We start from the raw sequence: 138,818 nt of genomic DNA on the forward strand, positions 1-138,818 counted from the left end.
GGAAACTGGTTTTAGAGGTTGGGCAACAAGTCCATACTTCTAGAAAGAGGCAGAAGTGGGGAGATCTGAGATCAGGCAGGCGCGTCTCTGAGTCTATGTAGTCAACCTTCACCCACCCTTCACCCTATCCAAAGGGCTTGGTGTCTGAACTCCTTGGGCCGTTCTATTGGACCCGGTGGCACCTGGCGCCTGCAGGGGTCCGCTGCGGGGGGGGCGGGGCAGGGGCGGTGGCGCCGGCGCCTCCCAGGGCCGGAAGCGGCGGGGCCGGTCCCGGCTCCACCTCCGACCCGAAACTCCGCCAGTCGCCGCCATGAGTAGTTTTGGAGCTGGGTGAGACCCTCTTGTAGCCCCCCACTCCTCCCTCCTCCTGTCCTTTCTCTCCTCTGGCATAGGAGGTAGAGACACGCCTCTTCCTCCGAACATTTCATTGCTTTCCTGACTGAAGTTTGGGGTGCTGGGGGAGGGAGGCAAGGAATGCTGGGAGCATTTTGCTGCCTGGGAGGGAGGGTCTCTAGTGACTCCAGTCTTCCAGGATCGCGCGCCTGCCGCTTCGTACTGTGTGACCCTTGGCGGTCTCTGCCTCTCTGGGCCTGTGTCTTAGGCTCTTCAAGCTCTAACGAGCAAAGCACAGGGCCTGCAGAGAGGTAGCGCTCCGCTCCTGACTCGCCTGGTTATTCGTTGGAGACCCGCAGAGCCAGGGCTTTGAGGGGTACTTCCTCTCCTATCTTATCTGCCTGCTAAAGCACCCATTTTCTTCCCTCCCCCCTCTCTCTTTTTCCCCTGCATCTTTTCCTGACAGGAAAACCAAAGAAGTTATCTTCAGCATGGGTGAGTGGGGAGGGTGGGCGTGGTTTCACTGAATGTAGCCTGCCAAAGACCGGGGGTCCTGGCTACTGGGCCTTTGCCTATCTGGCTTCATTTTCTCCACCAGTTAAAGAGGGGGGGGGGAGAGAGAGAAGGGGGGAGAGAGGAGAGGAGAGAGAGAGAGGGGTGGGAAAAGGGGGCAGAGGGAGGGAGGTGCGGTCAAAGCCTGGAACCCAGCATTTGGGAGGCTGAAGGCGTTTTGGAGTTGAAGGAAGGCTAGCTCGGGCTACAGAAAGAGATCCTGTCTATATACAATGAACTGGCTGTGGCGGCTCACACTTGTAATCCCAGCACTTGGGAATCTGAGGCAGAAGGATCACCTTGAGTTCCATGCCAGCCTGGGCTACACAGAGAATTCCAGGCCAGCTGTAGAGACCCTGTCTCAAATAACAACAACGACCTTAGTAACATTAATAGAGTGGGGACAGGCCTAGGGGCTGGGTGGAACCTAACCTCTGAGGGTGTCTTGGCAGAGGAGGGATCTGTGAAGATGTTTCTTAGAGGCCGCCCGGTGCCCATGCTGATCCCAGACGAGGTGGCATCCGCCTATAGCCTCGACACCCGCTCTGAGCTGCCCTCTAGCCGCCTAAGGCTAGACTGGGTGTATCCTTTGGCTATGCTGTCTGCCCTCTTGGAAGAGGGTAAATCTCAGTGAGGGACTTTTGGGAGAGAGGGGTCTGAGGCAGGGGTCTCTCAGGCCCGTGTTGGGGAGTGGGGTCAGCTCAGGGAGTCGAGAGAGGCAGAATGGCTGCAATGACTTCTGCGAGTTACTTGTTCAGGGAATATTTGGCACTTGCTTGTGAGGTAGGTTGTTGAACTCCCTGTTAGTCAAGGATAATCCTTAGCACTTGATCTTCCCTGCCTGCACCTTCCAAGGCCTGGGACTGCAGGGTAAGAGCGCATCACCGCACCCAGCTCTTGTGGGTATCAATCAGAAAGATATCAACCACTGTGACCTGTTTCCTTGTGGATGGTCTTCACAGAACTCAGCTTAGGAGTGGAGAGTTGGGGGCTGGGGCACACTGGGTAGCCCTGGCTGTCCTGGAACTCTCTCTGTAGACCAGGACGGCCTTGAACTCACAGATCCTCCTGCCTCTGCCTCCTGAGTACTGGGATTAAAGGCATGCACCATCACAGCTCAGCTATAAAAATATTTCTATGAGAAGCTTTCAGTGGTGGAGGGCTATCATATCAGGGAGTCACAGTTCTCAAAAAAAGGCATTTGGGCTGAGAATCTAACACCCAGGAACCATGCAGAGAGGAATTAAAGGAAAAACCTTCCAGACTAAGGATGCCATGGGTATAATGATTCCGTGGCCCGCAGTGAGTTTGAACTGCTTGGGAAACAGAAAACAGTCTTAGGGGTGAACTGGAACTGTCTGTCCTGCTTCTGGCTGACTGTGACCATGGAGAAGTCAGTCACCTTCCTCCCTGTGCCTCAGTTGGTTGTTTCCTCTGAAAACTGTAGTTTTTGACCTTAGGATCCCAGGACTGTGGGATTATGGGTAAGAGGTAGGGCTTGGGGGCTGCATTTTAGATGGTTTGTTGGATAAAGCTCTTGCTTCACAAGCATGAGACCTGGGGTTCTGATCCTCTGCACGCTCATAAATGCCAGGTGGGCATGGTGGTAGCCTGTCCTCATGAAGTAGAGTCATGATTCCAGGGGCAAGCAGGCTAGGCTAGCTGGAACTAAACTCTGGATTCAGTTAGAGTCCCTGCCTGAATAAAAATGAGAGTGACTGAGGAAAACATCCCAAGTTAAATCAGACAGCCACAGATGTACACGCGCATTTATGCATACCTGCACACATTCATGCAAGCATGTGTGCGCACAACACACATATATAGGCAAGAACATTTTTTAGAGATGCTGGCTCTGTAGTTCAAGAACCACACATAGAGATGGATAGAACTCAGGTAAGTGCTATGCGTGCCATTGATCCATGCCCCCAGCCCCTCACTGGGGGATTCTAGGCAGGGGCTCTACCACTGAGCCACGCCCCCAGCCCCTCACTGGGGGATTCTAGGCAGGGGCTCTACCACTGAGCCACACCCAGCCCCTCACTGGGGGATTCTAGGCAGGGGCTCTACACTGAGCCACACCCCAGCCCTTCACTGGGGGATTCTAGGCAGGGGCTCTACCACTGAGCCACACCCCCAGCCCCTCACTAGGGGATTCTAGGCAGGGGCTCTACCTCCTAGTCTCTTACTCATGGAGTCTAGGTAAGGTAATCTATCTCTAGGTAACTTTATCTCTTGCCTTAGCCTTCTAAGTGCTAGAATTACAGGTGTAATCCCCACAACCAGCTCTCTTTTCTCTATAAAACACTGTTACTAGGTTTAGGGCCTATGCATGTCATGTAGGATGACTTCATCCTGAGATCCTAATTACATTTGTAAAAGTCCATATTCCATCCATGATCATTGCCACAGTTGATGGGGAGGGTCAGGTTGGGGACCTAGCAAAGCATGGTGACTTTAGACTGTAATTGCAACCCTGAGGAGGTTGAGGCAGCAGGATTGCTGCCAGTTGAAAGGCTAATCTGTGCTACTTTGTAGTATAGTGTTTACAAGCAAATGGGGCTGTGGAGAGAGCTCAGTTAGAAAGTGCTTGGTGTGCAAGTGAGGAGACTCGAGTTCCATCCTCAGCACCACAGAAAGATGCGCCACACTTGTGGCTACAGTCCCAGCACTGGGTGGGGTAGAGACAGGAAGATTCCCCAGGGCTTGCTGGCTAGTCAATCTAGCTGAATCTGTGAACTCCAGGTCCAACAAGAGACACTTGTGTCAAATGAAGGTGAAAAAATAAATAAGGTGGGAAGCAGATGGGGAGCACACCCAGCCTCTAGCCTCTACAGATGGGGAGCACACCCAGCCTCTAGCCTCTACAGTTGGGGAGCACACCCAGCCTCTAGCCTCTACAGTTGGGGAGCACACCCAGCCTCTAGCCTCTACAGCTGGGGAACACACTCAGCCTCTAGCCTCTACAGATGGGGAGCACACCAAACCTCTAGTCTCTACAGCTGGGGAGCACACCCAGCCTCTAGCCTCTACAGATGGGGAGCACACCCAGCCTCTAGCCTCTACAGATGGGGAGCACACCCAGCCTCTAGCCTCTACAGTTTTCTACGGATGTGAATGTAAGCTCATATACAAACACACAATCGGGAATTTATATTTTGGGAACACCGTGGTTCAAACCCCCTGCAGAGGTGGGGTGGAGACAGGAAAACATTCCAGTGGCCTTATGACACTCATTAAGCCAAGAGGTATGGAACAGGTTCCTTAACCCAGCCCTGGGCATCTGCAGCTATGGCTATCGAGGCCGGGACTGCAGGGCTAACCTTTACCTCCTGCCCACCGGGGAGGTGGTGTACTTTGTGGCTTCTGTGGCTGTGCTGTACAGTGTGGAAGAGCAGAGACAACGACACTACCTGGGGCACAACGACGACATCAAATGGTGAGTTAGGGAAAAACCCAGGCTTGGGCGTTGATCCAATCTGTACCTCCTGGGGCTCTTTCCACATGGCTGCCAACATGGAGTGTGGAGCAGTGCCAAATCTCTGTATAATGAGAGCGCCTGCTATCCTGGGTGGAAACTAGTGGGAAAATAAGGGTATATAGTGTTTATCTTTTTTTTTTAATGTGCATTGGTGTTTTGTCTGCATGTATGTCTGTATGAGGGTGTCAGATCCCCTGGGACATTAAAGTTACAGACAGTTGTGAGCTGCCATGTGGGTGCTGGGAATTGAACCCAGGTCCTCTGGAAGAGCAGCCAGTGCTCTGAACCACTGAGTCATCTCTCCAGTCCCTATGGTATTTATCTTTTTTGTTTTTTAAGAGTGTACGTGTGTGTATATGCCTGTTTGTATGTACACCGTGTTTGTGTAATGTCCCCATAGTTTATCCATAGTTACAACAGGTTATCAGCTGCCCAGTGTGGGTGCTAGGAGCCAAATCCAGGTCCTCTGGGAGAACAGCAAGTGCCCTTCCACTGAGTTCTCTCTCTAGCACACGGGCTTTTATTTTCTCTGTTGTGGCAGGGTCTCTACATAGCCCAGGCTGGCCTGGAACCTAATGTGTAGCCAAAGCTGGCCTTGAACTCGTGCCTCTCCTGCCTCAGCCTCCTGAATGCTGCTGGGATTATAGATGCGCACTAACACATCTGACAGTTATCAGTATCAAATAGAGTGGTGTCCTCACCCAGTGTTCCAAGTTTTTGCTTCTTTGAAGAAAGTGACCCAGCATTTCAGGTATTTCCGTGTTGGGATTTAATGTTTTCATAGCCACTGTTTTTAGGACGTGCCTGAGCTGGGTGGAGTCAGGAAGGTCAGAAGTTCAATGTCATTCTCAGCTGTGCAGCCAATTGGCAGCCTGGGCTTCATCAGACGTTGTTTCTATAAACAAATGAAAGAATTTTTTTCTTTCTTTTTTTTTTTTTTTTTTTTTTTTTTTTTGTTTTTGTTTTTGTTTTTGTTTTCCAGACAGGGTTTCTCTCTGTAGTCCTGGTTGTCCTGAAACTTGCTCTATAGACCAGGCTGGCCTCAAACTCACAGAGATCCTCCTGCCTCTGCCTCCCAAGTGCTGGGATTAAAGACCTGTGCCACCATGCCTGGTTAACATTTTTACAATTCATGTTTATCGAGTGAACAGCTTAACCTGCTGAGGAAGGCTCACTGCCCCTGTGAGTTTTTCCCTCCCCATTGCTGAATGTTCTTCCTCTGTCTCTCTGCCCCCAGTCTGGCTGTCCACCCGGATATGGTCACCATTGCCACAGGACAGGTGGCAGGCACCACAAAGGAAGGCAAGGTATCTGTGGGGAGTTGGCACTGCACAGAGGGACTAACGGAAATTGGGCCCCCAAAAGTAACTGCGCTTCTCTTTTCTGCAGCCTCTGCCACCCCATGTGCGTGTCTGGGACTCAGTTTCCCTGTCTACCTTACATGTCCTGGGCCTGGGAGTGTTCGACAGAGCTGTGTGCTGTGTGGCCTTCTCCAAATCCGTAAGTCTTTGGCCTCCTCCCTTCAGAAGCACTTTCCTGTGGGTGGAGACTCTACCTCATTATGACGTCACAGTGAGGTCATGCACTCCTTCAAGTTCCAGGCCTTGGGGCCTCACAGGCCTGTGGCTCAGAGCCCAGCACGTGGCGGCACAGTACATCGGAGTCGGAGTCGCGGCGCACCGCAGCACACCCTTCTTTCACCACTGGCTGACTCCCGTTGGGTTATTTTTGCCTGAGCATTCTGGAAGGTTCCTTATCTCTCAAGGTTTCAATCCCAGCACTGAGGGCCTTGCACCATCCACTTCCCCCATCAAAGCAGAAGTTAAAATAATCTTCCTGGAATTTGTGGAGCAATTCGGTGTTGATACAACTGCCCTCCTCTGCCATTCCCATGATTGATTGGGTTTTTTTTTTTTTGGTTTTTTTTTTTTTTTTTTTTTGGTTTTTTTTTTTTGGTTTTTCGAGACAGGGTTTCCCTGTAGTTTCTAGAGCCTGTCCTGGAACTAGCTCTTGTAGACCAGGCTGGCCTCGAACTCAGAGATCCGCCTGCCTCTGCCTCCCGAGTGCTGGGATTAAAGGCGTGCACCACCACTGCCCAGCATTTGTTTTGTTTTTGTTTTTGAATGATAATTTTATTTGAAAGTGTTGCAGGTGGATTGGGAAAAACAAAAATTCTGCTTCCCCAAAATAGTTTAAGAAACACTGGGTTTGTGGGGTACATGTTCATGATCCCCACAGTGTGGAGAACAAAGCAGGAGGAGCCTTGGCTACATGAGACTTTGTCTCAAAACCACAGCTCAGTTGGGTTTGGTGGCATATGCCTTTAATATTGGCCTTAGGAGACAGAGACTGAAGAATCACTGAGTTCAGGTGAACCTTGATTATATATCCAGTTCCAGGCTAGCCAGGCTACACAGTGAAACCCTGTCTCAAAACACAACAACAAAACATCAGGCTAATCTATTTCCTTTTATTATTATCATTTTATTATGATGATAATTATTTTGAGACAGGGTCTCACTATTGTAGCTCTGGCTGCTCTGAAACTCATTATATAGACCAGGCTGGCCTCGAACTCACAGAGATCCTGGCTTTGTATTTTTTTAAAGGATTTATTTTTGGTGGTTCTCACCTATGTGTGGGTACCTGCATCCACATCCAGGAAACAGCACAGATGCCCTGGAGCGGGAGTTACAGGCTGTTGTGAGCCATCTAACATGGGTGCTGGGGATCGAACCTGGGTCCTCTGGAAGAGCAGCAAGAACTCTTAACCACTGAGCGTCTCCCTAACCCCTGGTTTTGCTTTTACTTTTAAAGTTAGCATGTAAAATCATAGCCGTTCTGATGTTTTCAATGTCTGTGTCACTGCCTAGCTCATGCTCACTTGCCCAGGACCTGCGGCTATCCTTCCCCACATCAACTTTATATTATCTTTTTTCAAACAGTTATTTATTTATTGCGGGTATGCTGGCACATGTACAGTGCCCCAGCATTCCCGTGGAGATCAAGAAAAACTGCTGGGAATTTCTTCTCTCCTCCTGCCATGAGGGTCGTCCCAGGGGTGGAACTCAGGTCAGGCTTGGCTGCTGGCACCATTACCCCCTGAGCCAGCTCGCCAGCCCCACCCATCCAAGTCTGACGGCCAACTTTGATAATGGCTGGATTTCATGTACATAAAAAGCCATTCCAGGGAAGGGGGTGTGGTCCAGCGCAGAGCACTTGCCAAGCCTGCACACTGCCCTGAATTCCATTTCCAGCACCAAATGGGGAGGGGAAGAAAAAGCAATGAAAAAAAAAAATCACTCAGGAGGCAGAGGCACTGCCTGGGCTACATAGCAAGCTGGAGGGAAGACCCTGTTTCAGCATTCCTCATCCTGTGATAGTGCAGAGTAGATGGGGTCAACAAGAATTCTGAAGTGTGGGAGCTGGAGAGATGGCTCAGTGGTTAAGAGCACTGACTGCTCTTCCAAAGGTCTTTAGTTTAACTCCAAGCAACTACATAATGGCTCACAACCATCTGTAATGGGATCAGATTCCTTCTGGTGGGCATGAAAACAGAAGACTCATATACATAAAATAAATATCTAATTTTTTTAAAAGAAAAATTTAAATGTATTCATTTTGTGTTTGTGGCACGCACATGTGCACCGCATGTGTAGAGCTCAGAAGACAGCTCACAGAAGTCAATTCTCTCCTTCCATCGTATGAGTCCTGGGGATTGAACTCAGATCATCAGGTTTGGCAGCAAACACTCTTACTTACTAAGCCATCTCACCAGCTCACCAGCTCACCTGCGCAATCAAGTGAAATCCTTTGTCAAACAAAGAGGGATGGGGACTGGGTCTCAGTGGTAGAGCTCCTCCTGCCTAGAATCCCCCAGTGAGGGGCTGGGGTGTGGCTCAGTGGTAGAGCCCCTGCCTAGAATCCCCCAGTGAGGGGCTGGGGTGTGGCTCAGCGGTGGAGCCCCTGTCTTGTGTATGGCAGGTTCCATCCCCACTATCACACACAAAAAAAGATTCATTGTTTTGGATTTTTCAAGACAGGGTCTCTGTAGCTCTGGCTGTCCTGGAACTCATTCTGTAGACTATTTCTGGCCTTGAACTTAGAGATCCACCTGCCTCTGCCTCCTGAGTGCTGTGCCACCACCACCCAGCTAAAATATTAATCTTATGTAGGGTAAAAATTCTAGTGTTGTCTTTTATTTCTGGGTACTGTGATAAAATAGCCTGAGAAAAGCCACTTAACAGACAAAGGAAGGTGAGGAACTAGGAGCTCAAAGCAGCTGGCATTGCTCCCACGGTCAGGAGTGGAGAGCAGTGAGTTCAATATGCACTCGTGCTGGTGCTCAGCTCACTTTTTCCACAGTTCAGATTCCCCTGCCTAGGGAACGGTGCTGCCCACAGTGGGCGGGTCCTCCCATCTCAAGATAACCCAGGTAATGCCCCTCAAGCATGCCGGGAGACCAGCCTGATCCAGAGATCCAGACAGCTCCTCACTGAGACTGCCTTCCCGGGTGACTTTATCAACACTGACCAACACAGATGTGCTTTCTATGTCATGCTTGTGAAGGTCTTTGCACAGGCCGCTGGGTGAATGAGCCGGAGTGGGGTGGGGGAAAGATATCCTAACCTACCCCTCTGTCTTCCACAGAATGGGGGCAACCTGCTCTGTGCAGTGGATGAATCCAACGATCATGTGCTCTCCGTGTGGGACTGGGCCAAGGAGAGCAAGGTGGTGGATAGCAAGGTGAGAAGGCCCGCCTTTCATGTCCACTCCCTGTGAATGTCCTCTTGGGACATGCTGGGCCATATGGTTGGGAATCTGCAACCAGACTCATCTTAAATGGGGGCTTTGGTGTCATCTGTTGTTTGACTGTGCCGACGGCGCCTGCTCTGTGAGCCTTGGGTCCTTCCGGTGGAAGATGAGGTCACAGTGGTGTCATCCTCACAGGAGGTGGAAAGGCTGGGCATCATGGAAGGAGCTCAGCACAAAGTTAGGTGTGGTATGCCACACCTTGAATCCCAGAATACAGGGGGAAGTTGAGCAAAGAGATCGTGAGTTGGAGTCTAGTCTGGGCTAAATAACAAGACTCTGTTCCAAGAAAAAGAGAGCTAGCCAGGCATAGTGGCGCACGCCTTTAATCCCAGCACTTGGGAGGCAGGTGGATCTCTGTGAGTGCAAGGAAGCCTGGTCTACATAGTGAGTTCCAGCCCAGCCAGGGCTGCATGGTGAACCTCTGTCTCAAGGGGTGGGATGGGGGCGGGGAGACATGATCAGGAGATAAGATACTTGCCTGTGATCACATGCCTGGGCTGAGAGCAGGAACCGGATTCTAGATGGGGGCCCCTCTTTTGGAAGGATGAGGGATAAGGGGATAAGAGATGGTGTCCGGAATTAGACTTTTGTGAACTGGGTTCTAGACATTGCAGTAATGCAGCTGTGTAGCCTTAGGCAAGTGTTTTATGTTCTCTGAACCTCATCTCTGATGGGAAGCACTAATGGGCCTCGTCTCCAGAGGACCATGGGGATTAAGTGAGTTTTATAAGTGCTCAGCCTAGTGTGTAACACAGACTAGAGGCTCCCAAAGGGCCTGCTGGTATACTCCCCATTCCTGCAAGCGGGCTCACAGGGCAGTCCTATGGGATGGGTAAGGCGTGGTAGTCCTGGTGGCTTTTAAGTCCTCATTCAGAATCTGTCCTGACCCCCTCAAAGTGCTCCAATGAGGCCGTGCTGGTGGCCACCTTTCACCCCACTGATCCCAGCCTGCTGATCACCTGTGGGAAGTCCCACATCTACTTCTGGAGCCTGGAAGGAGGAAGCCTGAGCAAGAGGCAGGGCTTGTTTGAGGTGAGTGCCGGGGATTGGTGGACAGGCTCATCTTGAGAGGGCCGGGCAGGGATACCCAGTGGGATAGATGGTCTGGAGGGCTCCAGGGTAGCAGTGTGGGGACACTGCCAAGCCAGAGTCTTCACCCCTCTGAGAGGATTCTGCTGAGCTCTGATGTGTGAGGAGGGTCCAGTGGCTGAGAGCACAGAAGCTCTAATGGAGATGCCCACATGACTGGGGAGTCACAGAGAGGGACTGCAAAGAGAGGGGACTCAGCGGATAAAGTGCTTACCATGAGTACATGGGAACTGGAGTCCCCAAGCAAGTGAGCATGGTGGCACACCTGCAGCCCTTGGGAGGGGACAGAAAGGACAGAGAGGACTCGAGTAGCTGAACCTGTAAACCCCAGGTTCAGCCAGAGCTCCTGCTTCAATAGAAACACATGGGGAGCAATCAAGGAAGACATCTGACATCAACTCCACATGTGCACATGTGCACACACATGTGAACACAGACTGCACACCCACACAGCACAGCAACATGCATGCGAACACAATAGCACTCCCACCCACACATATGAACACACGCACACACTACAAGCCAGGTAGGATGGCATGTGTTTATAATCCCAGCACCGGGGAGATGAAGACTGGCAGATCCGTGGCCCATTGGTCTGCTAACATCGCCTATTTGGCAAGCCCTGGAATCCCAGTGAGAGACCATGTCTCAAAAACAAGGTGAGGGGAGCCAGGCTTGATGGATCGCTGGGTCGTCAAACATGCAAAGTGTTCTGGTGGAAACTCAAGTTCCCAGCACCCATATCAGGAAGCTCCCAGGAATCCAGCGCCCGCTTCTGCAGGCACCTGTACTCACTGGCACATGCCCACACGTGCACATGCACACACATACACACACACTTATGTGCACACACACACATAAACACACACACACAATTTTTAGATAGTTAAAATAAAAATCAAAAGAAAAACAAACAAAGCTACATAGGCAAGATGGCTCAGCAGTTAAAAGTGCTTGCCCCAAAGCCTGACAATCCCTGGAACATACATCACAGAAGGAAAGAACTGCCTCCCACCGTTGTCCTGTGACCTCCACAAGTACATGCTGGCACAGTTGTGTCCACACATACACCCATATATCAAATAATCATATAGAATAAATAAGAAGCATAATGAGATTTTTTTTTTCGAAACCAAATCATCATACCAGGTGTTATGTCAACACTCCTTTAAACACTACGTCCCGGCACCTGGAGGCAGAGGCATTTAGATCTGTGTGAGTTCAAGACCATCCAGGGCTACATAGTAAGATTCTGTGTATAAAAAACAAACAAACAAACAAACATAAATAAATAAATAAATAAATAAATGGGCAAACTGGAGAGATGGCTCAGAGGTTAAAAGCAGTGACTGTTCTTCCAGAGGACCTGGGTTCAATTCTCAGCACCCACATGACAGTTCACAACTGTCTGTAATTCCAAGATCTGACACCCTTACACAGACATGCACGCAGACAAAACACCAATGCAAATAAAACAAAATAAATAAATTATTTAAAACAAAAAATAAAAAGAGCCAGGCGGTGGTATTGTACATTCTTGATCCCAGCACTTGGGAGGCAGAGGCAAGCGATCTCTGTGAGTTCAAGGCCTGGACTACAGAGCGAGTTCCAGGACAGGCTGCAAAGCTACAGAGAACAACCAATAATAATAATAATAACAATAATAATAATAATAATAATAATAGAAGCAAAAAGCAAGGTGAATGGCTTCCAAGGACCAACAGCATTGTTGTCCTCTGGCCTCCTTATGAGTGTGCGTGTATACTCACCCAGACACGCCCGGCGACACTGACGCCACCCCTTCTCTCTTTCCGCACTGTAGAAACACGAGAAACCAAAGTATGTGCTGTGTGTGACCTTCCTGGAAGGTGGCGATGTGGTCACTGGAGACTCTGGGGGGAACATCTACATCTGGGGCAAAGGTCAGTGTCAGTACACTAGTTTGGACTCTTACCTCTGTCTTTTTCAGCACCCTTAGCTGAATCTCCCTTTCTTTAACCACCCTGTGTGGTACGAATGTCAGTAGAGAGTAAATTTCTCCTCCTTTTCTGTTTATGTGTGTGTGCATGTGCATGTGTGTGCAAGTGTGTGGAGGCTTGAAATGGCTTTCAGGAATCATCCTTAGCCACCCTTCGACCTTATTCATTGAGGCAGGTTTCTCAATCAAACCCGGAGCTCATTGATATAACCGGTCTCACTAGGAAGCTTAGTCTAGGATCCTCTGTCTCACTCCTCCAACACTGAATGTTTGTATGGGTTCTGGGCATCTGAATTCTGGTTATAAACCTTGCATGGCCAGCCCTGTAACCATAGAGCTATCACCCTAGCCCCACTCTAGGGTAAATTCTCTTTTCTTCTTCTTTTTAATATTATTTATTTGGGGGCTAGAGAGATGGTTCAGTGGCTAAGAGCACACACTGGAGCCAGGAGGCACCACAGTGATGCATGTCATTAGTCCCAGCACTCTGGAGGCAGAGGCAGGCGGATCTCTGTGAGTCTGAGGCCAGTCTGGTCTACAGAGTGAATTCTAGGACAGCCAGAACTGTTATACAGACCCTGATTTAAAAACCAAAAGAGAAAAACTACACATACTGCTCTTCCACAGGACATAAGTTTAATACCCAGCACCACGTCAGATGACTAGTAATCACCTTTAACTCTTGCTCTGGGGGATCCAACTCCTCTGGCTTCTGCAGCTACCTGCACTCATGTGTACATGCCTAAGCACGCATGCATGCGCATGCACACACAGAGTTAAAAATGAAAATAAATCTAAAAATACTTAATTTTATGTATATGAGTGTTGTGCCTGCCTGTATGTGTGTGCACCGTGTGCATGCAGTACTCACCAAGGCCAGAAGAGGGCATCAGATCCTCTGGAACTGGAGTTATGGATGGTTGTGAGCCACCATGTTGGTGCTGGGAACTGAACCCAGGTTCACTGCAAAAGCTATAAGTGCTCTTAATCACTGAACTACCTCTCCAGCTCTTAAGATAAATTCCTATTTTCCAGTTCCAGCATCCTTGACAAGACTCAGCTCTGGTGTCCCCAACTCTGTAAAGTCATTGGTTCCCAAAGCCTTATTCTCTGCTCTTTTCATAGTAGCAGCAAAGGCCCAAGTATAAATGTGTGAAATGACTCAGCCACAGCCAGTGTGTTGTGTGAATAATTGGACAGAAGGCTGGGTGGATTTCTACGTATGAATGGAAGAGTGGGTAAGAGGATGGATGGATAGGTGGGTGGATTTGTGAATGGGTAGATGGGTGATGGACAGGTGGACGAATGCGTGAGTAAATGAGGGATTAGGGGACAGGGGTGGATGCATGGATACATGCAAGAATGGATACACTGATGCACGGGTGTGTATGTGGGTGAGTGAACGGATGTACAACAGATGTCCTCGCCTGGGCACTGAGTCACACCAGACCCCTATAGTCCCCTAAGCAGCCCTTAATCCCTCCTACTGTACCTGTTTTGCAAGAGAAGGTTCTTCCTTCTGCTTGGACAACTTTTCCATCCATTTGTCCAAGGCAACGTCAGCTCAACCCTTAGATCCTTAATGAACCATCCCTTCATCCATCCAGCCTCTCACTCAGCAGGCTGGAAACCCCATGCAGGATTTCACACGGTCCCGGTGTCCCAGCATGGTGCCAGCCACCTTGTGTCTTCACTGACTGGTGATGGCAAGTGTGTCTCTGCCATTGACGTGTGAGCCCTCTAAAAGTATGATGTGAGATTGCCTTGGTCCCGCTGTGTTCCCATATGAAACTCAGCCCAGTGAAGCTAAACTTTTGTTGGTGGAATGGGTGGATGATGAACAAAGAGACAGCGGATAGGTGGGTGGATGTGTAGGTGGGTGGAAAATGAGTGGATGTTTAAGTGGAGGGAAGGACCGGCTGACGGATAGGTAGTTTGATGAAAGAAGTGAGTGGATGAACGATAGTAGTGGATGAAATGTTAGATCAGGAGATGGATGATGGACAGGTGGGAAGTGGATTAATGGAGAGAAAGAAGGAGGCATGGATGGATGGATTGATGGGTCAGTAGATAAATGTGTGGGTGGGTGGGTGGATGGATGGGGTGGGTGGATGGATGGATGACTAGATGGAATGATGAGGAATAGATGGATGTATTGATGAGTGGGTGAGTGAGGTGGTAAATTGATTGATGGATCAATAGATAGATGAGTAGATGAATGGGCAGTGGGTAGAAGGAAGGAAGGATTGGTTGCTGGATCATTACATAGATAGATGTAGGTAAATGTATGGGAGGCAGATGGATAGGAGGAAGTGAGAAAGGACTGATGGAATAGGAGATAGATGGATGAATGAGTAGATAGATGAATCAGGCGGGAGAACTAATATGTGGGGAATGGGGAGACGGACAGGTGGGCCGACCATTAGATAGTGAGGAAGCCGTGGAAAGGAATGTGAGTGGATAAACCACGGGATGGATGGGTGAGAGTTCAGATGATTCAGTGGGTGGATGATAGTTAGTAGGCGGAAGAACCAAAAGAAAGATAGAAAGATGAGTGAGCAGGTGGAAGGTGGCTCCTGGCCTCAAAACTTTAGATACAGGGTTCAAGAGAGGAACAGCCTTCTCATGCCAACTCCCATGCCCGATCCCCCCCACAGGTGGAAACCGCATCACCCAGGAGGTACTGGGAGCCCATGATGGCGGCGTGTTTGGGCTCTGCGCCCTGCGGGACGGGACGCTGGTGTCTGGAGGGGGCCGTGATCGTCGGGTGGTCCTATGGGGTTCAGACTACAGCAAGGTGCAGGAGGTGGAGGTGAGGATGTGGATGTGGGGGATGGCTTCGTAGGATCGTGGCAAGGTCTCTACCCCACCAGGGTTCCTAACCACACATGCCATTCCACCCCACCTCACATGTATCCTATACACACATCTCCCCAACTCAGGTCCCGGAGGACTTTGGCCCTGTGCGCACTATAGCAGAGGGCCGGGGAGACACGCTGTACGTGGGGACCACCCGTAACTCCATCTTGCTTGGCTCGGTGCACACAGGCTTCTCACTGCTTGTCCAGGTGAGTGACTCTCCAGTTCTGTTCCCGCCCCTAAATGCACCTCCTTCATCCTCACTGCCAGCACCCGTCACACTGTTGCCCCTGGTCTCCATGTCTTCTCTTCCTCTTCACGTCCCTGCCTCATCCCTTTCTCCTTGGCCTGGGAAAACCCATATCCCTTCCCTTCCATTGTCTTGTTTCGCCTCGGACCCAGGACTCCCCAGAAAGGTTACCTGCCTTCTAGAATGGGTCCCTAGCATCCCTGCTCCCAACTAGATTGCCTCTTGCTGATCTGATTGGGGATAGCATCCTCTCACCTGGTTGGTAAGTGTTCTTGCAGATTGTCATATTGTGCCAACTCTAAGGATCTTAGAAAGCTTTCCCGTGGGCCTGACTTTATTACTCCTCTCTCCCCTCCTCCTCTCCCCCCCCCCCCCCCCCCCCCCCCCTCCTCCCCCCCCCTCCTCCTCTCTCCCCCTCCTCCTCTCTCCCCCTCCTCCCCTCTCCCCTCCTCCTCTCTCCCCTCCTCCTCTCTCCCCTCCTCCTCTCTCCCCCTCCTTCTCTTTCCCCTCCTCCTCTCCCCCCTCCTCTTCTCTCCCCCTCCTCTCTCCCTCTCCTTCTCTCTCCCCTCCTCCTCTCTCCCCTCCTCCTCTCTCCCCCTCCTCCTCTCTCCCTCTCCTCCTCTCTCCCTTTCCTCCTCCCCCTCCTCTCTTCCTCTCCTCCTCTCTCCCCCTCCTCCTCTCTCCCCTCCTCCTCTCTCCCCCTCCTCTCTCCCTCTCCTCCTCTCTCACTCTCCTCCTCTCTCCCTCTCCTCCTCCCCCTCCTCTCTCCCTCTCCTCCTCTCTCCCCCTCCTCCTTTCCCCCCTCCTCTCTCCCTCTCCTCCTCTCTCCCCCTCTTCCTCTCTCCCCTCCTCTCTCCCCCCCTCCTCTCTCCCTCTCCTCCTCTCTCCCCCTCCTTCTCTCTCCCCCTCCTCCTTTTTCTTTTCCTCATTTTCCTTTTCTTTATGTTTTTTTTGTTGTGTTTTTATTTTTAATCTTTGAAATTTGGATTTCATGGAGCCCAGGCTGCCCCCCAAACTCACAACAGAGCCAATTGAGCCCCTGATCCTCCTGCCACTGCCTCCCAAGCACTTGGATTACAGGTGTACACCGCCACACTGGGCTCCATGTGTGGCCCACTCCTCCCTCCCTGCTTTGCCACACTCAGTTAGAAACCCACCTAGTAGGAGGCAGTGTGGCTTAGTAGTTTGGAACTCAGAGTCTTGGACTTGGCTACCTGTAAAGAAATTGCCACCCTGTCACTCATAACTGTGTGATACTGGACCCATGAATCACCTCTGAGTGCTTCAGAGATGGGGAAAGTGACTGCATGAGGATTTGTGAGGATCCCGAGTCACTTCATCATGGCATACCATTGAGACTGCTGTCTGAGGCAGAGGAGCTAGTCACAGTATCTTGGTTCTAGTGACTCTTGCTTAGTGGTCCCCTTCCCTTACCTGATCCTTGCTGTTTTTTTCCTCTGCACGTCTAGCTAACATCTGTGCTGCTGTGTTTATATGCCGCTCTGGCCTTGGTTTGACTGGGGAGGTGGCTCAGCCTATAAGGTACTTGCCTAGCAAGGATGCAGACCTGAGCTTCAGCTGCAGAACCCGTACTGAAAGCTTGATGTGGTAATGTGTGCATGTAATCCCAGCCTGGAGGAGGCAGAGGCAGAAGGAGCCCTTCTCAAAGGAGGTGGACAAATTCCCAAGGATGACCATACCCCAAAAGATAGAGGAAAGCAAGGCCAGCAGGATTTCTTTTATTTGTTTGTTTGTTTGTTTGTTTGTTTGTTTATTATGCATACAATATTCTGTCTGTGTGTATGCCTGCAGGCCAGAAGAGGACACCAGACCTCATTACAGATGGTTGTGAGCCACCATGTGGTTGCTGGGAATTGAACTCAGGACCTTTGGAAGAGCAGGCAGTGCTCTTAACTGCTGAGCCATCTCTCCAGCCCCCCCCCCCAGGATTTCTTTTTATTGTTATTGTTATTGTTATTAACGTGTGTGGATATTTGCCTGCATGTGTGTTTGTGCCCCACATGTTTGTAGTGCTTGCATTGGCCAGAAGAGGGCATCAGATCCCTTGGAGCTGGAGCTACAGGTGTGTAGATGCTAGGAATAAAACCAGGGTCCCCTGAAAGAGCAGCCAGTGCTCTTAACCACTGAGCCCTCCCTCCAGCCCCAGAATTTTTCCATCATTGATTTGTGGGTTGGGTTTCACTGTGTATCTGTGCTAGCCTAGTAGTTGCTGTATAACAAGCATAGCTTTGAACATATGGCAGTCTTCCTGCTGGGCTTACAAATAAATGTGTGCCACCACATCTGGCTTGAATAGCAGGGCTTTCCTGGAGCAGGAAAAGACCCTTAACAACCTCTATGAATATTTATTTTTATATATTTGTTGTTTTGAGACAGGATCTTCCTTTCTTCCTTCCTTTTTCTTTTTCTTTCTTTTTTTTTTTTTTTGTGAGTGTTTCAAGACAGAGTTTCATTTTGTACCCCAGGCTGTCCTATAACTTGCTTTGTAGACAAGGCTAGCCTTGAATTCCCAGAGATCCTACTGGCTGTGATGCCTAAGTGCCGGGATTAAAAGCGTGCACTGCCAACACTGCCTGGCTTGAGACAGGATTTTTCTATATAGCCCAGGCTGGCTTCAAAGTCAATCTTGCCTCAAGCTTCCTAGCTGCTCAGACGTACGAGTGTGAGTCAGCATTCCCAACTATATTATTTATATATTAGTAATATGTGTTAATGTAGCATAATTGTGATTGATTTATAATATCAAATCACAATATCAATTTTGCCTGTGGCTATAGTTATTAACAACATACTGATATTTTCAGGGTTAAAAATCCTGGTCACTTTTATTTTCTGAGGACCTTCTTTATGCTAGCCTTGTTTGCCACTTTCATTTGTTTCTTTGTTTCTTTTTTTGTTTGTTTGCTTGTTTTTGTTTTTTGAGACAGGGTTTCTCTGTAGCTTTTGGAGCCTATCCTGCCTGGAACTAGCTCTTGTAGACTAGGCTGGCCTTGAACTCACAGAGATCTGCCTGCCTCTGCCTCCCAGATGCTGGGATTAAAAGCGTGCACCACCACTGCCTGGCTTCATTTGTTTCTTTCATGTAGTGCTGGGAATAGAATCTAGGGCCTCAGACATGCCAGGCAAGTGCTTTTCCACTGAGCCACGTCCCTAGCCCCTCACTGGGGGATTCCAGGCAGGGCATCTACCACTGAACCACACCCCAGCACCTCACTGGGGGATTCTAGGCAGGGCCTCTACCACTGAGCTATATTCCCAAACCTTTTGGTTCTTTTATATTATTGTTTTTGTTTTGACTTTTGAGACAAGATCTTGTATAGCCCAGGCTGGCCCTGAACTAGCTATCTACCTGAGAATGACTTTGAAGTCCTGATCCTCCTACCTCTACACCCTGAGTGCCAGGTTTCTGTTACCGTGCCTGTTTTGTGTGTAGCACTTTCTAGGCATGTTCTGAGGGAGCACAGCAGTGTTCTGAGGAAGCACAGCAGTGTTCTGAGGGAGCACAGCAGTGTTCTGAGGGAGCACAGCAGTGTTCTGAGGAAGCACAGCCGTGTTCTGAAGGACATGTGGTAGCTGGCCACATTTTAGAGAGTATGAAACTGAGGCTCCAAGCCGGGCATGGTGGCATATACCGTAATCTCAGCAGTCAGAAGACTACACAGTAGGAGGATTTCTGTCTTACCAAGAAAGGGAAGCCCTGTCTCAAAACCAAATGGGGCTAGGAAGATGGCTTGGTTGGTAAAGTTCTTGCTGTATAAACTTGAGGACCTGAGTTTGATTTCCCCAGAGCCCAAATGTAAAAGCTGGGCACGGGAACATGCCTGAAATTCAAGAATTGGAGAGGCCAAGGCAGGCTGATTCTCAGGGCTTGCTAGCCCACCTGCCTATCCAAGTTGGTATGTTCTAGGTTTCGAGGACAACCCTGTTTGAAAAGTAATAGAGTAGAGGCCATTAGGTGGCTCAGTGGGTAAGGGCGCTTGCCACCAAGCCTAACAACCTGGCTTCAATCCCTGGAAACTTCATGGTGGAAGGAGAGACTTAACTCTCAAGGTGTCATTTGATCTCCGCATGCAGGCCTTGACAATACCCCGACGCCCACAAAATAAATAAAGCATAGATAAAGGAGCGAGAGATAAAGATACTTAATGCCCACTTCCGGCCTCTGCGCTCAGGTTACACATGTGCACACATACAACACTGAGGTTCCAAGGTGAGGTCAGCTGTCTAGGTGACTGGTTCTCCTGTGTCTTCCCTCTGTGACTCAAGACAGAGTCCGCTAGGTTTTCCCAGATCCTTAAGGCTGAAGTCTGAAAAGTGTCTAGCCAGGGTGGATGGGTAGCCAAGACATGGGGTAGCCAGAGTCAGCCCCCTAGCACAGGAAAACATGCCTGCGCAGAAGGGGCTTGCTGGATCCTGGATGCTGGTCTCTCTCTCTCTCTCTCCCTCTCTCCCTCCCTTCCTCCCCCTCCCTCCCTCCCTTTCTTTCTTCCTTTCTTTTTTTTCTTCTTTTTGGTTTTTCAAGACAAGGTTTCTCTATGTAGCTTTGGAGCCTGTCCTGGAACTTGCTCTGTAGACCAGGTTAGCCTCAGACTCACAGATATCCACCTGCCTCTGCCTCCCGAGTACTGGGATTAAAGGTGTGCACAACCACCGCCCGGCTAGTGCAGCATTTCTTCCTGGCATCAGAGCTGGCTAGGGAAAGACCAGCTTTGCCACCTCCTTCCTGTCATCTCCTCTCTCTCCCTCCTGCAGGGACACGTGGAAGAGCTGTGGGGCCTGGCCACGCATCCTAGCCGGGCGCAGTTTGTGACCTGTGGGCAGGATAAGCTGGTGCATCTGTGGAGTTCAGAGGCCCACCAACCCCTGTGGAGCAGGACCATTGAGGTAATGGGATGGGAATGCAGACACAGGAGTCTGCAGAAATTGCTGCTGTTCGGACCTCGGGGCTCAGCACATCAGATGGACGCTACACATGATCTCTTTAAGAAGGGGATCTTGCCAGGCAGTGGTGGTGCACACCTTTAATCCCAGCACTCAGGAGGCAGAGATACTCACTCAGATCTCTGAGTTCAAAGGCCAGCCTGGTCTACAGAGTGAGTTCCAAGACAATAGGGGCCACACAGAGAAACCCTATCTCAAAAAACAAAAACAAAATGAGAGGAAAAAAGGCATCTTGCCAAGCAGTTCTTATGTTAGCATGCTCAAGAAAAGGGAATGGCCCCTGGTGGTTTCTGGAAGGCGTGGGAGAACAGAGAGGATCTCAGGCCATGCTAGTTGGTTCTGAGGCTAGGGAGTACCTGGTCTTTGGGACCCCACCTTTTTTCTCTTCCTTCCCAGGACCCTGCCCGTTCGGCTGGCTTCCACCCCAGCGGCTCTGTCCTGGCAGTGGGCACAGTGACCGGCAGGTACTGCTGAATAGATCAGATCTTTACCAGTTTCTTTTTCTATTGCCCTAAAGCCCTTAGAGCCCCTCACATTCTAAACCCTCTGCTTCAGTCCTAGGGGCCTGTCTGTAGCCCCGCCCCTTGCAGCCAGTGTATCCCCGTGTGGGTCTCTGCCCACCCATTTGAAATGGCATGGACTTCTAAGTGGCAGAAGGAGAGAGAAGAGGAAAATGTTGTTCAGTTCTGCCCATCCTAGCCTGACCCCTGACTCTCCACTCCTCACTGTCTGGCTCCATCCAATGTAGCCTGGCCCCGCCCCTCCATCCTGCCCTGCCTTATCAACAACAGCTCATCCCCATCCCCCCACTCCCTTCAAGGTGGTTGCTACTGGACACAGACACCCATGACCTTGTGGCTATCCACACAGATGGCAATGAGCAGATCTCCGTGGTCAGCTTTTCCCCAGGTAGGCCTGGGATCCTGGTGAGGCAGGGTCATTGGGACCAAGGTTCAGAAATGCAGACTGGGGGGTGAAAGGCTACAGTTCCCCCCCATGGGAGGGGAGTCATGGAGGGAGGCAGAGCCTGGGACTATGGAGGAGGGGATAAGTCTGGGAGAGAGGGGGCAGAGTCTGGGTGCCTCCTCATAGCCCCTCCCCCTCCCCAGACGGGGCGTACCTGGCTGTGGGCTCCCACGACAACTTGGTGTACGTGTACACGGTGGACCAGGGTGGCCGCAAGGTCAGCCGCCTGGGCAAGTGCTCGGTGAGTGGGCAGTGGTCCCCAGCCCGCGCCACCACCCCAAACAATGGGGTGCAAAATTAACCATTTTTCTACCCCAAGGGAACCACAGCTTCAGAACTCAGCTGATTTTTTTTCTTGCCCTGACTATGTCAAGGCGTCTCAGTTGGCCCCCATCCTCATCTCTTACTGTGTTCTAAGTCGCCCCTTTGTGAAGCCCAACCCTCACCTTCCAAGCCCCGCCCTCGTTTGTAGCCCCGCCCCTGCATTCTAAACCTTTCCCTCCCAAAGAGCACCTGTGTAGCCACGCCCCCCGTTCAAACCCACCCCTTGTGTGGAGGTTTTTCCATTGTCTGAGCGCTTTTGTCAGTCCCACCCATCATGGTCTGGCCCCGCCCATAGTAGTCTGGCCCCGCCCCTACTCTCAGAAGGCCTTTGTATCCTCCCCCCCCCCCAGCCAAATGTGTTTTCACTCTGTATACTTTGCCTTCTAATCCTGACTTAATCCATCCCCTCTCCCTGACTCAACCCTCTCCTTTGCTCAAAGTGACCCTTGCGTCCCCTGCAGGGCCATTCCAGTTTTATCACCCACCTGGATTGGGCCCAGGACAGCACCTGCTTTGTCACCAACTCCGGAGACTACGAGATTCTGTACTGTGAGTTCTTTGACAGTGGCCAGATTTCTTTTTTCTTTCTTTTTTTTTTTTTTTTTTTTTTTTTTTTTTTTGCTGCTTCATTTGCATATGATTTTCGTACAGCTCCTGTTTCCTTGAGCTAGTCTGAGCTGATCTGATTTGGAAATTAGCAATCTCTAGCTTGTGATTTCTTTCCCAGTGCACCCTATTTCCCTTCTTTAACAATGAACAGAATATTTTTATGCGAAAGATACCCAGCTCAGGTTTTGGCATGTCAGCGCCAAAAATCCAGCCTTCAGCTGGTCCAGACAGACAGAAATAAGCTCAGGGACCTTTGACCCCTCTGTCTTGGACCTCAGTGCTAGTTTATCTGGGAAACAGATTGGTTAATGGCAGATCTTCAAGCCCTGAACATCTCTTCTGATTGTCTATGCCAGGGGATGCCGCCACCTGTAAGCAGATCACCAGCGCAGACACCGTGAGAAATGTGGAATGGGCTACTGCTACTTGTGTGTTGGGGTTTGGCGTGTTCGGTAAGTTCTGGAATGAGGAAGGTCCCACTGAGTACTGGAGCTCTGAGAAACAGCTTTGGCTTGCGATTTTCATAGCCCGATAGTGGCTGCCTCGGCTGGGGAACTCCACCCTTACTGTCTGGATGGTACTCTCGAGGAAGGGCAGAACGAAATGACCGCTGAGGTCCCTCAGCTGTAATGAAATGAGACCGATACATAGGGCACCTGGCTCCGAGGGCTCCATGCTGAAGCCCCGTCAGGTCCGCAAGCCGTAACCCCAGGCAGCAGGAGCACCATTGGCCTGGGCAGTGCTGCAATAGCAGTGATGATGGTAGTCCCAGCTCTGTTCTTCTGCAGCTCACAGTGCAATGGAGAAGGCAGCCGCGCCCGAGATAGTGTGGCTGTACAGGGACTGGCTGGGACACTTTGGATGGCACTGGGGAAAGAGTTTGGAGGACTTCCTGGAGGGAGAGCCAATTGAGCTAAGACCTGGAGGGTCAAGCCACACCCCCAGCCCCTCACTGGGGGATTCTAGGCAGGGGCTCTACCACTGAGGCACATTCCCAACTTTTTTCTTTTTTTAACTTTTTGAGACAGGTTTCAATAAGTTATCCAGGGAGGTTTTTAACTTCTTCCTTTTGCTTCCCATAGCCAGATTTACAGGTCTGTGCCACCATGCCCAGTAGTCAGACATCTTTCATCCCTTCCCTTGTCGCATCTACAGGGATCTGGCCCGAGGGGGCAGATGGCACAGACATCAATGCTGTGGCCCGCTCTCATGATGGGAAGCTGCTGGCTTCTGCTGATGACTTCGGGAAAGTGCACCTGTTCAGCTATCCCTGCTGTCAGCCCCGAGTAAGTCCCTCTGGGGCCTGAGTGGTGGGAGCTGGCAGTATTCACTCCTTTGTGGGGATGAGAGCTCGGCTTGCTTGAAAGTCCCTGTATAACCAAAGATGACCTCAAATTCCCAACAGTTCTCCTGCCTCTGTCTCCTAGAGCTAGGATTAAAGATGTGTGCCTTGAAGCCAAATTTATGTGTTGCCAGAGGTGGAGCCCAGGCTTCCCAGTCCTCCCCGCTGTGCTCATCCTTTCACTTTCTTTAGGCAACTCATTCCTCTCTGGGCCTTAGTTTCCCACATCTGTAGGAATGTCTTAATTGCACAGGGTCCTTCATAGGGTTCTGAGACACAGTCCGTATCTCTGAGGTTTCTGCGTATTTTCTCTGTACAAATGATCACCTACTGTGTGCCTGGGCAAACAAAATCTCTGAGGTTCCTGTGGATGCACACCCTTAATCCCAGCACTCGGGAGGCAGAGGCAGGTGGATCTATGAGTTCAAGGCCAGCCTGGTCTACATAGCAAGTTCCAGGACAATTAAGGCTACACAGAGAAACCCTGTCTCAAAACAAAGCAAAACAAAACACCATGAGGCTATTGCCCTCGCCAAGCTGGGTGCAAGACTCTAGGGCTAGGGTTTGGGTTTCCAGCACCGGTGATTCCCATACCGAGAACAAGGCCCAGCTTCTACAGAACCAAATGCCCGGAGCTGCTAGGGACTGCTCCTGCTACAGCTACCCTTTTCTCTTACTGAAGCCAAGTCAGGATTTAATGAAGATATTTTAATGTAATTTAAGCATGAGGGAGACACTCAAAAGAAAGATATATCTGAGAACATGAATTTGGCCTTTCTTTCTTTCTTTCTTTCTTTCTTTCTTTCTTTCTTTCTTCCTTTCTATCTTCTTCTTTTTTTGTTTTTGTTTTGCTTTGTAGACCAGGCTGGCCTCAACAGAGATCTGCCTGGCTCTACCTCCCAAGTACTAGGATTAAAGGCATGTTCCAACATCGCCCAGATACTTCTGGGCTCTTCAAAGAAGAGGAAAGTAAGCCATACCTGACTGTGGGCATGGGTTCCTCATAGAGACTTGTCATACTCACTTTTAATGGGAACCTGGTTCAGTACAGGCAGGTTATATCTTATATCTATCCTTCCTTTATCTATCTTCAGTGCTGGAGATAAAAACAAGGGCATCATGCATACTATGCAAAGGCTACCCCTGAGCCACACCCCAGCCCCTCACTGGGGGATTCTAGGCAGGGACTCTACCCCTGAGCCACACCCCAGCCCCTCACTGGGGGATTCTAGGCAGGGGCTCTACCACTGAGCCACGCCCATGTACAAACTCGTACTCTAACACACATGTATGTGTGATTAAAAATTAAGCCAGGAGGTAATAGTACACACCTTTAATCTTAGCACTCAGGAGGCAGAGACAGGCAGATCTTTCTGAGTTCGAGACCAGTCTGATATACAGAACAAGTTTCAGGACAGCCAGGGCTACACGGAGAAACCCTGTCTCGCATAGCAAACAAAAATTAAAAGGAAGTAAGGGATTGTGAGCTTTAGGACTTCCTGAAGTATAGAGTAAAAACTTTTAGCTCACAATCAAAAAAAGTAATGGCTATGAAGAAGAAAATGACAGTGGCCTCCAGGTGGCATTCCCATCTGACCTCTTCCTCTCACCTGTTCCCTTCTAACAGGCCCTCAGCCACAAATACGGTGGACACAGCAGTCACGTGACCAATGTGGCCTTCTTGTGGGACGACAGCATGGCCCTGACCACTGGGGGCAAAGACACAAGTGTGCTACAGTGGCGTGTAGTCTGAAACAAGGGTGTGGGACCAGGGTAGAGTCCTGTGCCAGGACTGAGTTCTATTTTTGGGAGATGTCTATTGAGGAGTAGAGTAATATATACCCAGAGTATGTCTATAGAGAGAGGCTTATGGGGTTGGGTGGGTGAGTGGACAGACAGGAGTCTCTATTTATCTGGGTGGGAAGAATGAGTTGCCATGCCTTGGGGAAGCCATTGGTGTTTGGTTTGGGTGGGTTTTTTTTTTTTAAGTTTATTCTTTTATATTATCCAGAAATACAGACTTATGCACTGAGCTGTCTGGAGTCTTGGTCTGTGTATTTGGTATGTGTGGGAATTGAAAGGTGTCTGTGTGTGTGTGTGTGTGTGTGTGTGTGTGTGTGTGTGTGTATTGTATAAGCCAGAGGTCAAAATCAGGTGTGGTCCTCAATTGCTCTCTACTATATTGTTTGGTTTTCTAAGACAGGGTTTCTCTGTGTATCCCTGACTGTCCAGGAACTAACTCTGTAGATCAGGCTGGCACGAACTCACAGAGATCCATCTGCCTCTGCCTCCTGAGTGCTGGGATTAAAGGCGCGGGCCACCACTGCCTGGCATGTTTGTTTTTGAAACAGGGTCTCACTGTGCAGCCCTGGAACTCACTATGTAGAAAAGGCTAGACTCGAACTCAGTGACATCATTGGTGGAAGAAGAGAACCAACTCCTGAAAGTGGCACTCTGACCTCCACACCTGCCCCCTGACACACACTCATGAGCATGCTTCACTTCCACACACACACAAGCCATGAATGAATAAAGAAGTGTCATAAATGAGAATACATTATTTACAAATAAAAGGGCTGGGTGTGGTGGTACATGGTACATGGTGTGGTGAGCTCCAGGCCAGTCAGGGCTACACATTTGAGATCGTGTCTCAAAAACAAGCAGAAGACGAAGAAGGAGAGGGGGGAAAGAAGAGGGGGGAGGGAGAGAAGGAGAAGAAAAGGAAGGAAAGATGGAAGGAAGGAAGTCAGTCTGTATTTCTTTCCAAATCTCAACAACGAGGTGATCTCTTGGGAGGGAGGGATGGATACTGGTTATCATAAAATGATGGCTTACGAAGGCCTCCTCTTTTAAAAAGTTTTTAGGTTTATTTATTATTTATATATACAGTACTCCATCTGCATGTATGCTGCAAGCCAGAAGAGGGCACCAGATCTCATTACAGATCTGGTATATGAACTATCATGTGCTTGCTGAGAATTGAACTCAAGACCTCTGGAAGAACAGTCAGAGTGCTCTTAACCCTGAGCCATCTCTCCAGCCCCTTAAACCTTTTCTCTAAGACAGAGTCTCCCTGTGTAGCTCTGGCTGGCTTGGAACTTCCTATGTAATCCAGGCCTGCCTCGAACTCACAGAGATCTGCTTCTGATTCCCAAATGCTGGGATTGTAAGTATACACCACCATGTCTGGGAGCAGTAGAGAAATATACCCAACTAGTCTGAGAGCATCGCCCAGTCAAAGGCTGGTCAAGAATAAAATGCTCCTTACATTAATCAAACAAGTAAATGAATTCCATAAGCAGCATTTATAAATGGTGTGTGTGTGCATGAGTATATATATATATGTGTGGTGTGTGTGTGTGTGTGTGTGTGTGTGTGTGGATATGTATGTGTATGAGCGCATGTGTATATGTGTGTGCATGAGTATATGTGTGTATGAGCAAATATGTATATGCTTTGCATGAGTAGTGTGTCTGTGCATGAATGCATATGTATATATGTATACATGTGTGTGAGCTCATGAGCGTATATATGTGTATTGTGTAATTGAGTGCATACATATGTATGTGAGCACATGTGTGTGCGTGAGTGTATTTGTGTGTGTGAATGTATATGTGTGTATGTATACATGAGTATATATGTGTGTGAGCACATGGCTTTGGATACACTGGTAACCAAGACAACCTCAGCACTACCTCATGGGAAGGAAGGTTTGAGCGGAAAGGCAAACCTGTCTCAGAAGATGCTGACTCTGACTAGAGAGAAGGTGACGCGAAGGACTCACAGAAAGGGGTGACAGACGACCTTAACACAGAAAGATGAAGAAGGAAACGTCCCAGTGGAAGCTCGGACACGTGTTGTCCCCTCCCAATAAACTCAGATAACACCTTCTTGGGGTTCCAACAGTCACCTGCTGGCTCCTGTCATGGGCCTTGAGGACTCGGGGCAGATCTGTGTCTCTTTCACTGACTTTGAAGCCTGGGTGGGAAGGGACGAGATTGCCCGTCACTTTTACTGTCTCATTTCCCAGTGCTGATGTAGACGCAGAAACCTGGGCACTGAATGACAGTGAGCGTGTGTTTGAAGAGTTGAGTGTGTCTATTGAGTTCAGACTCTGGGCAGGGCCTGGGGAGATGGCTCGGTCTGTAACGTGCTCCCTGAAGGTCCCGATGATCCTCTGAGCAGGGCAACAGCAGTCTTGGGGAGTTCACTTATGTCCCCATTGCAAAAGCTCATCCCTGCTGGGCTTTTTAGACTGCTTAATCCCTCATACAGGGACCGTGGCCCTCCCCCAGTACCCAGCCACTCCCTACCTGTTGTTACATGCAACAACTCCATCCTAACCGCAAGTGGGGGCAGAAGAGGCTACAGAGGGAGTCTCCATCTGCAGGAGAGCCCTCATCCCTACAGGGTAAACACTTGCTGGTGTAGCCTGTGGAGCACCCACACCCATTATGACCTCTAACCTGCAAATCTCACTGGTTCCCCATTAGGAACTTTGGTAGAATGTGCCTCGGTTTGTCTTGGGGCCTTGGGAGGAGAGGTAAACCTGCTTATGTCTTCTCCCAGGAAGGGGTTTTAGCAACACCACGCAAGCATGAGGTCCCAAAGTTCAGATCCCGGGCACCCGTATGAAGAGCTGGAGGTGAAGGCTGAAATCCCAGGGTAGGGGCAAACCTGAACTTCTTTTCTTTTTCCTTCCTTTTTTAAATTGTATTTATTTATTTTGGTTTTTCAAGACAGAATCTCTGTGTGGCCCTGTCAGTCCTGGAACTAGCTCTGTAGACCAGGCTGGCCTGGAACTTGGAGAATCTGCCAGCCTCTGGCTCAGGAGTGCCAGGGATTAAACGTGTGAGCCACCACTGCCCAGTAAGCTTCTAGGCTTTTAAAGGCCTGTTTTCTGGCGTTCTTGGGTCAAACCCTTCTTTCCTCTCGCAGTCGTCCTGCCGTCTGGTCCTGCCCTCCCCCCCCCCCCACACACAGGTTGACTCCCCTACTCCTAGTAGTTCTGGGAAGGTTGATACCTGCTAACAACCGCTTCTCCTTGGGGGCTCTTGATGCTTTGTCGACCCCTTGTGGTCATCTTTGGATCTGCATGTGAAGCTGTGCCTTGAAAAGGCAGTTGGAAAATTGCTGGTGATTCTCCACGCATCCCTTCAGAGTCATTCTTGGCGTTCATCTCCCTGAGCTGGGTCGTGAGAGACTGCCTTGTGCATGGCCTCTATCCAGTGACTGTCTTTTGCCTCCCAGTCCAAGAGTAGGGGGAGAGAAAGTTTCCATTCTGCGGTTTGCACCCCAAAGGCTTGCCGCAGGTCCTCTCCAATTTCTAGCTGTCTTTCTGGAAACTGTCCTGTAAATGCTCCCAGCGAAGCTCAGAGAAGAGTTGTGTTTTGCCTGCCACGAGTTGGACTGATGATTTGCGACAAACTTAGGGTGCGCCAGAAGAGGAGGGTCCCTACCCCCACCAGGGGGCACTCTGAATTGCTCTTTAGAAGCAGACAATGGCGGCTCACACTTGTACGTCCCAGGTCTCTGGGGTGGAGGCAGGAAGAAGATCTGCAGCTGCATGTGAAGTTCGAGGCCGGCCTGGGCTGGGTGAAACCACGTCTCGTCTCTTAGGGTTTATATATAGGGTAGCCATGACTCTTGCTTGGACCTGTTCTTTTAACTCGCCAGTATTGTGAGCGAGGTCTCTGCTTGGTGATTAGCCCTCTATTTCCTACTTCCTTCAAGTTCCTGAAAGAAGGGAATGATAGGGTTCAGAGAGATGAGGTCACCTGCCCAAGGCCACATGGCAGTAGCACAACAGCCCCCCTTTTTATTTCAAGTTATTTGATTTGTATGAAATTGCAGAATGGGAGAAAAGCCACTGTGGCGATGAAGAGGCTATCGAGGAGATGGCTGTCAGTCAAGCGTTGCTAAGCAAGCATGGGGCCCCGGTGTGGGACTGGAGAGATGGCCCAGCGGTTAAGAGCACTGGCTGTTGAAGCACGATTAATAAAAACTCAAAGACAGATATTGGGGTTCAACCTGAAGGTCAGAAAAGCAAAGCAGCCAGCCACTGGCTCCTACCTCAACCTCAGTCGGAAAATAGTGATCCTGCTTCCAGGAATCCTCAGAATGAGACTGTGTCTGAGAGCTGTCTCTGCCCATCTTGTATTCCTCTCTAGTTCTGGGATTAAGGGTGTGCACCACTACTGCCTGGTTCCTATGGGAAGATAGTGTGGTTACTGGGATTAAAGTGTATGTCGTCCTTGCTGCCTGGTCTGAAAGGCTGGCTAGTGTGGCTTTTTTTTTATTTTCCAGATCCCCAGGAAAGCTTTATTTATTAAAAGACAAATGAAATGCCACTATTACAGGCTGCACTTCCAGAGGACACAGGTTCAGTTTCCAACACCTATACTGCTGCTCACAATTGTCTGTAACTCTAGTTCCAGGAGATCCAAGCCCTCTTCTGACTTCTACAGGCCCCTGCCTAGAATCCCCCAGTGAGGGGCTGGAGTGTGGCTCAGTGGTAGAGCCACTGCCTAGAATCCCCCAGTGAGGGGCTGGGGTGTGGCTCAGTGGTAGAGCCCCTGCCTAGAATCCCCCAGTGTGGGACTGGGAGGGAGGCTCAGTGACAGAGCCCCTACCTGGCGTGCCTAAGGCCATTGGTCCCATCTTCTATAGCACTCAAGATAAAATATGTAAATTAGAATTGGTAAACATTACTACTGTTTTTTAGAGGGCTGTATGCCAGGTGGACCAGAAGTCCTTGCGTCTATAATAAACTCTCAGAACTGATCTGTGCAGGAAGTGATGACCATGATAAAAGGGGGCAAGGCAATTTTTTGGAGCACTTACACACTCCCTGAAAATAATGGGGAGTTCAGTTCTAGGCAACAGACACATGGCAGCCATCCACCCCAACACAAGAGCAGCCTGCCTCTTCCCAGCCAGGCTGAGAAGTGCAAAGTAGACCATAAAGTGCAGTCTCAGCCAAGAGAGAGGCTGAGGTGAACTGTGGAGGACATTGAGCTTCTAGAGCACAGGCTGGGGTACCCTGGACAGCCCAGAAGAAACATTTTAAATATACAATCTCATTATTTGGCCTCAAACTCTCAACTATCCTCCTGCCTCAGCCTCTCTAGGACTGGGGGATTACAGGCACGCCCCACTCGCCCAGAATGACACCTTCGTACAGATTTGACCTTATATTCTCTGTGTTGTGACCTGCGGGGCAGTGGAGGAAATTGAGGCCAGGCCTATGATCTAACCCACACCCCCACACCCCCTCCCCAAGGCTCCTTCCATTTGTGGCCCTGATATCTGAGGTGGACACTTAATAGATTGCCATTTAAGCTTTTGCATTTTAACTTTTCTTTATCTGAGGCGGCTTGACCCGTGCCAGTGTGGAGGTCAGAGGACAGCTTGCAGAAGCCATTCCTCCCTCATTTGGGTCTAGGGAACTGAGTTCAGAGTTAGCTCCAATTGCCTCTATCTGCTGAGACAGCTCACTGCTCCCTAAACAGACCTCTTTGTCCTCAGTCCCTTAGGGGGACACAGAGAAGGTTATTAACTGAGGCCGGCAAGGAGGGGACTCTCCAAAGACAGGAATGTCAGAAAGGAGGGTCCCAAACCAAGCTTCCCTTCCCAGAAGCAGGTTTACATTGGAAGTGTGGAGCTGGAGAGAGGGTTAATGGGATGCAACCTTGAAGCAGCAGGTGAGATTGCCAGGGTTGAGTTCTTTATGAGGGTGGGGGGAGCTCGGTGGGGTGCAGGGGAACGGCAGAGGAGGGGTTAACGGGGGGCGGGCCCGGCTGGGGCGGGGCCTGGGCTCCGGACTCCAGCCCGGGGCCAGGGGTTGTCGCTGTCTCCTGCCCCGCGGGGGCGCCCGCCGAGTCCCGCGCTCTGCGCAGAGACCGGACCGGGTTGCGGACGCCAGTTGCCCAGCCAAGCCGTCGCACAGGTGGGTGCTGCCCCTCCATTCCTATTCTTCCCCTTCCCAGGTTCAAGACTTCTGGGTGGCCGTTCCGATGCCTCAGTCTCCCCGTACGGTCCCCTCCCCGCCACTCGGCTCCGCAGACCTTATCTTTCCTACATCTCCTTCCTCTCCTCCTCCTCCCTCCTCCTCTCTCTCTCTCTCTCTCTCTCTCTCTCTCTCTCTCTCTCTCTCTCTCTCTCACACACACACACACACACACACACACACACACACACAAGAGATCACCAAACAATTCTAGCTCGGAGTTTATTTTCTTGCCCACCTTGACCACAAGCTCACTGCAATCCTTCTGCTTCAGCTTCCCAGAGTAAACGGGGATTATATGTGTGGGGATCACCACACCCGTTCCACCCGCTGGCATTTGTGGGACAACCCCAGGCTAACAGGTTTACCTTGAACTGGCCATCCTCCTGCCTCAGCCCCCTAAATGTTGAGGCTGTAGGTAGGTGTTCTTCAGCAACAATCCAGGGGGCTCTACTTCCTTAGGGTCTCCCTGCCTGCTTCTGGGTACCTTCTGCACCAACCCTGGCCTTCGCACCCTCGTTTATGTGGGACCCCTCCTTCTCTCCGCACGTCCCCAGCTCTTTATCCACCGCATTTCTGTGAGACCCCGTTCCCTATCGGGCTCTCTGATCTTGTTGCTCGCTGGTGCTCTCACGCTCCTTTGGCGGCTCCAGCCTCCCTGGTCTATCTATCGTCTCTCCCTGAATCCTACAACATCGCGGAACTTATTTCCTTCAGGTAGTGAGGCCGTTTAGGATTGGGGTAGGGGTCAGTGGGATTGCAATCCAAGCAAATGGACTCTGAGTGACACCATGACCCCAGTGCCCTCTTTGTAGTCACCCCTTGGTTTCTGAGGTCACACCTACCCCACCCTCCTGTTTCAGGAATTCCTGACTGGGGGGGGGGGGTAGACTTCCTCCGCTACTTCCTCCCTTCCAGGATTTGGCTGGGTCTCTGTTAACCCCTTACTGCTGCTTTGCCTCACTCCCCTTCCCTGGGACTGAACTATGTACCCCACCCCTCAACTAGGGAAAGGGAAGGATCCAAACTCTTTGGTGTGTGTGTGTGTGTGTGTGTGTGTGTGTGTGTGACAAGTTGGATGTGCATTGGAAGCACTGGTGTAAAAGATGGTGAACACCCCTGCAGTCTTTCTAGAGCCCCTAATGAGCTGCACCCCACCAACCTACCTAAAGGGCTCCCTACCATCCCTGTCTCTGAGGCTGGACTTGTCTTCAGGTTTGGGCACCACTGGGATCCTCCTGGGAATCCATAGGTGAGACAGGTGGACAAAGGGTTCCCAAACTCACACCACCCAGGAGCCCTGGGGCCTGGAGTGTGGCACCTTCCCGTTACCCTAGCACGTGGAAGCTAGAGACAGGAGGATAAGAATTCCAGGCTACCAGGCTACATGACACCTTGTCTCAAAAAAAAAAAAAAAAAAATCTTGTAGTGGCACATGTAACCCAGGCTGGGGTGGAGGAACCTTGGTCTGAGTCCAGTCTGTGCCGAATGACACCCTGCCTTCCAGTCTTTGAATGGTGGGACCTAGGATGCTGAGACCCTTTGAGACAAGCACAACTTACTGGTTCATGGTATTCACGGCTGAGTGCTACAAAAGACCTGTAGGAACCATGTAGGCCATGCCCTTCCATTTTACAAGCAGGGAAACTGAGGACCTAGAGCAGAAGTGAGTTATTGCCAGCCCCGGGGGTCGGGACTCTTGTCCAGCAGTAGCCCATAGCCGGAGACCTTGGTTCCCTTGGCCATATCTGGATACCTGGATTCTCGGGCTACCGCTAAGTCGGATTAATTGGGGCAATGAGGTCCTCCACTAAGTGAGTAGGGAGCGATGCCAGATTGGGGTCTGCGTGGTTGGTGGTTAAAAGGGAGAGTTTGCGGCAGAGCAAAAAAGGTATTTCTGAGGGCTGGCAGGCGGAAAGGGGAAAGGGCCAGAGGTGGCCTGCTGGGCTTGGGGGAGGAGTTTCGGGGTAAAGAGAGAAACCGAGGGGATTAACTCCACCCCTGTCTCCTGACACCCCCCTCTCCAAGCCCACTCATGGTTCAACCAGGACAGGGCCTATAATTTGGTTTGTGTCTAGACAAATAATAACTCAGCTGGTGCGAAAAGGGAGGGACGAGGCCAGGCCGTGAGCAAGGGGTCAGAAACAGCATGGCTTCCTAGACTCCCTCCCTGAGGTGGGAGAATATCGTGGGGGGGAGGGCAGTTGAAGATGGAGGTCAGCCATCCTGACCTCACGCCTGGCCTCTGTGAACCTTCAGCTGGCCGATCTCAGAATTCACTTTTTTTAAGTCAGAGCAGAAACAGGGAGAAAAGAGGAAGTGGGGTTCACCTATTTACACCGCGTTCCCATTTCTGCAAAGAGTGCAAAGGGAAATGTGTATTCATTTGCTGGAAAAAAAGATAAAAATCACCCAGAGTTTAATAATAGATTATGAAAGTCATAGCGTGTGTTTTATTTTTTTAATTTTTTTTTGAAATCATAGAGGGTTCTAACAATAGAACTTCAGAATCTTGGGCCGGGAGACGCCTGGAATATTGGAAACTGACAAGGGTGCGTGCTGACAGAGCGAGGATAATAATAACAGAAAGCAAAGAACCAAGGCTCTAGAATGTTAGAACATTCGACCCCAAACAGGGCTGGCCATAAAAACCTCGGGACTTGAGAAACTTTGGATTCTAGAATGTCAGCAGGGTAGTTCTAACAGTTCCACATCCCTGCTGGTTGGTGTGGGCGTAGCAGCCAGGGTAGGGATGGGAGAGAAACGCTCCTTAATAGAAATGGGGAAACTGAGGCCCCGCCAGGACATGGAGAGGCCTGACTGCACCCCCGTCACGGTTTCCGCCTGCTGCCAAGGCACCAGGTGGGCAGCGAGACACGCTGATCATATTTCAGCTTTAATGAGCAGACCGGAGCTGGCTGGTCCCCTGGGGCCTCCAGAATGGGGGAGATTGGGAACCTACGGTGGAGGGAAAGAGGGGGAGACAGCCCAGTGGCTTTGGAAATAAAAGTGGTGGGTGGGCTAAGGGGTGGTGATGGGGAGGCTCCTATCATTTCTTTCTCTTGGGTTTTCAACCCTCCATGTCTTTGAATCTTGCTGGATTGGGGGGCAGGGGTGTCTTGTGAGACCAGGGATTTTTTCTGATTTTAGTAGCTGAGGTCTGCAGGGGCTTGGGGGTTCAAGCTAGCCTTTCCTATCCCCCACAAATATTGTGTCACACTTGAACTTATCCTTCCTGCAGGAACCTGAGCTTGGGGAGGGGACTGTAATATTTGGACATGCACCTCCCCAACAAAGACTCACTAAGGTTAAGATAGCATTGATTCCAACTGGGGCTAGGCAAGAGGTGAAGGGGTCACTCCAGTCACAGTGGGTCAGTGTGTGTGTGTGTGTGTGTGCAAGGTGAAGGGCCACTCCAGCCATGGTAGGTCAGTGTGTGTGTGCAAGGTGAAGGGCCACTCCAGCCATGGTGGGTCGGTGTGTGTGTGTGTGTGTGTGTGTGTGTGCAAGGTGAAGGGCCACTCCAGCCATGGTAGGTCAGTGTGTGTGTGCAAGGTGAAGGGCCACTCCAGCCATGGTGGGTCGGTGTGTGTGTGTGTGTGTGTGTGTGTGTGTGTGCAGAGGATACTGGTGTCTTCACCCACACCCACACTCAGTTTTGAGGTCTGAACCCAATGCTAACTGTTTGCACTAGACTGTCGAGCCAGCCAGCCCCTAGCACCTACCTGCCACTATTCAAGTCTGCAGTCACAGGCACACAGGGCATTCAGGGGTTTTAGTGGGTGCTGTGGATTTGAACTCAGGTCCTCTTGCTTTCACAATGAATGGTCTTACCCACTAGCCATCTCCCCAGCCTCCACAGTCATTTTTATAAAGGTCCCTATTTGGTGTGGTGGTGTACGCCTTTAATCCCAGCCCTCAGGAGGCAGAAACAGGTAGATCTGAGTTTGAGGCCAGCCTGGTTTACAGAGTGAGTTCCAGGACAGCCAGGGCTACAGAGAAACCCTGTCTCAAAAATAAGATTAAAGTAAATAAATAACAACAGCAACAGCAAAAAACCTAAATTCTCATTTTTGACAGATTTCCAAAGGGGTCTGAAGCCCCTAGAAAGACAGGAGAATGGGAATGAGAGGAAAGAAATAGAGAGGGAAACACCTTTTAGCTCAAAGGAAAAACAGCTGGAACTCAGTTTCCTCATCCTGTCCCTGCTCACCACTTCAGCCTGTACCGTGGACTTCTAAGAATCGAGGTTCTGTGATGACTTGGGGTGGGGTGGGTTACGGTGGTCAGATGTCGGGCAGGGAAGAAGAAAGGTCAGGCTGTCTGTCTGTCTGTCTGTACCTGCCTGCCCAATGCCTAGCTTCCCTATGACTCAGGTAGGCTGAGGACAGGGTGGATACCAGACTCTGTTCCCTGAGAGGAAATTGGCAATGGGAAGTTCATTTCCGTTGCCTGCCAGGAATGTTTGCTGCTCTGTACCCGTTCCAGTCTCAGCAGGGACCTGGGGCCATGTGGGGGGGGTGGTGTTCAGGGGACATGCAGCTCTCCAAGGGCTTTTTATGTGGGTGCTGAGAATCTGCACACAGGTATCACCTTGCACTCTGAGTCACATCCCTAGTCCACTACTTTCTTTCTCTTTATCTCTTGAGACAGGGTCTCATTTATGCCAGGATTCATCCCAGGGCTCTATGCATGCTAGGCAAATATCTCATCAGCTGAGCTATATGCCTAGACCTCTTTCTTTTGGGGGGTCATGGGGATTGAACTCAGGACCTCATGCATGCTAGAGAAACACTGTGCTGTTGAGCCACACCGCAGCATCCACTGTGAGACTCTGGGCAAGCGTTCTAAAATTGCACTATATCCCCAGTCCCAAATACTGCACGTTTTACTGACAATAATTTATTTTTTCAAAGATGTCCTTGTGTGATGTGGTTAGGATAAAGACTGTACCCGACTTCTGCAGAAATTAGGACTTCTAGAGGCAAAGGATCCCCTTGATGTCACAAGAGGAAGAAGGGAAAGATGAAAAGAGAGATGGAGAGAAAAGGCAAGAGAGAGAGGAGAGGGAGAGATGAAAACAGATAGGGAGGGGGAGAGAGAAGAAAGGGAGAGGGGGGAGAGGGAGATGAAAAGAGAGATGGAGAGAGGGAAAGGAAGAAGGAGAGGAAGATGAGAGAGAGAGAGGGAGAGAGAGGGAGAGAGAGAGAGAGAGAGAGAGAGAGAGAGAGAGAGAGAGAGAGAGAGAGAGAGAGAGAGAGAGAGAGAGAGAGAGAAAACAGAAAGAGGGGACAGAGGAGGCAGAGGCAGAGCAGGTTTAGTGATAAGACTTGGCTTGGGGCAGGATGGTGGTGGTGAATGCCTTTAATCCCAGCACTCAGAAGGTAGTGGCAGGCAGATCTCTGAGTCTGAGGCCAGCCTGGTCTACAGAGTGAGTTCCAGGACAGTTAGGGCTACACAGAGAAACCCTGTCTTCAAAAAACAAAACAATTTGGTTGCTCACCTTCCTGGACCTGGGGGCAGTTGGGAGGACCTTGGATTTAACATAGTGAAGGGAACCCTGATGGCTCTTTGGCCTGGAGAGGGAGGGAGTGGGGGTATGAGTGGAGGGGAGGGGAGGAGAAGGGGAGGAGATGGAAATTTTTAATAAAGAAATGAGGAAAAAAACCAAAACAACAGTAACGACTTGGCCTGGGTGGGAGGTTTTGATTGACAGTGGACTGGGCTGGTTCCCGTTTGTTTACCCAGGAACCAGCCCTTCCCATTCCATTTCCAAAGGGCCCAGAAGTTTCTAGCTCTGGGCCGGGGATGGTAGATGTCTAGGGACCCCCACAGGGGGCTGGCTTTAGGGATCAGGACACAGCCTGACCTTTTCAAGTCAATTAGGAAGCAGATGGGTCCTGCCCTTTAATCTCCCAGCATGCAACTTCTTCCCCATGGGTCTCCCCAGGACTTGTCGATGCCTGGGGTGCAGTGTAGAAGGAGGAGAGGGAGAGCCATGGTGGGAGAAGGGATGGCCAGGGTGGCATGTCCTCTCCCGGCTTCTGGAATGACTTCTGTACCCAGGTGCTTATTGAGCACAACTGCATGCAAGGCCACATGACACTCAAGGTCCCTGTCCCCCAAGAAGTTCTTAGACAGACAAGCAGCCAGATACAAGTGCTGTGAAGGGATAGATGGATGTGAGGATGGTGGAGACTCGTGAAGGGGTGAAGAAGTCCTAGGCCAGTCAGGAAGAGAGTGTGGAGATATCCGTGATGAAGGAAGTTAATTGGCTTGGAGAATGCTGAAGGGAGAAGCAGGTAAGGCAGCTCAGGCTAGCCGGGAAAAGTCTCCTTCTTTACCTGTACCAAGCACCAGGAGTTTCTATTTTTCTCTTAAGTCCATTCATTTATATGGCAGGTAGAACCTAGGACCGGGCACATACCAATCAATGCTCGACCACTGAGCCACGCCCTCAGCCTTTCACTGGGATTCTAGGCAGGGGCTCTACCACTGAGCCATGCCCCAGCCCCTCACTGGGGGATTCTAGGCAGTGGCTCTATCAATCACTGAGATACTCCCCCAGCCTCTTGGAAGCCTTTGGAGGTTCATGAAGAAAAGAACAAGAGAAGATTCCCTTAGCAACACTTTCCTGGCCACCTTGGGAAGTGAACTGTGGCAGGACAGATGCTGTCCCAGGCTCCTGTGCAGCTAGGGCAGCATAGAGCCAGCAAGAGTTTAGAGAGTCAGGCACGGATCAGGGTCCATCTGGAGGTAAAGCAGGACAGACTTTCCTTGGGAAAAAGAAAGATGCAGACTTCTGGGGATTTGCTGTGTGACTCCAGGCTCATTCCTTGTCCTCAGTGGACTACAGTATCCTCCTTTGTCCAGTAGATTTAACCAACTTCTCTCCTCTCTCTCTCTCTCTCTCTCTCTCTCTCTCTCTCTCTCTCTCTCTTTCTCTCTCTCTGTCCTCCCCTCCCCGCTCCTCCTCACCTCTTTAGTGGGCAGGAGACAGGTGTTATGTGCTGAGGAGAATGTGTGGAGAAGAAATTCTGAAACCCGGTTCATTCTTTTTACCACGTGGCTGTGGGGATAAAGCTAAGGTTGTCAGACTTGGTCGCCAGCGCCTTCCCTGACAGAAGCCATCACACTGGCCCCTCAAATGATTGTTTTCAAGTGTGTCCTCAGAATTTTCCAGATGTGACTTTCCAGCCTCCACATTATTCCACCCTGACCACATGAACTTGCTCCTTTCACTGTCTTAGATCGGATTTTCATGTATGATCTCATTTTAATGGCTTTCTCTCCTTTTTCTTCATGATAGGGTTTCTCTGTATAGCCCTGGCTGTCCTGGAACTCACTCTGTGACCAAGCTGAGCTCAAACTCAGAGATCTGCCTGTCTCTACCCCACGAGTTTAAAAATGCTTTTAAAGCTGGGCCAGGTGGTGCTCGCCTCTAGTCCCAGCACTCACGTGGCAGAAGCCAGGAGGCTCACAAGTCTCAGGCCAGCCTGGGCTAAACAGTAAGACCCAATTTCAAACATTCCAACAAGCCAGATGACAGATGGGTAGAGGCAATAGCCTGGTTGGTAAAGTGCCTACGTAGGATTGCCGAGGCCAGGCTAGCAGTCCCAGGTCTGTGTAAACCGAGCACGGCGGTGCACTCCTGGGTGCTGAACACCCTGGAGAAGGAGGCAAGAGGATCGAGGCATTCAAGGTCATCCCCAGTGACTAGCAAGTTCAAGGCCAGCCTGGGCTGCAGGAGACTCAGACCCGGGCAGTGGTGGCATTTAATCCCAGCACTCAGGAGACAGAGGCAGGCGGACTTCTGTGAGTTTGAGGCCAGCCTGGGCTACAGAGCAAGTTCCAGGACAGACTCCAAAGTTGTAGAGAAACCCTGTCACAAAAAACCTGAGAGAGAGAGGGAGAGAGAGAGAAAGAGAGAGAGAGAGAGAGAGAGAGAGAGAGAGACAGACAGACAGAAAAAAAACTAATGTACAGACCATCAGGGGCTTGGTGCATGAATGTTCTCTGCTCTAAACTTGTAGAGCATCCCAGAAAGAAAAAAAAACGGAAGATAGTGGATGGATCCAAGGTCCTCACTGGGACAATGGGAAAGGAGAGAGCTGTGAGGGCCCCTGCTGACGTTAACCCCAGGCTTCTGGTTTCCTGATCCCAACCTTTCCAGAGTCTACAGCCCCTGCTCTGTCCCACTGTCAACTCCAGGGCCCCTTTGTGTCCAGGGGACTCTAGAAACTGAAAGGCAGGCTGGGAAAAGAACTGAGTGTCCCACCTTGTGAGCATCAGGACCTTGGACAGGTCTGGAAGGCACCTGTTTAGCTTCAATTTGTCAAGTTCTCTCCTCCCTCCCTTCCTCCTCCCTCCCTCCCTCCTCCCTCCCTCCTCCCCCCCCCCCCGTCTGCTCTCACTCTCCCTCCTTCTATACCCCCACCCCCACCCCGTGTCTGTGTGTTTGCTATGCTACATATGTGGGCTTCAAAGAACAACCTGCAGAATCGGTTCCTTTCTTCCACATTGTGAGTGCCTGGACTCAAACTCAGGTTGCATGGTTTGGCAGCGACCTTTACCCACTGAGCCATCTCCACACACCTCACCCTCCACTGCTCGTTCTGAGTTTCATGGCTTCAAATGAATGTGGGGAGGAGCATAACTGAACTCCTGACCCTCCTGCCTCTACCTTCTGTCTGCTGGGATCTAAGGCACGCGACAATATGCTCAGCATGTTAGGTCTTTAATATGTATTTGGGAAGCCTTACTATTGTCTGACCCGCCCCTCAGTCCCATGCTCTTAGGAATCTATTCCTTAGGGTGGTACTCCAGCAGTTTTTGTTGGGGCGTTCCCCTTTCTCTTCCACAGGGATAGTGGGAAGACATGGGGGAGGCCAGTATGGACGAACAAGCCTGCTTCCCCACTGTTTTCTCCTCTCCCCACAGTCCCACCCAGCTCAGCTCTCCGTGTGGTCGTGAATGGGACAACTTCATCTCCACCCCTTGAACTCCTCCAGCAGCAACTCTGAGTTTCCCGGTGCCCTCTTCGGAGTTCTTCTACCCACAGTCCTCCTGTGCTCCACAGCTTACTCATCTTCCTGTTTCCAGCATCCCTGCCCACAGTCCCCAGCCTTAGCAAGTCCTTCCTCTTTGTCCATCCCAGACACTGTGGTGACTTTACATAGTTCTCTGCTTCCTGCTGGCGTCCTAGCAGATGCAGTACTACTCCAAGCTGCATCTTCCCAACTTAATGCTCTCCTGTGTTATTTCCTGAGTCTTCTAGAAAATTCCACCCCATTGGTACTTAATCGTGCCCATGCTTACTCCCTAAGACCTCAGTGAGCCTGGTACCTGTAGTGTCTTCAACTCCTCCGTAAACACCGCCTTCATCTGTTTTTTTCCTGCGCTCCCATCTTTATATCTGATTGCTTGCACAGACACGCCCATTGGCATTAGAGCCACTTCTTGTCCAACCTTGATCCTGTCCTCTCCAGTCGTCCTTTTCCTTAGCCTTCCACAAAACAAACCTGGAACTCTGTCCTCCTGAACCATCTCCTATGATGTTCCCCTGAGCCTCCAAAGAGGGGGCTCAGGGGGACCGATGGCCTCCCGCCCCCCGTGGCCCTGTAGCCCCAGCGGGCCAGGGGAAGAGCCTAGGAAGCCCCAGCGCCCAGGATGGGCAACCGCACGTGGGAGGGCTGCCACGTGGACTCTCGAGTGGACCACCTCTTCCCGCCATCCCTCTACATCTTTGTCATCGGGGTGGGGTTGCCCACCAACTGCCTGGCTCTGTGGGCGGCCTACCGCCAGGTGCGCCAGCGCAATGAGCTGGGCGTGTACCTGATGAACCTGAGCATCGCAGACCTGCTATACATCTGCACGCTGCCGTTGTGGGTGGACTACTTCCTCCACCACGACAACTGGATTCATGGCCCCGGCTCCTGCAAGCTCTTCGGCTTCATCTTCTACAGCAACATCTACATCAGCATTGCCTTCCTGTGCTGCATCTCTGTGGACCGCTACCTGGCCGTGGCCCATCCGCTGCGCTTTGCGCGTTTGCGCCGGGTCAAGACAGCGGTGGCTGTGAGCTCCGTGGTTTGGGCCACCGAGCTGGGCGCCAACTCTGCACCGCTCTTCCACGACGAGCTCTTTCGAGATCGCTACAACCACACCTTCTGCTTCGAGAAGTTCCCCATGGAGAGCTGGGTGGCCTGGATGAATCTGTACCGTGTCTTCGTGGGCTTTCTTTTCCCCTGGGCACTCATGTTGCTGTGCTACCGCGGCATCCTGCGGGCCGTGCAGAGCAGTGTGTCCACGGAGCGCCAGGAGAAGGTCAAGATCAAGCGTCTGGCTCTGAGCCTCATCGCCATCGTGTTGGTGTGCTTTGCACCCTACCATGCCCTCCTGCTGTCTCGAAGCGCTGTCTACCTGGGTCGGCCCTGGGACTGTGGCTTCGAGGAGCGAGTCTTTTCCGCCTACCACAGCTCCCTGGCCTTCACCAGCCTCAATTGCGTGGCCGACCCCATCCTCTACTGCCTGGTCAATGAGGGAGCCCGCAGTGACGTGGCCAAGGCCCTGCACAACCTCCTGCGTTTCCTGGCCAGCGACAAGCCCCAGGAGATGGCCAACGCTTCCCTCACCCTGGAGACACCCTTGACCTCCAAGAGGAGCACCACTGGCAAGGCCTCCGGAGCTGTCTGGGCAGTGCCTCCGACTGCCCAAGGGGACCAGGTGCCGCTGAAAGTGCTGCTGCCACCAGCACAGTGAGCTCCATCCTCATGCCCCACCCCTCTCTGCTGTATGCAAATGTATGTAAATATGACTGTGTGAATCTTCCTAAAACAAGAAAAAAAAATGAGGTTTTTGTGTCTTTCTCAGTCATCTTCCACCATGATCCCCAATGATTCACTTTAACTGGCAGGGCCTGATGGGGGAATGACACAGCCAGGAGTCTGTCATCAGTGGGCTCCCACAAGGGAAGTCAGCCAATGAGAGTTTAGGATGAGGTGATAATTAAGCCAACTGTTTCTAATAGACAAAGACAGAAGAGCCTGGGCTGATGGTACAGACTTGTAACCCCAGCTACTTGGTAGGCTGAGGAAGGAGGAAGTTCACGATGTACTTGGAACACAAAGTGAGACCCCTGTCTTGAAAGACTAAGCACAACAAAGCCTGGGAATGTAGTCTAGCCACAAGTGTCTAGCTAGAATCCCCCAGTGAGAGGCTGGGGTGTGACTCGGTGGTAGAGCCCCTGCCTAGAATCCCCCAGTGAGGGGCTGGGGGTGTGGCTCAGTGGTAGAGCCCCTGCCTAGAATCCCCCAGTGAGGGGCTGGGGTGTGGCTCAGTGGTAGAGCCCCTGCCTAGAATCCCCCAGTGAGGGGCTGGGGGTGTGGCTCAGTGGTAGAGCCCCTGCCTAGAATCCCCCAGTGAGGGGCTGGGGTGTGGCTCAGTGGTAGAGCCCCTGCCTAGAATTCATGCTGGTGAGAGTAATTCATTCTTGTTTGTGTTTTAGAGAAAGAGTATGTTTTTTTTTTTTTATCCCAGTCTGGATTTGAGCTCATGGTCCTCCTTTCTCAGCTTCTCAAGTGTTAGTCTTACAGGAGAGAACTTCTGTGGAGCAGAGTTTCTGAGATTGAACCGCATTCTCTTAGTCTGGGACCTTGCAAGACAAGGGGTGTCAAAAGCAGATGAGGACCATCCGGGCAGACTGGCTTAGAGAGGAGGCTCAGGACAAGGACAAAGTGAGCATAGCAAGACAACTTTACTTACATTTATTTATTTATTGCAGGGTGGGGGTTCTGCCGCATCATTCTGTGGCAGTCAGGGGACAACTTATGAGTGTTGGTTCTCTCCTTCCATGTGGAAGCCGGGTACTCAAACTCGGGTCACCAGGCTTGGATAACAGCCTTAACCTGCTCAGTCATCTTGCTGGCCCCTTTCCCCCTCATTTATTTTGGTACTAGGGCTCCTCCCATCGAGTGCTCTTCAGCTGAGCCGCACACACCTTTTCCCTCTTAGTCTTGATAAGATGCCCAGGCAGGTTCTGGGCTCTCTTTGTAGCCCATCCAGGCCTTGAACATATGATCCTCCTGCCTCAGTTTCTTTTTTTTTTTTTTTGGTTTTTCGAGACAGGGTTTCCCTGTAGTTTCTAGAATGCCTCAGTTTCTTAAATGGGCCTTCACCACCAGGTCCAGGTTGGGTTTGTTTGTTTTGTTTTTTAGACAGCTCTCACTGTGTCGATCTGGCTGGCCTGGAACTTGCTATGTAGAGCAGAATGGCCTAGTACTTACAGAGATCCCTCTGCCTGTCTTTTTTTTTTTTTTTTTTTTTTTTTTTTTGGTTTTTCGAGACAGGGTTTCCCTGTAGTTTCTAGAGCCTGTCCTGGAACTAGCTCTTGTAGACCAGGCTGGCCTCGAACTCAGAGATCCTCCTGCCTCTGCCTCCCGAGTGCTGGGATTAAAGGCGTGCGCCACCACCACCCGGCCTCCTCTGCCTGTCTTGTGAGGGTCAGGATCAAACAGTGTGGGCCACCACGCCACTGGGACCAGTTTTTAGGATTTATTTTGAAGGAGGACTTTGTGGAAAAAACACAAAGGTCTGAAGGATTATGTAACTTGAGCCCCTGGCCCATTCTGGGAAAAGGGTGCCCAAGGGGCCTGGCGGAAAGGGCCTCTGGGAACCAGCCCAGGCCCTGGTCCAGAAAGTCACTCGAGAGGCTACAAGGCAAAGGGAGGAGGGTCTTACGGTGAGTCAGTGCTGGGGACACCCTGGGCTCCCTGTTCCTCCCATATCTGTGTCTGTTCCCACGCCCCAGGGTGGCCAGGACTGCCTGACTTAGCTTATGGTGTCCCTTCCTCTTTGTGGCTTAATGGGTCATCCAGATGGCTGTGGCAGTTCCTTCACCAAGCAGGAGGGGGAAAGGAAGGGCCCAGCTCTGATTAGCCCCCAGGCGATGTCTCTCTGTATGATTGTAGAAATAGGCCCCTAAGATGGGAATATCACACACACACACACACACACACACACACACACACACACACACACAAACACGCATCCTCATCTCAGAGTCCCATAGAACCCTTTCAGAGAACAGAAGAGGGGCTTGAAGAGAGGGATGGGGATACAAAAGCACTTAGTAGAGCGGAGTGATGGGGTTCAGAAGGCACCAATCTGAGAAGATGGAGCTATCTCTGCATGGTGGTGCAGGTCTGTAATCCCAGGACTCTCCAAACCAGTGCAAGAGGATTGCAAATTTAAGGCCAGACTAAGCCATGTAGCAAAACTGTCTTCTTTTTTTGTTTTGTTTTGTTTTTTGAGACAGGGTTTCTCTGTGTAGCTCTGTCTGTTCTGGAACTCATTCTGTAGACCAGGCTGGCCTCAAACAAAACAGAGATCCACCTGCCTCTGACTCCTGAGTGCTGGGATTAAACGGGTGAGCCACCACTGCCTGGCAGAGACTGTCTTCTCAAAAGCAGAAGACAAAACAAAATGTACTGAACACCTACTTTGTTCTGGAAGCTGCTCTGAATTGAGGACTCAGCTAGAAAAGAAGAATTACATATAAATTAATAAGTTTGCTAAAACCTTCTCAGGGATCCTAGACTCCTTAGTAGGCCCTTCAGCAACAGGGATTAGGAGATGGCCCTGAGCCAAGAGGTGGTGGTGACACCTTTAATCCCAGCCTTCAGGAGGCAGCCAGATCTCTGAGTTTGAGGTCAGCCTGGCCCACACAGTGAGTTCTAGGACAGCCAGGGCTACACAGAAAAACCCTGTGTCGAAAAAACAAAACCAAATCAAACGAAAACAAAAAGAGGACCCTGGGCTGAGACTCAAGAAGCTGTGTTATTACCCTGATTATCATGGAAGCCTGGGCTTCAGCTGGGGAGTCTGTGGAATGAGATGAGGGGGCTCTGAGAGGACTCAGTGGGTAAAAGCACTTACTGCTCTCCCAGGGGAACCCAATTCCATTCCCAGCTCCACATCAGGTAGCTCACAAACACCTCAAATACTAGCTCCAGGGCTCCAGTGCCCTCTCTGTCCTCCATGGGCACTGTACTCATATGCACATCCCCGCTTCAGGCATGCACAAATACACACAATTTTAATCCGGGCCACACATTCTCCTGGAAGCCGATATAAGGACAATGGAGGAAGGAAGGGCTCGTCTTCCGCCTGCTTGCCCCTGCCTCATCAGCCCACCTATTCATCCTTTGGGGTCCCCGCAGAGAAGCTGAGACACCCAGCCTCATGGGACTGAGCAGCTACTAGATTCTTAGACTTTCCATTTATGACTAGCCATTGTTGGACTGCAGTCTGTAAGTCATTCCAATACATTTAAATTCCCATTGTCTATTCATTCCGTAAATTCTGTGACTCTAGAGAGCCCTGGCTGGTACACTCCCCTTCGTTCTGTAGTGGGCATCAGACCCAGGGTCTTTCTTGCAAAAGCTAGACAAGCACTTTGCCAAATCCAGCTATACCCAGTCCCTTTGACGTACATCGCATTTATTTTTGTACATTTTGAGTCAGGACTCACTGAGTCGCTCAGGCTGACCTAGAACATTCCATCCTCCTGCTTCAGCCTCCCAAGTGTTGCCATGACAGTGTAACACCAGGCCCAGCTGCCATTAATATAGATAAAGCCTTGGTCCTCCGCTGCAGGAAGTTGAACAAAGACACCAAGGGAGAAGGCCAGGGTCCCCTGGCTATGTGTCCCCAGTGTTTCCCTTTTGCTAGCCACCACCCTTCTGCTCCTATGCCTTCCTGTCCCTTCTGGTCCCCAACTACCCATCCTCACGCCACCGTCCAGGAATTTCTCTCAATTCAGTCCTGACTTTGTTTATATGATTTTGCTCCCTGCTGGGTAAGGGAGGACAGTCTGGGACATGTCCTTAAAGTTCCTTCCTGAGCCAGCTCCCTGGGGACACTTACCCTCCGCAGGAGGAAGCGGGGCTGCTTGAGAACCAATGGCAGCAGCCAATACTGCAGGCTGAGGAGCCCCGTGTCACCCGGCTGGAACTAGAGACTGAGACTAATGTGCACATGTGGGGAGGGCGTCTGTGGGACTTTGCATTCAAACACCTCCATATGTCACTTCTTGTGCTTTACACTCAGGATTCACACAGCAAGCTGGGAACACAGCCCACCTTGCTCAGAATCACCCAGTGACAGGTTCGAGGTATGACTCAGCGGTAGAGTCCTTGACTAGAATCCTCTAGTGAGGATCTAGACCTCCTCAGTGTTGGAGCAAGTGGCCTAGCACGGGAAATGTCTCAGGATCCATCTTCAACTATGAAAACAAAGGAAGAGTCAAAACAAAGGAAGATGAGCAGTTCTAAGGCCATAATCCCAGCACTTGGGAGGCAGAGGCAGCAGGATCTCAGTGAGTTCGAGACCAGCCTGGACTACAAGAGCTAGTTCCAGGGGGCTGGAGACACGGCTCAGAGGTTAAGAGCACTGGCTGCTCTTCCAGAGGTCCTGAGTTCAATTCCCAGCAACCATATGGTGGCTCACAACCATCTGTAATTTGATCTGGTTCCTTCTTCTGGCATGCAGACAGAACACTGTATAAATAATAAAAAAAAAGAGCTAGTTCCAGAATAGGCTTCAATGCTACAGAGAAGCCCTGTCTCAAAAAACAAAACAAAACAAAACAAAGAGTTCCAAGGGCAGCCTTGGCTATACAGTGAGTTTGGAGTTAGGCTACGCATAACCTTAGACATAGCTTTTTTAAAAAAAAATAATTTATATTTATGTTCATTGGTGTTTTGCCTGCATGTGTGTCTGTGTGAGGGTGTCAGAAGCCCTGGATCTGGAGTTAGACAGGTGTGAGCTGTATCGTGGGTGCTGGGAATTGAACCTGGGTCCTCTGGAGGAGCAGTCAGTGCTCTTGACCACTGAGTCATCTCTACAGCCCCTGAGACCCAACTTTTTAAAAAATTATAAAAACATAATTTAAAAAATAGAACTGATTTCCTGAGGGGTTTGAGTCACTCCTCCAACTTCAGAGGAGAGTGAGTAAAGCGGCCAGGTCTTTGTGACTACGCGGTGAGTCTCCTCGCTCCCCGGTGAGCGTCCTAACCAGCGGAGGAAGCAGTACCCGGGACTCATTAGACTTAATTGGAACTTAACGAGGCGCCTCCTATGGGGCTGGGACGCCGACTCGGTACGTGACATCACGCAGGAGCGTGGTGACGTCACTACGCCGGGAATAGGGTCCCGGCCACGCTCCCACGAGAGGCCGTTAAACGGCACCGCCCTCTGACGCCTCACTTCCGCTGGTATTTGCATTCTTAACGAACGGACGTCGAGGCGTCGACGCGGTGACGTCACAGAGCGCCCCTGCAGAGAAACACCCTTTTTCTCTCCCTCCCACCCCGCACCTCCCCCCTCCCCCCCCCGCCCCGCGAGCGTGCAGACGCGCTCGTACGTAGGTACGAAGGCAAGTCCCTCCTTACGCAGACACGCACGGCCCACCGGCGGGCGGGAGCGGAGCGGCGAGGTCAGCGGCGCCCCGCCCATTCAGCCAGCAAGGTTGCGCGTGCCCAGAGCGACCGCCAAGATGGTGGTGGGCGCGTTCCCCATGGCGAAGCTGTTCTACTTGGGCATCCGGCAGGTCAGCAAGCCGCTGGCCAACCGCATCAAGGAGGCCGCCCGCCGCAGCGAGTTCTTCAAGACCTACATCTGCCTGCCCCCAGCCCAGCGTGAGTCTCACCCCGCGGTCCCTAGCCCTTCCATTCTTGACCCCTCTCAGGTGGTTGCTCAGGGGCAGGGCTTCCAGCCCTGACCAATCCCGGCGCGAACCGGCAAAACCCTAGAACCAATGGGGATGACGTCTGCTAGAGGGGCATGGTACTTGTCCAATAGCGAAGAAGGGCGTGCGGTCAGTGGCGGCAGACCAATAGGGAAGAGGGTTTGTCGCAGTTGACGTCTACGAGAGCCAATAGGATGAAGGATGAAAGCCATTAGGGTGGGCTTACCTGTCACTAGTTAGGGGCGGGACTGACAAGCCTACTAGGATTTCTTGCCTAGCTATTCTTAAGAGACACTTTACTCCGCAGACTCCATCCTCTTCCTAAGTTTCCCTGCTGCCCACTGGGTACTTGCATATCATTCTGGGTTTAGAGCACGGTACTTATGGCTTAGTTTTTCTCTGGACCTGAGTTAGGGGTTTGATGGTGATAGTGGTGGAATCTGGAGTTCTGGGGAGCCCTGCGACCTGGCAAAAGGATGAACCCAGAGTAGACATCCATCCGAGTGTTTATTAGTTTCCTCATACCCATCCATTCGTTCTGTAGCCGCACCGTGCAGGCCGCTTGGCTGGGTACTATCAGATATGGTCCTAATATGGCAGCAGTATTACAGAACTGTCAGGGACCGTGGGCAGTCTGGAGTTCAGAGCAACTGGGTGAGCCAAGGGAGCCTCCTGAGCAGAGAGCTCACTGACATCGCAAAACGCACCAAATATGAGCTCTGGGAAAAAGCAGAGACGAGGGGAAGGCTTTGTAACTTGCCAAGCAGGGAACTACCGTTCATCCATCACCCTGTATAGCCTGTTTATGAAGGGCGTCTGTTTTGTGTGTGACCTGAGCTGACCTTGCTTATGAAACAACAGGGTTTACAACAGTACCTGTCTGTCAACTGAAGGAGACCCTGTGACGATCTAGAGGGAAGGAACATGTACAAAGACCAGATAGCTAAGAGGAACCTTATCTTTTTTCCTCCCGCTATGTGTTTTTGCAGTTCTTGGTCCTTTTGGTGTTTGGTGAAGTTTCTGCCTGGGCTGCAGACCTTACAGTGGAAAAGGGTTGGATTTTGAAGCCAGCCATGGTGGTGCACACACATATCTTCAGTATTTGGGAGGTTGTGGCAGTAGGAGCTGGAAGTCAGGGCCAGCTTCAGATACCTTAGTGAGTTCAGCCTTGGCTACCCGAGACCTTGTCTCACAACCACCACCACCAACAACAAAAGAAACAGCTGGTATCATATGCTTGTAATCTCAACACTTCAGAGACAGGAGAATCCGCTGCAAGTTACGAGCCATCCTCACGTACATTGCGAATTCCAAGATTCCCAGAATATAAACCAGGGATGACAACTTGAAGTTTACAGAAGAAAAAAGTGAGGCCTCAGGGGCATGAATGATTTGCTTCTGCCACACTTCGTGGTCACACTCCATCACCATGGAGGCTTGTGCCAGAGCCCAGATGTGGACTCTGGACTCCTGGGCTTGCTCCGCTTCCTGCTTCTCTTCGCAGCACTAGGACTGGTCTTAGCTTTGTAGTTTAGAAAACAGTCTGGCCCCACCCCTTATGATAACTTTGGACAGATCATTTAATCCATCTGTGCCTCTGTGTCCATTTCTGTCCAGGGGACATGTGAAACAGTAACTCTTAGTGTCCAGTATTTCCGAGTGTGTTCTTCCAGCCATACAGCAGCAAATGCTCAGCAATTACAGTGCTAGTGTCGCTCTTCCCACGCTGTGTGTGCTCTCTGTGCTTCATGCTGCACGCAACGCTGCATTGCTGTGAGGAGTGTGGAAAGATAAAGAAATCCAGGTCTCACCGTTAGTCCCAGCATTCAGGAGGCAGAGGCAGGCAGATCTCTGAGTTCAAGGCCAGCCAGGGCAACACAGAGAAACCCTGTCTCAAAACCAAAAGAGGGGGGCTGGAGAGATGGCTCAGCGGGTAAGAGCATTGCCTGCTCTTCCAAAGGTCCTGAGTTCAATTCCCAGCAACCACATGGTGGCTCACAACCATCTGTAATGAGGCCTGCAGGAAGAATACTGTATACATAATAAACAAATAAATATTAAAAAAAAAAACCAAAAGAGGAAAGAAGAAAGAGGAAGAAAAGAAATTCAGGTCTCAGGAATAATCCATTCTGTGGGGGAAACCAGGCAACAGCCAGCATCAGGACCTAAAATTGGAAGTCTAACTAGGCATGGGGACACATCCCTCTAATTCCAGCAGTCTGGGAAGCTGAGACAGGAATGCCTTGAGTTTGAGGCCAGTGTGGGCTACATAGTGAGTTCCAGCCAATCTATGTTACAATGTCTGTAACATAAACCCTTGTCTCAAATTTAAAGCATAGAGTCTTCGGTAACAATAACAACAAATCAGGTTCAAGACCAGAAGTATTTGGAGGAGGGCTTTGTCTGGTCATGGTGGCCTGAAGGAGAGGGAACAGCACCTCAGCTTGAAGGCCTGTGAGCTCATTGATCTGACCCAGCTGATGGAGGAAACCAGTAGCAGTGGGAAGGAGACAGCTCCTGCGGGGCCTGACCACTGAGAAGACCTGGGCTTTACACTGTGGGGCAGAGCTCCTTAGAGGTTCTGATCCTTGAGAGAGACAGGATCTGAGTGTGTATGAGTGTGTACAAGTGTTTGGCATTAAGAATGGAACACACCATCTTGTGAGAGCTAGGCAAGAACTGTGCCACTGAGCCACACCTCAGCCTCAAGTTATAGCTCATTAATTTTTTTGACTGAGTCTCATGTAGCCCAGGATGACCTCACATTTGCCATGTACTGGAGGATGACTCCAGACTTCTGAACTGTGTCCTATTGCCGAGTGACAGGTTTACAGGCACATGCCACCCATACAGTCTTAAGTTTTATAAACTTTTGTATTGTATTGTATGGTTTCAATAATTTCATACACATGTACATTTTGTGCCCACCTGCTAACCTCTTGCCCTACTCTCAATGATCCCCTCTTCTTCCCAACTAATCCTTTCTTTCTTTCTGTTTGTTTTTCCTTGAGACAGGGTTCCTCTGTGTATCCCTGGCTGTCCTGGAGCTCACTCTGTAGACCAGGCTGGCTTCGAACTCACAGAGATCCACCTGCCTCTGGAGTTGTGGCATCATAGATGACTCCTTATTTTTAAAATCTGCTGAGTTGCTTGCCTGTGCATGGGTGAGGGGCTATATTTGCCTGACCATGGGCACCTTGAAGAATATGTCTCCCTTCCTCCAGCAGCTGTTAACTGCAATAGTTCCCCAAGGCAGTCCTGGGTTATATTTTAATAGATCTTTGGTAATTACTGGCTGAGGGTACATACAGGGAGGAGACAGCTTCCGTGGTGCAGTTGGTATCCTTTAATCTGCAGTATGACTTGGCACTGAAAAAAGTTTGCTAGCCAAGCCTGTAACGCCAGCTACTCAGGAGACTGAGGCAGGAGAATTTAAAGTTCAAGACCAGCCTGGGGACTAGAGTGAGTTCACAGCCCACACATCTTTTGAGACCCTGTTTCAAAGTAATGAGTGAAAAGGAAGAAATAGCTAGAGAGGCTTCACAGTGGGAGAGCACTTTCTAGTACGGGAGGGGGTGGAGCCAAGCATCGTGACAAATGCCTACCGTGCCAACACTTGGCAGGGAGAGGTAAGAGGACGAGAGGTTCAGGAGTTCAAGGTTACCTGCAGTTAAATTGCTAGTTTAATGCCAGCCTGGACTACTTGAGGGTCTGGTGGCCCTGGTCACCACTATTTCTGCCCACCCTTGTTTTTCATGACATTCATATTGGGTCCCAGTGGTCCAGTATAGGGTCCTGCAGTTTGGAGCCTTCCCCAGTAGAATTTGAGTCCTGTGGTTTTGGCAGAGACCCCACTGAATGAAAGAAAGTATTAAAAAGGAAAGGTCCAGACTGGTCCTGATGCAATGGAGGAGAAAGTTGACTGTAGACGTGTGGGAGAGCGCAGACAGAGGCAGGAACATCTGGGGGAGTCCAGAGTGGACAGGACCTTGAGCCATGTGAGGGGAGGGGAACCAGGTGCAGCCGCCAGGAGGCCTACAAGAGTAGATCAAAAGGACCAGGTAACCAGTGGCCCAAGATTCTATAGGGAAGATTAGCTGGGGGAAGGACAGCCCAGCCCCTGGGCTGGAGAGGTTTATGGTAGAGGGTAGGGTCTACCAGCCAGAGAGGACTCTATAACAGATATGGACTGAAGGATCCAAAAAGAACCTGGTGCCCAACATCCCTTTGGTATGTTATAGGCACCTCAGCCATTTGTCCTAGGTTTGAAATCCAAGACCCACAAAGTACGGTGTGTTTATATCTATCTAGGGAAGATTTGGTGTAAACAAAGACTGCTCATTCATTTCCCAGCCACCCAGACCTGAATAATCACACAGAAACTATTAATTACAACACTGCTTGGCCTATTAGCTCAAGCTTCTTACTAACTAATACTTATATCTTAAATTAATTTTAATTTAATTTCTATCTGTATATAATTTAATCTGTATATCACCACAAGGCTGTGGCCTACCAGTAAGTTCCGGTGTCTTTCTCCTTCAGCAGTTACATGGCATCTTCCCTGATTCCGCCTACTCTCCCTATATATCAGACTTCCTGCCTGGCTATAGTGTGCCCTGCCATAGGCCCAAAGCAGCTTCTTTATTAACCAATTATAATAAAACATTCACAGCATACAGAGGGGAAACCCACATCAATTTGGGACATACCATACTTTGTGGTTATTCGCATGTGTGGACAAGTTCTTGGCGTCTGTCTGTCCCTCACCTGGGATGGTGTCTTGAGTCCTGTGGTTATCAGGTCAACCTTGAAAAGAACCCTTCCTTTCTTCTTGGTGGTGACTGAAGGTCGAGCTGGCAGGAGTCAGGTAGGAGAGGGCAGATGGCAGACAGGCAGAGAGGACCTGCCACTCCATTGATTCTGAGCTTGGAGAGCCCCCCTGCTAGGGTCCTGTTTTCTTTCATTCCATCCTTCCTGTTTTCTCACTGCCAAGTGCCTGTGGCTGTGGCTCAGAATTCCCAGGCGGTTCTCCAGGTCAGGCCTCTCTTACCACTGCTGCATGCACCTGAGATTCTTGGCTCAGCAGGGTAGGCTTGCCCCTTGTATCATGTTGTACTTTGTTTTGTTTTAAGACAGGGTGGTAGCGCACACCTTTAATCCCAGCACTCGGAAGCAGAGGCAGGTGGCTCCCTGAGTTCAAGCCTAGTCTGGTCTACAGAGCAAGTTCCAGGCCAGTTAGGGCTATACAGAGAAACCCTGTCTTGAAAAACAAGCAAAAATGACAGGGTCTCACTATGTAGCCCTGGCTGGTATGGAACTATGTGAACTAGGCTAGCCTTAAACTCAGATCTCCCTGCCTCTGCCTCCCTGGTGCTAGGATTATTTGTGTGTGTTGTTGTTCACAGTTACTCGGATGATCAAAGAAAGAGGGTCACTCTCGGGTGAAATTAGGCCTTACAGGCAGCTGGGAGGGAAGTCCAGCCTCAAGGACCTGCACCTCGAATAGCTGTACAGAAGCGTATTTATTGATTGTTACACAAAATTTGTTTTTTGGGTAAAGCAAGTTCCTCACACCAAAGCCCCTGGTCTGATCTATAGGTTTAAAACATCACACCCCTGCAGCTTTAGTCCTTAGTGTGCACTCTTGGCAGTACTCAGTAGTGCAAGACTTTCCAGGTGTGCCTGGCTCCTGACTAACGTCACACAAAGGCTGTGCAGCTCCTTCAGAGAAACAGCTCCCTAGATAACAGAACAGTCGCTGTTTTCCACCATGGCTTCAAGGGCTAACAGCTATTTCATTCTAATGTTTACCTAAGATACAATGCCTCGCTAGATTTCCTGGTACAGATGTGTGTCACCACACCTGGCTGTCTGCCCCTTCTTCTCCACACAGCTAGGGAGGCCGCTGTGCTGCTACAGCTGAGAGTACAGGGGAGCAGCCCTTGGGAGCCACAGTCCTGAAGCGGAAGCCAGCCCTGTGCTTCCTGCCTGTCTCCAGTAGGCCGCACTCCTGGGAGGAAGAGATGGCCTTACATCCAGTCCAGTTCCGTGGTGCACTGGGCAATGAAGGCAAAACTTTTGTTCTTTTTGGACTTTTGAAAACTGGGTCTTGTACAGTAGCCTAGGCTGGCCTGGAACTTGTGGCCACCCTCTTCTCGAGGAGTCTTTCAAGTGCTAGGATTTTAGATGCGTACCACAGTGCCTGGCCCAAAGTGCTCTCACCCCACAGCCCCCATCTCAAAGATGCTTACAGGAAAGCTGTGGGTGACTTTGGGCAGGAAGGAAATCCCAGTTCATTTTGCTCATTTCTTTCTAGTATAGAGCTTATTTTCATAGTTTGCCACATGCATTTAGCAAGGTCATAGTCCTTCAGAGATATCCACATTTGTATTAATTGTATTTTCATTATTGTAACCAAATACTTGAGGCGGGCTGGGTATATAAATAAAAGGTTTATTTAGTGCAGAGTCTGTGCAGCATTTGCCTCTGCTTGGCTCTTTTGATGGCCTTCTTTCTGGTAGAGCTCCAGGGAAACAGTATGTCTGTGACTCTTCCCTATTTATAATCCACTGGGATTCCACCCTTGGGCTTCATTGTAGTGGTCTTAGGATCCAAAGTCTTTATTGTCTGATCAAGTCTTCTCTCTCTTAGCCACTGCCATAGAACTCTACAGATTAAACTCCTGTTGGAATTCTGGGGACAGATACCCTGGAAGGCCAGGCGAGGTAGCTCACACTTGCAATCTATTGACTCTTTTTTCTTTTTTTTAGTTAAAAAAAGAAAAATATATTTTTATTTTTGTACATGTGTCTGTGTATGCCACTTGTGTTCTTGTTCTCTAGGAGACCAGAAGAGGGAGTCGGATCTCCTGGAGCTGGGGCACAGGTGGTTGTGAACTGCCTGACAGGGTGCTGGGAACACCGCAGGTCCTCTGCAAGAGCAGGAAATGCTCTTAACCTCAGGCCCAGCTCCAGCTCTGGAGGGTTTGAGACATACTCACACACTATAGGTCAGGCTGTCCTCAGACTCATGTGACTTTCCTGCCTCAGCCTCCAGAGTGCTAGGATTACAGACTTCCACCACCATTGCTGACCCTTTTGTTTCTTCAGTCTGTGACTTGGCTGGGATCTGCTGGAAGGCTTCTCTGATGAAGTACAGGAGCTGAGTAGCAGGTGGCAGGAGCCACCATGGGGCACTGGCTCCCTCTCCCAACAGGCTCCCCAGCTGACTCACTGCCCTGAACTCACAAAACCCTATTGTGGGGCTGGAGAGACGGAGAGAAGGTCCTGAGTTCAATTCCCAGCAACTACGTGGTGACTCACAACCATCTGTAATGAGATTTGGTGCCCTCTTCTGGCCTGCATGTGTCCATGCAGGCCGAACACAATATACATAATAAATAAATCTTTAAAAAAAAAACAAAAACAAAAACCCTAGGCCGGGCAGTGGTGGCGCATGCCTTTAATTCCAGCACCCGGGAGGCAGAGGCAGGCGGATCTCTGTGAGTTCGAGGCCAGCCTGATCTACAAGAGCTACAGAGAAACCTTGTCTCGGAAAAAACAAAAAACAAAAAAAAAAAAAAAACAAACCTATTGTGTTCACCTTTCGATAGGAAGTGAATGCGAGGGCATTAAGGGTGGCAGGGCTTGGAGCTGCATCATGTCGTCACCATGGCTTTTCAGTCAGAGCAGTCTAGAGTGCAGGCTACAGAAGGTGGAGGAAGAGACTGCACAGAAGACTGTGGCGTAGTTGACCACACTGAAGGCACTCTTGGGTGTGAATCTTGGTGCCACCACCGACTGGCTGTGCCCAGCACTACATAAAGGGTGTGGTTACATATTGCTTTACCACATACTCCAGTACTCTGGAGGTGGAGGCAGGAAAATCAGAAGCTGAAGTTCATCCTTAGCTATATTTTGAGTTTTAAACCAGCTATATGAGACTACAAAAAATGAGAATACCTATGTGTATACAAAGGATAAAAGAGAGGAGTAATAAACACAAGTAAAATTGAAAGTTACCAGAAAGTTGGGAAACGGAACCAAATAGAGCATCTTGAAATGACAGCTCCATGCCTCTGTTGGAAGACTAGGCATAGCCATAGTGGCACTTGCCTGCAATCTCAGCACCTGGACAGTCAAGCAGGAGGATCTAAAATTCCATGCAATCCTGGACTACACAGTGAGATCCTTTCTTAAAATCAAAGGAAGAGAGCCAGGTGGGTGTCTCACATATGGTAGTGGAGGCAGGAGGCTCAGGAATTTAAGGCCAGCCTAGGCTACTTGATATCTTAATAAACAAATTTGAAAGAACAAAAGAAAGAAAAAGAGAAGAAAGGCTAGTGCCGGCATAGCCCAGTGGTTGGGTGCTTGCTTAGCATGCACAAGGGCCTGGGTCCCATCCCCAGTGACGTACACACTCTCAAATAGAAGGGACCTGGGTGTGCAGTTTGCACATCTTTAGTCCCAGCACAGAGACAGCTGGGAGCCAACCTGGTCTACATATCCAGGCCATCCAGGGCTCTATGGTGAGACCCTGTCTCAAAGAAAGGAAGGAAAAAGAGAGGGAAGGACAGGCAAACACCAGATTAAGCTGCCAAAAAGTTGGCTGAGTAACAGGTAGACGACCTGTAGGAACAATGTGGCTTTGTGGGGTGCTTGCCTGGGGTGCTGCCTGCGTGTCCTGGCCGACCTGGGGAGGCACTGGCATTTTTATTTTTATTGGTCTCCATAGAAAGTCACTTTCCCAGGTCTATTTATAGTCTTGAGAGTGTCACATCAGCTCCAGTGTGTGGCAGCCAGGCTGTGGCTGGTGACCTCCAAACATTCAAGATGCTCTCCTAAAAGGAGACAACTGCGAGCACTTTCCTGTCTGTGTGTGCATGAGCGAGCGTGTGTGTGCATTTATCATAATTACTAGTTATGTATTTTGCTAACATAATATATGGCTATATTGTATTTTAGAAAACCAATTAGAAGGGGTAACATTAACTTTTTTTATTTGTTTTTTGTTTTTCCAGACAGGGTTTCTCTGTGTACCCTGGCTGTTCTGGAACTTTCTCTATAGACCAGCCTGGCCTCAAACTCAGTGATCCGCCTGCCTCTGCCTCCCGAGTGCTGGAATTAAGGGCATGTGCTTCATTAATTGTATTTTAAAAGCGATTTTTAAGTTTTATCTATGCTACCCACCCCTGGTGGTTTTGTTCACACAAAGACCATGTTTTCCTTCAGTTATGGTGACTCACATCTGTAATTCCAAACCTCAGAAGGCTTGAGGCAGAAGGATTGCTGATAGTTTAAGGCCAACCTGGGCCAAAAAGTAAAGCCCTGCCTAAAAAACAAACAAACAAACAAACAAAAAACAGGTGATCACTGTGAGTCCTCAGTGTGGGCTGAGCTGGTATTTGATGCCCCAACCCAACTCTTGCGTGGTAGACCCACTCCTACAATCCTAGCTACTCAAGAGGTTGAAGCAGGAGGATTGTGAGTTCAAGACTCAGCTTGGCTAGTGGGCCTGTCTGAAAATAAACAGTTTTTAACCAACTGGAGGTTGGCGTGGAGCACACACCTGGTACTTGAGAAGTGGAGGCAGGAGAATCTAGAGTTTAAGGTCATCCTCAGCTACTTAGCGAGTCAAAGGTCAGCCTGATCTATGTGAGACTCTCAAAACCACAGAGGTGGGGCATAGCTAAGTGTCTGTATCCCGCTGGCATGTCTGGCTTCCACCTCTTTTGCTACAAAAACATGCAACCCCCTTCCGCTGCCTTTGTAAGGGCTGGTTGATTTACAGTGTCAGATTCTCCTTGCCCTGGTTGCTAACAGTACTTGGAACCGACAGGAGAGGGCACCCAAGTCAGCTCTTCAGCTTTATTCAGCAGCTGAGCTCCCTCTGCCTGGATGGCAGGCATGGAAGCTGAGGGTGTTTTTACCACTCTCAGGTTCACTGAAAATCAGCCAGTAAATCTTTTTAATTTTGAGACAGGGTTTCTCTGTAGCTTTGGAGCCTATCCTGGAACTAGCTCTTTGTAGACCAGGCTGGCCTCGAACTCAAAGAGATCCGTCTCCTTCTGCCTCCCAAGTGCTGGTATTAAAGGTGTGTGCCACCACTACCCGGCCAGCCAGTAAATCTTAGCCAAGCCTGAAATCATACCTCCTGTTGGCTAGACAGTAAGTCCATCGGAAAACAGCTCTAGGTGGTTTGGTGGTTCTATCTTCCTCTTCCTGACTTTTTTTTTCTTTCTTTTTTTTAATTCAGACAGTTCTCCTGACCTCATAAGGCTGCTAGAGCTCTGAGCACCATGCTTCCTCTTTCTTTTCTTTTAATTGAAAATCCTTTTAGATTTGTTTTTTATTTTATGCATATGAGTGTTTTCCCTACATGTATGTTTGTGTCCCACATGCGTGCCTGATGCCTGACAGTTTAGAAACCCACGTTGGATCCCCTGGAACAGGAGTTACAGCTGTCAACTGCTCTGTGGTTGCTGGGAACTGAACTCAGGTCTTCTGGAAGAAGAGCCAGTGCTATTAACACCCCTACAGCTGTCTCTGAAGTCCCACACCATGCATTTTAAGTTAGGAGAGACCTGTGGATGTCACTTAGTGATTAAGTGTGCATTAGGCCCTAGGCTCAATCCCCAGTACTTGGAGGAAGAAATGCAACAGCAGTTGGCTAGGTGTGGAAGCACTTGCTTGTAAATCTAGCCCTTGGGAGCTGGAGGCAGTAGGATTAGGAGTTCAAGGTCCTCCTCAGAGACCAGCAAGTTCCAGGCCAGCCTAAGCTATGTGAGAACTTGTTTTAAAAGTGTGTGTGGGGGGGAGTAAGAGACACTTCTGAAGGTGGAAAGCCCCTCAGAGACTACTGTTTCCTGGTTGTGTGCTGCCCCCGCTGTGGGAAAGAGAGACTGGCCCTTTGTTTTGATAGGGTCTTAGTAGCTCAAGTTAGTCTAAGGCAGTCCTCTTCCTCAGCCTCCCAAGTGCTGGAATTACAGGCATGAACCAGCATGCTGCTCTCTACTGTGGCCATTTTAAGCCCCACAGATGAAGAAACTGTGGCCTGGGGGAAGAGGTAGTGCCTGGCTCAGCAGGAGCTCCAGACCAGACAGTCTGGCTCCTTGGTGGCCTTAACCACAGTGCTCTAGGGCTCAGCTCCTGCTGTAGTCCTGCAGGCAGTTCTGCTATCTGCCATCAGATTGCTACAGTCCTTGCTCACTCAGCCAACACCCCATGAGCTGGAGCAACCCTGCCCCTGCCTGCTGCTCCTGTTTACAAAATCAGGAGTATACTATGCTGTTTGGAGCTCTGACCAGACACACGGCAAGTAACATCAGGTGCGAGACTGGAACCCTGGACAAGCACACCAAACCCTTGGCCTCTCTGAGCTCCAGAATGCCCAGGCATCGCTCGGCTAAGTCCAACTGCCCTGAGCAGTCTGGGTGGGGAGTATAGGCAGAGTTCATTCTGTGCTGTGGTCATCAGGAGCCTGCATTAGTCACTCCTGTATTAGTGCCTCTGTGTGCCAGGAGCTGCTCTAGGAGGAAGGTCTGACGTGCCAACAGGACACAAGGCAGTGGGTGTGGTGTGCACGCCTGTGGTCCCAGCCTCCAGAGCAGGAGGCTCAGGAGTTCCTCAGGGCCAGCCTTGGCTACGCAGGGAGTTCGTCTACATGTCTGTCTGAGTACCTGTGTGCCTGATTTTTGTGGAAGCCAGAAGAAGGCTTGGGAACCTGTGGGACTGAAGTTACAAACTGGGTGCTGGGAATCAAACCCAGGTCCTCTGGAAAAGCAGCCAGTGCTCTTAACCACTAAGCTGTCTCTCTAGCCCCCTGAATTTTGAATTTTATTTTTATGTGATGTATGATTGCCTACACACATGTTTGACGCACATATTTGTGCACCACATGCATGCCCGATTCCCATGAAGGCAAGAAGCAGGTGTTGGATCCCTTATAGCTGGAATTAGAGGTGGGTGGTTCTGAGCCATTTATTGTGGATGCTGGGGACTGAACCTAGGTCCTTTGCAGGAGCAGCAGCTGAGCCATCTCTGCAGCCCTTCTTTTGTTTTCTTGAGGCAAGCCTGGACTCATATTTGTGATCCTCCTGCAGGAAAGGTCTGTGCCACCATGCCAGGCTTTAAAGCAAGTGTTGAGCTAACTGGGACACATCTAGGGAGGGACAGCCAAGGCAGGGACTGCTTGGAGCCATGGTGCTAATTTACCAGCCAGTAACAACAACGATTACTTAATTATGCTGTACATTATTTTGACAGATGTTACTAGGCCTTCATGGTGATCCTGGCTTTGAGTGAATATTCCATAGAGAATTAAGTCCCCAAGACAGCATAGCCTGAAAAACAAGTCCTTCTGGGTCTGGGGCCCAGAGGGTTTAGTTAGTAATATTTGGGTTTTTTTGTATGTATATTCTGTTTTTTTATAATTTATTTTTAGGGTTGGAGAGATGATTCAGAGGTTAAGAACACTGGCTGCTCTTCCAGAGGTCCTGAATTCAGTTCCCAGTGGCCACATGGTAGCTCACAACCATCTATAGTAGGATTTGATGCCTTCTTCTGACATCAGACAGAGCACTAGTACATAAAAATATGCATAAATAAAATGTTAATAGTAAAAAGAAGATTTATTTTTATATACTTACCTGGCAGGGGAGATACCATGATCATGAAGGTGGTTTTCCATCATACTCCGGATGTGCTGACCCCTGTGATTCCCCAAATGCAGGAAGCTCTACCGCATAATGTGTGGTAGTGAGGACTGCATTTGAGCTCTCCCCTGGAAAAAAAAATATTTCTACTACTTAACGTTTTGCCTGACATGCCACCACGCCCAGCTTAAAGTTGATATATATATCAACTATGTGTTATAGATATATAACATATATATACATATATATGTGGTGTGTGTCCGTCTACATTTACAGTGTGCATATGGAGGTAAGAACATAGGAGTTGGCTCCCTTACCTTGTGGGTCTCTGTTGAGTTGGGAGCGTCTCAGGGATTGAACTTGTTTCTTCATCAGGCTGGTTGGCAGTCACCTTTATATACTCTACCATCTTGCCAACCCTGGAAGTGTATTGTTACTGAGATTTAACATGCACGTAATACTAAGGGCATGTCCAGAGTGTACAGGGAACTGGTCTGAAGGCATAGTCCTGCAGTTGCTGCTCTCAGGAGGCTTTCTGTCCCAGGTTCAGTCCCAGCCTTGATTATACAGTGAGACCTTGTCTCAAAACACAGTAGGGGTGGAGAGATGGCTCAGTGGTTAAGAGCACTGGCTGTTCTTCCAGAGGACCTGGGTTTAATTCCCAGCATCCACATGGCAGCTCACAGCTATCTGTTACTCCAGTTCCAGGAGACCTGCCCCCCTCACACAGACATACATGGTATTTGCCTAAAATACCAATGCATATAAAATAAAGGTAAATAAATAAATTCATAGGAAAAAAAACAGAAAGAAAAGGGCAGCCTGGTCTATATAGTTTCAGGCCAGCCAGGGCTACACAGTGAGACCATGTCTCAAGAAAACAAAACAAGAAAAAAAAACTAATAAACAATAATAAAAAACTGAAATGAAGGCAGGCATGGTGGTGCATGCCTATGGTCCCACAGTTTAAGGGCCTGAAACAGGAGGATTGCTACAAATTCAAGGCCAGCAGAGCTCTACAAGGTGAATTCCAGGTGAGCCAGGCATAGTGAGACCATCTCAAAAAGGAAAGGCTCTGTTGGAAGTGCATTCAGAAAGGAGCTAGCCTGGGCTCCCCTCCACCTTCTCCCACCTGATGGGCACCCATGATGCTTTGGCCAGTGAAGGCGGCACCTGATCTCCCATGCTCCTCAAGGTGCTCTAGGGCTGAGGAGAAGCAGGACCAGCGAGGAGAGAGCTCTGCCCCAGGAGCACCACTCCCCACTTGGCTCCTTCCAGTTTGTGCTGAGAACCTGGGATTGGCGCCTCCAGACCCACAAAGGGCGCTTAGTGTCTCAGCTGGCCTTTCTGTGGGGTCCCCCACCATCACTGCCACAACCTCCTTCACACAGGAAGCAGGCGATGGTGTCAGGAGGAGACAGCCAACCACTCTGCATGGTGACCTAAAGAGCTGCAGAGGGAGCTGGGTATGGCTGCTGGGCCTTTGCACCCGAGTGTTCTTGACACTAAGGGAATAGCTGCTTGTGACCCCCTAGGGGCATGTCCTCCCACCTGGGACCTCTGCTCTCAGCAGGTCTCTGCAAGTAGCTGCTCTCTGGAATCTTCTTGTGCTTTCAGAACTATCTTGGAGCTAGGTCTGATCCTAGTGGTGCAGGACTATATCCCAGCTACCCAGGAGGCAGAGGCAGGAGGATCAGGAATTCAAGGCTAGCCTGGGTACATCTGGAGAGAAGAAAAAGTGATTGAATATAATGTCCATGCCTGTCATCCAGCACTTGGGGAAGTGAAGGCACAAAGATCACAAGTTGAAAGTCATCCTTGGCTACATAGGGAGTTGAAAACCAGTGTGAGCTACATAAGACCCTGTCTCACGTGTGTATATATGAACAAAAGGAAGACAGGTGTGGCTCAGCCGTGGTGGGTCTGTCTGGCATGCCTGAGACCCTGGGTTCTGATCTTAATACTGGGTAAGGAAAGCTTCAGGTGGAGGAGATCGTGTGTTCCCTGGATGAAGCAAGGGGTGGATCTTGCTTAAGGTAACCTCCTACTCCCACTTTGGTCTCTGACTCCAACTGGGACAAGAGAATGCGGGTGTGTGTCTGTATGGGAGGTGCTTCGGAGCACACCTGACCCTTCTCTCCCCTGCAGTGTACCACTGGGTGGAGATGCGGACCAAGATGCGCATCATGGGCTTCCGGGGCACAGCCATCAAGCCGCTGAATGAAGAGGCAGCGGCAGAGCTGGGCGCTGAGCTGCTGGGCGAGGCCACCATCTTCATTGTGGGCGGAGGCTGCCTGGTTCTGGAGTACTGGCGCCACCAGACTCAACAGCGCAACAAGGAGGAGGAGCAGAAGGCAGCCTGGAATGCACTGCAGGACGAGGTGGGCCGCCTGGCGCTGGCACTGGAGACGCTACAGGCTCAGGCACAGGCGATGCCCTCTTTGAGTGCCCTGGAGGAGCTCCGAGCTGAGCTGCGGGAGGTGCGCGCCCAGGTCTGCAACAAGCACTCCACTCCCAAGTGCCAAGCAGCATCTTCCAAGAAATAGTTGGCTGCTGGGGCCCTTAACATGGCCTGTCCTGCCCTGGCTCAGCAGAAGCCACCGGGACCTTGATGCAACTGTGACCTGTGGTCACCCCTTACTGACAAAATCCGGGCATTTCCCCCAGGGAGCACAGCAGCAAAAGTGTTCAGAGCCCGCCAGCTGCTAACTCGGAGTACTCAGCCCCAACCAGGAACCACGTTGGAATTTCAAGATCTTGCCAGCCTCTCCCCACTGCTCTGGCAAAGGCAAAAATGAAAACAGGCCTCCAACCTGATCAGGACCTGGTTAGACAAGGTCACCTGCCGTCATTGGAGAGCCTTCTTCCTTTGATGGCTGAAGCCCTAGGGTCAGCAAAACCTCAGTTCTTGTGGAGGAAGCCTGCAACTGATGCGCACATTCTCTCTCCCATCCTTGGTGCAGGCCCCTCCTGGCTGTCTCAGTTGCAGCCCCACTCCCCCTGTCCTCAGGGTCCTTGGACCTTGTTTGCACTGACACCATATTTCCTCCTGTCCTCCTTCAGTGGCATTTCTCAGGCCAGTGGGTTAGATGTCATCCACACACGTCTGTCTGCCCCCTCCCCAATTCTGGAGCCCTGGCTCTCCCCAGGCATGACATGTTACTAGGAATGTGATGCTGGACACAGAGTGACCTGTTCTCCAGCAATTCTGGAAGCCAGCAGCGAAGGTCAGGATGTTGGGGACTCCACTCCCTCTTCTGGTGTCAGGGCTCCAAGACTTGTGGACTCTGTCTTGTCTTCATGTGGCCTTCCCTCCCTCTTCTGTCTTGGACACCTGCCTTGAATACAAGGCCCACCCTAAACCTAAAAGGGGTGACCACATTGAAAGATCCTTAACTACATCTCTGAAGACCCTTTTCTAAATGGGGACACACTGACAGGTCCCAGGGTTAGGACGTGGGTTTATCTTTTGGAGCTTGTTACACTCTGCCATCCTAGGAGTGCACAAGTCCCTGCTGTGCTGCTTGGCCGTTTGACATCCTTCACTTGGTTTCAGGGGTTGGGCTCAGCACTGCAGTTCCAGAAGATGCGACTGCAGCAGTCACTGCCATGGCTGTCGGTTCCTGATGTTAGGAGCCCCAGAATAAGAAGCCATCTCAAGGATATAGGAGTGGCATAATTAATATGAACCTCCAAACTGGGCCAGTGGTCATTAGTAACAGAAAGCTGGGTGTGGTGACTCACATCTGGAATCCCAACACTCAGAGCTGAGGCAGGAGTGAGCCTGAGTTCCATTGTGAGTCCCAGGACAGCCTTCTGGGTCACAGAGAGAGACTGTCTCCAAAAGAAAAAAGAAGAAGAAGAGGAGAAGACAACAAAATCCTGGAGAAAAGACAGAAAAGGTTTGGCTGTGGTGGGAAGGGCCATGACTCATCCTGTGAGCTCTTTCCCATAGGGAAACTGAGGCCCTGGAGAAGGAATGCTAAGGGACTTGGCCAAGACCCCGTAGCTCAGGAGGGACCAGCTACAGAGGGGGGTGGGGAGAACCAGATGGTTCTGGATGTAAAAGCAAGGTGAGGAGAGGGCTGACCCCTTCCCAGAGGCCAGAGGCACTGAGTTTCTGTTCCCTATCAGAAGAGCCCTAGGCCAACCACACCTGAGATTTCTGAATATAGGGAACAGACCCATTTCACCTGGCCCTTGTCCCTAGAGGTGGGCCTGGTAGGGCTTTTCACCAGAGGGGTGAGAATGGCCCATCCCAGTATTCTCCAGGTGGAAACCCAAGACATGCTTCTGAGACTGTATCTCAACTTCTAGAAGAGGGAGAAGTTGGTGTCTTTTTTTTTTTAAAGCTCTATTTTATGTACATTGATATAAAGGTGTCAGATCCTCGAGCTGGAGCTATAAGCCACCAGGTGGGTGCTGGGAATTGAACCATAATCCTCTGGAAGAGCAGCTGGTTCTCTTAACCACTGAGCCATCTGTCTCTCCAGCCCCCAGAAGTTGGTGTCTTTAAATTTTGAGTTAGGTGAGGCCCTAACTGAGGGACAAAGACAAGGACAGACATGACTACGTGATGGAGGACAGAGGATAGAGCAGGGAAGCCGCTCAGTGCCCGATTGCCATGGTTACCCCTGACAGTCGTCCGGTACCAGCAACAGCTCTGAGACCAGTTATGGCCACCCTGCCTGGTGTCAGTCCACGCAGTTATGGCAAAGCCAGGACAAGCCAAGGGCCCTGGGCTCAGGTCAGTCATTACTCCAGGAAAGCAACTTCACTCTTCTGAGTTCCCTGAAGAACTCCCAAGAAAGTTTTCCCTGAGACAAATGTCACCTTCAGGCCACCCAAGCATGAGTAGGCCTGTGGGCCCATGCTGACCCGGGGGAACCTTCACATGGTCCTAATGCGTGTGGACATGTTGGGACCTGTGGACAGCCTTACCCCAGTGGCAGTGTGGGAAGAAAGTGTGATGGGGTGTGTGGTTCCAGACGCTTCCACAAGGCAGAAGGCCGGAGCAGCTCTCACGGCTCTGCTGTCCTAGTCACTGCAGTGTTATATATTTCCCATATAGGGAGAAGGGTGAGAATAAATTTATTACTGAAGCTGGTTGTCTTCAAGTGCACTTGTGTATGTTTTTAATTGAAAAAAATAATCCAATAGACTCAACAGAGTCATTTGCCACCAAGCCTAATGACATGATTGGATCCCCAGGATTTGCATGGTAGACGGAGAGAACCGACTCCCTCAGGTTGTCCTCAAACCTCCATGTTCATATTGTAACATTCACACAACTATAAACACACACACAAGAATAAATAAATATTTAAATAAAATGTAATAAGCACTTTTAAAAGTCCAGGTTGGGGGCATCATATGTCTGTAATCCCAACACTTGGCATTCCTGCCAAACAAGGAAGACTTCATGTTCAAAGGGCTACATAGAAAGACCCTGTCTAAACCAACCCAGTTTGGAGGTGGCATGGTGGCACATGCCTGAGTTTCAGCACTTGGGAAGTAGAGTCAAGAGGATCAAGAATTCAAGGTCGCCGGGCGGTGGTGGCGCACGCCTTTAATCCCAGCACTCGGGAGGCAGAGGCAGGCGGATCTCTGAGTTCGAGGCCAGCCTGGTCTACAAGAGCTAGTTCCAGGACAGGTTCTAGAAACTACAGGGAAACCCTGTCTCGAAAAACCAAAAAAAAAAAAAAAAAAGAATTCAAGGTCATTGTCCTCCACAGAGTGAGTTTGAAGCCAGTCTAGGCTCTGTGAGACTTTGTCTCAAAAACAAACCAAAAAATTAATTTGAAAATTCGTATTAGCTGGGCGGTGGTGGCGCATGCCTTTAACTCAGCACTCAGGAGGTAGAGGCAGGCAGATCTCTTGAGTTCGAGGCCAGCCTGGTCTACAGAGTGATTTCCAAGATAACCAGGGCTACTCAGAGAAACTGTCTCAATAATCCAGAAAAGCTGCCTGTTATTCTTCCATTTGAGGAAGATTCACAGAGTTGCCCACTGCGTGCCCAGTCCTTCCTTTGCCACATGGGTTCCCAGAAGAGCCCTTATCAGTGCAATCCCGGCCTCTGGGTTTCCAGCCCGGTGAGAAGCACCTGCATTCACTCTGTTCTTACTGTTGTCTGCTCCATCCTGTGTGTGTGGTAGGTGGGGCTGGACTGGACACAGACTCCTCCCTCCTGAATGGGCTGCAGGATATAGCAGACAGAACCCCATTCACACCAGCTCACACAACTGGACGAATGTCAAAGGCACTGCCTGTCCATCCCTGGCAGGCCTACTGTCCTTATGTTGGTTTCATTGTCGGACAAGCTCTTGCTTGGAGGAATCAACCCATTGGAGAGCTGCCCCAGAGGATAATGGATCTCCTACAAGCTCCAGCCAGTTCTCCTGGCCCCAAGGCCATCCCTTGGCCAGCCTCTGAGCACTGTGGGCAGACTAACAGGAAAAGCCTGCCTAGCAGCTAGGGTGCCGTCACCCACCAAGTGGACACATGTTCACTGAGCAGGTACTGGGTTCGGATCAGCCAGGAACAAGACAAAGCCCAGCATCACCACCATGGAGCTCATACACCAGTGCTGGAGCAAAGAGCTGATGCTGGGGAAATGGTGCTGCTCCGATGGCGCTTGTCTGGCATGCTAAAGTCCTGGTTTCAGTCTCCAGCACTGCATAAACTGCATATGCCTGTCATCCTAATTCACTGCAGGGACCGCAGGTTCAAGGTTGAGAACTCCATAGGGAGACCCGGGTCAGAACAAACAATCACAACTGCAAGGCTTAGCAGATTAGGCCCCTGAGCCGAATCAGTCAATAAAGGTTTATTAAAACAGCTGTGCTCATTCACTTTCACATCATTGCATCAAATCCACTTAAGCAGGATTTGAGTATCTGAGGCTCAGAGCTGAAAACCGTTACCCACTGGTCCTTCAGAGAAGACATTGCCTGATTCCATACAGTAAGGGCACACAAAGGCCACCCTCTTGTCACACAGGAGTTAAGCACTGGGGAGGCAGAGGCTGTCGGATCTCTGTGAGTTCTAGGTCGGCCTGATGTACATAGTTCAGGACAGCCAGGGCTATGTAGAGAAACCCTGTCTCAAAAACACAAAAAAACAAAACAAAACTCACTCTGGAACAGAAGATCATACGTAGAGTTTCTGAAACCTACCCACCCCCACCCTCTGATACATTAGCCCCTCCCCCTTCTCCAGTCCCCACAGAAGCCACTACCAGCAACCGAGGAAGGACCTGAAATCCTTGAGAAGGAAGTTTGTGTAATCCATCAAGAACACATTGTGTAATAATTCGGTTCTCCCTGTGTTGTGTAACTCAGAGCGTGTGTGTGTAATGAAGTTGTGTGTGCTGGGCTGTGTAAGAGTCTCTGAATGACAGGTGATGAAGCCATCACCCAGCAGTGCTTCCTGCTATGTCCTGTTTTGTGATAATCCAGTTCATATAGAACTACATTGGGCTGGAGAGATGGCTCAGCAGCTAAGAGCTCTTGTTGCTCTTGCTGAGAAACCAAGTTCAGTTCCCAACACCCACACAGTGGTTCACAGCCATTCCTAACTCCAGTTCCAGGAGATTCAGTAACCTCGCCCAGGCTTACGTCACACACAGATATACATGCAGTCATTCATACACATAAAATGATAAATAAATGTTCTTTCTTTGTCCTGCCAGCCAGCTCCCAGATCACAACATGGAGACTTATTATGAATTAGAAAAGCTTGGCTGATGACTTAGACTTGTTTTCAGTTAGCTCTTATAACTTAACCCATTTCTGTTAGTCTATGTTCTTTTTTTTTTTTTTTTTTTTTTTTTTTTTTGGTTTTTCGAGACAGGGTTTCTCTGCAGCTTTTTTTAGAGCCTGGCCTGGAACTAGCTCTTGTAGACCAGGCTGGCCTCGAACTCACAGAGATCCGCCTGCCTCTGCCTCCCGAGTGCTGGGATTAAAGGCGTGCGCCACCACCGCCCGGCTGTCTATGTTCTTTTATATGTTACCTTGACCTTGTAATGCCTCTGCTGCTTACTCTTGAGTCCTGGTGTCTCCACCTTCTTCCCAGTGTCCTCTGTGCCCAGAAATCCTGCTAGCTATTGACCATTCAGCTTTTTATTAAACCAGTCAGAGTGATACATCGTCACACAGTGTAAAGGAATATTCCACAACAAATAAATGTCAAAAAGAAAACTATATAAAACCAGGTGTGGTGGAGCACACCTTTAATCCCAGCCCTCGAGAGCCAGAGGTAGGCAGATCTCTGTGAGTTCAAGGCCAGCCTGGTCTACAGAGTTCCAGGACAGGCTCCAAAGCTACACAGAGAAACCCTGTCTCGAAAAACCAAAAGGAAAAAACAAACCAAACAACAACAAAACTAACATGCTTGGGTGGGTGTGCCTGCAGTTACTCGGGAAAACAGGAGGTCACCAGAGCCTGGGAGTCCCAAGCAGCCTGGGGAACACAGCAAGAACCTGGCTCTGCCAAAGCGTGGGGAGCACAGAGCACCAGGTATGTACCATGTCTGTGCTCTGCATAGGTGCGGGCAGCCACAGCTGAAGAGTGGATCCAGGTTAATATCGTGCCAGGCATGGTGTGAATCTAATTAAAATAAGAAGTGCAGCCAGGCGGTGGTGGCACACACCTTTAGTCCCAGCACTTGGCAGACAGACAGGTGGATCTCTGTGAGTTCAAGGCCAGCCTGGTCTACAGTCCAGGGCAGGTTCCAAAGCTGCAGTAAAACCCTGTCTTGATACCCCTCCACCCCCAAAAAAAGTGCTCACTGCACAGTCACCTTTGCTAGGCAAAGTGCACTCTGCTTTCTACCAGACTGGATTTCATAAAGGGAGCCCATACAGCCAGGTGTAATGGCAAGCCCTGATAATCCCAGAACTCAGAAGGCTTAGGCAGGAGGGTGCCAAGTTCAAAATCAGAAAAGACTACCTGGTGAGAGCCCATCTCAGAAAAAAAAAAAAATACAACAACAGCCTTTTGTAAGGGAGGAACAGGGAACGGAGCAGCTGCTGTGGTGACCTCGGTTACAGAATCAAACTCCACTTCCCTATTATGCCTGCTCAGGTGGGCCCCTGCCACTGATGAGCTAGACAAACACTTCTGCTTACTGACTGCTACTGAGGCCTCTGACTGGGTGTAGGTGAGGGGACACTAAAGGAGGGTCAGAGCCTCCTGTGTGAGTTAATGCTCTTGTACACATCTGCTCGCCCAGAGTTCTCAGACAAGGTGGGGAAACCCGGCAGGACCTGTTTTCTTCGGATTCTTCTGGACCTCTCTGCAATGTCCCTCCCTCCAGGGCAGGGAGCAGCACCCCTCAGGAGTGGAGTCCTGTGACCTGCTATTGCACAAGGAAGGAGCCATCATAAGATTTTTTTTTTAAATGACCAGCCAGAGTTACCAGAACAGAGTTTCTCTGGTCAGCGTGAGGAGTGAGGAGGTCAGTTCTAATCAGGAACCAACCATGATTGAAAACTCCAGCTGAGGCCGGGCAGTGGTGGCGCACGCCTTTAATCCCAGCACTCGGGAGGCAGAGGCAGGCGGATCTCTGTGAGTTCGAGACCAGCCTGGTCTACAAGAGCTAGTTCCAGGACAGGCTCCAAAGCCACAGAGAAACCCTGTCTCGAAAAACCAAAAAAAAAAAAAAAAAAAAAAAAGAAAACTCCAGCTGAGCCAGGCGGTGATGGTGCACGCCTTTAAAAACAAAAAAGAAAAGAAAAGAAAGAAAATAAATTAAAAAAAAACTCTAGCTGGCTGCAGTGGTGGATCCCTATAACTCCAGTACTTGTGAAGTTGAGACAGGATAGCCTGGGCTACATAGTTGCACTATTCTGTCTTAAAACAAGGAGGGAGGGGAAAATGACTCCAAGAATAAAGCTGCCTGTCGTCAAGCCTGAAGACCTGAGTTCAATCCCTGGATCACACATGTTGAAAGAGAGAACAGACTCCCTGCAAATGCTCCACACAAGTGCTATGGGACATAAGCACTAGCACGCACAAGAATAAAATGTCAAAGATAAATATAAGATCAAGTGAAGGCTGGCAAGACGGTGCAAGTAACCCATAGTGGAAGAAGAAAGCCAACTTCCAAAAGTTGTCCTCTGACCTCCACATTCTCAAAGTGGCATATTTCACACACACACACACACACACACACACACACACACACAATGAATTCAATGTAAAAATAAATGAAATAAAAGAAACCAGGCATGGTGGTGCATGCCTGCAATCACATGCACACATAAGCACGTGCGCGCGCACATACACACACACACACACACACACACACACACACGAGGAAGAAAAAATGCACAAATGAGGGAGAACAGAAATTCTGTCATTAGCAGAAACTGCTAGTGTGCTGCCAGTGCCTCTGGACAGTTTAAGGGAGTGGACATTCCAAAGACTTTCAAAGATGGTCTCTCAGGATCCCAGGGCAAAGGCCAGACCTCTGTGTCACTAGGCTAGACCTTGACTATACCCAGGATGGAAGAGAGAAGGGTGGAGGAAGAGAGACAACAGATATCCTCAGCTACCCTGTGGAGCACAGACTGGTCCGTCACCAATGGAATCAGCCCTTAAACCCTGAGGAAGGAGCATGTCTTCCTGTGTCTGTTGCATGATGGAGGTAGAAAAGATTTCAGCTATGCAAGGATAGCATCAAAGTCATTTTCAGCCACATAGCTTAAGTCAAGCCTGGGCTACCTGAGAGTCTGTCAAAACTATGAGTAAAGATCTGGGCATGCTGGCCCATTCATAGCTGTAATCCCAGCCCTTGGGAGACTGAGATGAGTCTGCGGCTCTCCTGGAGTAGAGAGTAAAACCCTATCTTTAAAAGAAAAAAAGAGGGGCCGGGCGGTGGTGGCGCACGCCTTTAATCCCAGCACTCGGGAGGCAGAGGCAGGCGGATCTCTGTGAGTTCGAGGCCAGCCTGGTCTACAAGAGCTAGTTCCAGGACAGGCTCTAAAAAAGCTTCAGAGAAACCCTGTCTTGAAAAAAAAAAAAAGAAAAAAGAGGAAAGAAAAAAAAAAAGCTGGAAAGATGGCTCAGTGGGTCTGCTGCTAAACATGGGGACCTGAATTCAAATTTCCAGAAGCTGCACCAAAAGTTGGATTCATGTCTAACAAGGTGGCCCACGGGATAATGGCCAAACTTAGGGACCTGAGTTCAGTACCTGGGACCCCCATAATGGAAGGAGAAATCCAACTTCCCTCATTTGTCCTCTGACATCCGCAAGTATGCCTTGAACCACACAAGCACACACATACAATAAATAAATAAAATATAATTTAAAAACTAAAATGAAAGCCAGGTGGTGGTGCACACCTTTAATCCCAGCACTTGGGAGTCAGAGGCAAGCAGATATCTGTGGTCTACAAGAGCTAGTTCTAGGACAGGCTCCAAAGCTACAGAGAATCCCTGTCTCAGAAAAGAGAGAGAGATTTCCAGATCCAAAGAGAAACAAATTTCAAGTAGACGATAGAATCCAGCTGGGGTTGTAGAGTATGCCTTCAGTCACAGCACTTGGGAGGTAGAGGCAGGAGGATCTCTATCTACATAGCAAGACCCTAGCTCAAAGGTGTGTGTGGGGGGAGAATTGAAAAAAAGTGGAGGGGTGGTGTGAAAGATGTCATGGGAAGACAGCCCTGCAGCCCCAGAGACAGCCAGGGTGCCCATGGCTGAGGGAAAACAAAAGCTTCAGCATCAAATGAAGGCCCAGGGTGCTGAGCTTGTCTCCTGCCCACAAAGCCCTGGATGAGTTTGAGCCTCAGTCCTCCAGCATTTGGGAGGCAGAGACAGGTGGATGTTTGTGAGTTCCTGGCCACTTCAACACGCACACACACACACACAGTACTGATGCATGCGCACAAACACAGACAGTAAGGTAAGGGCTCAGGCGGCTTGCGAAAGCCACCCAACGTACAGAGCAGAATAGTGGCGCAGGGTAGGGAGGAGCACTGTGTCAGGATCCGCAGCTGCCCTAGGAAAGGGGGCACTCGGGACTCGGGCACTTTTCAAGGCTTTCTTTTATGGGGTCCAAGGGAGTTTGGTTGCTAAGGGTGCACTGTGGGCAGTTCTCTTACTCTGGTTGATCAATTAGGTCACCATCATTTCTCTACTAAGCATGCACTGTCCCATAATGTATAATTTAATTTTTAAAAGTTATTTGTGTTTATGTGCATGTGTCTGTGTGTGCCATGTGTGTTGGGGTGCCATGGAGGCTAGAGAGCATCAGATCCCGTAGGGTGCAGCAGTAGTGAGCTGCCTAACGTGGGAGCTGAGAACTGCAGTCAGGTCTTGAGCAGGAGGAAGATGTATTCTTAGCTGCTAAGTCATCTCTCTAGCCCCACAATGCATGGTTTTAGCTAGGCATATCCAGTATGCACAAGCATAAGATGGTAAGTAGGGGATTCTCCCTGAATTTACTTGAGGACACTGTTTATTTTGTTTCTTTTGTTGTTTTATCAAGACAGGGTTTCTCTGTGTGTCCCTGGCTGCCCTGGAACTCTGTAGACCAGGCTGGCCTCGAACTCCTAGATTCACCTGCCTCTGCCTCCCGAGGGCTGGGATTAAAGTCATGTGCCACCACTGCCTGATGATTACTTTTATTTTATGTGTATGACTATTTTGGGGGTCTTGTACCCTAAGACCTCCTTGTGACCCTACCCCTGCAGTAGTTCCCAGACTGAAAGTTTCTCATCCCCCAACCAGGGCAGCAATTTCACTGATACCCACTCTGGATTGTCTGGACATTATTATTTTTTATTTAATTCGTGTGTGTGTGTGTGTGTGTGTGTGTGTGTGTGTGTGTGTGTGTGTAGAGCTCAGGGGGCAACTCTAGATGGGCTTCCTCAGGTTGTGGGATTAGAACTCGGGTCACTGGACTTGCACAGCAGGTGCCCTTACCTATTACCAAACTGTTGCTGACTTTGGATGTTTTTTCATTCAATTTTTGTTGTTGTTGAGACCTCTTGCCCAGGATAGCCTCTTGCTTCATTCTTGATGGCCTCCTGAAGCACCATGACCTGCCTAGTGGAAGGGGCTCTCATGTTGTCCAGGCCACTCTCCAAAGATGAGCTTAACTCTTTGATCCTGAGCACTGACATCATAGGCCTATGCCATCAAACTGGGTTCCAGGTGGTGCCGGGGATTGCACCCATGGGATCCCGCGTGCTAGGCTTGCACTCTACCAACTGAACCATTTTTAAACCATGTCCCCGGGTCCCCCTAGGCCAGCTAAGTCCTTATTCTAACTGTGCAGACTGGGTGACTGTCTTCTAGGCAGGCCATTCTGGCTCTGGTCCCAAGACAAGGAACAGGAGGCATCGCCCGGTAAGGGGCTGTACCAGGCCAAAGAAAACCCTACACTCCTTTTTCCCCTGCAGTGTACCACTGGGCAGAGATGCGGACCAAGATGCGCATCATGGGCTTCCATGCTGAGGCCATCAAGCCGCTGAACGAGGTGGCAGCAGCCGAGCTGGGCGCGAACCTATTGGGCGAGGCCATCATCTTCGCTTGCGCGGGCAGCTGCCTACTGCTGGAGTTCTGGCGCCAGCAGTCACTGAAGCACCGCAAGGAAGTGGAGCGCGAGGCCTCGCTGCGGTCCCTGAGGGCAGACGTGGACCGCCTGGAGCAGGCGCTGGATGAGCTGCAAGTGCAGGTACAGGCGGCAGTGACGAGGAGCACGCTGGAGGAGCTGCGGGCGGAGCTGCGGGCGGAGCTGCAGGAATTCAGAACCCAGATCTGCGAGGAGGAGCACCAGGAACCTGAGCCCCAGCCCTCTGAGGGCCCAGAGTAGAGGCCTTGGACTCTGACCTTGGATATTAATTGCTGTCTGGGCTTGTTCCACGCCTGTACGGGCCCACTGATTTCCTGGCCTCTCTGCATGGGCCCATTGTGAACTGAGCCAGCTGACATGTCCTGGTCTCTGGGGACAGAGGGGTCGATCCTAGGCCCGGAATGGTGTGAGTGCTCCTTTCCACGGCGGTCTCTCACCCACTGGTGCAGCATGTTGGGGAACCACCTAAGAGCCCTTTGCCTAGGGCGCTGGCCCATCGCACTGCACTAGAACACTCCCTGCCTAGTGTCCTCTACCTCACTTTAAAGGGAAAGAGGCCGGCTGGCTCCTCCTGCCTTTAGTCTAAGTTGCCTCTGCCTGGCATTCTCCCCTAGTGGATCCTTTTCCTTTAATCCAGGGCGCTGCCCACAAGCTGGCTGGGTGCATCTTCCTCTTCATGTCTTAGGAGAGGGTAAGCTGGTTCTTATCCCATTTCCCTGTCTCCACTCGGCCCCTTCATTGCCCCCACCACTCCCCCGAGAGCCTCTTTGCTGGAACCATCTGCACCCCTTACCACGTGGGCCAGTGCCACACCTCCCGTCTGCCCTCAGCCTTACCTCTGACCAAATGGAACATTCCAGAAGACCAATAAGCTCCCTTATTCACTAATTTACTAACATACTGGGCCACGAAGGGTGGCCTATGAGCTCTGACTTCTATTTTTTTTTTAAGACTTTACGTTTTATAATTAAAGGAGCCCCAGGTTAAAGAGTGTGTCTCAAATCGTTACGTGCTGAGGGGATGGAAGTGTCATTCATTCCAACTGGGAGGGGACTTCTAGTGACAAGGGGGCAGCCATCTTCTGAGACCTTTCCCAGGTACATAAAACATTCCAGAGTTAAGATGTAAGACTTAAGGGCCACACAACCTCAACACTGTAGGATGAAGCAGGCTGGTGAGGACCACGGACAGGAGGACCATAGCAGAGTGCCGGTGAGAAATAGGAGTGAGTATGCAGAACAGGGAAGCAAGAAGCAGAGGGCAGTGGCATCCTTGCAAGGGTTCCCATAGCTGGGAGCAATGCCCGCCTCCCAAGTGACTCCAGAGGCCTTCACATCTATAAAAACCGCAGATTTATTCAGCGAGGGCCCGTGTCCAAGAAGCTAAGGTGTGAAAGTCGGAGGACCTATTTTTCCTCTTCTCCTTCCCTCTCACTTCATCTTCCCAGAGGGCAAAAATGGTCTGGACCCTAAAATCCTAACCCAAATAAAAAAAAAAAAAACCCACAAAACTGAGATTCCAAAAAAAGTTAAAGAATCTTAATTCCTCATAGAAAAGAGAGGAGCCAAGGTAAAGGGGGTGGGGGAAGTCCCGCCCACCTGCGGGGAAGCCTCTCCCCTTACAGCGCTGCCTCCTATGGGACAAGCCTGGGGTTATGGCTTTTAAAAACTCCCACATCCCCTTTTATCAAAACCAAAGAGAAAAAAATTTCCTTCCCCCCCCCAAAACCCAAAATATATATATATATATATATATATATACTTTTTCTTTAAAAAAAATCCAAGGCATTAAAGCGTTAAAGTGAATCCAGAACAAAGGGAAGGTGAGATCCCTCCTTCCTTCCCTTACTGTGGGGTTACTCAGTACATCCCCAGCAGAGGAACCAGCCCCAAGGGGATGGTGGAGGGGAAGGATCAAAGGGAACAAAGGAGTGGGACCTCCTTAGCCAATCAGCAGCCAGCATGGGTGTGGTCATGGCACCAGGGAGCCACACCCTCTGGAATCTTCCAAGTGGGATAGTGAGGGAGAATGCCTTCTGGTGTACTCTGGTCAAATTGAGGCAGGGAAAGCAGGCATCAGGCGGGAAGTCAGAAAGGAGACGGGTCTTCTGGGTCCCCATGGTCAAGGAGAACCCCGCTTCCTCAGCTCCTGGATAAAGGCTGGAAGGAGGGAAGAGGAAGAATTCAGGCCAGTCTCCATCCCCTTCCCTTCTAAGACAGGTTCTTTCCACAAACACAAGGCCCTTGCAATCGCTGCATCAGAACCAAAGTTGCTCACCTTCGATTATTTCCTCTTTCATTTTCTGCAGCTCCTTCCGCACCTCTTCCAGAAGCTCCTGAATAGAAACAATCAGAGAGGCCCTGGACTGGCAGAAACAGTGACCCCTCTCTTATTTCAACTTTCTAAAGTTCTTTAACAATTAGTTGTGTGCTTGTGCCTGTCTGTGCACGAGCGCATGCCACACTGCACGTGTATCAGGAACAGCTTGAGAGAGCCAGTTCACTCTTCCATGTGGGCTCTGAAGATGGAACTCTGGTTGTCGAGATCTGCAGGAGCACCTCTAGCTGCTGAGCCCTCATAACCAGATGGAACCTAGGGCATCTTGAATGCTACCTAATACTACTGCTGAGCCACACCCCAGCCTTTCACTGGGGAATTCTAGGCAGGGGCTCTACCACTGAGCCACACCCCAGCCCCTCACTGGGGGATTCTAGGCAGGGACTCTACCACTGAGTCACACCCCAGCCCCTTACTGGGGAATTCTAGGCAGGGGCTCTACCACTGAGTCACACCCCAGCCCCTTACTGGGGAATTCTAGGCATTCTTCTGCTGAGCAGGGTTCCCTCTCTCCCTTTCTTCTTGACTGAAAAGACAGGAAGCTGGTTCCACAACTCTTCCCACCTTCATCCTTTGACACAAATTGCCAAGGTCACAAAATGATGGGAATGTTGTATAGGAGAATTCTAGATCTTTGATTGCAGCAGAACAGCACTGGAGAACATCCAGTAAGAAGCTTGCCAAATGTGCATACTCTCCTGCCAACTCCGATGAGAGATGGACTGTTGGAGCCACTGAACTGAGGAGTCTGGGTACTCACAGTAAGAGACAGGCACTAGAAATCGGTGTTCCCCCCCCAGGAGCCCCACCCACCATCTCCGTTTTCAGACTGGCAGACTGAGGTTTCTAAGCCTTCTCTAGAACCATTCTGGACCCAGGTCTGTCTCTTGGCATCAAGAGAGCTGCTTCCCCAAGCTACCTGCTTCACTCTCTCCAAGTCAGAGTCATCACTGGAGCTGGGGGCAGGAGGGTGGGCCTCGGAGGTAGTCACAGAAGAGGAAGACTTCATCCTGGAAGAGTGGGTATGAAACAGACTGAGGTTAAAAGGGGCACTGCTCCCCTTTCCTGGTCTAGGGGTCAGTGTGTTCCTCCTTGTTTTTATTCTTTATTTTTGGTTTTTCGAGACAAGGTTTCTCTGTAGCTTTGGAGCCTGTCCTGGAACTAGCTCTTGTAGACCAGGCTGGCCTCAAACTCACAGAGATCTGCCTGCCTCTGCCTCCCGAGTGCTGGGATTAAATGCGTGCACCACCAACACCCGGCATGTTCTCTCTTGTACAAGAGAAAAGTTCAACTTTTTTGATAGGTGGATACCCAATACAGATGACCTACCTTGGCAAGGTTGTGCTGTTCTTCTCCCAGGGTCTCCGCACAGGTTCTGGGTGGATGGGGGAAGCAACAAATCAGAAAGCTCAGAGGTAATCATTGCCCCCTCCCCCAATATACCACCACCCAACCCACTAGGTCAAAGAACTATTTTAGAAAACTACAATCCCCAAGTATTATTTTCACAAGTTTCTGATGCAAATGCTTTCAAAGCAGGAATAATGCACCCTGGGATTTGTAGTTTCTATGGTTAGACAGGGCTGTCACTCACCACTCTGGGCGGGGACTCGGGCCTCTGGCTCCTCCTGCTGGCAGTAAATAAAAGTGTCATAAGCTACCCTTTATAAGCCAATGTTCCTCTTCCAGGTCCAAAGCCAGAACAACCCTGTCACACCTCCTCCCTGCCCGAGAGAGCGTACATCTTAAGAATATAGAGCAGGAAAAGTCCCCGACTTACACTAGCCGACTCGTCTTTGGGGGGCTTCTCCCCAACCTGTGTGGCTTTCCTTCTGCAGAGGGGCAAGCAAGAACAAGCCACAGTTCACGGTCCGCTACGCAACAGCACCCCTTCCCACTGCTATATTCCAGGATAATCTGAAGCTAAGAAGGGGCCTGCAAGATGGCTCAGTGGATAGAGCTACTTGCCACCAAACCAGATCACCTGATTTAACCCCAGGAACCCATGTAAAGTTGAAAGTAGAGAACTAGCCAGGCAGGGTGGTGAACGCCTTTAATCCCAGCACTTGGGAGGCAGAGGCAGGCGGATCTCTCTGAGTCTGAGGCAAAGTCTGGTCTACAGAGTGAGTTCCAGGACAGCCATAGATACACAGAGAAACCCTGTCTCGAAAAACCAAAAAGAAAAAAAGAAACCAGAGAACTAAATCTTGCAGATTATCCTCTAACTTCCAAATCTGTAACCACACATATAAATAAATAAACACACACACACACAGAGAATAAATAAATGTAGTAATTTTTTGGGGGGTAGGGGGTGGGAGCCAGGCAGATCTCTGACTTCAAAGTCAGCCTGGTCTACATAGCGTCTCAAAACACAAAGGCAGATGAGAACAGCATGGCACGAGCCTGTAACTCCAGTATTGAGAAGCAGAGGCAGGAGAGTCTTTCTAAATCCCAGCCCAGTGAGGGCGGAGAACAGCAACAACAACAATCCTGCTATGGGCCAGTGAGATGGTTCAGTGCATAAGGGTGCTTGCTGCCAAGCCTGACAACATGAGTTCGATTCCCAGAACCCACATGGTGAAGGGTGAGAAACGACTCCTCCAGGGTGCCAGGGGCAAACTCATACAGACCACGAGGAAAAGTCAACAACTTAGGGGGAAAGACGGCTCCTCCAGAGGACCCGGACACAAAAATTTGTGAACTGAATGAGCACCTACATGCAGCTCATGACTGTCTATAATTCCAGTTCCAGGGGACCTGATACTCATGGCAAAACACCAATGCATGTTAAATAAAAATAAATAACTTTTTTTTAAATAAAAATACTCAGCTTAGAGACTGTTCCTCTAGAATTTGGAGGGGTTTCCCATAGGCTGAGAAGGTTTCTCGATCAGCAAGCTGAGATTCTTAAGAACCCAAGCTTCTGGAACATTTAAGGGGAATGGCCTAGGGCTGTAGCACTGAGTGTCAGGGACCTGTGAGCCACCTCAGAGGATGACAGTCTCCAGCACTGTGTCCTAGACATGGCTGTCATCAGCAGGCAGGACTGCCACCCAAAGAAACAAAGAAGCCAGTTACAGCTGGGCCATCCTAGAACTCAAGCCTGAGAGGCGGAGGATGGGGTTCTGCATGGGCTAGCCATGAGAGGGAGGGGTACCATCAGCACCCCAAAACTGTCACGTGTGGCTGTCTTCTGAGGAACCCAGGCTCACCTCCGGGCCAACATGGCGTTCATCTCTTCCATAAGCCCGCCAGTGCTTCGACTACTCTCAGCTTTGGGGGCCAAGGGCCCCCCAGAGGCCTCCTCCTGCTGTAGGAATGAAAAGGGGAAGAGGGCTTCAAAGGCAGGCCAGGTCACATCCCAGCTCTCTTGTGACACCTTTTAGGGGACTCTGACTACTGCCCATTGTTCCCTCAGGGCTTCATCTCCCAGCACTCCCAGCGGCTCACCTTGCTTACTTTCCTGAGTTTGGCTCCAGCAATGGCAGCAGCTAGGCCCGTGGCTCCGGAACCCCCACCACTGGGGCCCTGAGCTGTAGGGAGTGGGGGTGCAGGGGGTGGGGCTCCCCCTGCTCCATGACCTGCAGCAGATACCCCTGAGGGGGGCAGGCCCGGGGGTGGAGGGGGACCCGGAGGCGGGGGAGGTCCTGGAGGTGGAGGCGGACCCCCAGCTTGGGGAGTAGGTGGGGCTCCTGCAATAAATACACAACAGTATTGTGGAGAGAGAAGCCTTCTTTGTCCAGCCTGCCCAACCCGGTCCTCCAGGGAGGTCCCCACGACCCAGCGGCTGAGTCATCACCTGCATTGGAGACCCGGCGCTCCATGTGCTCAGGCTGCCTGTGCAGGGGAAAAGAAGCTTCCTTCAGCGCCCAGGTCAGGCTAGCCACCGGGCCAGAAGCCTCTGGTTCCTCGCTGAGAGGTAGGTCACCAGCAAGGCCAGTGACTGCCTCCTACATATGTATTCCGAGGGCCCAGTGAAGGAAGGATGAGAACGGGAAGCAGGAGGCACCAATGGGGCCTGGGTGCAAGCATTCTTTCCAGCTGATTACAAAGTGGCCAAAGGTTTCAGAAAGCTGTGGAACTCCAGTGTGGAGTCGGGGGCACCAGAATGGTGCATTCGCCTATCAGATTCTTGGATGTGGGGGTTTTTCTTTTTCTTTTTTCTACTGAGACAGGGTCTCACTGGGTAGCCTTGGCTAGCCTGGAATGCACTCTGTAGGCCAGTGTGGAGTCTGACTTGCCGACTGGCCTGCCTCTGCCCTACAAATGCTTAGAATTAAGGGCATTCTCCAGCATTTCAGGCAAGGGGTTTACTATAACAGGGTCTCAGGTTGAATTCACTATGTAGCACAGGCTAGCCTCAAACTCTTGGCAATCCTCCTGCCTCAGCATCCTGTGCACTGACACCAGACCTAGCACTCGGGGAGCTTGGGGAGTGGTGTCTGAGTGCTGTGTGCTTCTAGACTCTTGGGCGTTGGACTTTTTTAGAAAGCAAAAGTGCAGGGCTCTGAACCTGGGAAGCCATGGGACATCCTAAAGGGAGGGTCCCCACCTTTTCTGTTGTTCCACCTCCTCTGGGGAGGGGCCATTCTGCGCAGACCAGGCAGGGGGTGCTGGGGCCGGGGGAGGCCCACCTCCTGGAAGGTGAAGGGAAACGCACAGTGAGAAGAAGCCCCACCTTCCATAGCGGGCAGCATGCAGGAAAGACAGCAAGGAGCAGCCTCCCTAGGCCTGAGCTGCTGTCAGGTGGGTGCTGTTGACACCCAAGGGACACAGAGGTGCCACACTAGTTGTTAAGCTGTGCGGGTTGGAAATCTGCAGGAAGAATCACTTTTGCAACCCGAGGAACCGAACACAGGCCTGCACTACTGACTGCATCTCTCCATTTCTCCACGCACACACAGTGGGCGAGTGGGTCATCAGTACCCATTAAGCCCTGGGAAGTCAATGCCTCAGCCTCTGGGCAGTTTTCATTCTACAGAAAGCAGAGCACCCACCCGCCTAGGACACAACCTTGAAAGGGCTGTCTGAGGGGGCTAAGAGTGTGACTCGTGGTAGAGCCCCTGCCTAGAATCCCCAGTGAGGGCCTGGGGGTGTGGCTCAGTGGTAGAGCCCCTGCTTAGTGAGTCCAAGGCCCCTGTTCTCAGCACTTGGGAGGCAGAGGCAGGTGGATCTCTGTCTGTAAGCCTGAAGCCAGCTAAGGCTATGTAGAAAAGCCCTGCCTCAAAAAAAAAAAAAAAAAAAAGACTCCTATGGAGGTCAAGGCAGCTGCCACTGAGCCTGAAGGCCCAAGCTCAGTCCCTGCATCCACAGGGTGGAAGGAGAGAACAGATGCCCACCAGGTGTCCGTCCTCACTTTCGCACAAACACCAGCTCCCAGTGTGCACACACTAAACGGATAAATGTAATCTAAAACCTTTAAAAAAGTAGAAATAGCACAGGGAGACTTTATTTCATAGTAGGGTGGTACCCAGGGCCTGGCATATACGGGGCAAGCCTGTATCACCGAGCCTTTGCTATACATCAAATCTGGCTATCAAGCCCAGGCTGGTCTAGAACTCTCCATCCTCCCACGCCCCACCTTCTCAAAGGCCCGTATTACAAGTACATGCCACCATGACCAACACAGGGAGCACAGTGGAGGCTGGACAGACATCTTGGTCCAGCACACAGTCTCAGCAAACATGCTATCTCACCTCGGCATACACCCGGCATGGACAGTTCTCACGGGAGTTTCCATGCTATCCGTGGGTTAGCTGACTTAGATAGGTAGACCCAAGCCCCAAAGGGCAGGATAGCAGCTTCAGGCTGCACTGCACCGCTGAGGGGTCCCCTCTGCTCACCCCGACCCCTATTTAAAAACATTATGTGTATGGGTGCCTTGCCCACATAGAGAGGTCTGTGCGTCACGTGTGCCGAGTCCCCACAAAGGCCAGAAGATATCGGATCCTCAGGGACTGTGAGCCATTCACCACATGGGTGCAGAGAATCAAACCCAGAAGAAATCTAGACGAGCAGAAATGCTCTTAACACTGAGAGATCTCTCCAGCCCCCCCAAAACGAGTACACACACATATGCACATATATACACATACTTCTTTTTAAAGACAGACTCTCATGTAGCTCAGGCTAGTCTCCACCTTGTTGGGTAGCTGAGGATGGTCCTTCACCTCACTATCCTCCCGTCTCCACTGGCTTCTGGCTGAGTGAGAGGCATGTGCCATCAGGCCTAGTTCAGCTCTCTACCTACAGACTGCTCTTCCCAGTCTGATTTTATGTATTTATTTATCTGTGACAGGGTCTTGCTATGTCATCCTGGCTCACCTGGGACTTGTTACAATCCTCCTGCCTCAGCCTCCCAAGTGCAGGGATTAAAAGTGTGAGCCCCACCGCCGTTCCACCTGCCCATCTAACCTTCCAAGGCCTCTAGGGCACTGGCCATGCCGGCTGCAAACTGTGCTGCATCCTCCTTGCTGCCGAAGTTGAGGCCCCAGACCTGGCGGGCATCGCGCCACTGATGGAAGATGGGAGTGGCCTGATTGTACTTGACACCCCGGATGATGGCACAGTTGATAACCACCTACAAGAGGGAACAGGTTGGTGGAGGGTGACAACTGCTCAGTGGCAGGGAGATGGAGGACAGAAGACAGGACAGACGGAGCCCACACCTGCTGGTCTGGCTGCAGCTTGCGGCCAACAACTCGAAAGGAGTTTGCAGTGGGGTTGTGGTAGATCTGGACGCGGCTGAAGGCCTGGGTACCGGTGCCAGCAGGGAGCCATCGCTTATTGCCGTCATCATAAAGCATCACAGTGGCCCGGCTGGAACAGATGACCGTTTCGCTGCCAGGAGAGAGCAGAGGGCCAGTCACATTCTCCTAGTGGGTCTCCGTGACATGACAAGAGCCAGTCACATTCTCTTAGTGGGTCTCCCGTGACGTGACAAGGGCCAGTCATATTCTCCTAGTGGGTCTCCCGTGACGTGACAAGGGCCAGTCATATTCTCCTAGTGGGTCTCCCGTGACATGACAAGGGCCAGTCATATTCTCCTAGTGGGTCTCCCGTGACGTGACAAGGGCCAGTCATATTCTCCTAGTGGGTCTCTGTGACATGACGTGACAAGGGCCAGTCATGTTCTCCTAATGGGTCTCCGTGACGTGACAGGCATGTGAGGAAGAGTATACAGAGGGAGATGGGGACAGACATACTCCCAGAAACCCAGACAGAGCGTGACACACAGTCAGAAGATACCAAATGGAGAAAAGTGGGAAAAGACAGAACAAAGCATGACCCAGAGAGGTGGCTCAGCCGATATAAAAGGTGCCAGACGCCAAACTGAGGACTCAAAGTCAATCTCCTAGGTCCATAAAGAAGAAACAGAAAACTGATTATACATATAATCCCCCAGTGAGGAGGTGGGGGCATGGCTCAGTGGTAGAGTCCCTGCCTAGAATCCCCCAGTGAGGGGCTGGGGTGTGGCTCAGTGGTAGAGCCCCTACCTAGAATCCCCCAGTGAGGGGCTGGGGTGTGGCTCAGTGGTAGAGCCTCTGCCTAGAATCCCCCAGTGAGGGGCTGGGGTGTGGCTCAGAGGTAGAATGCTCGTCTGCCCAGCTTTCTCAAGGCCCTTGGTGGAATCCGCAGTACTATTTTTAAAAAGATACAGACTGCCGGGCGGTGGTGGCGCACGCCTTTAATCCCAGCACTCGGGAGGCAGAGGCAGGCAGATCTCTGTGAGTTCGAGACCAGCCTGGTCTACAAGAGCTAGTTCCAGGACAGGCTCTAAAGCTGCAGAGAAACCCTGTCTCAAAAAACCAAAAAAAAAAAAAAAAAAAAAAGATACAGACTGACAGAGGAGGACACTGTGGGAAAAAGATGGACAGGCAGGCCGTAGACAGGAAGAGGCAGAAAGGGAGATAAGTAGGGGCCAAAGGCTTGAGGTAAGGACCAGGCAGCTTGCTCAGGGTATTGGGTTCAGCCTCTAGAGCCTCAATCAAAAGCGAATACAGGTTGACTAGAAAAGGCAGAGATGCCAGAACTAGTAGACAACCAAGAAGTGAGGTTAGAACAGCTCCTGTCTGGCCTCAGTTTCCCCCTTTCTAGCCCCACATCTGCTCTCTGCTCACACCAGAAGAGGAAGCTGCAACTGAAGGGCAGGAAGTGTGAGGAAAGGAAAGATCTGGATCTTTCCTGGTGCGCTTCCCCAGGGGCTGCTTTTACTGGCCACCTGGTCCTTCTGGTTCCCCAAGGCACAAACAGCCATTTGGCTTACATTCCTGGCTGCGCTGTCATGCCCTGTGGCTGGGGATGGAGACACAGCGGAGGCCCAGACAGCCCTCCCTGCCACCAGTGTGTTCAGGAGCTAAGGAACACCTCATGGCATGGCATAGTTGGCCCAGCCTGGGGGCCCGGAGGGGCGGAGGAGGGCCACTGGCTGCTACTGTGATAAGTCAGCTCAGGTTTGGAGTCTGACACCACAGACCTGGGTTCAAACCCCCCCACCGAAGTCGTCTTCCACATGACCCAGAGAGCTGGTTCCCCTCCTCACTCAGGGAAGACATGATGGGCCCCACCTCCCAAAGGCTGTGAGGAGGAGGGATGAGTTTAGTTAAAGGACTGGGCCTGGTTCTGAGTATATACTGAGTACTCTGTCACTCAGTACTGGGGTGCTGAGTGCTCAGTACTGCCCTGAACATCTCCATCACACAAGACCCCCCCCCACACACACACACCTGGCCTGGGAGGTTCAGTTCTCCTCCAGGGCGGGCACAAGGGCTTCAGACAGGAAGTAACTTGGCCAAGGTCACACACAGACAGGGGAAGTGGGAGGGGCCTAGGCTCCACCTACCCCTACCAGACAGGGGAAGTTGGGGGAAGCCCACCCCACCCTCACCAGGCTTTTTCCTCAAAAGAAGAAGTTTGTGGTTTCCAGGGGAGAGAAACTGCACCCCGCAATGGCGGGTCTGGGGTCTGACGCCATGCGGTAGAGTTCAGCAAGGAAAGCCCCTTGGCAGGCCCCGGCACTGCAGACTGCGCCTAGCACCCAACTTTGCATGGATGCTGCTCCACTATCACCAGCGCTTTAGCCGGGGCCCAGGCCTTGAGCCTTCCTGAGTCTCACTCTGTGCCCCTGCAACCCTTCAGGATGGATGCTGTTCCTCCAGGGCAGCGGAGAGGGCCCAGAGAGGTTGCGTATCCCACCCGTAGTCACACAGCCCCTATGTGGCAGAGCGAGGCTCTGAAGCCAGATGTCTCCCAGGTCCCAGTCTTAACCACAGAGCTGTGTGTCCTACGCACATTACAGGCGTCATCTGAAACAAGCATAGCTTCAGGGACTGTTTCTGGCTCAGGCACTCTTGGCAGGGCAGGGTTAAAGCCTCACCCACACCTGCCACCCACACCCAGGGCAGACTCTGGCCAGATGCCCAGGTTCTCACTGCCCCACCCAGGTGCACTTTGGCCTCCCAGGTGGTCCTCTGGTCCAGAGAGAACACTGCTGGCTGGGTAACCCTCAACTAGGCTTTAAGGATGACCTTATAGAATCTCAGTGTCCCCATCCTCCAAAGCCAGGTCCACTGTGGCTCCAAGGCTTGGGAGGTCCCCTGTGCTCACAGCTGTAACCTTCATTCTGTTCCTGCATCCCCTCTCCCCTGGTTCATCCCGGCTCTGTCTGGATGGCGCCCCCCCAAGCCCTCCACCTCATCTGCACCAGCAATCCTTCCCGCTTGGCAGGCTGGAGACACCCTAGCAGCTCAAGCCCAAGATAAAAACAAAAACCAGAACCAGCCTCGGCTGGATGGGGCTGAATCCTTCATCACCCCAGCACTCAGGAGGCAGAGGCAAAGGAAAATCTCAAGTGTGAGGCCAGCCTGTGCTACACAATGCCACCCTGTCACAAATAAACACCAGACTAGGGCCGGCGATGGTGAAGGTGCTGCCTCCAAGCCTCAGGAGTAGAGTTCAATCCCGGAAGCACACATTGGCGGAAGGGGAGAACGGACAGACTCCCACAAGTTTTCCTCTCACCATCACACACCCAAAATCAAAATAAATGATTAAAAAAATCCTTAAAACAGGCCGGCAGGAGCTGGAGAGATGGCTCAAAGGTTTAGAGCACTGGCTGCTCTTCTGAGGTCCTGAGTTCAGTTCCCAGCAACCACATCGTGGCCCACAACCTCACAGGAAAACAACAAAAAACAAACAAACAGGCCAGACAGTGGTGGCGCAAGCCTTTAATCCCTGTACTCAGGAGACAGAGGCAGGGGGATGTTTGCGAGTTCGAGACCAGTGTGGCCGGGGCTGTTATACAGAGAAACCCTGCCTCAAGAGAAAAAAAAAGGTGCTTAAAAAAAGTTAAGAAATAGTGAATCGGGTCAAAAGCATGAAAATTTGGAAGTGTGTTTTCCTCTCAGGCTTTTGTCACCTCAGAAGCTGCCTGTGTCAGCTGCCACTTTTTTTTAAAGCAGTACCCCTTTGAGCCACACTCCTTTGCCTTTGTAAAAATATCAACCCCCACTGTTTTCTTTCAGTGAGGTTAGGCGTTGGTTCAAATGGGAGCCTCCCGGGCTCACTTGCTCTCTCCCTGGCTGTGTGATCTCTGCCAAGTGTCTTCACCTCTCTGTGTCTGCATTTCATCACGTGTCACAGGCTAGGCCCAGTCTAGCTCATCAGTTTGCTGAATGCAGCCAGTGGAGACGGAGCCCAAAGCTGGGAACAACTGTCGCTGACCTTCAGATGACAGCGGCTACTGTGGAGTCTGCTCTTTACAACTGCTGAGTACTCCTAAGTGCCAGTGCCATTCTGGGTCCTCGGGATGCGAAGGGAGCCAAAGGGATCCTTGGGGACCCGATGTTTCAGCAGAGGAAACAAAGGAGGGTTAACTATTCTGGGCTAGACAGCATAAGCCTGGGATCTTGTTCTGGGAGGCAGAGGCAGGAGGATCTTTGTACGGCTTCAAGTTAGTCAGCCTAGGCCACATGGCAAGACTCTGTACCCACAAGGAGCTGCAATGGAAAAATCCCCACAGGAGGGACACACCTGTGACCCCAGCTCTTGGGAGGTGGAAAGCTGGGAAGATGGCTCAGTGGTAAAGGTGACTCTGCCAACACCGACAACCTGAGGACCGGAGTTAAATTCCCAGGAGCCACATGGTAGATGGAAGGAGACCCGACTCCTATAGCTGTTTCTAAATTCCACATCCCACACACACACACACCCTCACCAAAATAAATGTAAAAAACAAACAACTTTTTTTTTCTAAGAAAAAAAAATCAGAACAGAAAATTACACAGCTAGGAACCCGGCATGGACGGAGGGTGGCAGGGTGAGTGGCTGCAATTTCTTTTGGGGTCTCTGATTTCACTGGGCAGCCAGTCCCAGATCCCACGCTCCGTGTAACTTCAGTTTCCTGCCCAAGAACCCCCAACTCACTGAGTCTGTTATAAAAATAAAAGGGGTCAACAGAGGCCTGAACCCACAACCCTGCAACTGACACCCCTCCTTGACAGCTGGGAGTCCAAAGGGGGAGGGGACAGAGGTGACCAAGTGCAGGCACCTTCCTCATTCAGTCTGGCCCTTCCCTTTGCTGCTTACAACCCCCAAGCCGCCTTACGGCACCAGCTTCTTTCACCATGAAACTTCACACACACACACACACACACACACACACACACACACACCGCGCGCACGCACGCAGCAAGCACACGCACTCACACAGCAAGCACACACACGCACTCAACGCAGCAAGTACACACACATGCACGCACATTCACACCATCCAGAAGCAGGTCACATTCTGTATGGAGTTTTGGGGGGTTCATTTTACTCTCCCTGTCCAGGCCTCCCTCAGTTTCTCCTAAGTGAAAAGGATGGTAAGGGCGGTTGATTTATTGAAAGAGGCTCAGTGCAGCCCAGACTGACCAAGAACCTACTTCCTCTGTAGCCCACGCTGACCTCAAACTTGCTACATAGCAGAGGATGACTTGTGGGGAGGTTAATCATAAGTGTGTTATTTGTACAAAAACAAAACAAAACAAAAGCCCTGCACAAAGATTCTATTTTCCTTTTTCTATAATACCACTAGACTTAGTCCCGGGCACAAATTCAAACGTTACCACCTCCAAACTCTTTGATTTTTATATATTTACTTTTGATACAGGGACTCAGTAGCCCAAGCTGCCCTCCAAGTGGTGGCTCCAAGTGCTACCGTTACAAGCATGAGTCACCGCAATGAACTCTCAAACTGTTAAACTTTAATAGGTCATTTCCTTAATGTCTCTGTGCCTCTGTTTTACTACCTGTAAAATGGGGGCAAGACCAGGACATAAGCTTGCACTAGCATCACACTTAACTATGGTGGAGGTTTAAAATGGAATCAGACCCATATTACAGCGCCTGGCAAAGATGTGTGGCTGAACCCGCCTCATCATTTCAAAATAAAATAACAGTTGCTGCTTCTGTTATTGCAAGGGGAAAGGAATGAACCCAAATGCTTTCAGAACTCTGTCTACCCAAGAGCCTTCAGACCTCTGACCCCTGCTCTGCCTTTCCAGCTCCCGGATGCAGCAGACACTCGACAAATATTTGTCAAACTGGGAGAAAAAGAACCATATCTTGTAATTTTCCATCTCAGCTACTTCCCTTCCCACTGCCCCCAGGTTGTCCCCAGTCAAACCAGTCCGCCCTCTTCCCCAACACAGCCCAAGAACCTCTGAGGACCCTGGACCCAGGTTTCTCAGTCTCCGAGCCTCAGTTTACCCAGCTAAAAATAGAGGATGGGTCTCCTGCACTCTTTCTTTTACTCCTAGTTGTCCTAGGATTAAAGTGACAGCCCAGGACCCTCCACCCTCAGGGGAGGGAGGTTTGTCACAGCCAGAGGGAGGCGGGCTTCGGGAGGACCGGGGCTGGGGGTGGGGGTGCAGGGGGCCGGCCTAGACGTTGCTCCTGCCCTTTTACGGTCTCAGCGAGTGAGGCGGCACTAACTCGGACATCCGCCATCCGCCTTCCACCGGGCCTGGGACCGGAAACGGGTGGGGGAGGGGCGGGACTGGGGGCAGCAGGAGAAGGGGGGGGGACGAGTGAAGGAACTGACCCCCTTTCGGGGGACAGCACTCCCGTGGGGGAGGGAAGAACAGACAGGAAGTCTCCAGGGTGTCTCGATGTCCCTTCTAGCTCCAGATCCCAACACTCCCACATACCAAGGAACAGACGTGTGAGGGTGGGAGGGGTCCTCGCTCAGGGTCCTAGACAGGAAAGTCACCCTGGTGTCAGAGGGCAAGAGTGGAGGATAAGCACACGGGGGGTTAAGCCCAAACTGTCCCCAGGAGACTCCTCCTCTAGCCAGGGGCTTTGGGGCAGGAAGTCCCAGCCAAAGAGGAGGAAAGGAGATAGTATTGTCAAGATGTAGCCCCAAGGGAGAGATTATGGGGGCACTGAAGGGAGGCCTCTGCCGGCCCAGGCCCCGCCCTCAGGTGAGCCCTGGAGTTCAGGGCCCGTCCAAAGAAGTCATTAAATAAATAAATAAATAAATCCCTAGGTCTCCCTCACCACCAGGATTAAATTCCAGAGAAGAGAGCTGGAAGAAGCTGGTAAGCCTGGGTTCCTGAGGGAGAAGGCTGTGACCTTGACGCTTTCCAGCGCCCCCTCCTCCAATCCCACGGCTTGGGGAAGGGGGGTAACACCGGGCGACATTGAGAGACCAGGGGGAGGGGCTGTGATGTGGGGAAAGCAGCTGGCCCACAGTGTTCACTTGGGGGCCCGCCCCCCACACCAGCTGTCTCGACAGGTGAGTCAGGAAGACAAAGGCCCCCCTCCCCCAGCTGCCGCGCCCCCTCCTACCCGAGTCACCAGGTGCGGGGGGGGGTGAGCCGCCCTGGGCCTGGAGTGCTCCCGGGCCCTAGGACCCAGCCGGGGGGTACCTAGCGGGAGAGAAGTCCCATCCAGATCCTCCAGGCCCCGTGGGTCAGATTCGCAAACCCCCTCCACAGGAGAATCTCCGTGTCCCCCTAATTTAGAGGAATGAAGAAGTAACCCCGAAGTTAAGGACCGCGGTCCGGTCCCAGGACGTTCATCCAGCGCTCCAGACGCAGGAGTCCGAAGACCACTACCCGAGGTTCAGAGTTTCAGGGCTCGGGTTCTCAAGCCAGCCTCCCACAACCTCCCCAAGACCTGGACTTGAGTTTGGGGCGGTAACTCTGAGTCCCGCTTAAACCGGATGGTTCTACCTATCGGCCAACTCGGAGGTGCTCCCTCAAAAGTCTTCAAATTCTGAGTCCCGAGAGCGCCCCTAAACCTTAAAGCCACCAGGAGAACCTCAGCCGGCGCCGCCTCAAGCCTTTGGGGAGTAGTGCGGAGAAAGTGGGTGTCGATATTTACAGATCGCTCCAGGAGGCATCGGCTCAGAGTTGGGACGCCCAAAGCCCGGTGTCCCCTAAATCCAGCCCTGGACGAGCTGGGGTGAGGGGGACAAAGGCGGGGCGCCGAGCTGGCATGGAACCGGGCTGGGGGGTTCGGGGCTCACCTCATGGCTGCGCGAAGGGCGGGCGGCGCGCCCACGGGGAGTGCTCCCGGGGCGCCCCTGATTAGAAGTGAAGGGGTGCGGGGTTGGCTCCAGGTTCTGCTCAGTCTCTCTCGGGGTCCCGCCCCGTAGAGTCCAGCTTCCTGGGAAGAACGTGGACCGGGCCGGGGCGGGTCCTCGGGCGCCTCCTCCCTCTGGTGCTCTGCTGGACTGAGATCCCCAGCGTTGGAAAGCGGGGTGGAGAGTCCGGACCTCTCCGGCGCACCCCCTCGGCCGACAGCACCTACGCGGTTACTCTTACTACTGTACTCTCTTTGCTACATTTCGTTCCAAAATTCCACTCCCCGCACCCACAATGCCCCGCGCCTTAAAGGGGCCGTGGACACCTCCAGGCGGGGGATGGAGAGCGTTTAAAAGGCAACGCGGAACCTTCGGCTTCCGCAATTGCACTCCTTCCCCAGCCTGGTGGCGTGGGGGTGCACCCCGAGCCTCACCCCCGAGTTGGAATGGGAAGCGTGATGGAAGAGAAGGGGCCTTTCTTTGATCTATAGGTGTCTCTACTATTGAATTCTTAGGTATAGATCTGGGGATGCAGGTTTTCGCGTCTTGCTCGCTCCGTGGACTTCTGCTCAGTTTGGGGTGGGGGCGGGGAGGCCCCCTGGTTAAGCAAGGGATCTCTTCAATTTCCACCTTTAAGTAACACTTTGGCAAGTCCCGTGTTCCCCAGATCTTGCTTCTCAGGCCGGGCCCCACCCCTCGCCGCCCCCCACCCTCCCGGGGAAGGTGTGGAGGAAGTGAGCGAGGGGGCGCGGCGGGGCCGCTGACTCACCGCCGCCCGGTCGCGGCTGGGGTGGGGGCGGGGGTGAAGGTGGGGATCGACTAGGTGCGCAGGAGTAGGGATGGGACCCCTAATCTGCTCCCCACTGGTGCTCAGCTACTGTTTAGTTTCACCCACGGAAGACAGTAGGATCGTCCCAGAAACCCCGTAGGCTCAGAGGCCCAGAGACCCTCCTCTTGAGGACCCCTCCCCCCGCACACCCGGGCTTAGTCGAGCCCAGACACCCTCCAAGCCTTCTGCAGTGAGTCCCATAGGCCCCACCCAGGGTTACATCATCATATGGACACGCCCCTCCATAGAGCTCCACCTGGCAGGGTGAAAGGCGTTAACCCCAGGAAAGCACCAGTTCCTGCCTTACAAATTGGGAAACTGAGGCATGGAGATGGAGAATGGGTTCAGCCTATGATAATCTTGTTTGGGTCCCCGAAGACTCACGGAGAATCAAACCCATGTGGCCTTTAGCCAGTCCATTTCCTCGATGCTCGCTCCTTGCTGACCTTCACCTGCGAGAACCTCTTTCGTTCTCGCCAACTCTTCTAATTGTCTACTGAAAATTCTATCAACTAGCTGTGGTGCCGCAAACCAGGAGACAGAGGCAGGAGAATCGCGAGTCTAAGGCCAACTCAAAGGGTTGTAGAGTGACTTCAAAGTCATCTGAGGTTGCATATTTAAGAACACAAAAGGGGTGTGGGGATGGCTCAGCAGTTACAAACACTTGCTACTCTTCCAGAGGACCCAAGTTCAATTCTCAGCACTCACAAGACTCATAACTGCCTGTAATTCCAGTCCTAGGGTATCCTAGGCCTCTGCCCTTCCAGGGCACTGCATTCATGTGTACATACCCCACACAGACAAACACACATGCGCGCCCCTCCACACACATAATTAAAATTAATACAAATCTTTTAAAAATAAAAAACACAAATAAGCCAGTCTTACACCTTTGATTCTGGCTCTCAGGAGGCAGAGGCAAAAGTAGATCTCAGTGAATTAGAGACCAGTCTGGAACAACGATTAAAACCGAAGGAGAACCCGGTTGCATGTGAGTTCCTGTTTGCCCATCTGTGAAGTGGGAAGGGCAAAGCTCTGTGCCACCTGCACCGTAGCAAGAGTTAGCACACTTTCTCTATGAAGTCTCATTAGCAGGAATGGCGAGACCAATCAGACTGTGAAGTGCCTGTTCTGCCATCCCGAGGACTAGTCTGGGATCCACAGTACCCATGTAAAAGTAGATCTCTTAACCCCTCAGTCCTGGGCCAGCAGGACTTGGAAGATTCCTGTGCTTCACTGGCCAACTGAATCAATGACATCCAGCTTTGGAGAGGTGCTTTCTCTAAAATAAAGCTAAGAACAATCAAGGAAAATGTTCCTGAAGTGACTGACCTCTAACCGCATACACTTGCACACGGCCACCTGCACACATGGACAGGTGTACACAAAAAGTCCCGGTGGAGTTACTTTAAGCATAGTAGGCATAGTCTTGGTCCATTTGTGTGTATGTGCATGCAGCACTTCTGGGAGACACAGCACAAGCCTTCTGCTCATGGAACGACTATACCACTCAGATACATGCTCAGCCCAAGCATCTCTTTTATTGTTTTCCTTTTTAAAAAATGTATTTACTGTTCTGTACATTGGCATTTTGCCTGCATGTATGTCTGTGTGAGGGTGTCAGATCTTGGAGTTACAGACAGTTCTGAGCTGCCACAATTGAACCCAGGTCCTCTGGAAGAGCAGCCAGTGCTCTTAACCACTGAGCCGTTTTTTTTGTTTGTTTGTTTGTTTGTTTGTTTTGCAAGGCAAGGTGCTTCTGTGTAATCAGCCTCGCTGTTCTGGAACTCGCTCTGTAGACCAGACTCTGGCCTCAGACTCACAGAGGTCTACCTGCCTCTGCCTCCCAAGTGCTGGGATTAAAGGATTGCATCACCACCTCCCGGGGCTCAATCTTTTTCTTACAACACCTTTAGAATATAAAATCAGTACCACAGAGATGGCTCAACAGGTAAATATACTTGCTGCTGACCCCAAGGATATGAGTCCAATTCCTGGGACCAACATAGTGGAAGGAGAGAATGCCTACAAGTCATCCTCTGACCTCCACTACGTAAATTCCGGGTTATCAGACTCGGGTTGTCAGTCTTGGTGGTATCTGCTGAGCCATCTAACCAGTGCAAGATTTTGAGAAAAAAAATTAATATCAAGTGAACCTCCTTGTCATTTTCTCCTCTTATTCCCTGTATTGTTTCCTGATGACTCTACTTTTTAGTTCCCTTGTGTACTGTCTCCCCAAACAGGGTAGTCGGCTGCACTGGGCCTCCTGATCTCAGTGCACTGGGCTGGCTCCCAGCTATGCATGGGGTTTGATGAGACAGCACTTGCTCACTGCACATTTGCTGACCAGGGACTAAGCAAATCACATTTTTGCTTTGTTTCTGAGACAGGGTGTCTCTACATAGCCCTTGCTGTCCTGGAACTCATTCTGTAGGCCAGGCTGACCTCGAACTCACAGATCCACTTCCTTCTGCCTTCAGAGTGCTAGGATTAAAGGCGTGCACTTTTTAATTTTTAATTTAATTGACTGATTTATCGGGCGTAAATGCAGGATTGTATGGCGGTGCATGCACCTGTTCGCTTATGGAGGTCAGACAGGGTGTCAGATCCCTTGGAGCTAGAGTTACAGGCATTTTCAGGGTGTCTGCTTGTGTGAATTTAAACTCAGGTCCTCATTCACGACTGTGCAGCAAGCACTCTTAACCTGTGAGCCTCCCAGACCTTTTTTTTTTTTTTTTTTTTTTGATATAGGGTCTCGTGCAATTTAAACTCCGTATGTGGCTAGGGCTTTGAGCTCCTGGGTCATCTTTGCGTCAGTCGTGGAAGTACTGGAATCACAAGCTGGTGCCATCATGCCTGGCAACAAGCCACTTTTTACAAGAAAATGTGTAGCTGAGCCAGATGGTGGTGGCGCATGCCTTGCCTTTAATCCCAGCACTTAGGAGGTATGGAGACAGGTGGATCTCCAGTCTACAGTGCGAGTGCCAGGACAGGCTCTAAAGCTATATAGAAACCCTGTCTTGAAAAACAAAAATAAAAAATAAAAATAAAAAAAGAAAGAAAAAGAAAAGAGAAAAAGAAAGAAAGGAGAAAAGAAAACGTGGAACTGGAAGAAGCAGCGTGTTCCTGTGGCCTCAGCACCTGGGAGGCCAAGGCAGGAAGGCTTCTGGTTCAAGGCTCTCCTGGGCAACATGATCAAAACAAAAACTAAACAGCCGCTGGCGAGATGGCTCGGCAAAGAAGAGAAAGAAGAGAACTTAACTGCTCTTGCACAGGAATTTGGTTTGGTTCCTAGCATCCTGGTACAGTTCCCATCACTGTGAAAATCCAGTCAGAGGGGATCTGATGCCCTCTTCTGGCCTCTGCCGGCACAAGGCACACATGCAATACATGTTGATAAATGCCGGCAAAACGCACCTATACAGAAAAATAAACAAATGCCTGAGAGGGAAACGCAGGGGGGTAAAAAAAGAAAGAAAGAAAAAAAAAAAAAAGCAAGTTGGCTCAGCAGGTAATGGAGCTTGCTACCAATCTGGAGGACCTGAGTTCATCCCCAGAACCAGCTCCTCAAAGGTGTCCTCTAACCACCATGTGCATGCCATGGCATGAGCTTCTACACACACATAAACACAAAACAAATAGTAATAATCAAAAGAAAACAACAAAGAAAGGGAATGTACTTGCAACTGCTTTATTGATTCAAAAAAATTAATATTCAGATCTCTTACCACGTCCTTGTAGAACAGGTTTTAAAAAAACAGAAAGACACGAATCACTTAAGATCTGTTTGGCTTTAAATATTAAGGGTGGGAAAAAAAGGAACCATGCTCGGCTTTTTTTTTTTTTTTTTTTTTTTTTTTTTTTTTTTTTTTTTTTTTTTTTTGTCACTGTTGGGTGACAGTGGAGTTTCCCCCTCATGAGACTCGTGTGGGGGAAGTACGAGAGGGGAAATGAAGACTCTAGGTTCCTCCATGGCTGGCCGTCCTTCCTCTGCCTCTCATGTAGGGAAGCACAGATTTCCCCTGAGCTATGCAGATGGTCCCCAGAGGATGGCCGCTGTCAGGTCTGAGTTCAAGTCAAGGGTTGAATGGGTGCTGGTGGTTTCCACACCATCTCACCTCTTCTGTAAAACAAAACGTGGGGGAGGGTGAAGCCGCCTGTCAGCGCCCCCTCAGCCTTCTAGAAGCCTCCTCCGAGAGAAACCCTGTCTCGAAAAACCAAAAAAAGAAAAAAAAATAGAAGCCTCCTCCGCCCCATTTTGTTTTTCTTTTTAACAACGAAAAACAATTTTAGTTTTGCCGGGCAGTGGTGGCGCACGCCTTTAATCCCAGCACTCGGGAGGCAGAGGCAGGCGGAGCTCTGTGAGTTCGAGACCAGCCTGGTCTACAAGAGCTAGTTCCAGGACAGGCTCCAAAGCTACAGAGAAACCCTGTATCAAAAAAACAAAATAAATAAATAATAGAATTTTAAGTATATGGGTGTTTTGCATTTGTACATTTCATGTGTGCGGAGGCCAAAGAGGGCGGCAGAACCCTCCCCATTCTTTTTCTTTCATTTTTTTTTAAACAGGGTCACATGTCTTCCAGGGTGACTTCAACTCACTCCTCTGAGTTCCTCACTCGGGAGTGCGGGAGCTGCAGCTGTGGTCCAGGGGTCCTCTGGAAGAGCAGTAGGTACTGTGACCCACTGAGCATCTTGTCTGCCCTTATTTGTTGTCTTTGAAGCACTGAGGAGTGAACCAAAGGCCTTGGACATTCTAGGGAAGAATTCCACCGCCGATCCATATATACATATGACCCTTTAGTTTATTGATTGATTGGTTATTTTTTGTTTTTTTTTTTTTTTTTTTTTGGTTTTTCGAGACAGGGTTTCTCTGTAGCTTTTTTTAAAAGCCTGTCCTGGAACTAGCTCTTGTAGACCAGGCTGGCCTTGAACTCACAGAGATCCGCCTGCCTCTGCCTCCCGAGTGCTGGGATTAAAGGCGTGCGCCACCACCGCCCGGCTGATTGGTTATTTTTTGATTAATTTTTTATTTTATTTTATTGAGACAAAGTCTCACTGTGTAGCCCTGGTTGTCCTGGAACTTGCTCTATAGACCAGGCAGGTCTCAAACTCACAGAGATCCCCCTGCCTCTGCCTCCCAAGTGCTGGGATTAAAGGCCTGCGACACCATGCCTGTCTTAAATTTAAAAAATACCCCTCCAGGACTGGAGAGATGGCTCAGAGGTTAAGAGCATTGCCTGCTCTTCCAAAGGTCCTGAGTTCAATTCCCAGCAACCACATGGTAGCTCACAACCATCTGTAATGAGGTCTGGTGCCCTCTTCTGGCCTGCAGGCATACACATAGACAGAATATTGTATATATAATAAATAAATAAATAGAAAAAGTACCCCTCCAAAATTTAAAGGGGCTGTGAGACTACTTATCAGACAAATACAATTGTCTCCGCGCCTAATGATCCACATGATCCACATGGGAGAAGGAGAGCACTGACTCCAGTGGGTAGTTCTTAGGTCTCCACAACTGCAACATGGCATGCACGCCCACATATACACCCCCCAATAATATTATAAAAAATATTAAAACAACAGCACAGGTCTAGACTAGGGTCCTTGCCAGAGTGGCAGGGGTGTGGCCGGCAGGTAGGTGGTAGCGCAGGTTGAGGAGGGACCCAAAGAGACAGAGCCTTACCTCTTGACATTCCTCTGGGGTCTGACGGAGTTTGGAGTAAGCTTCGGCAATGACAGTGACCCTAGAGAGCATAGGGAAGTCCTGAAGAGGAGATCTGGCCCTGCCACCCTGCCTCATCCCACCTCACTCCAACTCACTTGCTATGGAGCCCTCCTCCGGGAGGCAAGCCTGGGATATCCTCTGATGCCAGGGTCCTGAAAACCGTGTTCAGGCATGGGGGTTCCTGAGCAGAGGAATATAGCTCTGAGGAGGAGGTGAGTAGAGATCCCATACTTGCCAACCGCCCCTCCCACTGGCCATTTGAAGACTGCTCACCGGCAACTTTGTGGCTCAGGGCTGCGTCCAAAGCCATCTCCCTTCTGATAGCCTCCTCACAAGGCCTGGGGGCCCCTGGGAAGCAGACCACCATGCAAGTCATGTTATCCAAACTTCCCTGGATAAGGTGAAGAAAGAGAAGCCTGGTGGGAGAGTCAAAAACCTTCCCAGGGTTCCACACCTTTGAGAGCATGGCTTTCCCGGCAATCCTGGTGTTGGGAGTCCCCCTAGCCAATCTTACTGTTTCATCCGAGCTCTCTCTTCCATTCAGACCCATCTCTTGGACCATTCTCATTACAGGTCGTAGCCACCATGCTTTATTAAAGAAAGCAGCCACGAACCAGCAAGATGTCAGTGGGAAAAGACGCTTGCCACCAAGCCTGATAACCTGAGTTTGATCTCCAGGACCCATATGATGGAAGCAGAGAACTGACTAATACAAGAAGTTCTTTGACCTACACACATGTGATGTTGTATGAACACGCACACAGAATACAGTAAAATGTAGTGCAATTAAATTTTTAAAAAAGCCAGTCCAAAGTCTTTTAAATCCGTCCTATTTAAGGGGATCTTCCTATTTCGGACACATCTCAAGAGGGCCAGAAATCCTAGCTTGGACTCTATTCTTAGAGGCCACGCCCCTTCTCCTAAATCCCTCCCACTTAGCTATCTGTGCTTATATACTATGCTCCATCACGGGTTCGAAGCATCCTTGCTCTGGATCCCAAGCCACTTAATACACCCTCTAGCTCGGCCCCTTATAGAAGACCCCCCTCCCCACATGCAGTGGCCCCAGGACCTTGAATAGGCATGTGTCCAACAGCTGAGCACAGAGTTGCTCTGGCGCCAAGCCCAGACGGAGGCGCGACGCCACCAGCCCCACCAGGTCCGCACCAGACAGGGCGTCCCACACGCCATCGGAGGCCAGGAGCACGAACTCGTCCTCGGCCTGGCGTGCCAGCGCAGCCACCTCTGGCTCAGCGGACACGAGCTGCAGCTCAGGAGGCCTCCCGGGTGCCTGTTTGAAGGCGAAGTCGCCTAGGGCTCGGGACACGGCCAGGGAGCCCTCAACGCGCCGGCGACGAACGGTGCCACCAGCGTCATGGATACGCTCGCGTTCCCGAGGCCGGTGAGGACGGTGGTCCTCGGTACAGAAAGCCATAGAGCCCGATCGGCTCAGCAGAGCGCGCGAGTCCCCACAATGCGCCAGGTAGAGAAAGCGCGGGGACACGAGCAGCACCACTGCCGTCGAGCCGCCGGGGTCGCTGAGGGGCCAGAGCGCTCGCAGATGCGCATCTGCGCGGAGGAAGGCGCTACGCAGAGCCTGGCGCACGTCCTCCGGCTCCCGGGGCGCGGGACCCAGCTCCTCCAGCACGTGACCTGGGAGGTGGCGCGCTCCGAAGCGTGCAGCCCGCGCTCCCCCGTGGCCATCCAGGACTGCGAAAAAAGCCCAACCCGACGGCATCCCGGGCAAAGCCAGCCGAGCGCAGTGCGCGTCCTCCATGCGCGCGCGCCAGCCCTGCAGCGCACTCGCCCCGAAGCGCAGGCCGGGTGCAGCCGCCGCACCCCCGTGTAGCCTCTGCGAGCATCGAGGCGACTCCAGGAGACCCCCAGGCTCGCCGGGGACCTTGTGTTCCACCTCTGCCTCCTGCTCTGCTGCCTCTTGAGCTCGAGCGAGCCACCCGAGACGCTCCAGTAGGCGGGCAAAGGCCGCCATTCTCCTGCCGCGGAGTCAGGAAGGTTTCATCCCCTCACCGCCTTTGTCCAGTGTCCGGTCTCCCCTCCCCCTGCCCCGCTTCCCCTAATCGCTCTTCTTTAAACCAAGTAAATCTCTTTCCTATCCCTTGACCTGGCCTGAAGTCGGCTCACTAAGAGGTGCATTCATGTGTTTCTTCTTTCTCATACTTTCAAAAACACGGGCTTATGCCTAGGTCAAGCGCTGGGTTGGGAGTGGGACGATAAGAGCAAATTATTTGCATTCTGCTTCCAGGTGTAACACATTATTTGAAAATTTATCACACTCATTTAATGTGTGTGGAGGTCAGAGGGCAACTTGTGAGAGTCGGTTCCACCTTGTTGATCCTGGGGATCGAACTCAAGTCATCAGGCTTGGCAGCAATCACTTTACCCCTGAGCCCTATCACAGGCCACATACACTATTTTACATGACTTATTATTATCAGGTTTTGAGACAGGGTCTTACTATGTAGCCACAGCTGGCTTGGAAAATCGCTTCATATATGAGGCTCTCAAACGTGCAGGTCTGCCTGCCTCTGCCTTTTATCTGAAGGCTCAGATAAAAGGCCTGTGCTCCCACCACACGTGGCTTTTTTTCTTGTAATTTATCTTTTGATTCATTTATTTTATGTGTATGGGTGTCTTACATACATGTATGTACCATATGTATGCTTGGAGGGCGTCAGAAAAGGGTGTCAGATCCTCTAGGCTAGGACTTGAGTTCTTGATTTGCATAACTGTTGTGAGCTGCCATGTGGGTGCTGGGAATTGAATTTGGATTCTTTTTTTTTTGTTGTTAAGATTTATTTATTTATTTATTATGTATTTAGTGTTCTGTCTGCGTGTATGTCTGCACACCAGAAGAGGGCACCAGATCTCGTATAGATGGTTGTGAACCACCATGTGGTTGCTGGGAATTGAACTCAGGACCTCTGGAAGAGCAGCCAGTGTTATTAACCCCTGAGCCATCTCGCCAATACTGAACTTGGGCTCTTAACTACCCAGCTAACTCTCGACTCCCATGCCTGGCTTTTATGTGACCAACTTAGAAAACAGGAAGCTGAATGACAGAAAAAAGGAAGGTGTGTGGCTGAGAAGTGAACTCTAGAACCCTTGCCCTCAACATAAAGATCCCATTCAGACCGTAGATTGCCTAAGCATAAGCACCAACCACTTTAGTGGCCCACGTGCCAGCTCCCAAACCATTTTATCTTGTTCTTGAGATAAGTTCTTGTTGTAATTTAAAAACGCCGTGAAGAGAAGTCGCGCCATACAACAAGGCTCACATAGGAGGTTTATTTGAAGAGGAGAGAGAAGGGGGAAGAGAATGAGGTACGGTGGCAGAGACCGGGCCCTGAGGACAATAGTGGCATAAGGGAGAGAGAAAGAGAAAGAGATGGGAGGTGGGCAAGGTCCACCTTTTATAAGGAAAAGTAGCAAATGCGCTCTTAAAGGCTGCAGCTGAGAACGTATCCTGTCAGGACCCCAAGGGCAGGCTAGTACAGATGCCTGAATACTAACAGTACTCATGTAGCCCAGGCTGGACTCAAACTTCACGTAGTAGCTGAGGCTGGCCTTGAACTCTTGATTATCCCTGCTTTTGCCTTCAGGGTACTGGCTAGTCAAAGGTGGCCTCCCAGCCAAGAGGCTTGTAATCCCAGCACTTGGGAGGTAGAGGCAGGAGGATCAGGAATTCAAGGCCTTTGTAGGCTTCAGAAGGCCTTGTCCTCCCCCACAAAAAAAAAACAACAATGAAAGGCAAATCGAAACAAAATAAAACAAAAAAAATCCTGTCGTAATAATTCCTTTAAAAAAATACTGGGAAGTGGTGGCACATGCCTATAATCACAGCACTGGGGAGGCAGAGGCAGGTAGATTTCTGTGAGTTCAAGGCCAGCCTGGTCTACAGAGTGAGTTCCAGGACAGCCAAGGTTACACAAAGAATCCCTGTCTTTAAAAAAAAAACACTTAAAAAAACAAACAAAGAAAACAAAACAAAGCTGTCCGACTCCCACGTGTGATCAGTTTACCGACATAACCTTCCTCTCATGGGTCCTTTCTATTCTCTCCAGACCACATCTCTAGCTCAGACCCCATCTATTAAATTCAATTCCTGAAATCCACATGGCAGAAGGAAGGTACCCCAGGGCCTGGCGCTGGCTGAAGCTGCCCAGAAGAGGGGTTGGCTAAGTAATAGTCAAAGTAGGAGTTTTGTCTAATTTGTTTACAGCATATCCCTCTGAGACCTAGCACCTGTCTCATGACAAGTGCCCTGTAGATGATTGTTGAGAGGATGTGAGAGGATGAACTGAAACTTCCCCAGGCTCCTTCTTTTTTTTTTTTTTTTTTTGGTTTTTCAAGACAGGGTTTCTCTGCAGCTTTTTTTTTTTTTTTTTTTAGAGCCTGTCCTGGACCTAGCTCTTGTAGACCAGGCTGGCCTCGAACTCACAGAGATCCGCCTGCCTCTGCCTCCCGAGTGCTGGGATTAAAGGCGTGCGCCACCACCGCCCGGCCAGGCTCCTTCTTTGAAGACTGGGAGAATAAGCTTCCTGGGAACTTACGTGTGAGTGGAGGAGACTGACCGCATACATGCTCCATGGCACACACACACCCATCCCCACACACAAATAAGTGTAAAACAAAGTTTTAAGTTTGAGTACCTTTTTTCCGCCCTCTTTTTCCACGCCATCTGCAAGTCTTGGCTCGGATTCTACCCCAGAACATCATCTTCCACCATCTCTCAAAGCCCCCAACCTATGTGCTTCTGGACATTCACTCCAAAGCCATATTCCACTCAAGCCCCGCCCCACTCCTCTAAAGGCCGCGCCCTCGAGATCGAGACCCCACCCTTCAGAACAGTGGCTCCGCCCTCTATGTCCTCAAGCCACGCCCCTTAGCTCCTGGCCCCGCCCCCGAGCCCCGCGCTGCAGCAGTGCCTGCTTTTCCACGGCCCCGCCCTCCCGCGCCTTAGCAGAGGGCGGCGGCGGTGGTGGCGGCGGCGGCGGCGGCGGCTGCTGAAGCAGCCGAGGAGGATGGCGGCGGCGTCGTGGACGCGGCGGAGATGAGCGCCCGTGGCCCCAGGCCCAGGGCGGCGCGGCCGGAGTGGGCGGGGGTCCCGATGCAGGCCCGAGGGGGGCCATGGGGCAGGTCCTGCCGGTCTTCGCCCACTGCAGTGAGTATGAAGAGGATCCGGCCTGGTTTGGGGCGCAGAAACCCGCGTGGGGTCCTCTTTGGGTCTCCATCTTCTGCGCGCGCCGCGGGCTCGAGCTAGAGCCGGGTTGAAGGGAAGGAGCCGAAGGAGACAAAGGAATCCTTCTCCTCCCCTCCCCCTCCCACCCCGCGCTTTGGCGGCAACTGGGACATCCTGACCCGGAGAACCCGCTGCAATGGGGCGGCGGTGCGGGTCATGGAGCTCGCCTGTTGGGGGGCTCTCGGGGCACGGGATTGGGTCGCCCCGCCCAGTCCGAGAAGGAGCAGGCGCGTGGGGAGCTGTCCCTAGCTCTAGTGCTGGCCGCAGCTGACTGGTTGAGTCAGGCTGGAGAAGCATTCGATTCCCTTCATCATCCATTTTCGCATCTCACCCTCGTAATCTGCCCAAAAGGCACTTCTAATGTCACCCTGAATGTCCGACCCCTGTCCCCCAAAACACCATCATTGGGTTGGTGCCAACACTACTGAGTCTTTAGTTGGCTTTTCCATTCAGAAGTAACCCTGCCGAAGACCCCACTCCTCTGCAGGCCTCCAGGTTGCTCAGGTGAGGAAATGAGGTGGGGGCAGGTGGTCGGGTTTCGATTTTCGAAGGCTTCGAGGCTCTCCTGTGTGCAGAGCCCCAAGCTGACTCTAAGGGGCTAGCTTCTTGGTTCCAAGTCCCTCATCTGATCCTGCTCAACTCTGAGCCATTGGCTCTAGCAGTCGGTGTTTACCATCCTGCGTCCCACACAGGGTGGTTCTGACAGCTGGGGATGCCGACGCTAGCAGATCTAGCCACTTGCACGTCTTGGGTATCCAGATGCCCAAGTTCTTGAGAATGTGTGATTTGGACATTTTTAGTTTCACTCCCCTCCCCAGTGTCCAAAGATCTTGTCTTTAGCTAAAATTACGAGGGGAGACCCTGCACCCTGTCCCCAGCCCTACTCTCCCCGACTCACCCCTTTACACCCCTCTATTCCTCTTCTAATCACAATGCCCCCCCCCCCCCGGTCTGGCAGGCTTCTCTCTAGGCATCTGCGTGATTCACTTCCTTCAGGTCTGAGATCTGTTGCCATCAGAAAAGCCTTGAAGACTATCTTGTGTCAAACTCAGCCTCCCTTCCTCGTCTGACTATGTTTTATGAACTCCTCCACAGGGTGTAACTTTATGAAGCCAGGAGTTTTGTCTAATTTGTTCATAACATGCTCCCCCAGGGCCTAGAACAGTGCCGGCCACATAATGTGTACTTAATGGATAATGGTTGCATGTGTGAATGAACTGAAAATTCCCGAGGCTCCTCCTTTGAAGGCTGATATTGTTTCCTCTAGCCCAGGCGGAACTGGGGCTATATATGTTCTATATGTAGGGATCTGAGGTTAACATTGACCTTCTGATCCTCCTGCCTCCACCTCTCCCGAGTTGGGATCACCAGGCATGCACCGTCACCCCATCTATTTGATGCTGGGGATTGATCCTGGGGCTTTGTTCGCTGTAAGTGAGCACTCAGCCTGGTGATCTACATCCTTGGCCATATAGCAGAGCCTCTAAGACTTCTGTGTTCCTCCCATCATCCTCTTCCTCTTCTGGGTCTTTAATTAGTTTTTTTTAAAGATTTATTTATCTTATGTATATGAGGACTCTATCTGCACATACACCTGTAGGCCAGAAGAGGGCATCAGATCCCATTATAGATGGTGTGAGCCACCATGTGGTTGCTGGGAATTGAATTCAGGACGTCTGGTAGAGTAGCCAGTGCTCTTAACCACTGGGTTCTCTCTCCAAGTCCCTAATTTTTATTATCCTTTTTGTTTTGTTTTGTTTTTTCAAGACAGAGTTTCTTTGTTAGAGTCCTAGCTTTCCTGAAACTAGCTCTTGTAGACCAGGTTGGCCTTGAACTCACAGACTTCTGCCCTGCCTCCTGAGTGCTGGGATTAAAGGCATACACCACCACCACCCAGCTATTTTATTCTATTTTTTTTTGAGCTAGGGTTTCTCTGTGTAACAAACAACCATGGCTGTTCTAGAACTCACTTTGTAGATCAGGTTGTCCTTGAACTCACAGAGAGCACATATTTATTTTGCCTTTATGTACGGCTGTGCACCACGTGCATGCAATTCCTTCTGCCGCCAAAAGAGGGTGACTGGTTCCTTAGAACTAGCGCTAGAGATGGTTGCAAGCCTCCATGTGTGTGCTGGGACTGAACCTGGGGTCCTCTGCAAGAGCAGCAAGTGAAGCAGGCATCTCTCTAGTTCCTCCCTTCTTTTTCTTCTTCCTTCCCATCCCCCTCCTCATTCCTCCCATCTCTTCTTCCCACTGAATCTAGGACTTTCTGTGTGCTGGTAGGTGATTTACTCCTGAGCATCCCCAGCCCTCATTTGGCTTTTTATTTTTATTTATTATTATGTTATTTATTTATTTATTTGATTTTTCAAGACAGGGCTTCTCAGTGTAACAGTCCTGCCTGTTGCTCTTCATTTTGAAACACTCTTGCTAACTTGCCCAGGCAGGCTTTGACCTTGTGGCCCTCCTACTTTAATCTCGAGCAGTTGGAAGTACAAGCCTGTGCCATCAGGCCTGCAGCTCTGAGGTTCTGTTCTCAATGCCCCTACAGTTTTACAGTCTGTATACAGAAGGCAAAACGTCCTGTGGTTCAAATGTTCTAAAATTCTCTTAGTTCCAGCCATCCAGGCCTCCAGCACTGATGCACTTCTGTGATTAAATGATTATTATTTTTTCTTTTTTTACTTTTTTTCATTTATTATTTTATTTTATTTGATTTTTGAGACAGTGTTTCTCTGTGTAGTCCTGACTGTCCTGGAACTCGCTTTGCAGACCAGGCTGGCCTCAAACTCACAGAAATCTTCCTGCCTCTGCCTCCCAAATGCTGGGATTAAATTCATGCACCACGTGTGTGTGTGTGTGTGGGCGGGGGGTGCCCCACGAGTTCTGGGTCCTGTGTGTGAAGGTCAGAGGTCAACTTTAGAGAGTGAGGTTGGCCGGGTTGGGGCCTTGCACATGTATGGTATCTGTGGTTTAGACAGTTCGAGCCACTAGAATCTTTCTTTCTTTCCCATTGCAGAAGAAGCTCCTTCTACAGCCTCTTCTACCCCCGATTCCACCGAGGGTAAGTGCAGCGGAGAGACGTGGGGGGGGGGGTCCTCACGACTGGGTGGTTTGGAGAAGCTGAGAACCCTTCTCCCACTGCAGGAGGGAATGACGACTCGGATTTTCGGGATCTACACACAGCCCGGGAATTCTCAGAGGACGAGGAGGAGACCACATCGCAGGACTGGGGTACCCCAAGGGAGCTGACCTTTTCGTACATTGCCTTCGACGGCATAGTGGGCTCTGGGGGCCGTAGGGACTCAGTTGCCCGTCGCCCGCGGCCCCAGGGACGTTCAGTCTCAGAACCACGAGACCCACCCCCACAGCCCGGCCTGGGGGACAGCTTGGAGAGCATCCCTAGCCTGAGCCAGTCCCCAGAGCCGGGGCGCCGAGGTGACCCTGACACCGTGCCCCCGGCTGAGTACCCGCTGGAGGACCAGCTAGGCTGGGCTGCCCGGAGTGCGGGATCCGGGGAGGATTCGGCTACCAGCAGCTCCACCCCACTGGAAAACGAGGAGCCGGATGGATTGGAGGCCGTTGAGCCTAAGGAAGGTGAGATCTCAGAGGTGCTCAGAGGGTGTATGGCACACCAGGATACCTCCAAGAAGAAAGCTCATGGCCTCTCTCTCTCTATGACACTAGAGGCGAACCTGGAACTCCGACTTGCTCAGGCTCTACGTTCGCAACTTGAGGTCCTGACTCCTCAGCCTAGCCCCAGTTCCTGGACCCCCCAGGCTCATACTCCATCCCCATCAAGATCACAAGATTCGAACTCCGGCCCTGATGAACCTCTGCTGAACGAGGAAGAAGAGCATTGGCGACTGCTGGAGCAGGAGCCAATCACAGCACAGTGCCTCGATAGCACAGACCAATCAGAATTCATATTGAAACCGCTCCTTCTAGGTAAGTGGTTTGTGAGCAGACGGCTCCTCTGGGCTGTAGAGGACCTTGTTCAACTAGACAGAGTTAGGGAGATTGACACTTTTAAGTGTAACAGGACCAGCTTGGCACAGGACCTAAGAACAATGGAGAAGGGAGTCCCCCAAAATCCCCTTTACCTGAGGGTCTGTGGTTTTGGGGTTCTCCCCCACAATGCATATGCAAACTGGTAACTAACTCCAGGGCTTGTTCCACACGGCCTTGAACTCCATCCACCTGCCTCAGCCTCAGCTGGGATCACAGGCCTGCAGTCACCAGACCCATCCCATTTATTGATTCATTGGGTTCTTTCCTTTCTTTCTTTCTTTCTCTCTCTCTCTCTCTCTCTCTCTCTCTCTCTCTCTCTCTCTCTCTCTCTCTCTCCCTTCCTTTCTCTCTTTTCAATTTTTCTTTTCTTTTTTGGTTTTTCAAAGACAGGGTGGGTTTCTCTGTGTAGCCTTGGCTGTCCTTGAATTCACTCTGTAGATCAGGCTGGCCTCAAACTCACAGAGATCCACCTTCCTGTGCTTCCTGAGTGCTGGGATTAAAGATTAAAGGCCACTGCCTGGCCCCATTGGCTCTTTCTTTCTCTCTCTTTTTTTTTTTTGTCTGTTTGTTTGTTTTGTTTTGTTGTTTTGTTGTTTTTCAAGACAGGGTTTCTCTGTAGCTCTGGAGCCTGTCCTGGAACTTGCTCTGTAGAACAGGTTGGCCTTGAACTCACAGAAATCTACCTGTCTCTGCCTCCCACGTGCTGGGATTAAAGGCATGCACTACCACTGCCTGACTCCTTTGGCTTTTTTTGTTTTTTTGTTTTTTTTTTTTTTTTTGGTTTTTCGAGACAGGGTTTCTCTGCAGCTTTTTTAGAGCCTGTCCTGGAAATAGCTATTGTAGACCAGGCTGGCCTTGAACTCACAGAGATCCGCCTGCCTCTGCCTCCCGAGTGCTGGGATTAAAGGCGTGCGCCACCACCGCCCGGCTCCTTTGGCTTTTTGTACTCGAAATTAATGGTCCACGGAGCCCTGGGGTTGGGTGATGTCAAAGAATTAATCCTTCCTTCTTCAGAGGACTTCATCTGGAAGTTGAATGTGCCCATGGGACTTTTAAATTTTTTTAAAGGATCAGGCCAGGCCTGACAGCATATACCTTAAATTTCAGCGCTTGGGCAGCAGAGGCAGGTGTATTTTGGCGAGCCTAAGGCTGACTTAGTCTACATAGTAAGCTTCAGTCTATTTCAGGCTATATAGTGAGACCCTGTCTCAATTTTTGCTCTGTTTTGGTTTTAGCTTTGGTTTTTGGTGACAGGGTTTGTCTGTATAGCCCTGGGTGTCCTGGAACTCATTTTGTAGACCAGGATGGCCTTGAACTCACAGAGATCCACCTGTCTCTGACTCCCACGTGCTGGGATTAAAGGCATGGGGTTAAACTGCCTGGTGTTGTTTATTTTATTTCAGGTGTATAAATGTTTTCCCTGCGTCTTCATCTGTGTACCAAATGCATGCTTGGTGCCTGTGAAGGTCAGAAGAGGGACCCACATCACCTGGAACTAAAGCTAGGGGAGCTGTGAGCTACCTGGTGGGTGCTGGGAACTGAACCCAGGTCCTCTGCAGAGTACTGAGTGCTCCCACTGAGCCATCTCTTCAGGCCTTCTCAGGACAACTTTTGGGAGTCCATCTTCACCTTTCACCTTGTAGAGGCAGCTTCTAGGGGTGGGGTGGGGTGGGGCTTGAGACAGGGTCTCATTATATAATATAGCTTTGCTGTCCTGGAACTCACTGCATAGGCCAGGCTGGACTCGAACTCACAAAGATCCGATTTTTGTTGCTACATTTCCTGCTCCAGGCTAGGTGGCTGAGAGCTTCCAGGCAATTCTCTGTTTCAGCCTCTCATCGCATTATAGAAGTTGCTGGGATTGCGGATGCTCAGCACCTAATCCTGCTCTTTCCCTGGTTCCTGAAGGCCTGACACAGGACGCCAGGCTTGTGCTGCAAGGTCTTTTATGCACTGAGCCACCCCCACCCCAACACACACCCAGGTCCTCTACAAAAACTTTTCTTGTGGGCTAAAGAGATGGATTAGTTGTTACAAGCACTGACTTTTCTTGCAGAGAGCAGGCGTGGTGCCCAACTGCCTGTAACTCCAGCTACAGGGATCTGACGCCCTCTTCTGGTCACTTTTGTTACATGAACTCACATCCTGGGCACACTCACACAAAGAGCCATAAAATATTAAATGGATTTCCTCTCACCAAGTATGGTGGTGCACTCCTGTACTCCAGCACTTGAGAGGCAGAGACAGGAAGATTATGGCTTCAAGTTCAGCCTCGGCTACATAGCAAGTTCTATTTAGTACATTGTGACAACTCAGGATTTTAATCCTAGCACTTGGAGAGGCTGAGATAGGAAGATTGGGAGTTCAAGGCCAGCCTGGGCTACCTGAGACACTGTGTTAAAAAAAAATAAAACCAAGGGGGGATGGAGAGATAGCTCAGCGGTTAAGAGCAATGACCACTCTTTCCCAAGACCCAGGTTTAAATCCAAATGGCAGCTCACACCTGTTGGTAACTCCAGTTCTAAGATCCAACGTCCTCACACAGGGATACACGCAGGCAAAACACCAATGCCCATATAAAATAAAATGAAAAACTTAAACAACAACAAAAAAAAAAACATAATGAAACCAAAAACTTTTACTGAGGCTTGGCATGATGGGGAATGTACACCTTTAAATCCCAGCACTCTAGACCATTAGGCAGGTGCATTTTGGTGAGTTCCAGGCCATCCCGGGCTTCGCAGCGAACAAAATGGTCTACTTTTCCCTAACTGTATTGAGTCTTTTGTTAACAGACTCTCAGCCTAGTTTAAAAAGCCTGGGCCTCCAGGAACCGCAAGCAGTTGGTTAAAGACGACTCCTTGTCTATTTACAAAGTTCCAATTTGGGAGTTGTCCCCACCTCTCTGGACAGCCATTGGTTGGGTACAAAGGGGCCCTTCCCCTCCGCTCTTTCCCTCGGGTCTCACTGAAGTGGGCAAAATCCCCAGAAGCCGGGCGTCTGCAGCCGCTCTCTCGGAGTCGAGATGGGGAGTAAAGGTGGGCTTGTCGGGCGGCCTAGAGCCGGGGTCCGGGAACAGCAAAGGGGTTCAGATTTACCCTTTTTTTCCTTGCGATCTGGGGCATGGTTTCCACCTGGGTATTTAGGGTTGTCAGATATGCATGCTAAGGCTGGGGCGGCGGATCAGGGGACGTCTTGAGAAGACGTTGAGGGAACATGGGGTCCCCTCTTTAAGCCAGAGAGCTTTGGGGCCCAAGAGCAGGGACGTTCCCCTCCCCCAGCCTGGGAGTCCTGGCTCCGGCGCTGTCACTCAGACTGGATGTGCCAGCACAGCTGCAGAGGCCCCCTCCCCCTAGCGAGCCTAAACTTAGCCCCGCCTCAGGCGACCCGGCCCCTCCCCCACCCCCTGGTGTGTGTCTGGGGAGACGGACTGGGAAGACCCCCGCATTAGGGAAAGAGGACTCTTCTTTAGTGTTGTTTAGGAGAATATATAAAGAGTGTACAGAAGTGAGATCAGACTCTGGGAGCAGCCCAGGGCTTGGCAAGTTGAATGGTTGTTTGGGGGGGGGCGCTGTGGATCAGTTGGAAGGAAATAGAAGGATACTGAAATCAAAATTTGGGGCTCGAATGGGTGTGGCTCCACTGGAGTGCTGTAGAGGTTTGGGTAAATAGGAGGAACCCTTTAAGATTGGACATCCGCAACCATGGGCTCTGGCCTAGCTTGGTTAGTGAGTTCATCATCTCTGGGAGGGGTCAGTAGTTTGCGGTCAGGGTTCAGAATATCAGATGGTGTAATCATATACTTAGGACTTTAAAAAATGTTTTGGTAACTAGGCATAGTGACACACCCCTAGTACTTGGGAGGCAGACGCAGACGCAGGAGGATGGCTGTAAGTTCCAGGGCGGCCAAGGCTATTATATAGCATAACCCTGCCACAGAAAACAGACTCCCCAGCAACAAATAAGTTGTTAGTCTTCCCTGTGACCAATTTGACAAAATGTATACTGTTAAAGAACAGGGAACATGCCGGGCAGTGGTAGTGCATGCCTTTAAGCCCAGCACTCGGGAGGCAGAGGTAGCTGGATCTCTGTGAGCTTGAGGTCAGCCTGGTCTAAGAGTTCCAGGACAATCAGTGCTACACAGAGAAACTCTGTCTCAAGAAAAAAAAAAAGAATAGGGAACAGGTCCACCCAAGTAGTTTCCAAGCCGGGAGTGTATCTCAGAAATAGGCGTACACAGAGGTGAGGATATCCATAGACCGGGGCCTCTTGCCACACTGCTGTGGCAAGGGGAGAGGGTACAAAACAAAGTGAATGACCCCCCCACACACACATTGAGATCAGAGTTGAATAAAATGGAGAATGTCACAGCCACAATAGAGCATTGTGTGGTCCTTAATCCAGAGTCAGGCATGGTGGCACACGGTTCTAATTTCAGCACTCCAGAGGCAGAGGCAAGTGAATCTCTGTGAGTTCAAGGCCAACCTGGACTATATAGTCAGAGCTATGTAGTGAGACCCTGTCTCCAGTAAACACATAAATAAACAAGGCTGGTCAGGGGATACATCAGTTGGTAGAGTCCTTGCCCTAGGTTTGATCCTCAGCACTCAGGATGCAGAGGCAGGAGGATTGATTGCCTTGAGTTTGAGGCCAGCCTGGGCTACAGAGTGAAACTCAGTCTAAGAAAGAGAAAGAATTAGAATAATCATGAGTTCAGACCAACCAGGGCTTCAGAGTTTAAAGTCAGCCTTCACCTCACAGTGAAAATCTTGTCTCTTAAAAACGAACAAGAACGAAGTCAGTCGGGTTAGTCCCAGCCATTCATTGACTTCTCTCCACAGTGGCAGACCTGCTCTACTGGAAGGACACCAGGACGTCTGGAGCCGTCTTCACGGGCCTCATGGCCTCTCTCCTCTGCCTCCTGCACTTTAGCATCGTGTCCGTGGCTGCGCACCTAGCCCTGCTGGGTCTCTGCGCCACCATCTCTCTCAGGGTTTATCGCAAAGTGCTCCAGGCCGTGCACCGGGGTGATGGCGCCAACCCTTTCCAGTGAGAACTCATGACCCGGTTCAGCTGACCATGCAATGTGGTCCTTGACCTCAGCTCATGCACGGCCCATTCTCCTCCTCATCATGAACCCTGGTCCCCAGCCCTGATTCCTTCCTTTATCCTCAACTCCCTTTCCTGACCCTGCTTTTCCACCAGACGTCTCATTTACACGCATGTTAAAGTCACTTGGCCCAGTCTGAGCCCCCCCCATTACCCCCCCACTGAGTCACAACACACTCCTTGACCCCATCAGGGCCTACCTGGACATGGACCTGACCCTGACTCGGGAGCAGACAGAGCGTTTGTCCCAGCAGATTGCCTCCCAAGTGGTCTCCACAGCCACACAGCTGCGGCATTTCTTCCTGGTAGAAGACCTGGTGGATTCTCTCAAGGTACCCCCTGTAGCCCGAAGCTTATCTGTTGTTCCTGCCTGATACCACAGCCACTTATAAAATAATCACTCAGAGGCTTAATATTAGCTATAATTGTTTGGCTGATAGCTCAGGCTTATTACTGACTAGCCTCTTGCATTTAAATTAACCTGTTTTTATTAATCTGTGCATCGCCATGTGGCCTGTGGCTTACCAGGAATGCTCTGGCATTTTGTTCCTCTGACTGCTGCTGGCATCTCTGGACTCTGCCTTCTTTCTTCCTGTATTCAGCTTGGCTTTCCTGCCTAGCTATGTTCTGCCAAGCCATAGGCCAAAACAGCTTTATTCATCAACCAATAGAAGCAACACATTTGTAGTGTGCAGAAGGACATCACACACATCAGCCCCCCAAGACTGCTTCTGTATTCCCACCCCTCTCCTCCGTGCCCATGGTGGGGGGCAGGGTTCACAGCCCATAGGTCTCTCTGACACTGACCCTCACCCCACAGCTGGCCCTTCTCTTCTATATCTTGACCTTCGTGGGAGCCATCTTCAACGGCTTGACTCTTGTCATCCTAGGTGAGCTGGGAAGGGGCTTGCTGAGGTCGGATGGGGGAAGGATGGGGTTCCACATGGACCTGTCCCTCTCTGCTAGGAAAACCTGAACCCCCCTTCTTTATAGGAGTGGTCGCGTTGTTCACCGTCCCCCTTCTGTACAGACAGCACCAGGTGAGTATGGCAAACTCTCCATTGTCGACATGGAAGTCAAAAACGGCTAGTGTGAGTGCCTTCCTTCTAGAGCCAGGACCCCACACACAAGTCCCAGGCAGACTCGGGAGCCCTGCTGCCACCCAGCACTTAAGGAAGGAAGCTGTCTGACTCCAAGACCAGTTGCTTAGACTCCACCAGTGGGGCTGGGGACATGACTCAAGGAAGGGAGGTAAAATACCTCGAATGCAGAAGTCTAGACCTTTGGTTTTCAGTATGTGGGTGGGAACCCTTTGGGAAGTTGAACGACCCTTTCACAGGGGTGGCCTGAGACCATCGGGAAAACACAGATATCTACACTACGATTTATATCAGTAGCAAAATTACAGTTATAAAGTAGCAACAAAAGTAGTTTTATGGTTGGAGTCACCATACCCTGAGGAACTGTATTCAAGGACTGCAGCATTAGGAAGGCTGAGAACCACTGGTTTAGACAGTGGAAGGCCGTGGGTTCAATACCAGTGCCACCAAAACAGCGAACAATCTGAGAACCCAGGAGGCTGAGGCAGGAACATCCCTGTACATTCAAGGCTAGTTAGGGCCAGGTAGCAAAACCCTGTCTGAAAATCAGATGCAGGCTGAGGATTTAGCTCAGTTAGTAAAGTCCTCGTTGATGCCTAGTAGTGTATAAACCAGGAGTGGTCGTGCACACCTCTAATCCAAACACTTGGGAGCTAGAAACGGAAAGACCAGAAGTTCAAGGCCAGCCAGTCTCAGCTATATGAGACCGTCTCAAAACAGCAAAGGCAGAAGGGCCAGTTATGATTCTCATAGTTGAAACAGGAGTGATGAGCCCCATACCCTCCTCTGATTTGACGATGTGAGAGCCGGAGGCAGAATCCTACGTCAGTTACCCACAATCCCTTGCCTCTTTGGTCTCCCCAGGCCCAGATCGACCAGTATGTGGGGTTGGTGACCAATCAGTTGAGCCACATCAAAGCTAAGTAAGTTCATGAGATGATGACAGGGAGGGTGGTGGAGCCTGGGATATTTGTTGTTGTTTGTGGGTTTTTCTTTTTCTTCCTTTCTTTCTCCCTACCTCTGCCCCATTACACTTCCCCAAATCTTCCAGGGCACAATATCTCTTTCTCAAAGCAGGTCGTCAGGCTGAGGACAGGGGCTAGCTAATCTTCTGCACCTCCTCCATCTCTTGTCAACCTCATGGCCCCTAATTATGCTCCCTAGGATCCGAGCTAAAATCCCCGGGACCGGAACCCCAGCAGCATCTGCAGTCTCCGGATCCAAAGCCAAAGCCGAATGAGAGGGGTGTCTCTGCCCAAGGGACGCCTGCCCACACCCCAACAGCCCACTTGCCCTTCACTTCCCGTGCATCCACACCCTCTCCCACTCCGCCAAGCCATTTCCCAGTGGGAAGTGCCGGAACGACTGGGACTACATTTCCTAAGAGGCTCTGCTCTGAGAGTCCAGGAACGCCCAGGCCCCTTAGCCGCGGAGCCTGCTGGGACTTGTAGTTGCGTAGTCGGACGCTGTTCTGCACTTCCATGACCCGTCGCTGGAGGCACCGTGAGGGATTGGTGTCTCTGAGGTCACCAACCCCTAAACTGGGGCTTTGCATGGGGCCCAGAGGAGCCCTGAGCTTGGATTTACACTGTAATAAAGACTCCTGTGGAAAATCCACGGCCTTCTGTGCTTTAAGGCCCCCTCCACTTACACCTTCCTACACTGAAAAGCATTAAAACAAACAAACAAACAAACAAACAAAAAAAAACCCTAGTGGTAGCGAAATCCTTAAATCCCAGCATTCGGGAGTCGGAGGTGGGTGAATCTTGGAGTTTGAGACCAGTCTGGTCTACACAATGAGTTTCGGGACAGCCAGGACTGTATAGAGGGATCCTGCCTTAAAACAAACAACGACACAAAGAATGATTGGGGGCTGTAAAATGGCTCACCTGGGAAAGGCCATGAAGGTCTGAATCGGATCATCTGAATCCACCAAGGTAGAAAGAGAATCGACCCTCATCGTCTTCCATATGTGCTCCATCGCGTACCTGCGCTCACCCAAAATAAACATGAAAATGTCACTTTAATGATTTCCAAATAAAAGTTAGAAAATGAATTATTGTGGCTGATGAGAAGTACCTACCTCCATGCTGATCACCCAAGTTTCATTTCTGGGAACCACATTGTGAACGATCAGAAATAACCCTTCAAGTAGTTCTTGTACACTCTCACAAATGCATTCAAATAAATAAATAAATGTTAAAAAGGAAGGAAGGAAGGAAGGAAGGAAGGAAGGAAGGAAGAGAGAGAGAGAGAAAGAAAGAAAGGAAGGAAGGAAGGAAGGAAGCCAAACGACGGAGGTAGGTGGACTCCTGTGAGTTTAAGGTCAACCTGGAATATAATCGGACCCTGCCTATAATCTATAATCATCAGACCCTTTCTTTCGAGGCCAGCCTGGTCTACAAGAGCTAGTTCCAGGACAGGCTCCAAAGCCACAGAGAAACCTTGTCTCAAAAACAAAAAAAAAAAAAAAAAAAAAAAAAAAGGTAAAAGATTTAAGATCAATGAGAGAGCTCAGCCGGTTCTTGCTACACAGGTGTGGTGACATGAGCTGAATCTGGGGAAGGTACATAAAGGTAGAGAAATGCGGGGCTGCAGAGAAGTTAGGAGCACCAGTTGCTCTTCCAGAAATCCAGGGTTTCCCAGCTCCCACAGTGGCTCATGGTCACGTTAACTCCAGTGTCAGGGGATCTGATGCCCTCTTCTGGCCTCTTCAGGCACTGCATACGAATGGAGTACAGCCGCACATGCAGGCATCGCAGAAAATAACAGGAAAGACTGAAAGACAATTGTTTCCATAATCCCGTCCTCTCGCTTCCACATTGATGTTGTCATGTACACACATGCACATAATAACAATAAGCATATTTTCCAAGTGCGACCTAGCAGAAATCCTAGAAATTTCTATGGTTAGTTACGATAACGATATTGTTTCCCAAACGTCAGTTATTCCCTTGTGAGATCTTTACACTAATGGCTCGTGCTAACGTGGAAGACCATTTGTCTAGTATATATAAGGTCCCGCGTTTAATACCCAGCACTGCCTGACACAGAAATGCCCAGTGGACAGTCAGACATGGTGGCACATATATGTAATCCCTGGACTGAGTTCCAGGTCAGCTACAAAATTCAAAGCCAAATGGAACTATAGCAAGACTGTCTCAAAAGATTAAAGGTAGGACTGGAGAGATAGCTCAGTGGTTAAGAGCACTGGCTGTTTTCAGAGGACTCAGGTAAAATTCCTGTTACCCACAAGGTGATCACAGCTATCTGCAACTCCAGTTCTAGGGGACCTGACATCCTCAAACAAACATACATGCAGGCAAAGCACCAATGCACATAGAATAAAAATGAAATTAAAAGAAAAATCAAAGACTAGGTATGCAACTCAGTGGTAGAATCCCCCAGTGAGGAGCTGGGGTGTGGCTCAGTGGTAGAGAACTAACTTAGCTTGCAAAGGGTCCTGAGTTCCATCCTCAGCACCATAAACAAGTGGCATAAAATAGAAAAATATCTTTTGTAAAGAAAATGCTACTTTCCACCTTGGAAGCAAGCCAGTGTCGCTTGTCAGAAATAGCTTACAGTAAAGACAGACACAAAAATGTTGAGACTTGCTTGTCCGTCACTGCATCACTTTCCTCTCGCTGTGCGTGGCATTGTGCAGACGGAGACGGAGGTGCCAAGGAGTAGTTTCCTCTCGCTGTGCGTGGCATTGTGCAGACGGAGACGGAGGTGCCAAGGAGTAGTTTCCTCTCGCTGTGCGTGGCATTGTGCAGACGGAGACGGAGGTGCCAAGGAGGAGCTACAGGCGCACGGTTTGCAGTGTCTCTGCTGGGCAGTGCAGCAGCTAGCTATGAAAACAGAGAGGCAGCGAGCGGGTGGTGGCGCACATCTGTAATCGCAGCACTTGGGAGGCAGAGGCAGGTCGATCTTCGTGAGTTCAAGGCCAGCCTCGTCTATAAAGCAAGTTCCAGACCGGGTAGAGCTGTTAAACAGAAAAACCCTGTCTTGAACTGACCCCCCCCCCCAAAAAAAAAAAAAAAACACACAGAGAGGCTGGGAGATGGCTCAGAGTTTAAAGGCGTTTGCCGTCAAGCCTGATGACCTGAGTTCAATCCCTGGAATCCACAAGATGCAAAGAGAGAATCCACACCCTAAAGTTGTTCTCTGCATCCAGGAGGCAGAAGTAGGCAAACCTCTGTTAGAGGCCAGTCTTATCTAGGTAGTGAGTTTTAGACCAGCCAGGGCTATGTGGTAAAACCATGCCGCGGGGGTGGGGGGATGGGGGGATGGGGAGACGGGGGTGGGGTGGGGGGAGGACAACAAACAAACAAAAAATACTAAAAAAACCAAAACAGCAATTTCTTTATCTCTAGTCAAGTCGTGCTACTTTTTAAATTTAATTTACTGTTGCCTTGTTTAGTTTGTCTGTTTTGTTTTTATGTGCACTGGTGTTTTGATGGCATGTGTGTCTGTGTGAGGGTGTCAGTTCCCCTGGAACTGGAGTTATAGACAGGTATGAGCTGCCACGTGAGTGCTGGGAATCCAACCTGGGGTCCCCTGAAAGAGCAGCCAGTGCTCTTAACCTCTGAGCCCCTCCCCCCCACACAAGGCACTTGCACAGCAAGAGAGAGGCCATAGGTCACACCCCAGTACTACATACATGTACATGCTCTCAAATGGAGAGGCGATCTAGTGGGTAAAGGTGATCTCTTCAACCCACATGGTGGAGGTAGGGAGCTGACTCTGCAGGTCGCCCTTATGCACCGACAAGAATAAATACACCAGACCGTGGTGGTGGCACACACCTGTAATCCCGGCACTCAGGACTCAGAGGCTGTATGAGTTCGAGGGAAAATAATATATATTATATATATAATATATATATAACATATATATATCTTCTACTATATACATACTTCTTCATTTTTATTTCTTTAGTTTATCGAGACAGGGATTCTCTGTTGTAGCTTTGGAGAGCCCATCCTGAAACTCACTTTGTAGACCAGGCTGGCCTCGAACTCAGAGATCTGCCTGCTTCTGCCTCCCGAGAGCTGGGACTAAAAGTACGTGCCACCACCACCTGGTGGCTACTGTGCTTCAACAAAGCTTTATAAAGATACATTCGTTCACATATTTCCTAAGACATGATGTTTATATCAAAGTATGGGGAGGTGAGAGAGTACTAGTAAGTAATAGATCAAAAAAGTTAATGTCCCAGGCCTATCACTGCACCTCTACCTAGCGCAGCTTCAGAATTGAAGTAGCCGTCGAGCGCCACCTAGCGACGCCTTCATAGGTTCTCTGGCCTGACGCTAGGGCAGTGGTTCTCAACCTGTGGGTCGCGACTCCTCTGGGAGTCGAATGGTTTCACGGGAGCCTCTAATCGCCATTGGAAAATACAGATATTTACATTATGATTTATCACAGTGGAAAGACTACGGTTATAAAGAAGCAAAGAAAATTTTATAGCTGGGGTCACTACAACATGAGGAACTGTATCAAAGGGTTGCAGTTTTAAGAAGGTTTAGAACCACTGCTGTAGGGACTTGAGTATCTCAAACACGTTATGCTGATGGGGAAACTGAGGCTCAGAGAAAGATGGTGACACCATCTATTCATTTAATCACGTGGTGACTTGGTTGCGTGTGGCAGGGGAGGGAGAGAGAGAGAGAGAGAGAGAGAGAGAGAGAGAGAGAGAGAGGGAGAGGGAGAGAGAGAGAGAGAGAAATTACTACTATTCAAATCGGGGTCAGGTGCGGGAGGTCTTACTAGGTGGTGGTGAAAAGGAGGCTTTGTGGACACCGGGAGGAAAGACAACCGAGCCGAGGGAATCAGCATTACAAAGGCCCCGAGGAGCTGCACCCCTCTCAAGCCAGTTCTAGGAGGGTTGGGTGGGGGCTGTTTATGGGGTATAAGGGGTTGGATTATAGGGCTCTACGAAGCAGTTAGAGAACTCAGTCTTCTATCATCTGAGATGGAAGACAAAGAAAGGAAGAAAGAAAAAAAAGAAAAAAAGAAAAAAGAAAGAAAGAAAGAAAAGAGACTGTCTCAAAAAATCAGAAAAACCAGTGTTAGTAAGAATATCGTAATTATGGTGCTGTAGAGTTCATTTCTCCTAGGGATTCAGAGCCTGGAGCTCACAGTGGACGCCGGATTAACAGGGGTCCGTTTATGCGTGCAGTTCCACAAAGCAACAGCAGGTGTCGCCTTGTGGCCACGCGCCATCAAACCGTACGAGAAGCTCGCGTCTCCCTCGCAGAAAAACGTGAAAAATTCTGCCACGAAGAGGCTTCCAAGTGCCGCACGAGTTTTATTTTAAAAACAAAACAAAGCAAACAAAAAATGAAACTGACTTTTCACCTCGCAAAAAGTGCTTTTCCTGTACAACCTGGGAGGTAAGTGCTTTAGGCGCTGCTTCCCAGAATGCAAGGCGCTATGCAAATGAGGCTACTCATATTTATCTAATAAGAGCCACTCATATCATATGTTGTAGAGAAAAAGAAAACAAATGTTCACGATAAAATTGAAAATATGATCAGAAACAGTTTATTTTGTCCAATAACACAAAAACGATGACCATAAGTTAAATGATTTTTTATATTTGGCCTTTATATAAGTGTCCGAAAATAGCTCCTTCTGCCCGGATGATCCTCAGTGGTCTGGGGTGCAGGCTTCAAACCTGTAGCTGTTTAGCGACAGAGTGGTTCAATTCCACCTTTCGGGCGGGAGTATCTATCCCATTTTGCTCCTTGCATCATAGTCTCTAAATTCACCTCTATTCTTACTTATTCTCTCTTCATAGTTGCTTTTTATCCCTCCCGGAAGGATCAAATGCATTTCAAAAGTGGATTTAAGTTTGTTTCTACAGTTCTAGGATATTCTTTTATATCTCCGATTTCTCTTCTTCAACTATTTATTCATCCAGGCATTTTGCTCGCATATGTGTTTAATCACGCAGGCAGTTCTTAGTCATGTATTTGTTCATTTGTTCAATCTGGCTCAGCCCTGTCTCTGTATTTGAGCAGTGATGTTGTGATCACACCTTTAGCGTTGGTCTCAGGAGATAACCCGGACAGTGGAGAAGACAGCACCAGGCAATTATGTATTTAATTAACCCGAGAGAAAAGTAGAGCATATAAAGTTATATCTCAAGGAGACTTAACCAGGGTGACCTTGGGACACATTTGAGGGATGACATATGAGAATGGGGAAACCGAGGCTGGAGCATTTGCCTTTCCTTTTCTGAGGTCACCAGAACTCTCAGGCCGCCTGACGGGTGGTGCACCTGAAATGGCAGGTATTCTGTCTCCTCCGCGTCTCTCGGATCCTTTCTCTCCCTTTCTGGGTCCTCCTCAGCCTTAGCCTGTCTCTTTTAGCCACTCTCAGTCTGGGGAATAGAAGAGTCCACCTAAAATAACACTAACTGCTGCTCCACTGCTCAAACCCTGCTAGGAATCCCTAGTGCCGGCAAAATAGCATCGGAACTCTATTCTAAAATGTCATTGCCTGCAGAATGTCCTTGAAGGCTATTCCCACTCTCCAGATGCCTTATGTGTCTCTCACCGGGAGCCTCTAGCTCCCCAGTGCCCCGGTAGCTGATATCTACCATCTTCTCCCCTTGCTCCACTTCCCAAACGCTGGGATTGCCAGCGTGCCCCACCACACATGGTCTTACTCCCTCTTAACTCTTGCTGAAATCATTGGCCATTCAGTGTTCCGAATATTTTCTTTTCCAACCGTGAAGTCTCCTGGACCCTTCACCACCCTCAGTGCCTCACACCTGACCTTCTGCCCCTTCCTTTTTCCTTAAGGTGACTAGGCCTGGAAACAGGGAAGTCCTCCCAAGGATCCACTTTCCTGATTTCGTTAGTTGCCCCAATAAGGGCCTGTGAAGGCTTCCCAGCCTTCCGAACTCATCCTGTCTGGCTGAAAGGAAGCCATGTAATCGGTGCCCAGGGGAAATAGACACTTTGACCTGGTAGATACATTTTTTTAAAGCTTTTTATTGGCGACAGTGCAGAACCAAGGGGGGAGGGGAGCTGCCCAGTGCTAGACTGCCCCAGCACCCCCGGGGTCAGGTGCAAAATACAAAACAACAAAATCACAACCACAGTATGGGTGGAGCTATGGAGTCAATGAATTGTGTTCGGCAGCGACAGGCCCTTCTGATCACACACTCCCACCCAGGATTCTCAACAATACAGATTGTAAAAATCTACCACCCAGTCACACTTACTCACGAAAGTAAAACTGCATGTCCCCATCAAACCCGGAGCTGACAGACAGAAGGAAGATCAGGGCCAGTGAGAGAGGAGACATGTTGGAAGCGGTCAGAGAGGAACAGACCGGGAAAAGACTGTCTCCAACAGCCAGAATGGCTGGGACAACAAAAATGTGACATTTATGGAGGGACAGCCAGATAGTCTGACTCGAGTTCCCAGAAGCGATTTCGAACTCCACAGCACACTTGCAAACAAGGAAACTCGCACGCACACACGCACAGAAACACGCACACAGACACTCATATATAATATATTTATCTATACATAATAGATATAAGTGCCTTTCGGGAACCGGGGAAGGGATAAATAGCTTACGGGGTTAGGATTGGAACCGAGGACCCAGGACAGGGCGTGGAATGTGTTCCATGCAGCACAGGGGAGCGGGGGAGCGGTAGGGCCCGTCTCCCCAATATTAAAAAATAGAAATCTGACTCGTGGAATTCTCACGAGGTGAAAGCTGGAGGGAGGAGCCAGGACCCATATTTGGGGCTGGAGGAACCGGATGGAGTGGGGGATAGTGGGAACTCAGTTCCCTCTTAAGTATGCCAGTCCAAAATATATTTGGGGGTTCAAATATCAAGGGTGGGGAGCCAAAGCCTCAGCCCTGAAAACTTCTCTGGAAATTGCCTCGACCTCTGTGAGAGGATGCGGGGCTCCCAGGGTGGGGAGAAGTTGGCGTCCTAGGCTGGGGAAGGCGGGAGACCTTGGAGATGTCTGGGGCCTGAGCAAGAAGGCTACCAGGATGCATCACCGTCACTCCTTTGAGTTTAACTCCCTGTCGAGGGGAGGAAGGAGGCAGTTGGAAGAAGGGGAGGCCCAGGGAAGGCTTTGGAAGGCTGGGGCACCCGGCGCACCCCGCAATCCGGCCGCTCATTCACAGTATAAAGCGCTCCAGCAAGACGGGCGTCGCAGCGCCCCCTGCTGCCTGAAACCAGAAAGGCCCAACGAGGACGGCCAAGGGCAGCCAGGGGTCGGGGTGAGAGGGACTTGGCATAATACTGCACAGGAGTAGGCTCGGGCCTGAGTAGGGAGGGGGCTCTGTAGCAGATGAGAGAAGAAAAAAAAAATCCAACCCGAGCCAGTTTTTCCAGGAGGGAAAGACTGAATAGTCAGATAGGGGTTCACATTTTGGAATAATCGGGGAAGTGGGGTTAGCGGACTCCCAAAGTGGGCACCGACTTCCCTCAGTCGGGGGCTCAATTCGTCCCGGAGGAGGTGAGGTTGTGACCTCTTGAAAATGTTAAGTTAATCAGCTAAGGCCCGAGGGAGCATAAGAGAGCTATCTTGGTCACCCTGCACCCTGGAGGGTGGGTGAGTAGGGGGTGGTGGAGAGAAGGGGAGGGGCTGTCATTCCTCGTTGGGTATTTCTGGGGGTGCATGCCAACTTGTCCACAAGCCCACCCTGCACCCCACACCCAGCACCCTTTCCCCTTCAGCCTCACGCAAGACGCCAAAAGTGGGCGTCACATCCCACCCACCCACCCACCCACCCATCCATCTATCCCCAGAAGTTGGGTTGAATTAATAGGACCATTAGATATCTGCAGGAGGGGTGTCCATCCCCGCCCCATCCCCTGTCCCCAAAGTCACCAGCTCTCCGGCCTCGCCGGGGCACAGAAACCAGAGACGGAGCTCAAAACACAAAGGTCCTTCCATCATCTCCGATGGCAGAGGCGGCAGGCAGTCAGACAGAAGAGTCAAGGGGTCCACACACACCCCCGACTGCTTCTTCCCCTCTCTTCCTCTTCCTCCTCCTCGTTCCTTGCGGGTTTGTTTGTTTTGTTTGTCTAAAGAGTTCACAGAGCAAGAAGGGAGGGCGAGTTCAGGGGGTCGGACGGCTGCTCGCTGCCGCTGGTGCGTTGGGCGCCGGCGAATGCGGAGACCTCCGGGCAGGTGAGGACAAACGAGGAAGTGTACGAAGGGCTAACAACGGGGAAGGGGTCGCCGAGGACTTGAACTTCACTGTGTGTAAAGAGAGAAGCCGTCAGGTTGGGGGGTGCGTCTCGGCTGGTCTGGAAGGGCAGGGGCGGTGGTGGAGGGGGCGGCAGCAGCCAGCCGAAGCCGTCTTCCTTAGCGGATGTTGACCCTGGCAAATCTCTCACCTCGGCCAGGGGGCCTGGCCCCGGCCCCTCTTCGTAGGGGATCTTGCAGCCCGGTTTGTGGGCCACCAGGACAAACTCCAGGCGTTCCTTCTCTTTTTGCAGCTCGGCGATCTCCGACTCCAACTCTGCCTTTTCCTCTTCCAGCTGATCCGTTTCCTGATGGCGCCCAGGAAGGCCAGGTCATAGGAGACAGAAAGGAAGGACAATGGTCAGCGACCACACCAAGTGGCTCACCCGCCACACACACACATTCTAGCTGCTGATCCAGAGGCCCCGATGACCCCTGAGAGGGACCCCGTTGGAGCTTCAGATTCCTCAGCTAAGCAAGAGATTTTAGGGGAAAGCCAGGCAGGAATGAAAGACTCTGGTGTGGAACAAGAACTCCAAGCCTGATGTGGTGAACACCTGTAAAATCCAAACACTCAGAGGCTGAGGCAGAGAGAGGAAGGCTTGTTTGAGGCCAGCCTGTACTAAGGAGTACTCTGTCTTAACAGGGGAGGAAGGGGACAATATGGCTCAGTGAGTAAAGTCGATTGTCAGCAAGTCTGACAAATTGAGCTTGATTCCTAGGACCTACAAGATGGAAGGGTAGACCCAACTCTGACCTCCATGTGTGCTGCCACACAACTGCACACAGACAAACGTAAGCAAATAAATAAATACATGAAATAATTTTTTAAAGAGAGAAAAAGAAAAACAGTGCAATTTTCTGTGTGCATAAACAATGGTTATGCATTGTTTTTGGTGTGGTTCCGTTCCCCCTCCTTCCTTCCAGTAGAAAAGCTGAGATGCGCCCTGGTTTCAAGGGGCAGGAGAATATTATGCAGGCATTAGGGACGGGACCCTCAACACTGGGGTAGAAGGAAGAAAGGAGAGGTTTGGTGGGTGCCCCCAGCTCAAGTTCTGGAGAACTGTAGGTGGTTGGGGCAGGAGGTAAAGAACTGACACAGCATAAAATAATTTGGTTTCAAGCCAGTCAGGATGATGATCCGTGCGTCATCTCAGCACTCACAGGGACTGAGACAAAGGGCTGTCAAGTTGTGGTAGCCATGCTGGGCTACACTGGAAGATCCCCGTCTCAGAAAAAAAATAGAGGTACTGCGGCAAAATGGATTATTCATGGATTATTCCTTAACCAAGACAAAGAGAATGACCTCCTCCAGCTGTCCTCTTAAACTGAGAGAAAGAGATGGGGAAAGTGGCGGAAGAGGGAAGTGAGCGGGTAGGGTCTGAGCATGCCTATACAGCGACCCCATCAGCCCGCACTGACCCTTGTTTCTTAAGTGGGAATCCTCATTCAGGACATAGGCACAGTGAGAAGTCGGGTGCAGAGCAAGGCAGAGAACCCCCTGCATAGCCTTAAGACACCCCAGAACTCCTCCTTACCGCCTGGAGTCGGTCGGTCAGCTCCCTCCGGCGGTTTCTGCATTTAGCGGCAGCCAGCTTGTTTCTCTCTCTGCGAACCCTTCGCTTCTCTTCTTCTTCTGGGGTAAGCTGAGTCAAAGAGATGAGGATTATTAGTTTTGGGGATACCTCTGCCATCCGTGACAAAACTTCTTTGCCTCCAGAACTCCAAACAACAACCATTAATCCTCAGGGGCAGGAATGAAGGAATGATAAAGCTCCTGCAGCCTTGAGGCCTCAGAGTACCCCAAACTTTATGGCGACAGAATTACTTCCCTCATCTCCAGGCCAACTTTTTAATTTTTTTAAATAATGATTTCTTGCAGTCCAGGCTGGTCTCAAACTCAATAAATAGCACAGGCTGGCCTCGAACTCCTGATCCTCCTGCCTCTACCTTTGGAGAGCTAGGGTTACCAGCCTGCACAAGCACTCCTGGTTTATGCTATGCTGGATATCTACCCAGAGCATCATGCATGCTAGCAAGTACTCTACCAACTGAGCTCACATTCCTAGGCCCTTCCAGATCAACTCCTGAGGCTCATTCTTACCGTCTCTTCTCGGGGTCTTCTAGGCCTGGCTCTGGCTGGGCGGGCAGGCCCGGGGCCACTGCTGGTCGTACTGGTCGAAGGCCCACCACTTCCGCTTGCTCCACCAGCGCTGTAGGTACTCAGGCCTGGTGTTGAGTAGCTGGTTCCTGGCATGTCATAAGGGTCAACAGCTGGTGGCTGGGAGGCCAGTGGCTGCCCCTGGGACTGGGCCATGGAAGAGATGAGGGTGGGTTGCACAAGCCACTGGAGGTCCTGGCTGGTTGTGATTGCAGTGACCGTTGGCACGAAGGAGCTGGGCATTTCCCCGAGACCGGCGCACTCCTACGGGGTGAGACATACACACACAGGCGTAGACACAAAAACAAAGCCACCGACACACACACGCCCAACACACATAACACACACCGACCCCTGTGAGTGAGCACAGGGTGAGCGGGTGTGGATGTGTGTGTCACAGGCAAAAAGCCACAACACCCACCCTTCCACTACACCGTGACGCAGTGGTTAATGAGAGGATTCTGCTCAACTGCCTTCTACCTCCTCCTTCTTCCTCGGGGAAAGGTTGCACGGTTCCAGCGGGTGGTGAATCACACCCCGGGTTGGTGACTCTTAGGTGTGTGGGGGGGGGTGGAGAGGAGGCTGGACAGAGCCTGATGACAGAACCTCCCGGGATGGAGACACACACACACACACACACACACACACACACACACACATACACACAGTCACAATACCCCACCCCCACCCCAGAGGGAGGGAGAGGGAGAGGCCTTAACTCAAGCCTTCCTCTCCACTCACATACAAACACACCCCCACTGTATGAGGGCTCCCGCAGGGGCGGAGATCCCAGATCCAATGGTGTTGTGGGACTGGCCTAAGAGTTGAGAGCATCCCTTCCGAATTTCTGTCTCTTCCCTAATGAGACTGACAAGTGACAGATTTGAGTGAACCGATAGGTAGAGAAAAGTACAGTGAGGATCCCTCAGACTGTCTTGTAGGGGATGGGGGCGATATAGGATCTGTATCCCTAAACCCAAGAAGCGTCCATCACCACCCCCCTCCCGCAAGTGGAATCCTAGAGGCTTAACTACTCTGGGGGGCGTGGCGAGGGAAGGGCTGAATCTCTGGCCAATCAGGATCCTGGGAACTAAGGGAAGGCGGACCTTTTAGAGACCACCTGGCTGCCTCCTCTCGGGGTAGCTCATGAAGTGTTTAGACACCTCGAAAGGACCGGGAGTTCAGCGTGCAGGGAGCGCTTATATGTGCGCCTGGAGAGGGGGTGACGGTCTCCAGTTCCCACTTAGAGGCGCTAGCACGCAGCCAGCAGCCTCCTGCTTCTAACAGCAGCGGGACTAGGTCCCCACAAGGTCCTCTCATACCCATGAGTTGACAGAGTCGCCCCAATCACGACCAGAATCCCTAGCTCTGCCTCTTGGAGACCCCCCCCCAGCACGGAAAAACCACAAAAAGCAGGGAAGGGAGCTACGCTCTACAAATAGGAAGGAGATGTTGATTGGCTAAAGCCCGCTCCGCGATAGCCAATCAGAAAGTCGCGCTGCCCCCTCCCTTAGCAACGTGGCCTCGTCGTTCCAAAATAGAACGTGCCCGGGACGTCAGGGGCGGGGCGGGCGGAGGGGGCGCCGTGCGCTGTGCGTGCCCCGCGTCAGACGGAGGATTCCAGCGCGTCAGCCTTTACGCACGGGTTACCCGTTACGTCTCCGCGCAGGAGGCGGAGGCAGCGTGATCGGGGTTCGAGGCCCAAACTCTCGCCGGGTGGCGGGCTACCGCGGCCGTGCAGTCCGCGCTTGGAAGGAGAAGGGCAGAGGAGAAGGCTACTGGAAGCTTCTCTGGGATTTTTTGGGTTTTTTGTTTTTTCTTCCCCTACTTGCCTAGCTCTGGGTAAGGAAGCCTGAGCTCAGCTAAAAGTTCTCAGCTTCTGCTAGCCACAGCGATACTTTGCACCGGGCTTCGCCAACGCTTGCCCAACTACATTCCTTTCCCGCGCTCCGCGTACATAACCTCTTGCAAACGTCTCCCCATTCCTTGCAGTTTGCAAACAACAAAAAAAACCAAAGTGCAACCCAAGCCTCTTGCTTTCCCAGATCCTGAGTTTTTGGCGCGTCTCTATCTGAGAGGATACTTAATCCACATTTTAGACTTAAAGAAATATCTTTTTACATGACCACCAAAGTATTATCTTTGTGATCGAGAACTTACCTGGGAGGCGGCGGCGGTGGGTGGACTGCCGAAGGAGTCCACCGAAGACAGGTACTGAGACTCGGCGGAGGGTGACGAGCTACACCGGGAGCCGGAGTCGTAGTCTCCGGGGAAAGCTTGAAACATTTCCCTGGGCACAGGGGGGCCCCTGTGACCACGCTGAGGTCGCCGGGAAGCCAAGGCTATGGCCGAGTGGGATGAGATGCGAGTCCGGAGTGGACCGGACACGTCCCCAAAGTGCGCTGCTTGGGGGAGCTACGCGTCCGACACGAAACACTGCCCCAAGTTTCGATACAAGTCCCCTCTGCAAGCGCCCAGGTCCCCTTTAGGTCGCTGCTGTACCTCCTGAAAGTCCAGGCTCCGCCGATTTCACGGGGGGCGACGCGGGGATCGCTCCCCGCCCAGAGACCCGTCGTGCAGTGCCGCCGTTCAGCGTGCGATTCGGACGCGGTTTTCTTCCTTTCCAGGCGTCCCACGAAATGGGGGAGGGCAGAGGGGCGCGATCCAGAAGCCCACAGAAAGTAAGTCTATCTTCAGGACAGAACGGAAGAACGATCTAGAAGGAGTCTTGCAAAAAGAAACCCACAAAACTTTCTCTCCAGTTAAAAAATAATATATATATAAAAAAATTTCACGGCAGTCAAGAAGAAGAAGAGTCACCAGTAGTCAAGTCCCGCAAGCCCCGGCTCCGCGTGTCCCCGGCGTAGCTGCTCCAGTCTTATGAATGAAGCCGGGATGCCGGGCTGAATTTATGCGTCCGGGACCCGCCCCCCCGCTTGCGTCACCCTCAGCTCCATGCACAAATCTCCCAAACTCTCCCTCCCCGCCACCATAACCCCTTGTGGCACCCCCCAGGGCCTCGTGCATTCTCCACCTACCCATAGGATGACCCCAGTGGTCTCGGGGGTCCCCAAAGCTGCGTTCTGAGGGTCTCCGCGGGAGGGGATCCCGCCCCGCCCTCCCCGGAGTTCCTGTGACGCAATTAGCCATATAAGGAGCTCGGTCGGCGCGGCCGAGTGTTTGTTTGGTATCCTAGCAATGACGTCAGAGGGAATCCCTCGCTCCCGCGCGCGCCCGCCGTTGCGCCGTGCGGAACCCGCCCGCGCCTGCGCAGTGCCACGCCGCCCCGGGGGCTGAGATTGACAGGCGCCTGAACTCCCGGGAAAGGCCCCTGCTGACCCCGGCGAAGGAAGGTGCAACCCCAGATGCCCAGGTCTGCTTACCCAGAGGCTACCATCCTCCCCAAACCGGTGCAGCGCCCCCGGCTGGCGGAAGAGAGCAAGTCTTTAGTGCAGAACCTAATAAGAGGGGTGTAGTCAGTCTAGGCGGGGGAAACTGAGGCTTAGGCGGGGCTGGAAGGTCTATGATGTCGCCAGGTGTAGGTGTAGATTAAGGATGGCGTCCCCTCCCCAAAAGCCTTCGTCCCAGGTTCGGCCTGACTCTCTGACCTTAGAAAAGGTGCTCCCTTCCTGAGCCAAAACTTCGATGCTAAGCAAAGGATGGGTGGCTTCCGGGGGTAGAGGGTGCCCTGCATCTGGGACCCTAAAGAATTGGATCAGGTAGGAACCTACACCCAGTGAGTTCTTCGGGCCTTATCCGAAGAACTTTCTATCTCTTACGGAGATAGAAAGGAAAGTATGTGTAATTAAGAACAATAATAATAGGTGTAGCTGGGCAGTGGTGGCGAACACCTTTAATCCCTGCACTCCGGAGGCAGAGGCAGGTGGATCTCTGAGTTTGAGGCCAGCCAGGCCTACAGAGTGAGTTCCAGGACAGCCAGGGCTACACAGAGAAATCCTGTCTTGAAAAAAGTTGTTATTATTATTTTATTTTATTATAGTAAGTAAATTAAATGCTTAATAATAATTAATATATGTTCATTATTTTAATTAATGTTAATTAATAAATATCAATATTTATTACCATTGGTGGCATATATTTAGCAATCAGCAAGTGTCAGATCCAGTGCTGAGCCTTTGAAGGGAAAAACTTCTAAACCTTAAAATTTTGATCGTTTTAAGAGAGCAATATTTTTATAGCAGAGGAAAATGGGGGCCGGCAAGATTGCTCACAGGTAAAAGAGCTTGCCACACAAATCTGCCGAACTGAGTTCCATCCCTGGGACTTACGACGGAAGGAAAGAAACGGCTCCTAAAAATTGTTATCTGGCCTCCACATGTCTGCCAAGGCGCATACCAACCAGTACTCACATAATAATTAATAATAATAACAATAATAATAATAAATAGGTAGTAGTAATAAATGTTAAGTAAAGGAGACTAACAACTTAAACAAAAGAGGCTGGGGTATAGCTTAAAGTGGAATGCATGTCTAGCTTGTGTGAAGTCCTGGGTTCTAATTCCCAGCCCAGAAAGAAAAGGAAGGAAAGAAAACAGGAAGAAAGGATGTTAGGTTAATAGATAGGCTTGAATGCCCACTGGGAGGATAGGGGATAAAGTTTAGCTGGTAGAGGGCTTAACTAGCACAGAGGAAGCCATAGGGATCCCATTATAAAGTATATTGGATATAGTGTTTGAGGCCAGCCTGGGCTATGTGATACTGTCTCGTGTGTGTGTGTGTGTGTGTGTGTGTGTGTGTGTGTGTGTGTGTGTTGAACATCTCCCTTTTCTCCCTCCTCTCCATCAACCCTCTCTCTCTCTCTGTTTTTGAGGAGATCGGACCTCATTATATAGCCCTGGCTAGCCTGAAACTGGTGATGTAGACCAGGCTGCCTTCTATCTCTTGAGTGCTGGAATTAAAGGCATGTGCCACCATGCCAAACAGTGAACATTTCTGATCTTATAGCCTGCTTGCTTTTTAAAACACAGTCTGGAATTTACTATGTATCTGAGGATGACCATCAACTTCTGAACCTCTTGTCCTCCCCTCCATATTGTCACCAGGACTGGATTATGTGTGGCTGGGGATGGAATTCAGGGCCTCCTGCATGAGGCGAGCAGTCTACCAACTGAGATGCATTGCTGGCACAGAGGCCTGCCTCTTCAACACTCACTGAGAAGGTGCCACCAGCAACTGTACAAGCCTGGGAGACCCCCAGACCCAGCCTGTGTGACAAAACTTTTCTTGGGGAGATGTAACACACACATGTGCAACACACACACATGTTCACTTACCCCAGATAGGGAGCCAGCTCACGGCAGTCCAAAGTATGGATACCACCAAGGCCTAGTTTGATGAACCAGTGGGTTTTATTGGGATTACTTACAGGAATATGTATTGGTGAGCAGAAATAACTGCTGCATCACCAAAGCCAAGCCCTGCATGAGTGACAGCTCACAAAACTGGGAACCTGGAGCACATGGCACAGTCTGCAGGCAGCTCAACATGTTGCAGAGTGTCCTTTCCAGGTGCTTCAGTCGGTCCGAACATCTTGCAGGAAGCTCAGCTATTGTCTGAGTTCCTTTTCCACTTGGCTTGCGTGAGCGTCTCCTTTGCATTTTGTTTTCCTTCTCTCTTAGCAGGGACTCTTGGGTTTTATTGCTTGCTCTGCCAGGAAGGGGCTTGTTAAACCTGGTCAGTTTCAGGGACTGCCTGTTTTGAATGGTTCAGCTTCTTGTTTAAAGAGCTTCTCTATAGAATGGGATGTTTCAGTCTTGGAGGAAACTGTTACACACACTCCTGGTCCAGCCCAGACTAGCCAGAGAAGACAGCAAAGAAGCATATATATTATTATATATATATAATATATATATATATTATATATATATATATATCTTTTTTTGAGACAGAGTTCCTCTGTGTAGCTTTGCAGCCTGTCCTGGAACTCACTCTGTAGCCCAGGCTGACCTCAAACTCGCAGAGATCCACCGGCCTCTGCCTCCCGCATGCTGGGATTAAAGACATGTGCCACCACTGCCCAGTGTTATTATTTTTTCAGGATTATTTATCTTATATGTATGAGTATTTTGTCTCCATGTGTGTCTGTGCACCATGTGTGTACCTGGTGCCCAGAGAGGTCCAGAGAGGGCCTTGGTTCCCTAGAACTGAAGTTACAGATGTTTGTGAACCACCATGTGGGTACTGGGAACCAAACCCAGGTCCTCTGTAAGAGCAGTCATTGCTCTTCACCACTGGGCAATTTCTCCAGCCCCAAGAAGCGCATTAAACATGTTGAATCTCACCAGGTACAGTGATACATGCCTTTAAAGCCAGCAATCTGGAGGCAGAGGCAGGTGGATCTCTCTGAGTTCAAGCCCTGCCTGGTCTATATAGCAAGATCCAGGACAGCCAGAGCTACATAGTAAGACCCTGTCTCAAGAAAAAAAAATAATAAAGTTGAATCTCCCAGAGCCAGAGAAGAAAGACTCTGACTCAGGGCTGACACCCAGGGCAAGGTGTCTCACACCGAGGAGAATCTTGGTTCTCTTCACCAATCGTGGAGAGTGAGTGGGGAACCACGTAAGGTAGAGGGACTTGGAGAATGGTGACGAGTGACGCTAGAGATGACCAGACAGAAGCTGTGCCCCAAACCACCCTCCACCTGCTTCCCCACACCCCCTCAGTCTGCTCCAGTCAGGAGGGAGGGACATAACAGCCACCAGCAGGCAATGACTCGGCTCAGGCATCAGACAGGGAGTGACCCTTCGGGCTTCTCATCTTAGCCTCTCATCTCCTTCTCCTGGGGATAAAGGAGACACACAAACGCCCACTCTGGCTGCCCCAAGGCCCTCAGACGACAGACATCTGCCCACAGCTGCCCAGTGCCGCTTCACAGACACACCTGAGTGAAGAAAGGCATCTCGCACCACCATGACCTTATACACGGGGGTCAAGGAGGCTCCCAATGGGACGGGGGCAGAACACAGAGTGTGCAAAGGCTGCTGGACCTTGCTATGCATAGACACACACTCTTAACTGCTGAGCTGCCTCTCCAACTTCATTTGTTATGAGATGGCATCCCTGTGCAACCCAGGCAGGCCTAGAATTCACTGGGTTGCAAGCCTCAGTTAGTCTACCTAACTCTCTCCCTGTCTTCTGAAAAAGGCTTTCACTCTGTAGCCCAGGCTAGCTTTGAACTATCAAACTATTACCCACCGTCCTGCTTCTGCCTTCCGGCTACCTACCATGCCCGACACCCTGACCTTCACTCATACAGAGCCCTCTGGGCCTCCCTGAGCCAAACCTTCACTATGTGTCCCTCCGTTTTCCCCAACCCTCGGGCCACACCCCAGCGTTAGCCCTGAGGACCTCTGTGAGCGGTGATATCTGTGGACATCCCCACCGCTTGAGAAGAGGGACTGCCATGACAATGCATGCATGCCCCTGTCCCGCCTTCTCTGAGGCCAGGGCAGAATTGGCTGGTTCCATCACTCATTGGTAGCAATCCTGGAGGCCTCTCGGAGGTGGTGCCTGTGGAAATTCATGGAGATGGAATAGAATGAGCTATGGTACCTGTCGGCGACCCTTGCCTTAGCCTCCCCTCTCCTGCTCTGCCTCAGGTTCCTGATATTTGTGTACCTCTCCCCTCTGCCAGGAGCACTCTTTCTGTTTTGTTTGGCTCCCACAGCAGCCTTGGCCTCAGATGAGCCAGTGCCCCCTCGCCAAGAGTGTTGTCTCCAAGGTGTCCCCCTCTGAGCTGGGCTGAGACAACCCTGTTCACTGTTGTGTCCTAGCATAGTGAAGGAAACCTGTAGGTGTGCAGACATTTTTGCCAAGTCATGAATTTATCTCATTTTGACTTTATCATTTTTGAGGTAGCTCTGGTAGCTCAGACTAGCATCCAGTGTTTTATATAGCCAAGGATGACCCACCTAGAACTTCTCTGGTTCTTCTGGCTCTAGCTCCCAGCACTGGGATCACCTGACTTGTACAGCACCAGAAGGTGAAAATAGGCTTTATTCATGCCCCGCAACCAAAACACCTGAGCCATGTATTCTATTTTCTTTGTTCTTTTCATTTAGAAATGATTTTTTAATGTGTGTGTGTGCTTGTGGGGGGTCAGAAGACACCATGTGGGGCTGGTTCTCAGTTTTCATCCTGGAGATTCCAGGGATTGAACTCGGGACCTCAGACTTGTAGACACACACCTTTACCCACTGAGCTACCTTACCAGCTCTCCTTTCTTTCAGTTGAAAGAGTCTTACTTTGTAGCACAAGCTGGCCTCTGACTCCCTGCAATCCTTCTGCTTCTGCCCCTTCAGTGCTGGAATTACAGGCATTAGCCTCCATGCCTGACTCATTCATGTCTCTACAAACATTCATTCATTTATTCATTCATTCATTCATTCATTCATTCATAAGTGTTGACAGTGAGAGACCTCTCTGGACCTCTCTGGGACTTGGAATATGTAGCTAGTGGACCACCTGGTGGCAGAGACACTGTGTGTGTCAGACCTGATTTCAGATGTTCAGCACAGCCAAGTTACTGGGGAAAAGTCTGTGTCTCAGGACTACAATGTCTCAGGTTCTGGTCACTCTATTACCCAGCCAGGTCTTCAACTCAATGATCTTCCCGAAGCCTTGGCTTCCTTACTGCTAGACACAGCTAAATGCCTGCCAGTGATTGTATGTGTACCTTAGGGCAGTTGCCCGTCTAATTGCGTCTAATTCTGTATACCTCTCTTCCTCCTTAAAAATATACACAGCCAGCTGGGGGATGGTAGCACACACCTTTAATCCCAGCACTCTGGAGGCAGAGGCGGGCAGGTCTCTGTGAGTTCTAGACCAATCTGGTCTATAGAGTAACAGCCAGGAACACATAGTGAGACTGTTTCAGAATTAAAGCAGGGTTCTGGAGACAAACAGCAAGGCCCTTGGCTAGACTCCATGAGAGAGGGACTGGGGTCAGGTTCAGTGGTAGAGCGTTTGCCTCACATGCAAGAAGCCCTGAGTTCAATTCCCACTGCTGGCAAATAAACAGATAGGCTACAGCAATGCCTGGCGAGACGTGGGCCCTTCATGTTTGTGAATTATTCATATCAAATGAGATAATCAAATACTATGAGTAGCAATCTTCATAACGAAAATTATGGATGTCACTCAGTGGTAAGGAAGTCGGGGACAGGCTTGTGTGTGGTGAGCTGAAGCCCCGGGGTGACTGCAGGCCGGCTGTCTGTGTGCTGGCTTTTGTGCGCAAGTGCCTGCGTGTGCGTGTGTGTAAGAGCCCATTGTCTGCTGGCTCCGTTGTCCTCTGACCCTCTCCATCTCTTGCAACTTCGCCATTCTGTGCGCAAATACCAAGACCCCATTCCACATCCCTGCCGCAGGTCCCCAGGCCACTGCCCGCAAGCCACAGCTTCCTGTCACGCCTACAGGCACTTCCCTCTCCTTGGCTGGGGCCTCCCTCTGGCTTTCTTCCCTCAACTTTCTCTTCCTGTTGCCATGGATGCTGTGGTCGGTGGTCTCTGGCAATAGCCACCCTGTCCCTGACTCAGGCTGGTGCACCCTCCCTGGCCCTGATGTGGCCTGCACACCCCCACAGCCAGACAGACACTCGGGACATCTCAGGGGGTCACTAGTGGCCATGTGCCCATGCCCAAGGTGACTGAATTCAGCCTATGATTCAGTCTCCTTTCCTCGGCCACCAGGGTTGCCCTGGTCGTGTGATGTCAGCAGTCAGGTATGTGACCAGGGTTTCTCCAAGGTGACTCAGACGCCTGAGATACCCTGTTCTTCCTCCAGACACTCTGGGCTAGTGTCCAGGGCAGGCAGCCACTGATTGTGACACTCCCTTCCCAGCCCCCTCCACACCCTTCATGCCCCCCCCCATCTGGGGACACAAAGGAAAAGAGAGGGTCCCCAGAGTCAGAACTCTAGGCCAGTCTGTGCTGGTCACCAATACTTCCCTACTTTCCCAAAGACCAAAGAGTGGACCACATCCATCCATACATACATACATACAGTCATTCATTCAGCCTTTCAGGCATTTAATCCCCATTCAGACAAATCCTGGGACACAGAAAGAAACAAGACATCCAGCTGTTGACACAGATCTGTAATCACTGGGAAGCTGAGAAAGGATTATGAGTTCAAGACTAGCCCGTCCGTTATACGTGCCCTATATTTATGGTCTTTGCTTTCAAATCCTCCCAATATGCAGGCTGGCTTCTGTCACTCCCCAAGAGTTCTTTACACGATTCTAGTTTCTCAGACTCTTCTACCCTCAGCAGTCATTTGGAGCAAGTTCTTTCAGGAGTCTGCCCTTAGGTGACCCTGCTTCAGCTGGCCATCTTTCCCTCTTTTCTACATCTTGTTGGTCCCACAGAGGGACTCCAGTCTCTACTCTTATTCCCTAAACTTTGCCACTCATCTGCCTTCCCTGAAACATGAAAGAGGTGTTTGAAATGGGGCCCGTGTGTGTGTGTGTGTGTGTACGCACGTGTATGCATGTGTTTGTGTGCATGTGTGTGTTTTTGTTTTTTGAGACAAGGTCTCAATATGTAGGCGTGTCTGGCCTGGAACTTTCCCTAGTCTTCCTGGCTCTGATCTCTAAGTACTAAGATCCAGGTGTATGCCACCACACCTGGCTGTGCCAAGCACTTTGTAAACATTATCTGTATGAACTTGTTTATGGCTGACAGTCTCATGAGTGGGTACAGTCACACCCCACTTTTCTAGGAGAAACCTTGGAACAGGGTCTCATTCTAGCCTGGGATTCGCTATGAATTGTGTCTGCCCTCCAGCCTCTGCATGGGTGCTGGGACTACAGGCATGAGACGCCTCACTTGGCCATATAACCCCATTTAACAAATGACAGAGACCAAGCATAGAGACCCTAGTCCTAAAGCAGGGAGAGTCACACGGTTCAAGGCCGTGGGCATTTGCCCTGCTGTGGGTGTCTTAGTCCACCAAAACTCTGGAGGCAAGCTCACAGCATACAGACCCCCAGAAGAACTTGTGTGATTACATGCAGACACTCAGGTCAGAGCAATTATGTGTGTGTAGGGCAATGTTGGGGACCCAGGTGTGTGTGACACTTGGGTCCTTCCCATAAAGGACACAGTACACCGCAGAAAACAGGCGACACTAGGAACTGTAGGCACTATCTTGGTACAGGTTTATCATTCTTGCATTTGGGAGATGAGGCAGGAGGATTAGGAATTTAAAGCCAGCCTGGGCTGTCTAAGAAGATCCTGTTTTGTTTTGTTTTTTTGGGGGCTTTTTGGTTGTTTTTTGTTTTTTTTAAAAGAAGAAGACAAAGAAAAAGGACTGGGTCTGTGTTTGCACTGGTTACAATGTTTGTCCAGCAAGTATGAAGTCCTGGGTTCGGTCCCTGATATTGTCTAAACTGGGTGTAGGGGTCTATGCCTATAATCCCAGCACTTGGAAGGTGGAGGCAGAAGTATTGGAGTTTGAGGGGTTCCTTGACTATAAAGTTTAAAGCAGTCTGCACAACATTAGATCCAGTCAAAAAAAGAAAGCAAATTGCATTCAATGCGCAGAGGCAATTCTCAGTCCTGGGATTTGAACCGACGGCCTCGTGCATGCTAAGCAAGCTGTTCTGTGAGCTACACACAACCCCAGGGGATCTCTGAGTGGATTGTCTGAACACATATAGTTACAAACAGGAGGTACCGCTAGAGGGGAAGCCACCCACAGACACTTCCACATTATCGGCTTCACAGATCACCTGGAGACACACACACACACACACCCCTCCACAATCAACCCGTCTACAATCACCCCAACATACACACAAACATGCACCTAGAAAAACACTCGGACTTTCTCTCACACACACAACAGTGGGCCTGGGAAACCTGCTGTCTTTCACACAGCTGGGCACTGTCCCCAGAACTCACTCCACTCACGCGGTCACACCCTGCTTCTCTCAGCTCAGAGATTCAGTCCAGCCCTGGTCACATGAGGCTGCTGCATGGGGGCCCTGGTAGGAGGTGTGCTGGGCCAATGGGTAACCCTCCCAGTTCGTGGATGGCATTTCAGAAGCAGCTGGGATGTTTCAGACTGGTGACAGAGGCGGTGGAGGAGACAGGTAGGCAAGAAACCCACAGGGGAGGGAGGGGAGGCACGGGCTGTGGCCCTGGGTTGTGTGCGTGTGTACAGGTCGTGCACTGCGCAACCGTCTCCCCGGTCGGGGGAATCCCCCTGCCTCAGCACTGCACCCGGAAACCTGGGGTCTGAGGTCACAGTGTCAAGTCTGAGAAGGGCCACCTCTCTTGTTTTGTGTGTTATGGTTTGGGGGAAGAAAACAGTCAACGCCCTGGAGGCTCTGGAGAGACGGGCACTCCGGGGAGGAGGGGGTGCAGGCGGTAATTTGGGGACCCAAGTGTCCCCTAGCTGTCATCCCAGGGTCGGGCTGTCTGCCCCGGTCAGCCCTGGCTGCTGTGCGCGGTCGTGCCGCCTGGCCAGGGACAAACAACCTTCCGGTAGCTAGGCAACGGCGTGCCACAGGCCGTCTCGTCACCACGTCTGCGCGGGCGGGGGTGGCGGGGCGCACAGAGTCGCCGGCGGCGCCGCGGTTTGTTGACGTTGCCAGGCAACCTCCGCGGCGCTACCAGGGCAACGAGGGCGGACTGTTCCCTGTCTTAAAGGAGCAGGAGCCAGTCCTGGGTCCCGAGAGGAGACCCGGGAACTGCAGGGAGATAAAAACAGTTCATTCCAACCACGGGGACAGTCAGTGGATTTGGAAGCTGAGTTAGGAGCATCCCCGCTCTCGAGACGGAGAGAGAACACCGGGCTGCAGCTGTAGATATTTCAACTCAAGTATTTGAGAAGTTAGTGTTTGTTGATTGCTCCTGTGGGCAGGTTCGCTCGCAGCAGGTTACCAAGGTATGTACGTGGA

The 138,818-nt window shown here is 50.8% G+C and overlaps 8 protein-coding genes, 1 non-coding gene and 1 pseudogene across 10 annotated transcripts; 7 read left to right on the forward strand and 3 right to left on the reverse strand.

Annotated features, from left to right (window-relative positions):
* Positions 1 to 257: 257 nt before the first annotated feature.
* Eml2 (EMAP like 2) lies at positions 258 to 25,524 on the forward strand. Its single transcript, XM_038340063.1, has 19 exons — positions 258 to 330; positions 800 to 828; positions 1,338 to 1,467; positions 4,175 to 4,324; positions 5,604 to 5,673; positions 5,756 to 5,866; positions 9,017 to 9,112; positions 10,079 to 10,213; positions 12,093 to 12,192; positions 14,906 to 15,060; positions 15,191 to 15,316; positions 20,131 to 20,262; positions 20,716 to 20,783; positions 21,140 to 21,228; positions 21,429 to 21,526; positions 22,071 to 22,158; positions 22,575 to 22,670; positions 23,374 to 23,504; positions 25,188 to 25,524. The coding sequence occupies exons 1-19, from the start codon at positions 311 to 313 to the stop codon at positions 25,311 to 25,313; spliced, it is 1,950 nt and encodes a 649-aa protein (XP_038195991.1). The 5' UTR covers positions 258 to 310; the 3' UTR covers positions 25,314 to 25,524.
* Positions 25,525 to 40,129: 14,605 nt separating this feature from the next.
* Gpr4 (G protein-coupled receptor 4) lies at positions 40,130 to 42,420 on the forward strand. The gene has a single exon (XM_038339960.1). It carries the CDS (start codon positions 41,238 to 41,240, stop codon positions 42,327 to 42,329), a length of 1,092 nt encoding a protein of 363 aa, XP_038195888.1. The 5' UTR covers positions 40,130 to 41,237; the 3' UTR covers positions 42,330 to 42,420.
* Positions 42,421 to 48,014: 5,594 nt separating this feature from the next.
* Opa3 (outer mitochondrial membrane lipid metabolism regulator OPA3) lies at positions 48,015 to 64,329 on the forward strand. Its single transcript, XM_038339219.1, has 2 exons — positions 48,015 to 48,265; positions 63,119 to 64,329. The coding sequence occupies exons 1-2, from the start codon at positions 48,124 to 48,126 to the stop codon at positions 63,514 to 63,516; spliced, it is 540 nt and encodes a 179-aa protein (XP_038195147.1). The 5' UTR covers positions 48,015 to 48,123; the 3' UTR covers positions 63,517 to 64,329.
* On the forward strand, positions 60,957 to 61,100 carry LOC119822096 (annotated as a pseudogene).
* Positions 64,330 to 74,383: 10,054 nt separating the features above from the next.
* Positions 74,384 to 74,788, forward strand: LOC119821844 (optic atrophy 3 protein-like). Its single transcript, XM_038340952.1, has one exon. It carries the CDS (start codon positions 74,393 to 74,395, stop codon positions 74,786 to 74,788), a length of 396 nt encoding a protein of 131 aa, XP_038196880.1. The 5' UTR covers positions 74,384 to 74,392.
* Positions 74,789 to 76,129: 1,341 nt separating this feature from the next.
* LOC119821529 (vasodilator stimulated phosphoprotein) lies at positions 76,130 to 91,732 on the reverse strand. Of its 2 annotated transcripts, none has more exons than XM_038340609.1 (13): positions 91,401 to 91,732; positions 83,557 to 83,728; positions 83,303 to 83,468; positions 81,441 to 81,525; positions 80,688 to 80,725; positions 80,339 to 80,580; positions 80,101 to 80,198; positions 78,666 to 78,717; positions 78,480 to 78,513; positions 78,215 to 78,260; positions 77,805 to 77,895; positions 76,826 to 76,883; positions 76,130 to 76,707 (listed from the first exon to the last, which is right to left on the reverse strand). In XM_038340609.1, exons 1-13 carry the CDS (start codon positions 91,403 to 91,405, stop codon positions 76,670 to 76,672), a joined length of 1,125 nt encoding a protein of 374 aa, XP_038196537.1. In that variant the 5' UTR covers positions 91,406 to 91,732; the 3' UTR covers positions 76,130 to 76,669. The 2 variants fall into 2 exon arrangements, with proteins under 2 accessions (XP_038196537.1, XP_038196536.1); XM_038340608.1 differs by having other exon boundaries at positions 78,480 to 78,516.
* A 6,006-nt stretch (positions 91,733 to 97,738) lies between these two features.
* Ppm1n (protein phosphatase, Mg2+/Mn2+ dependent 1N (putative)) lies at positions 97,739 to 100,010 on the reverse strand. The gene is made up of 5 exons (XM_038340953.2): positions 99,093 to 100,010; positions 98,294 to 98,411; positions 98,116 to 98,221; positions 97,979 to 98,039; positions 97,739 to 97,810 (listed from the first exon to the last, which is right to left on the reverse strand). The coding sequence occupies exons 1-5, from the start codon at positions 100,008 to 100,010 to the stop codon at positions 97,739 to 97,741; spliced, it is 1,275 nt and encodes a 424-aa protein (XP_038196881.2).
* A 3,158-nt stretch (positions 100,011 to 103,168) lies between these two features.
* On the forward strand, positions 103,169 to 115,113 carry Rtn2 (reticulon 2). The gene is given in 14 exon segments (XM_038340190.1): positions 103,169 to 103,202; positions 106,300 to 106,344; positions 106,428 to 106,877; positions 106,968 to 107,228; positions 110,122 to 110,148; positions 110,151 to 110,238; positions 110,240 to 110,284; positions 110,286 to 110,329; positions 112,133 to 112,340; positions 112,594 to 112,732; positions 113,221 to 113,290; positions 113,394 to 113,440; positions 114,365 to 114,423; positions 114,665 to 115,113. Coding segments are annotated over 14 exon segments (1,593 nt in total). The 3' UTR covers positions 114,741 to 115,113.
* Positions 115,114 to 120,141: 5,028 nt separating this feature from the next.
* On the forward strand, positions 120,142 to 120,228 carry Trnastop-uca. Its single transcript has one exon. It is a non-coding gene; the product is annotated as a tRNA-Sec (tRNA).
* Positions 120,229 to 123,310: 3,082 nt separating this feature from the next.
* On the reverse strand, positions 123,311 to 128,757 carry Fosb (FosB proto-oncogene, AP-1 transcription factor subunit). Its single transcript, XM_038340145.1, has 4 exons — positions 128,057 to 128,757; positions 125,840 to 126,160; positions 125,274 to 125,381; positions 123,311 to 124,043 (listed from the first exon to the last, which is right to left on the reverse strand). Exons 1-4 carry the CDS (start codon positions 128,180 to 128,182, stop codon positions 123,582 to 123,584), a joined length of 1,017 nt encoding a protein of 338 aa, XP_038196073.1. The 5' UTR covers positions 128,183 to 128,757; the 3' UTR covers positions 123,311 to 123,581.
* Between the last annotated feature and the right edge of the window lie 10,061 nt (positions 128,758 to 138,818).

This window comes from Arvicola amphibius, chromosome 8 (assembly GCF_903992535.2).
Source record: "Arvicola amphibius chromosome 8, mArvAmp1.2, whole genome shotgun sequence".
Taxonomy (NCBI): domain Eukaryota; kingdom Metazoa; phylum Chordata; class Mammalia; order Rodentia; family Cricetidae; genus Arvicola; species Arvicola amphibius.

What these genes read in the sequence shown, in the direction of transcription:
- Fosb (XM_038340145.1), bottom strand. Translation starts at nt 128,182, where the DNA reads ATGTTTCAAGCTTTCCCCGGAGACTACGACTCCGGCTCCCGGTGTAGC. An exon ending in CCACCGCCGCCGCCTCCCAG is followed by an intron (nt 126,161 to 128,056) that starts GTAAGTTCTCGA and finishes CTCACCCCGTAG; the next exon opens with GAGTGCGCCGGTCTCGGGGA. An exon ending in TGACCGACCGACTCCAGGCG is followed by an intron (nt 124,044 to 125,273) that starts GTAAGGAGGAGT and finishes GGGCGCCATCAG; the next exon opens with GAAACGGATCAGCTGGAAGA.
- LOC119821529 (XM_038340608.1), bottom strand. An exon ending in GAGGTGGAACAACAGAAAAG is followed by an intron (nt 80,726 to 81,440) that starts GTGGGGACCCTC and finishes TCCCCTGCACAG; the next exon opens with GCAGCCTGAGCACATGGAGC. An exon ending in AACTCAGGAAAGTAAGCAAG is followed by an intron (nt 80,199 to 80,338) that starts GTGAGCCGCTGG and finishes TCATTCCTACAG; the next exon opens with CAGGAGGAGGCCTCTGGGGG.
- Opa3 (XM_038339219.1), top strand. Translation starts at nt 48,124, where the DNA reads ATGGTGGTGGGCGCGTTCCCCATGGCGAAGCTGTTCTACTTGGGCATC. An exon ending in CTGCCTGCCCCCAGCCCAGC is followed by an intron (nt 48,266 to 63,118) that starts GTGAGTCTCACC and finishes TCTCCCCTGCAG; the next exon opens with TGTACCACTGGGTGGAGATG.
- LOC119821844 (XM_038340952.1), top strand. Translation starts at nt 74,393, where the DNA reads ATGCGGACCAAGATGCGCATCATGGGCTTCCATGCTGAGGCCATCAAG.
- Gpr4 (XM_038339960.1), top strand. Translation starts at nt 41,238, where the DNA reads ATGGGCAACCGCACGTGGGAGGGCTGCCACGTGGACTCTCGAGTGGAC.
- Eml2 (XM_038340063.1), top strand. Translation starts at nt 311, where the DNA reads ATGAGTAGTTTTGGAGCTGG. An exon ending in ATGAGTAGTTTTGGAGCTGG is followed by an intron (nt 331 to 799) that starts GTGAGACCCTCT and finishes TTTTCCTGACAG; the next exon opens with GAAAACCAAAGAAGTTATCT. An exon ending in CGTGGTCAGCTTTTCCCCAG is followed by an intron (nt 21,229 to 21,428) that starts GTAGGCCTGGGA and finishes CCCCCTCCCCAG; the next exon opens with ACGGGGCGTACCTGGCTGTG.
- Ppm1n (XM_038340953.2), bottom strand. Translation starts at nt 100,010, where the DNA reads ATGGCGGCCTTTGCCCGCCTACTGGAGCGTCTCGGGTGGCTCGCTCGA. An exon ending in TGGACACATGCCTATTCAAG is followed by an intron (nt 98,412 to 99,092) that starts GTCCTGGGGCCA and finishes CACCTTATCCAG; the next exon opens with GGAAGTTTGGATAACATGAC. An exon ending in GGAGGAGGGCTCCATAGCAA is followed by an intron (nt 98,040 to 98,115) that starts GTGAGTTGGAGT and finishes TATGCTCTCTAG; the next exon opens with GGTCACTGTCATTGCCGAAG.